At 35.6% G+C, this 144179-nt stretch overlaps 2 protein-coding genes, 1 long non-coding RNA gene and 3 other non-coding genes across 8 annotated transcripts; 3 read left to right on the forward strand and 3 right to left on the reverse strand.

Moving 5' to 3' along the window:
• Positions 1–2337: 2337 nt before the first annotated feature.
• Positions 2338–70035, reverse strand: LOC146537962 (uncharacterized). Its single transcript, XR_014878144.1, has 3 exons — positions 69791–70035; positions 58248–58281; positions 2338–2381 (listed from the first exon to the last, which is right to left on the reverse strand). It is a non-coding gene; the product is annotated as an uncharacterized LOC146537962 (long non-coding RNA).
• Positions 70036–87897: 17862 nt separating this feature from the next.
• Positions 87898–87969, reverse strand: TRNAG-UCC (transfer RNA glycine (anticodon UCC)). The gene has a single exon. It is a non-coding gene; the product is annotated as a tRNA-Gly (tRNA).
• A 5983-nt stretch (positions 87970–93952) lies between these two features.
• On the reverse strand, positions 93953–94026 carry TRNAN-GUU (transfer RNA asparagine (anticodon GUU)). Its single transcript has one exon. It is a non-coding gene; the product is annotated as a tRNA-Asn (tRNA).
• Positions 94027–94353: 327 nt separating this feature from the next.
• On the forward strand, positions 94354–124050 carry LOC146537965 (BTB/POZ domain-containing protein 19). 3 transcript variants are annotated; one of them, XM_085187969.1, is made up of 10 exons: positions 94355–94912; positions 115821–115974; positions 116938–117100; positions 118967–119100; positions 119922–120081; positions 120412–120556; positions 121539–121616; positions 122039–122156; positions 123090–123265; positions 123726–124050. In XM_085187969.1, the coding sequence occupies exons 1-10, from the start codon at positions 94737–94739 to the stop codon at positions 123901–123903; spliced, it is 1482 nt and encodes a 493-aa protein (XP_085044095.1). In that variant the 5' UTR covers positions 94355–94736; the 3' UTR covers positions 123904–124050. The 3 variants fall into 3 exon arrangements, with proteins under 3 accessions (XP_085044098.1, XP_085044095.1, XP_085044097.1); XM_085187971.1 differs by having other exon boundaries at positions 121539–121577; XM_085187972.1 differs by lacking the exon at positions 123090–123265 and having other exon boundaries at positions 94354–94912; positions 123726–123894.
• TRNAG-UCC (transfer RNA glycine (anticodon UCC)) lies at positions 117447–117518 on the forward strand. The gene has a single exon. It is a non-coding gene; the product is annotated as a tRNA-Gly (tRNA).
• Positions 117843–118347, forward strand: SmE (Small ribonucleoprotein particle protein SmE). Its single transcript, XM_085187973.1, has one exon. It carries the CDS (start codon positions 117949–117951, stop codon positions 118234–118236), a length of 288 nt encoding a protein of 95 aa, XP_085044099.1. The 5' UTR covers positions 117843–117948; the 3' UTR covers positions 118237–118347.
• Positions 124051–144179: the final 20129 nt, after the last annotated feature.

Raw genomic sequence — 144179 nt, forward strand, 5'->3', positions numbered from 1 at the left:
TGTGGTCGCTTCCTTCCTGCCTGCCTTGCTATGTGCGGAACAAAGATATAAAAAATCAACCTAAATAATTTAATACTAGACTATGAATATGGGCATCTTCCATCGTTCAAGTCAAGGTATGTATGAATGGGAGATGCATTTCGTTAAGCGCATTATTGACGAATGAAATAACTACGAGAGGATTATAGAGGTTTGATTGAGGATAAACAGAGGAAAGTACTTTATCTATAGATGGTGATAGTGTAGAGTTAGTTACAGTGTTATATGCCTCTCCTAACAGGTTTAGGCATGATTTCTCAGTAAATAAATTCAATTTGAAAGTAGACACATAGATTCATTGTATATTTATTTTGCTGTTTTAACACTTTCGTCTGCCTATCCTTTCTGCGGGATACTGCGTGAAGCTATTAATTTAATTTTCATGTAAGCATGAGGACATCTCGGAAGGCGCGTATGAAACGGTTGATGAAGCGTGGCTAGGAATCAGGTGAAGGTACAAAAAAATTACACACATACAGCATATTTTTTTTTCTAGTAATAAATAAAAAATATTTTTCGTTTATAAAATTCAGATAGCACAAATTCTATGGTATCGTGACTGAACACCATGAATCGGTGGTCGCACCTGGAGCTTGACAGTCTGACACCTGTCACCGTGACGACCTGTCATACTAGCCGCGTCTGCGAGTGAGTGCCGCGAACGAACTACTCTTTTTTACATTTGTTAAATGTAAACTATACTATTATATAGACAGTAGTCGTTACGCGCTACCTTAAATGGGTGGAATTTAAATGTAATAATTTTTACGGCTTCACGCTAAACCCACATCGCGGCGTAGACGGAAGAAACCTAGGCACCTAGTGTTATGACACTCCGTTTCTATTAAGATAATTCCGTTCCCCACTTTCTGGTAAATTCAAGACTTCACACACGGAATGTGTTCCGTATATTCTATGCCAGTAACGCCATCTATGTTCACAATTCTAATTCCAATTTGAGAAATATTAATATTGCATATATTTCCGTTGGCTCTGTCAATAGGTGCACTGTTAAAATAAAAGTAGAAGAAAACAGAATGACTGAGGGACTAAATATCTTAGCCTAGATCTTAGAAAGTCTTAGAAAGTGCAGTTTTCAATTCTGAACATTGTATTTTTTCGAAGCTTCACGCATTGTTCCAGGCGGAGTGGCCAGTCATAATAATGAACACCTAAGTAACTAGTGTATTATAGATCATTCAAAGAACATTAAGACCACACACGATGATCCACTTACTCACATACATAGAGGAGTGCTTGTGGAGTGCTAGCAAGTTGAGTAGCGACGCATCCGACCAATGCGAACATGTGTGGTGGCTATGTTTTACCGACTTATAAGACTAGCCAGCTATTGGAAACCGGCCGTGGCGCAGGGGCACCAGTGACAGGTTGCGGATTTGATTCCCACTCAACTAATACTTCATATTATACGTTGATGCATCATCTATTGAAGTACATTTATATGTTTTTGATTTACTTTCCATTAGAATTATAGAATTTTAAAAAATCTGATTGATTGGCACAGGGAATCTAGCGTCAGCATTGTGTGTTGAGTAGCGGAACTCTACGCCCCACTTTGCCTAGTTTGCGAGAGCGAGGAACTGAAAATATTAAATATTTTATTTGCTCGAGTGGGAATTGAATCTACAACCTGTGTGACACTGCGCCACCACTGGCCTCAAACATATGACTGGATTTACTAGTAACAATCAACATACAGAGCTAAGCTCCGTAATTCCTAGCCACCCTACTGCGGACGAGGCGTGCGCTTGCGATGATAGCGAAATGCACGCGTTGATCGATTTACGTTATGATACTTAATTTTGCTTAACTTAAAATCAACTTTATTATTTAAATAATAAAGACCATAATGAGTTACAATGCAACGTGTCTAAAACAGTCCAGTTAAATCTGGGCATTGTATGCGCATCCGCTACTGTTGTATAGGAATTTTAGCTTTTTTTACTTTTGTAGAGAGATTTTAGTGACATGTCACTTCTTATATTAATAATGTAGTAGAAGAACATTCACATTGTTTTAGCTTCACGCTGTATCCTGCATTTAGCAAGGTAAGCAGAGGGAACCTAGTAGTAGCGCTCCATTGCCAACTTTTCATCCAATGTTTGAGACTCCTCCGTGTCAGACTCGTCGCATTCACTGTGGGGTCAGTGCCGTAGTATATAGTGGATGAGGTTATTATAAAATAAATACAAATATGGATCATAACCTCATCTGTAAAATAAAGAAATGAAACGACAAAGAATTGTAAAAAAATATTTAAAAAATATTAAAAGGGAAACACACCAAATATCGGGAGCGGTTTTCTAGTTATACTTTAGAACCTGTAACGAAAGAAACTTAAATATTTAGCAACTTTTGTATGCATATCTTGCCTTATGCTATATCTCTCGTATAACAGGGAAGGCAGTAGGATTCTAGTTCTCTCCATTCTCAATTTTTTGGCATTTAGCGGGTAGACGGGAGAAACCTGAGAATCTAGTGTTAAGAGATTCTTAATCATTATGTGAGTTCCGTTCCACTTTCCGCCGAATTTCATGAAGCGTTTGGAATCGAGTGGCGAAACTCAATGCCGCGTTACCGGAGCGGAGAATTGAAAATATACCATATTTCATTTCGCCGAGTAGGACTCGTACCCATAACCGTCGCGTTTAATAAGAGAAATGCAAATATACGTAGAAATAAAATAACTTCAACAGTGAATTAAATAGCGGGACGCTCAGTAAGACATTTCTTAAAGGCAACCTGTTGCAATAGTTACACAGTAGTAGCACCATATATTGAGAAGTTAACAATATCTTCTATTGCGCAATATAAACATAGTGAATGTTCCCAACGCTGTAGCTAGATGTTCACAGAGACTTGTATCATTACATTTTATATCATTTATCATTTATTTTACAAAATAGTGTTTCTTCACCTGCAGCTTGGCCCGCGTGGTCCAATGGAAATAAGTAATTAAGGAGGTGGGTGGTGATATATCATGTGACATAGCGTATGCCTCGGACTATACAAAAAAACTTTTCCAATATGTTCCGGTAGTTCCTGGGATAAGCACGTTTGTTCAAATAAACTATATTAATTTTAAATTTTACACAAGTACACTCAAATCTACCAAAGAAATAAATGAACTAGCAACCACTTCGTAAAACCAATACCTATATATAAAAAGCACTGAGCAGCACCGACATTCAGTTCATTCGTTCATTCAAGTTCATTTCGTTTAAGTAAATACATTAATGATCAAATTGAAGTTCTAAGGTCTCAGGGGCGCGTCGCTAAGATGCGGTGTTAGAATAATTGTGGAACTCCCTCCGCCTCTCTCCTCCTCAGCTACATACCTATTGCGATGTAACTTGTAATTTACCAGAGTACTTACCGTATAGAACAGCAAGTGTCTCATGATTATCGTGATAGTAGAGTACGGATGGTTGATATTTCACATTTTCAAAGATATATTGATAAGATTTTGTAATTATAACCCACAAGTGTATAATTATATACTCTACTCTGGTCTCCGATGTTGTCTGCGATGAAATGGAAATAAGTAGTGGGTTTACTACTCGTACGACAAAGGAAAACAGTCCAACGTCCACTGTACCACGGTGGCCTCAATGGATGGATAACATGTAATTTGTAAAATCGATTATCCTTACATTATTCACGAGCCCAGAGCTTATTTAAGAATCGATGCTACTGACGAGTGCATGTCGTGACTGCGGACATTACTATTTAATGTATCTATCGGAATACACGTGTACAATGTATATTCCGATAAAGTTCAAACCCTCGGAGCTATTTTTCCATTTATTTTTAACAAATAGAGGCAGTCGTGCCGCAGGACAGGACAGGACATTTTGTTTGGAGCTGCGGAACTGAACGCCTTGTTTTGTCTACTAACCCAAATACGGTGTAAGCTCACAAGCACTGCCATCATATCACATTACAACTGCTTCATGCACAAATCATACCTACCATCATAAAATGCTAATTAAACATTAAAATACCTACTTAAAAACTCCACGTTACTCAAGAACAAACAATACTACCCTATAATAGAGACGTCGCTTACTAACAAAGGGTGACAAAAAACGTATAACAAAAAAGGCGCGCCAAGGCAACAATGCAGGCGTTGAACCGTCGGTCTGTCTCAATAGAATCAATATGACAATTAAAGTAACGAGCGTCGTCGGGAGCCACAACAAGTGCGATGCTAATGTCTAATACGATTGTAGCGCTGTTCATATACTAGAGAGGGTGTGAGGGATGGGAGGTGATATGTCGATGTTTAATAATGCTTGTAGATATCATTTTGTGAAAGGAGGTTTGAATTGTGCGTTAGATATATATATATTTCTTTTAAGGCTGTCGTAGCTGTGTCTGACTAAACGCGACGGTAATTTGTTCGATTCCTTAGTTTAAGATTCCAGAGTTAGAAGTATAACATAATTAATTTTATTTCCTCCCTCTAATAACAAGGCAAATCATGACGTAGAGTTTCGCCACTCGACTAACTACTCTGTTATATGTGGAATAAAGTGTGAAGTTAAAAAAAATATATAAAAGTTATTGATGACAAACTTTTACGTTGTGTAAAATACTAATTTATAGGGTAGCATCATATGAAAATCTATTATACATTAAAAAACACCAATAGCCACCGTTACTTCTCTTATCTCTACAATTTCCATTCATTCCATAGATTTTATCGATATAATTACCCCCATTCAATACTATCGAACATCGATATACGTACGTACATACCTATTCCTCCCCTTGCTTGTCATTAAGGGTGATCCATCAAAGTCCGCCTGGATTTAGGGTGAACAACGCTTGCGCGGTAGCCTCGGGCCATGGGGTACACACGGGGTAAGGGGTTAGGGGAAGGAAGGGGGGGGGGATGGTAACAAACAAAATTAGATATTCGTGCGGTGTCCCAAAGCGGAGCACCTCTGATTGATTGCTTTCCCAAAGATTCTCATTTTTACCCCTCCCCCCCTGTAGTAAATTGCATTGGAACAGGTCGTTGCTCTGTTTTTTTTTTTATTTCCTTTGCAAAGAGAAGTTAGTGTTAAAGCACTACAATTTAAAAATATTTTTTTTATATTAACGTTTCGCTGAATGATTATATTTGTTTCCCTGCTCTGATGAGCCACGGTGTTAAGCTCCATAACAGACAATATTTCGTAAAAATTAACATCCAGTGTTTTCGCTCTAGATTATCTCTGAATAATAAATACTCATCTAAAAGCTTTTCCTCACAAACTATTCGCTTTGCAGCTTCGAAATTTTCATTTTGAGGGCCACACTTTACTTTCAGTAATTAGGCGTACAAGCTTGAGATGTGCTGAGGGTGTAGAACGAGTAAAAATATGATAATTAACATAAACGATGCAGATAGAATGTGAAAAAGTTAAAAAAATGTGAAGTACCTACTAATTTATTCTTTGCGTGTCTGGTGGAAAACTTTTATCATATCGGTCTTTGTTTCAGTAAATAATTTCATTTTAATGATAAAATTTTTAGTCAATGCTCTACTTTTGTAAATATGGCGGAAACTCTTTTAGCTTTGTTTGCGTGGACTACAAAACGTAAAATCCTGTTTTTCCCCTTGATTGTATTTACTGTTTTTACCAAGGAACTTTACATATTTTGGCGTTCTACGCCGCGTAGTGTGCCCCCGCGTAGGCTGTGCGTTGTCTGTCAGTCACGCAGTAATGGACGAGGTGACAATCCTTGCTGTATGTTACTATTTATAATTACTGTTTTTCTGAAATATATTATAAAACCTCAGTATTTTCTTCTCTCACTTAAAAATGTTTGTATACGGAAGGAGAATAGAAAAGACGAATGGAACGGAATGGAAACTGGGGAACAAAATGGCATATCACTATTTCATTACACATATCTTCCTATCATTCCGAAACGTTAGATACATTGAAAATAGACATTGAAATATCTACAGACTCCATACAAAGTTAAACACATAATTATGAAACAACTGAAAAGAAAAACACTTTAAAGCAATGAGCGCCTCAACAACTTAAGGTACGTTTTAGTATCGGCTGTTTATTCAAATAACAATAGGTTATGTAGTAGGTCATGTAGAGCCAAATTTCTACAAATATTTTAAAAAATATGGAATTTATAAATTTGTCTATCTATTAAGTAATAAAGTTGAATGGTTTGTTTTGTTGAACTACTAGTTTGTGTTGAGTACTCCATGTATCGAGACAGATTGTAGTATCATTCCGACGTGACCTACCATACCCTCGGTCCGCGTCCGGTTACTTCAGGCACTGAAAATGATATACTACTCTTAATCATGTACATTTGGCCAGATTGTTCAAGCAAAAAACTTGCAATATGGTTTCACCAAAGGCAAGTCCACTACGGATGCGGGTGCTGCACTCCTAAAGCACATTTATGACGCATGGGAGAGGTCACAAAATGCAATTGGAGTGTTTTGTGACTTATCCAAAGCCTTTGATTGCGTAGACCATGTAACTCTGTTATTAAAATTAAAACATTATGGTATACAGGATACTGCCCTTGACCTTATTGCCTCATATTTAAACCAAAGAATCCAGAAGGTTAGTATAAATAATGTAAAATCATCTGGATCTCCTCTAAAGATGGGCGTTCCACAAGGATCCATTCTTGGTCCCCTTTTATTTCTTCTTTACATTAACGATCTACCTTTTTATGTAAAGAACCTATGTGATATTGTACTTTTCGCGGATGATATCTCTTTAATATTTAAGGTTGACAGAAATAAAATAAACTATGACGATGTGAATAGCGCATTATCGCATATTCTTCGTTGGTTTGATGTTAATAATCTAATGTTAAATGCTAAAAAAACTAAATGTATTGAGTTTGCTTTACAAAATGTTAAAAAAAATAATTTCAGTCTACTAATTAAAGGAGAAACTCTCAATTTGTCGGAATCAGCTATTTTCTTAGGTGTAACTATAGATTCCAAACTCCAGTGGAACGCTCATCTGGAAGCACTTGCGGGTAAACTCAGCTCTGCCGCGTTTGCAATTAAAAAAGTAAGACAAATGACGGACGTTGACACTGCCCGATTAGTCTACTATAGCTATTTCCATAGTATTTTATCTTATGGAATGCTGCTATGGGGCAGTGCTTCAGACATAAATTCAATATTTATCCTCCAAAAAAGAGCCGTGAGATATATTTATAATCTAAGAGCTCGAGATTCTCTGCGAGATGTTTTCAAAGATGCAGGTATTCTTACAGTTGCTTCCCAATTTATATACTATAATATTCTCTTTGTCCGACAAAATATACATTGTCATAGTAAACATAGTGACAATCATACATAGAAACGTACTCATACGATAGAAACGAGAAATAAAGATAAGATTGTTACTCCAAGTTTTCGCCTCCAAAAAGTTAATAAATCTTTTATGGGTCTGAGCATACGTGTATATAATAAAATTCCACAGTGTATTCTAGATTTGCCACTTCCAAAATTTAAAATATCAGTAAAAAAAATTCTAACAAGTAAAGCTTATTACACTGTTCAAGAATACTTAGAGGACAAACATGTATGGAATTAATGTCTATTGAATGTAATGCAGGATAGCTGCCAACTAATGTAATAGATTGTACCATTGATTTTGAAAAGAGCAACTGTTGAGTTTCTTGCCGGCTCTTCTCAGCAGAACTGCCTTCCGAACCGGTGGTAGCTTTTTGTTCATATGTTCATTCGACGATTCAAAAGTGCTTATTATAAGTTTATTTGAATAAAGAATATTTTGAATTTGAATTTGAATTTGAAAATATTTCTCTTTCACAAGGACCTAGAATAGACAATCTATCTAAATGACAGCTCCACGGCAGCACGGCTCCCATACATTGCGAGCAACATATTTGTCTTGCTTTACGGCTAACGGGGGGCTTCGTAACTACCTAGGTATCTGTGTAATAAATACTAAATCTATATGTTAGTTTGTAGCTACATCTGTATAAAATATATTCTAAAATAGAAAAAAACTTTTGTTACGTAGATATGTAACTCAAATTAGCTGCATATTAATAGATGAAGAACGGAATTTGATGGCAAACTGACAATACAGTGATATGGCATCATCGAGCTGGTCTGATAGGACCTGAATATAATTTATAACTCCAAGCACTTTGACATCCTTTGTTTACCAGCATTTTTGTGGCTTATAATAGAATCTAAGTATTGACACTAACAACGAGTGAAATGTTATAATTTAGTTTAATAAAAAATAGATTATCACTTCAAATATGAGGCCGTCGTCGCGTCAGAGCCTGACTGTAAAGAGGACACACGCAATGTCTGGAAATTCGGCGGAAAATGGGAGACGATATGTCTTAAGATACTCCTAAGATAAATTAATTAACAAATTAATTTATAGATTTTTTAAAAAAAATAACAAAAGATGCATTCTGTATCGCCAGTAATATTTAGTAGAGACGCATCACAAAAGGGTTGCGGCCACAATGGCCACGTTGGAGCGTCGCCAGTTCAATGCGGAATGGACGGCTTAGAAAACCTTAGGGCTTAGTGTTCTTCCCCCTCAATACATTTATTCTGTCAAATATATGTTTTAGATATTGCTTTCTTAGAAATTGTGAGATTTTGCGGTTTCTTTTAATATTAGTTTCTGTGAGTAGTACAGTACACAGTAGGATAGTGTCGGGGACTGATTTCTGTTCAACACGCAAATTTCTTCAACGTTTGGCGATGCGTGGGGAACACGTAAATCAAGATCTGTACTAAGGTATTAAAATATGAAATGCATGTTATTCTAATTAAATATTAATTAGTAATTAATTTGATATTTTATATTTAGGCCATTCGCAGCGTAGAACACAAATTTGCGACTTTAAACGCAACAAGTTGTACAAACAATTCACACTCGGAGAAATGAAATATGTAATATATTCATTTCCTCGATCTTGGCAACAAGGTAAATCGCGGAGTTGACTCAACACATAATGCCTCCAGAATTCGGTGGATGGTAGTAAATGGATGTGTCTTAATGGGAACCTCTTAACAAGAAGTTCCTAGGTTCCCTCTGTCTACCCTCCCATGTGCGGGATACAGTGTAAAGCTAAAAAAATATATAATTCATTGTACAGACACAGAATGAAATCATAAAAGTTTTACGCGCTACAAAGCTCGGGTCTGCGAGGTCTGAATAAATGACAAGCTCATCTTGACCGCGTCGATGTCGCGGCGGTGCGGACGTCCGAGGTGCCGCTCTTTTGTTTACAACTTTTATCTAAATAATATAAAAGAAGGAAGCATGTAGCTCCGTCTGTCCTCAGGCTTGTTTCTCACTTTTATTTTTTTAGCGAGACGCTGTATGTAGCCGTGTAGGCAGATAAAACCTGGGAACACTTCATTCCATCTCCACATCCACGCTTTGCCTCGTTGCCAGAGCGAGGAAATTAATATATTAGCTATTTCATTCCTCCAAATCCCTGGGGATGGAACCCACAACCGTCGCATTTACAGTGGGATGGCCTCTCGGCTTATTTGCTAAGACGCCTGTGTTAAGACACTCCTTTCTCATTAACACAGTAGATTGCAAAGCTCCCTCTGCCTACCCTGCTAGGTGAGAAGATAAAAAAAGAATATAAAATATCAGGATAGCGTCTGCTTGTAAGATCGATACGATTGCACTCTTTAAAACAAATTCTCAAGTAAGACAAACCGCATTGTTGATCTCCATCTCTCGGACCGCCACACAATATCTCGATTTTTAGCAGAAAGTTAAAAGTTTTGACTTTGAACCAGCGACCTATCGAAACGGCTTATGGAATCACTGAACAAGAAATCTATAAGTCAATATTACTCAAAAACTATTGAAGTAAAATAAACACTACAAATCCTTTTGGTGTTCACGAAACTGGAAAATATATTTTGTTGACTGACTCTGCCTGTGTGCTACATGTGCGAGTGCCACGCTAATTTGAATCTTGTACTATAAGAATAAGATATATTAAAACCTACCTTACGATGTTGTTTCAGAAATCAAAGATCAATAGAGCTTTCCATCCAGTTGAAACATATGTAAGAGTAGAATTTCTTCTTGAACTTCTCTACGACATCGACATGAAGAAACTCTACAGATATTATACTATGCAACAACAATTATGTATTCTATTTAGTTACTTTCTTCAAGGTATGTTGAGAAAATGGTTTCACGTTAATATTTTTGTTGAACAAAATTTGTTTTAAAAAATTGTATCACGCCGTATCCTCCATATATAGCAAGCATTATAGGAATACCGTCCCCTACTTTCTGGGCAATATTCGATGCATTCGTTGAGTTCCACCACTCAACACGCAATGCCTTCAGAATTTAGCGAAGAGAATTTAGCAGAGCGGAGTGTTTTAACACTACACCTACTCTGTTACAGGCGAAAGGCGAGCATGAAGATGAAAAAACATTCAATTATTTTTTAACAACAAAATGTAAAAATTCGACAATTGTACAATATTATTTCAGTATAAAACAGTCCAAGAGATTCAATGTCAATGCTTATTCGCGACATTGCCTTTACGACTTTATGGGATCAACGTGGATAAAGAGCGTATATTATTATTTTGTAAGGGATGCGGAAAAGCTTAAAGCTTTATTAAGTAGTAGCTTCTGTGACTGAGCTTCGTTCATTCGTTTATGTAATTGACAAATATAATTTTGCAAGATAGAAAATGTGAAGGAGGCGATAGGCGTGAAGGAACCTAACGGCGCGCTAAATGAAATATAAATTTTAAATTGAAACATACCCACTAATAGGATCGTCTTCAAAACTACCACTATTTTACTAAAGAGCCGAAAGTTCACTTTAAATTCAAGTCCTCCTGTAACATTGTTCAATATCGTAATTCAAAGGCACCGCGGCTATCACCGCTATTAAAACAAGTAGTGTACAATGCTCAGTCTCCGGGCATTACGGGTTTTGTTCGTACCGAGCCCGCCCGTCGTCTCTTCCTTTATTCTTTGGTAAATCATGAAAATGGCTCTCAGACTGATGCAGATGGGTATTCAAATTATAAAACGGTATCGTGGCTCTGTTGATAGGTATTTGGTTGTATATGCGGTGATCGTGGATTCTGTACTGATTGAGGGTTAAGTTTTTGTTTAGTTGTTTTGGTTTCGCCTGACTAATTAAATAAAGTGGTTTTGTTCCCAAAATGTCTACCAGAGTAGATATTCAATTTATGCATACTTCTTTACTTATATTATAAAACTTAATAAATTCGACTACTTTTTTGAATTGGAGAGTACTTTTATCGAAATATGCTATATTACCCAGTAATAGGGGTCCGACTTACATACATCGGGCACCTAGATCGTGTAATATGTTGTATGCACCTCTTATTTATTTCCATTGGACATACGAGAAATATTCAACAGAAAAGTTATATTTAATGCGCTAGCAAAACGTCAAACCCGTCGTGGCGCAGCGGCACAGCTCGTAGCTGATTGTGGGATGAATCTAAAGATAAAACGCGGCGTTCCACTTCGCCACTTAATGCGTAAGCTTTTAAATCAGGCGGAAAGTTTGTGACAGATTGTCTGAACATCAGGTTCCCTCGCCTATCCTGCTATGCGGGAAAAGCATGAAGCTGCTTCCTTTTACTAAACGTACGAAATGGCGCAAATAATGAAACGTATTAATAAAGAAAAATACAAGAAAGTTCCCCTTTCATACATTTGAAAGAAAATGTTTTCCATAGGTCCAGACGTGTTAAAATCTACAGACATGAATCGACGTTACGTATCTCGCGCTTGAGTTGTATAGTGCGCTATAAAGCTAAGCGATTTCCTATTCCTGGTCAGAAAAAATGCGGCGTTGAGATCCGCCATTACATACGCAATATCACGAATACGAGTGGAAAACGGAGGCTAACGGGAACGGAGTGTCTTTACACTTTGTACTCTCTGTTTACCCGGTTAAATAGAAAACCTGAAGCCTTTTTAGAATACTGATCCTCGCCTGTGACTTTGTTTGCGTTTTGAGACGTTAAATGGAAAACCCCGTTTTTTCCCGATTTAAAAAAGTTTTATACCTCAAAATTTTGTATCAGTTGCATGCAAGAAGTTCACCTGTCACATTATTTACACCTCTTAAAACGTATACGTCGTATAACACAACAGATTCCCATTCGGTAGGACGAAATATTTAATATTTTAAATTCTTCGCAGAGTATCCTAACAGTAGGTTCTCGGGTTTCCTCTACCTACCCTGCTATAAGCTAAAAGAAGAATAGATATTTCCATGTAACTACAGCTTATTTAGCTTGCACCTACTTGAATTTAATATTATTACGAAATTATTTTATTGTATTGTATTAATCACCAAGTCTCATAATGATACGATTTTACAAGTGGGTCAAATTCAGTTTCTTATATTTTATTACATAGTTAAAACTCCTAATCGAAACATATAAAATAGGCTTAAAATAACATTTAAGAACAGCTCTGTTATCAATTATCAAAAGCTAAATATTAGTAAGTCCAGTACGGATTCAGGTTTAGGCACCTCAATGTGTCGGGCGTCTTGAGAGATGAGCGAACATTCCCCGTGTAATATCTTAAGATGCGTGTACTTTATATCTCACACTCGTGTCACGTACACACACATCTATCCAAGAAGCTTTTAGTAAGTATATTAATGATTTAGACGTTTTTGTGGAAGTCCGGTATAGTGAGCGGAGTGTCTTTACACTGAGTTCCCTCTGCTTGGAAGCGTGGAGCTGCTGTTTTATTATCCAAAAAAATACATGTTGGTACAGTTATGTGAAAGCTTGCATGTAACTGTTACTATTTAGTACAAATTTAACGAATTCAAAACGAAAAAATCAAATCATTTGCTTTAAGCACGCAACAACCTTTCCAATTGAACTTTGAAACTTAAAACTAGCAGAGTAAGATCTAAAATAGCTCGTTTCATTTACGGAAAGGTGAAAAATGTATGTAGTAAATCAAATGAAGGGAAATGATTCAGAACGTCGTAAATCAGACCTGTATGCCTGTATCGTGTAGTAATCTACTACGAGCTGGTGTACGATACCAATACGACGTTACTTTACTACAGTTACTGTAGTATAATTGAAGTACTAAACACCTTTAATATTTTAAACAGTACATTTTTGTGGTTTATTTAGATTTAGATCTAGGTACATAATATATTTATTGTTAAATGTATGACAGGTCACATACAACTACCACATGGTATTCACACTAGAATTGAGTTACTTAAACCTTTAACTCTAACACTGTATTGATAAAATCAAATACCTAAATACATAATATGCTTAAGCTATGTTAACATAAGATCTATCTCACTATAACGTTAACATCAGCGACTGTCGAGTAAAGCCTACGGTAGAGTGACTGTAATTAAAGCGACTGAAATTAGAAAGTAAATTATCGTATTCACCAACAAAGGGTACGTACATACATACATACATACATACATACATATTATGCGTATATAGATGTCGATGACGTCTGACGCGTGAAAACGGGTGATTTGATGTTGTAATTAAAAACCTCGTTAAAGAATAATGAGGAGTAACCAGTAGGTGGTGTGCCTTAACAACACTTTAAATTATTAAAAAAAAATGGAAATTGAAATATTTGTTTTGATGTATTCTATTGTTTTTTTTTTCTTGTAAGTTATATATAAATGTATATCACTAAGCTCGTCATTTTCACTCAACGCGCAATGCCTCCAGAAACCAGCAGAAAGTGGGGAACGGAGTGTTATACTAAGTTCCCTCTGCCTACTCTGCTGTGTGCTCTGCTGTATTCTGATTAAAACTAACTGTGTGATTCTCTCACAAAGTTAGGTATTTTTGTCTCTCACAAAGTTAGGTATGTAGGTTCCGCACCAAAGTCTACGTTCAACCGTCAGCCTGTAAAAGCTACGGTTGTGGGTTCGATTCCCACGTGTGATAATAAATTCTATTCATTTTCTCACTCTGGTCAGGTAAAGTTGCGTTGAGATCCGCCAATCAAGAGTGTCTTAAAATTAGATTCTTTTTGCCTTCCTTGCTATATTCATTCAACGAAAAACTAAAATAAAAACAAAAAGTGCCAAAAACAATAATACGAGGCTGTTTTCCTCGATTTTGTGGGCTATATACTGTTAAATTAATAATATTGATATATAAAATTAACAAAGCTAACTTTATGTGTTAGCATGTTTGATACTATTCTTATATACTCGTATCTTAAATTCAAACATTAGTGGTAAAACCAATGCAAAATCCATCCATTTGTTCCGAGCGACGCTGTTTTTTCAGATCCCTGTAGCCCGCGTGAATAATTTAAACGTCTTTTTGCCGCCAATAAAAAACGAACTCGCCCCTCCCACGCAGATAAACCACCTAAGCTGTCCATCCGGAACTACAAATGTAAATACAATTCAAGTGTTTTAATAGTCTTATTATAAGAATAAAAAAAAGGTAAATATTATGAAAAAAAATTGTGTTTGAAATGAGGATTAAGCGACTGTGCGGGACTTGTGTATGAAGTGCGGTTTTTTTAATTAAAAAAAAATATTGTTAATAGTCTCCATTCTGCAATTTTCGAATATTGAAGTATGGTAGTGGAAGCCGTCCCTGGGCGCCGCGATGCCTTTATGTTCAATTAACAATTTTAAACGTTTTTATTTTTTCTATTTTTTATAATCCTTTTCTCTTTTTTATATCCTCTAATTTCCTTTTTAAGACTTAAGCTTTTCTGCAAAGTGTGTTACATAGAAGAAACGTAGGGCTACGACACTCCGTCCTTCAAATCGCCAAATTTTCAAAATGAAAGAGCGAGGAAATAGAAGTAAATTAAATAATAATTATTCCCTCGAGTGGAGATCGTGCCCACGACCGGTGCGGTTAGTGTCGAACACTGTCCCACTACACCACGAGGGCGTCGACATTATTAAGTTTAAATATAACATTGAAAAATAATTAACTAAAGTATAGAAACACTAATATTAACTTGGTGTTACAGTGTAAAGTACAGGGTGAGTCATATTGAACTTTCCGGTTTTGGAAGGACGTTGCACGAAGAAGGGAAGGAGTAGAAGGGTGGGGATGGTGTCATTAGACGCGCCATGACATGCAGTTTTAGTGTGAGCAATGGCTTGGTCGGGACAACATCGTGCGTTCGTAGTTGAAGAGTTTATTAAAAATGGCGGCTCCGTGATCACAACACAGCGTGCGTTCCGTTTACATTTTGCTATTGGTCGACGTGATCCCATTCCCACTGGACCAACAATCAGAAATTGGGTATCAAATTTTAGAGCAACATCATCAGCATTAAAAACAAGACCACAAGGCCGAATTAGGACGTCAACGTCAGCGGAAAACGTGGATAGAGTGCGGGCTTCAATTCAACAATCCCCTCGGCGTTCTGTTCGGAAACATGCCGCTTCACTAGGATTATCTTTCAGTAGTGTCCGCAGAATACTGCATAGAGACCTTAAATTTCACCCATACAAGATTCAGGTAGTGCAAGAATTAACAGTTAGAGACTTAGACACACGAACAAATTTATGCCGCGACATTCAGCAGATCCCCCGCACTGCTGTTTTGATCTTCAGTGATGAGGCACATTTTCACCTCGCCGGAACTGTCAACAAACAGAATTTTCGATACTGGGCTGAGAATAATCCACGAAACCTACACGAACGACCACTTCACAGCCCTCGAGTGACAGTGTGGTGCGCTATTGCAGAGTTTGGTGTGTGGGGTCCCTATTTTTTTGAAGAAGATGGTCAAGTCGTCACAGTTACCTCTGCTCGGTATTGCGACATGCTTGAAACTTTTCTGAAACCGAAATTGGAGGAATTAACGCAGAATCATGACAACGATAACATCTGGTTCCAACAAGATGGTGCTACAGCCCATACATCCAGGCGTTCAATGGAAATCCTGCGACAAATGTTTCCCGGTCATCTCATTTCTTTGCGAGGTGACGTTGGGTGGCCGCCGAGATCACCTGATTTAACCCCCTGCGATTTCTTTCTCTGGGGTTACCTGAAGGAAAAGGTGTACACGCATCGTCCCCGAACCATCGATGAACTGAAGGCTGCAATCACGGAAGAAATCAATGCTATTCCGCTGAATATGACTCGACGAGTAATGGACAACTTCCGGGAAAGGCTTCAGCAGTGTGTGGTCAATGGAGGTAGACATTTACAGGATATCATTTTTAAAACCAACTAAATTAAAACTGCATGTTATGTGCTTTCAAACAATAAAATAATTTTTACTGCATGTCGCTTTGTTTTTAATACACACCTTATTGAAATCGGAAAGTTCAATATGACTCACCCTGTAGCTTAAAAATGACTTAACAGTTCGCGCCAGGAGAAAATGATAATAAAAAGAATACCTAGAGAAGGGAGTAGGGACGACACTAAGCCGGATTGAATGAGCAGTGGGAATTAGTCCTTGAAATTTTAAGAAGGATTTAAGACAAGTTTTTGCGTAAAATAACATTTCTGGCCGTTTTGAAAACTGTTGAGTTAATAAAGCGTTTATTGTCAGGTTGATGTTTTAGTTGGAACTTTAATAACCTACCTACCGACTTAACATTTCTTTCTGAAGAGGATGATTTCAAATTTATATTGGTTTTACTTATTACAAAATATATTCCCCACGAGTAACATTTTAACATTATATTAGTCTTAATTTATCACCAACTAGCGGACGCGCGCAGCTTCGCTTGCGTATTAAGGGGTGAATTCTAATAACCCATGAAACATGTGTTCAATGAAATATTTTTAAGAGTCTAAATTTCAAATTTTATAAAAATCGGTGGCGATTTAAAGATTTTTCCATACAAACTTTCAACCCCTTATTTGCACCCTTAGGGGGTGAATTCTAGAAAACCATGAAACATGTGTTAATTTATATACGTTTAAGAGTCTGAATTTCAAATTTTATAAAAATCAGTGAAGATTGAATTTTTTTTCCATACAAACTTTCAACCCCTATTTCACCCCTTTAGGGTTAAAATTTTTCAAAATCCCTTCTTAGTGGATGTCCAGATTACGAAAGTAAATATCTGTCCAAATTTCACGTTTCTAAGCACAGTGGTTACGGCTGTGCGTGCGTCTTACCTCAGTCAGTGAGGACAAGTCCTTTTATATATATAGATATTGTAGGACTTTAAAAAATATTGTATAGTTACATGTGTTTCCCAAAAATATAATCATCAAATCCATCAATATAATCATCAATTGGCAAGCTGGAGCGACTCAGCGCACATAATACACAAATAGGCTTTCAGAAAGATCTCCCCTTAACAGCATATTTGTTTGCCACTTCAATTGTCAGTATCAGTCTTGTACCAGTTGTCAGCAAATACATTTTTTTGGAATTAAAAAATGTTAAAACTTATTTTAGAACACACGTTTGTAATAATAATCATGTTTGTAATAATAATCACATCTTATCGAATATAAAACTCAAACTCAAAACGAAAAAAGATGACAAATTATATTTAGAAATTTTCTATCCAGAAAGAAAACAATAAGGTAAAAAGCCTCAATAAAAATAGACAAGCATACGAACACATATTACTTTACCTATGTAGTAGACCGTCATCTCCTTACCAAGTATTATCGTGAAGGCTCGATGAAGCGTTCAGAGATGAAAACTGCTTCAGTGGAACCTTACGTCACCTGAACCTTATGCCGGCTTTACTTTGGATTTTTGTTTTTAACCTTTATGTTAAAGCTATTTTTAGATGTAGCGCCTGTCGCTACTGGAGTACATGAGTGATAGTTTCTAAAGCTTTGTAAACTAATGTAATATATAGGTATTATAAAACTGAAGATTTTTTTAATTCAGCTAATCAATATCAGGAACTAAAATTCGGACGAAAAGTGAAGAACAAAGTGACTTAACAGTTAGGATTTCTCTGTCTGGCCTGCTATGTATGGCGTATGGCACGCCATGATGGCCGAAGCCATATATATAATTAAAAACAAAGTGAAATAAAAAATAAGAAATTAAAATATTTTTTTACAGCTTTATTGTCTTTCTTAGATGTAGATGGTCTTTGAGAAGCAAAGTTTTACAAAAATAGACCTGCAGAGGACGTAAGGAGGAGGAGGAGGAGTAAAAAAACTTATAATAATGCTACTAAGACTTAACAAAAGTGGACTTATATTTATTTGTTTATACTTTAATTGGCTATCCCTATAGGATAGACTAAAATATACGGCTTCTGGAAGAATACGCGATAATCATGTGTTCAACTCCTCAAAAAAAAATTTGAATATTTATGGTAATGCAGTAGTATAGCAGAATTTTTTGTTTTACCATTACGCTTTTTTCTGCAATCAGCTGCCTTGTGTCAAGATACTTCGTGTTCCTATTCTTTGGTCTTACCACAGCGAGATAAAATAAAATATCTTTTTACTTACTTTATTTTAGGGTAAGCAGAGGAAACCTGTTTTCCATTTTTCCAATTCTGGAGGTATTGCGTGTTGAGTGGCGTAACTCAACGCCACGCTTTGCCTTGACACCAAAGAGAAGAAAAGAACCCGCAACGCTGGTGCTCCTGCGCCTCGCATAGAATATAATAACTTTCCTAACACAAGACACCTATCTACAACCTACAACCATCATGCTTATAGGCAGACGCTGCGCCACTGCACCGCGACGGTCTCTAACATAATATATAGGCAAGATATAAAAAGAAACTTAGAGACAGACAGAAACAAGCACTTGAGATACGTTCTAAGCGACATAATATATGCGCCATTTAAGTGAAAAATCTCAACGTTAAGGTAAATGAAGACAGATTCTCGTAACGCGTGCAAGTAATACTCACTCGCAAATATATCTGTGGATACATATGTGTGGATGTTCCCGAAAATGTTCTACTTTATTTACAAGGTTATAATTTTTCGCGGCAGAGAGAACTTAGTGTTAAGACTCACCACTCAATTTTCGAAACATTGCGTGTTGCGTGGTGGAACTCAACGTCGCGCTTTGTCAAAGTGAGAATTTAAATAGGATTATTCAAACCCTTACACTTACTTTCAGACGAGGCCCTACGCTACGACATCATCTTAAACATATAGATGTAGGTACCTATTTACATATAATACTTTGGAAGAACCTCCAAAAGATACCTCAACTTGTAATATACTCGCACATCTACAAGCAGACCGGCTACCACTGAGCCACGGGGACCGTCTGCTTAAATGCAATTCACAAAATCCACGTTAAATAGAGAAAGTTAATGTTTACGTTTAATGAACGATACTCCACCACCTTTTCATACAAGTCGCTTTGCTGAATAAAAGACGTTGTTAACGGGGATATTCCGCAATGGTTGGGAAAACTGTAGTAATTAAATGTCTGCCTGTCACGTCTAATGTTAATGTTGTTGTTGATGAAATGGAGTTTTTACCATTTTCATGACTTATCCCGCTTAAAGAAGTAATGGCAGAGAATACATAGTGATACTCTAGGCTAGTGACACCCTCCGTTCTCCGCTTTCCGCTATAACTCGAGACATTGTATTATAGGTAACGAAAAGTTTTGTTTATGTACAGACTGCCGGATGATTTTCAAACATATTATGTGTATACATTCATGTGCATGTAATTTTCATATATATTACTACAAAAACAAAGCGATTTCAATTCCTTAATAGTTTAAATGAAAATTTCAACTTTTGCCGGTATTTGTATAACAATGCTATTCAAAATGCAGTACAAAAAGCCGATTAAGTCGGTTATCGACAGCTAATAATACTGTCCCCGGCCCGACTCTGATGGATGACAGCCCCTGATGCCACCCCTTTTAATTGCAACGAATGCACGACGAATTTCGATTTATATTATAATAAGTTTAACAATACATGTCCACAGTAATATGAGCTATATCCTGGCTGACTAGGTCACAGTATTGACTGACATAACTGTCAAGACTTGGGGGAGTACGGTGATGGCTGACGTTTAATAAAGGACAGTTCTATTTGATTATACGGTGTTTGGTTGTTATTCATATAAAGTTTTGAAAATTGCAATCTAATATATTTGTTACCACCGTTTACATTATTGTTGCGCAGTATATTTTTGACTGTATATTTGATTATCATGAGCTCGATCCCCACTAAAGATTTTTTTATGTTTATAATATTTTTAATTATATTTCATTGTATATGAAAAACACAGTTTTTGGCTGTAACAAAACAAAACGCGAAGGTCGTGGGACAGGTATTGAAAATTTTATTTTAGCACTAGGCTCCTCTTCCCACTTCTTTGTAATTCTTAACAGTTAATGAACGCATCGAAATGTAAATCTCCCGAATGGAAATCGAACCCATAATCAGGCCACGTTTACAGTGGCACGCTTGCACCCCTGCGTACGACGGCCTCGACGGAATTATTCACATTATGTATTATTAAAAAAGGCTTTTGACATCTAAAACTATAATATTTTCACATATAATTTGGTAAGATTTCCAATAATTACCTACTATCACGTATTTAACATACATACGCCGAGCAACCGAAACGAAGTTACAAATGAATGAACTTGTCTAGAAACTAACATATTCAGCCCTCGTACGGACGTTCGGAACCCGAGTAACATAATTATAACCCACAATGCCGCGTGATTGGACCGCGGGCGGAATCCTAATTATCTAAGTTTTCTGAGACACTGAAGTACGAACATCGAACTTGATAAGATCTTATGTTTGATTATCTAGAAATAGTAATGATGTATGAAAATATTATTTTTATAGTTTTATATATCTTTCGTATTTTAGTAAAAGATGGTCATGGCCAGGCCGGGAAGAACTGCCAAGAACGGGAGTTGTGAGTTTGATTCCTATTTGGAGTAATGAATTATTTTCATTATATCTCTCTGGTAACAAGACAAAACGCAGCGTTGAGTTCCGTCATTCAACACGTGATGTCTTGATTATATGATGCGTGCGACGGACTGTCTTAGCCTAGGGTCTCTTTACCTATCAGGATACAATGTCAGCCTAAGAAAATAAACAAAATAGTATAGTGATACTCATATAGTAGTTAGTCAAGTTAGATAATCAAGAACAAGCAACAAAGAGGAAAATAAATATTAGATGATAATGTTTTCATAATTTATATTTTAATTTATGAAAATATAAAAATTAAGTGATTTTATAAATATAAAACTTGTGGCGCAGGGGCAAAAGCGTGCGAACGCTTGTAAACGCGACAGGTTGTGGATTCGATTCCCATTCGAGAATGTATAATATTTAGTATTTTGATGTTTTCGCTCTGGTGTCGAGGCAAGAGCACGGCGTTGAGTACAGCCACTCAGCACGCAATGCCTCCAGAATTCAGCGGAAAGTGGGAAACGAAAGACTTAGCTCACCACTTTCTGCCGAATTTTGGAGGGTGAGTGGTTGTTGAAGGCGGAATATTTCATTTTCTGAAGTGGGAATGGAACTCCTTGGACGCCTGCCCTTGGCCTATGTTACTACAAAGAAAAAAACATACAAATATTCTTTATTACAGATATGCATTTTTTTTTATTTCCTAACTCCCTCTCTTATACACATGTAAGTAGATGCTAATTAGTCAAACGAGGGAGGTCGTCAAACTGCCAAAAACCAGAACTCAGACCACTCTCGAGCACACAACAACTAAAAAAAGCTTTAGTTCGTGTTCGGGCATGTAATGAAACCATGGGAAAGTCAGAAGAGAGAACAATATGGTTAATTATTTTTATTGTTAATTTTTAATTTAATTAACTTGATTCTTTTTTTAGCATAGGAAGTACGGAAAACTTAGTGCTTTACACTAAGTTTCATCATTCACACTCCATCATTCGCTTTCCGCATAAATTCTGTCCTTACATGAGAGGGAGAAAAGTTTAAATACATTCCGGATTCTCCAGTATTCAAACTAATAGATATTCCGTCAGCGAGGTTAGATACAGTGTAATGTTAAATTCTACCATCCGAAATGCAAAGATTTGCCCTTATCACTGCAGAAAAGAAGAATAATTAACAGTGGTGTCTCTAGATATAGTGGTCACTTATATATACATACATACTAGTATTATATATGCATGTATATAGTTTAGGAGTGTACATAACAGCGTATACTGAACAGGTTTCGCTCCTACCCATATCGAGGCAATTTAAGGAAGAACTCACGACGACGCTAATACAAAGTATAAAAATGTAGACGTCGTCGTCGCTTCAACGCAATTGGAAAATGTCTGCGCACGGCGGTAGTGCAGTCAAATTACACGAGGGGGAGTACTTACATTTATAATACATGTATTTGCCCTTTCACATAGTCACTATAAGCCGGTTTCTATCATCCTGTAGAATGTTAACACTCTCTTCCTTACTTTCTGTTAGAGATATTGCGTCAGATTTACCGAAGCGAGTGAATGAAAATATGGTGCAGTGGTACAAATCTGCGATAATTGTCGATTCCATCTCCAGTCGGGGAATGAATGAGGAATGTATTTTAAATTCTGTCCTTAATAAAACAAAATGAAATGTGAGATAAAATCCCTCAACTAAAATTTTGTGTGTTAACACTAACTCTACAGACCCATATGCTTCAATCTGAAAATATTTAAATAGCAGCTTCTTGTCTTTCCCGCATAGCAGAGGAGAACTAATGTAGACTCTCCGTAACTCAATTTTACAGACATTGCGTGTTTGGCGGAACTCAAAACTTCGCTTTATCTGACAGAGCAAGGAAACAAATAAATTAAATATAAGCATTCCCACGAGAGGGTAGCGAACCGACAACCGTCAACCATCGCGTCAATCCTTGCGACACGAAGGCCTCAAATCTAATAGAATAGTGGAATAATTATACATTTGCTAAAGCTAAGCCAGTTATGAATATGCAAGGCAGACCTAGTTTGCCTCCGTGGAGCTCAAAAGAATTTCTTTGAACTTTTGAAGCTTTAATTTTATATGACATAGATATTTCAATATAATGCCTGAGCATAAAAAGATTTTTATGTAAACCAGCACAAGTCTCGAGCGTTGCGTACGCGACCACCACTTCAAACCACTTGTATTTTGTAAAGTGACATCATTTTAAAATTAATCAAATATTTTTCTTTATTTTCTGCAATTATTATGAAAATATAAAGCTGTATATTAAAGTCACTTATTTAAAATTAAAATAAACACTTACACAATATAACATCTTGAAATTTATATATTATTGATCACAATTATTTTGAGCGATTTTCGTCTCGGAAACTAAGTTGATATTTGTTATTGACCGTGGCAGTCTGTAACACTTGGGTCGGGTATATGACAGTATCTACAGTATATATAAAAGCTAGAGGCGACGTTCTATGAGTTCTGCCACTCAACATTCATTGCCTCCAGAATCCGGCGGAAGTGTTATAATAGGACTGAAGTATCTTAGTACTAGGTTCCCAGATTCATTTCTTAAAAAATATACATTAATGCATTTTGAAACTACTTTACGTAGAAAGTTAATATTTGGCAAAGTTGAAATTCCCCTCACCTACCTAAGACAGGTAGGTTAGGAGGTCCCCTACACTTCGAGATATTTCTTTTTACGTCTTGAAGATCACGCAAATGTGAACGCCGTTTCGCAACATCGTTACAATCATATTGAAATTAGTTATTTCTTAAATAACTAAGATCCATAGAATTACCATTTCCCGTGATGGGTCAGTACAAATTAATAAAAGTAAGTAGCAGTAAAACTAAAATATATTTTCATTTCCTTACCTCACGCCAGATGTCGACTTCATCAATTTCAGCACAGCAGTTCAGTCCCCTTTGTAAATATTTACGTCCGAAACACCTCTTACTACAGTGAAACAACACGAAATATACTCTATTATCTGCAAATAGAGTCGAAATTAAGCTATCATCAGATTTACCGCCGCGTTTGTTTTCGAACAACCGATTAACGATTGTTCAAATGGGTTTTTAGAGTTTGAGATTTATTTTTATATATAATGTTACGTTAGTAGTTAAGTTGCGTTATATTTAATGGTAGTTTAGTAATAACTATGGGATTATTTATAACATTAAAGACACTACTTTATCATATATTCTAGGGAAGATATTGAAAATTTAAAAAAGCACTACATCAAATGTACAATAATCTAAGTCATATTACACTGGTAAACTATCATCTTATAATGATAAAGCCAGGGCGGGCGGCGCCCTCGGTGTTCTACGATCGAGTGACGCGACGGCTACGGAGCTACGACGGCTCTACGCTGAGATATTGTATACTAGAGGTATACTAGACGTAGTCTTCTTGTGGTTCTAGAAGCCTCGCTTAGTGTGAAAATGAGAAATGATATACATATATCTACGTACGTATGTTACCTTAAGTTAGTATTTTTTGTATTAGTTATATATATACATTAATTTCTGTCAGTTGAACATACCAAGTTGAGTTCTTCAACAACGCACTGATTATCCATTCGAATCTTACTGAGAAGAATTTATATGTAATATTTGATGTGCCTGTTACATGATCAGTATTCCTGTTGTGTGCGTTTTAATAATTTTATCTTTCAAATTATTTAGTTTAATATGCAGCACATTTTCACCCTCCCCCAATAAAAAAAATCATTAACTTTCAGTCATTAACTTTACAACATCGATCATCAAGTGGGACAGAGTACATATCGTAACTAGATTGTAGTTCAGTTCGACCCCTTCAGGCAAATCTATTTGGTAAATAGGGATTAGGTTAATAGTGCACCCTTCTGTGTCTATATAAAAATATTAAGAATGTTCCTAAGGATAATATAAGATTCACTTTATTTTGTCTTTCTTCTTTCAGCTTCAAGCTATATGCCGTATATAGCAAAGGTAAGTAGTTAACTTAGTACAAAGACACTCCGTTTGTCGCTTACCGCCCGATTTTCGAAACATTGCGTATGAATGGTGGAACTTAACGCCGCATCTCATCTTGTTACAAGAATAGAAATCGAATCCACTACCGCTGCGTTTACAGCAAGACGCAATTCAGTTGCACCAGTACGGCTCCTCACTCAACTTTTAACCCGTTACTAAAATATATACAAAAAAAGAAAAAAAAATAATAATCATAAATATTTTCTTTATCTTTTCTATTGTATCGATTATAATATTCGACTCTATAATATAATAACGAATCGACTATTAACTTTTAATCATTAGACAGTAGAGTAAAGCTGAGTTAATATATTTATATTTTACATGAAAAGTTCAAATTGTTCGTGAAATATTCTGAAATGTTTTGTGTTGGTTGAAAATGAGTTTTGTATAGCAAAATAAAACGGATACCCCCAAATAGTTTGCAGAGTCGGTGACATGTTTCTAATTAAATGTTACACTCGCCGCTGTGGTTGGGCATTGCATGCTGACATACGACCTGGCTTACCCCGAGTTATATACATAAATATTAAGATAAATTGACAAATATATATGAGAATGAGTACATTTTTTTTGGGAACCTAGTATTAAAATACTCCGTTCTTATTAAGACAATTCCTTTCTCCATTTTCCACTGAATGGCAGCACCGCAACGTGTGTGTTGAGTAGCGGAACTCAACGCAACGAACGCCGCGCTTAGTCTCAAATATCCATTTTACATTTAAATACTGAAGCATGAAAAAATAAAGCAGCTTCACACTTTCACTCCGATAGAATGGTAGGCAAAGGGAACCAAGTTTTAAAACGCTCCGATCTCCTATGCACCTAATTTTCAATTTCCCAAAAATAAAACAAAATTATTTAGATAAAATCATTGACATTAATAGAAAATTTGCGAAATTTTAATTTTACGAAAAAGTGAAATTTAAATTTTTTCGAAATTTGCGCAGTAGCACAGCGTGTGACCGGAAAAGAGACGGGGGAGTCATTTAATATTTTTATGTCCCCTTTTGAATACCGCCACACAACACGGTATATGCTCGATGTAGTGAAAAGGTAAAAATAATATATTTTTACTAGTACTCATTATACTAATAATAAATATTCCGTTTCCAATTTCCGCCAAAGTTTAACTGCCTTTTCTGTTATATATAGTTCCGTAGACATGTTGTCTCGACAATCGAACTCACAACAATCGTTTCTTAACAAAGGTGAACGAATTCGATCCTACTTATACGAGTATATTACGGTTAACTCGGATATACCGCGGACCCGGACCCCTCACCAATGATCCCTGGCTGGCGTTTGACATATTTTTAATTAAGCCACTTAGACACGTGACTGTGATGGACTCTGGAATGAGGCTATTCCCCTTTACTTATAAAACAAAAAATAGATGTTAATATAAGAAATAGACAAATATCTCTCTGTCTGTCTTCAATAAATACAGTCTTCTTAAATGTCTTCAGTGAGGTGAAAAAACATATTTAGATACTATATTAAAATTTTTTGGCGTAACCCGAGCCCCAGAGAGAGAGAGTGTGTATTGAGTGACGGAACAGTCAGACGTCCCATTGCACTACGACAGCTTCTACACAGGATCAAAACAAGCATAGAACCGCTCTGCAATATGAAAATATAATTTATAAAGAAAGCTGTATAACGAAGCCGACACCTACATAAAGATATAGCCCTAGCCTCTTAGCAATCTAGCAATATCCCTCGCAAGCGTTTGACATGTTTTTAATTAAATGCCACTTACGTCGCAGCTGCGGCTTCACGATCTATCGCCTAGGACGCCGGTTCTATACATTTCATACATTTGGTATAGCGCAGCGCGTCAGTTTGACATTTTAACCCCTTAAATGTGCAAGGTTTATTATTTTTCATACTTCGTGGCCAACGGTATGCGCCTTTTGGTTACATTTACGCTTTACGTAACGAATATAATCTATGCAATATTCAGATTCTGAAATGCAAAATCTTATATGGCTTATTCAGTTATTTTACTGAGATCATTATGTTTTATGTTTATACTAGTCGTCGCTCGCAGCTTTGTTTGCGTGGACTTGAAGACGTGGGTGTAGAATGGAACGAATGTTTTTTTCCTGTTCTCGTACATTTTTGAAAAATTCTTTCCTATATAAATCCTAGCCTAACCTACCTAAATGGAAAATCTAAATGCTCTAAGTCCAGTAGTAACACCCAATCACGAATAAGTTTTATACAGATATATAGATTATTTTATTTACTGTTTAAGCCGTAACTGAATGTTTTATTTTTTTATTATTAGCAGTTATATTTTTTATTTATTTTTAATATTTTGTATTGTTATTATAATCTATATATATAAAAGGACTTGTCCTCACTGACTGAGGTAAGACGCACGCACAGCCGTAACCGCTGTGCGTAGAAACGGGAAATTTGGACAGATATTTACTTTCGTAATCTGGACATCCACTAAGAAGGGATTTTGGAAAATTTTAACCCTAAAGGGGCGAAATAGGGGTTGAAAGTTAGTATGGAAAAAAACTTAAATCGGCACCGATTCTTATAATATTTGAAATTCAGACTCTTAAAAGTATTTAATTGAACACGTATTTCATGGTTTTCTAGAATTCTTTCCATAAGGGTGCAAATAAGGGGTTGAAAGTTTGTATGGAAAAATTCTTAAATCGCCACCGATTTTTATAAAATTTGAAATTTAGACTATTAAAAGTATTTAATTGAACACATGTTTCATGGTTTATTAGAAGTCACCCCTAAATACGCAAGCGAAGCTGCGCGCGTCCGCTAGTAAAGTATATGCTTAAAGCAATGTTTTAATGGTTCATTAAAAATACTAATTATACCTACATTTTTTGATTTTCTTGTAAAAGCTATACATTTAAGGGTTAAGGCGTTGCATTCAGTTTATATCTATATATATGATTTCTTGAGATTTGTAAAAAAATACGAAATTATAAATATTAAATACGAGAATGTAAATATTAATTAATATTCTTTGAAATTATCAAATTGAATATTAATATTTAAATCATTTTCATCTTCTAGCTTTGGTAATTCTGTCTCAAAAATTAGGCAAAAAGTAGGAAATGGAGTGTCTTGGCAATAGGCTTGAAACAAAATGTGTTGAAACAAGTGTGACCCACCACTACAAAACAATATACTTACAGTGTTCATTGTAACATAATTGAAAGTAAAAAATAGTAAAAGTTGTCCTAGTGGAGCGGCAACCGCGTTATAAGCCCGACGGTTGTGAATATGATTCCCGTTCGGGGGAATTAATGATTTTTATTATTATGCGGAAAAGGCAACTACTCAATAAGAATTATGAAAAAAGTACCTAAAGTTGTTGTACTTTAGGTAGTTTTTTATGTTGTTTTATCACCAACGAAGAAGGCTATATAAAGTTATTCCGGAAAAATCTTCCGGAAACAACGATAAGCGAGCGGGAGCGGTGACTGTGCAGGAGATGTCATCTGATGTTTTAAATCGTTTATGTCTTAGCTCCGTCTGTCTGACGTGCTTGAGTATTTTAGAAAAGTCAGGATGACTTTCGAAACTTTACAGGATTAACATTTATGCACGTTTATCTATATACTTATACTTTATTAAAAAAATTTTCCTGGGTCTGGAAACTGGGTCCAACGCGTTTATCTCATACTAGCCTTATTCTCCAAGAATTACAAATTAATGCATCTTAATACACAATTCATAAACGCAATCACGAGCATTACAAGGACAAACACCGGCTGGCGTCGTTCCCAGCGCCCCATATGCAGTGTAAACAGTCGCGCGGGATCTCTCCGGGATTCAGAGTCCGGGATACAGCGTGGATGCATTCTCACACGGGATTAGCGGCGCTCGCGTCGTAATCCCGCTGGAGTTCGTGCAACGGGATTACCGGGATAAATAGTTTATAACTAGCGCTGCCAATTAGCGTTCGTGTTTAGCAAACACTTGCTGGGTTTAGTTTAGAATTGAGTATCGACATTTGAAGTTTTTTTTATTATATCCAATATGTAACGTCTCTAAAAAATGGTAAACGGAGTATATCTGTTATAAACAGAACATGTGCTAATATATTACGGATTTTAATCCGTCACACAGACATGGAATAAAAGTAATTATTATACCTTATTACTCCAGGTCCAAAGTGAAAATGTTGTACAATTTATTATTATATTTCATAGCTTCACGCCGTGTCCAACCAGGGTAGGGCCTCTGCCTACCTAAGATTCTAGTGTAAAGATATTCCCTTCTTCTCACTAAAACACTACTTTTCCCGCTTTCCGCCGAATCCCCGAATCATTGCGTGTTGAGTTGGAACGCTGCGCGCTACCTCGCTACCGAAAATATTAAATATTTGATTCTTCTAAATTTATACTTCATCAAAATATACACATGTATGTATACTTATTGATTTAAAAAAGAAGTGGCACGATAGTATCTTTATTATGTTCTGTTTATATCATTTTTTGTCCACTGCTGGAGATAGGCCCAGCAGGCTCTTTATATGCGGCATTTAACTATCTATTATTACTTAATTTTTATGATAGAAGCTACAATTAAGTGACAAAATTTATTTATAATTAAACATACGAGTGAAAAAAAATCTAATCATCCATAACCAGCCACAAAATGGCAACCCCACGCAATATTTGGAGTAGGTACATAAAAATAATCCCACTAGTTCCCGAGGTGTCGCGACCGAGGTGTTCAACTAAATAGCTATTTGCCTTCCCCGCGTCGGGGGGAGCGGCACTTTAACTTATTACATTAATTATAATATTAAAGTATTTGTCATTTAATTTGTACTGAGACCATATTCATTTCATTTACATTTATATATGTGTATAGGCGTTACTTGTGTTGGGGCCATCGTGGTGCAGTGGTACAGCATCTGACTGTAAACGTGATGGTTGCTGGTTAGTTTTCCGCTCAGGGTAATGAATTATTGTAATCGTTCCCAGAATAAGTCCCGCCAATCCACGCGCGATGTCTTGATTGCCGAAGATTAAAAATACAAAATGATTTAACACCATGTCGCCAAACAGGTCAACTATTTTATATCTCTACTAATATTTTAAAGCTGGAGAGTTTCTTAAGTCGCACGAGCATGCTAGTGCTAGTCTTGGAAACTACTGGCTTCAATTGAAAAAAATATGTTTTCATTCATGTCAATCGCTTCAATGTAACCTGTGCTTATTGTAACTGTAGGAGCCACAGTCATCAACTAATATTAATTTGACTACGGGGGCAATGTCATAGGTAAACGCTAGTATAGAATAATATAAAAATGTTATATAGAAATTTATTATTGACTTAAATTTATTCTTTACTGTAAAAATATGTATATCTTATTTCGCAGGAACTACAAGAACTAGATTTGTATACCAGTTATATAAAATATATTCTAATACGATAAACACGGTTGTGGTGCTGTCTCTCTGTCTGTCACGCTGAGAATGTGTATGATTTACATTTTGCTTCAACAAGATATTCCCGTGAGAAAATATATCCGATTTATATTTATAAAACGCTAACAAAAGTTTATGTTTCACAAAGTGGCAATATGAAGAGTGTGTGACTGAAAACGATAGCTGTGGGTTCTCGCCTCACTCGGGATTTTTTTTTCTTTTCCTTCACGCTGGAGAACCTGGTAGAAACCTATCTCTATTCTCCGCCAGTGTCAGAACTCAACGCCCTGATTCTTTAATATTATTGTATTTTCACTATAATATTTCGTTCTTACTATTTTGTTTGCTTCATGTGAGATTTCACACATGAGTACGTATTAATGACTAAAGGTTATTTAAGCAACAATATTGTTCGCAATCAATCAATTTCAATATTTCGCAATCTATTTCGCAAATAGCAGGGTACGCAGAGTGAACTCAGTGATAAGTCACTTCGTCTCCCATGTTACGCCAAGTTTTCAAGAAGCTTATCTTGCTACCAAAGCAAAGAAATGAAAATAATTTATTCCCCCCATCGGGAACAGAATTTATAACCGTTGTGGTTACAGTCGAACTCCAATGCGCCACAACGACCTGTATTAAGGAATTTATACAAAACTTGAAATCTAGAAAAAAATTCAAATCATTTAAATATTAAACAACTTCCATATTTTTCTTCAATTAAGAAAATTTCTTACAAAAGTGAAAACAGAATACTAAATACAGACGATTCATACAAAAAGTAACACATAAAAGATACTTTCACAACTAAAAGGAACGAGGGCTCCATCATGGGATCATACATAATAATCCATTCCGGCGTTTTCGCGTAACAAACACCAAACATAACGTAACGAATCATCACCATGTGCCTTTTCGCTTATAAAAAGTAAAAACATTACGGACCGAGTCTCTAGTATTGTACAGCGACTGCCTTTTTATGAAAAAACTCTTTAGAATTTGAACGTAGGTGTTTGAGCCCGAATGGGCTGTGACCCCGCATTATGCGGCGCGACTGCCGAAAACAAATCTTTTATAATTCCGTTTCAATGGACTTCAGTCCGACGTTCAGGCCGACAACGGCCGTCTCGTGAGATGCGAGTACTTGTGTTGTATTGGGTAGTGTTTTGGCTTTTTGTTACATTTTTTTCTATAAAAATTTCCTTTTTTCCATGACCTGGTTGGAATTTGAAATGATTCGATTTTTTGGTGGTTTATTTTTTTAGCTTTACGCTGTATCCCGTGCATAGTAAGGCCGGGCTTGCCTTAGTTTATAAAGTATAAATATATAACAACAACATAACCCTTTAATAGAAGTTAGCAAAAAAAACTCATGTCGGAAGAACGCACAAAAGATGTAAAAACAGATGTACGGTACCTACATCATTAAAAAAATTACGTTTAGAAAAAAATGAGAATAGAGACAGTCCTCTGTCGTTATTGTCGGGCGCAATCATCATCCTTTATTATGCTGGCTGAGAGTGGACTCGACGGCCGAGTGTAACCCCTGTAATAACGTTACAGAGTATTTAAATTATCTTTTTCATTATTTTGTTATATTGCCGTATTATAATATAAAAATGTATTTAAGAAAAACAACACATTATGCCCTTGGCTGAGCCTTGAGGGGATGAGATGATGAGCGCTAAGGTAGAGTCCCTAAATCATTTGATTTTCTGTAACCATAGTGCGGTCTGTGTCATTGAATTATTTTTGTGTGCTTTCGGAAATTTTAGGGATAGACAAGGAAAATCTAAGGATAAATATGTACTTTTGATTAGTAAAGACTCATTTGGCAAAGGTTAGGTAAGGTAGGAAGAGAAATGAACTTTCATTCCCTCGCTCGGATAAAAATCGCGACGTTTAGTTCTATCACTAAACTCGAAATTACTCAAAAATTGGGCGAAAAAAAGTAGATTTAAAATAAAATTCGGTAATGTAACGGTTATTATAAATTAGGTATAAAATTCTGAAAAATAGTATAAATACATTAGTTTCTTTGGGTACGATGTTTTTTGCTACCTCAGGTCGCACTATTACAATTATTGGAATTACCTTACTTATCTTAGTAAAATAATAATTATAAAGTTGAAGATTTTGTTTGTTAGAATAAATAAATATTGAAATCATCTGGAACGGATAATATTGGTAAAAATATTTAATATTGGTAATTTATCAATAACCAGAAGCTGCCTCTAGAACTATGGATTTCATTTGAGCACCGAGGCAAAGCCGCTTGTTAAAGCTAATTTGCATTAAAAAATTAACTCATAAATTTCAATATTTTTATTTTTTTATTTTTAATACCTATCTCGTAGTTTTAGGTATAAGCACATGAAATTTTCTTTTTTTATTCGTAATATTAATGCCATCATGGCACAGACTACTGCTATACTAATAGCGTATGAGTGTTAGCGTGATGGTTGTGGATCCAATTAATATTTTTTAGATTCATAGAACTATTAATGAAGATATTAAAAGCCGCGCCTAATTTTACGCTGGCTTGCTGTATCCCCCACACAACAGAATAGACACAGGGAACCTAGTGTTACGATACTCCGTTCCCCATTTTCCGCTGAATTTTAATGGCATTGCGTATTGAGTAGTGGAATTCAACGCCGCGCTTAGCCTCGATACCAGAGTGAAGGAGATGGAACTATGATGTATTTCCTCGAGGGAATTGAACCCACAACCTGTCGCATTTACAGTCAAGCGCCATTTAAAAAGAAACATATTTTCCGCTGCGCCACGACGGCCACTAAACTACATCTGTACCTAGATAATAACAAAAAAGTTTTGATTAGCGAAGACTCATCCTGGAAGGTAATTCTCACAAAGAAAGATCCCCGAATCCGGATTTTCCGAAACGACCTGATTGATTACAACCCGCGGGAAGACCTATATTTATTATCCTTTCGACAAAATCTTCTTCGACAATATCCTTCCATTCAATCTAATATATCCAAAAAGATTAAAAGATTTTCGTTTTAGCTTTGCGGTGCTATAAATAAAGCAGGATATGCGGAGAGAACCTAGTGTTAAGAGACTCCGTTCTCCATCCACTCTCTGTCTAATTTTCGAGACGCATTTAGTGCCAGTACTTAAAACCTTGCTTTGTCTTTAAAATAACTTTCTTAGCATTCTAATATTAATCTTGTAAATGAAATAAAATGTATATAAGAAATTCATTAAAAAACACTAAGTCTGTAAGCCGTAATATGAATGAATGAAAAAAAACAAACCATTTTACCCAAAAACCAAATCGCTCATCTCTAATTCTCAACCAACCAACAGAAGCGAAGTGCGACAAGTCAAATAAATCTAAAATGAAGCTACGAGTTGATTCCGATTTTAATCCAAAGCCATATTGGTTTGGGTATTTTTTGTTCGTGGCCCACCACTAGCTACAAACTCATACATTAAAAGGGACTTTCCAAATCCTTTTTGATAGTAAACCAGCTTACACCAGTTCCAATTCTATCTACCTCGGTAGTGTAAACAGTGAAGCAATCAATGGCCAGCGCTGGCTGCATCCCGCGGGATCGCCGCCGGCCGCGTCACTCCTAATTCCATTTGGGAGCCGTTCCGATTGAACGAGGGTGTCTACTGTCATGCACCTTGCTCGATACCTATTTTATTTGTATAGGATTTCGTGAAATAAGATTATTTGCTGTTGGGGCACGCATGGGTGCATTTTTATATATTATTTGGCTTTCACTTGCGGCTTAGCCTGCGGGGTTGAATTAAAATAACTTACGAGTCGTGTATACCACACGCCAGTCATAGTTAGTGCGAGAGATCACTATGCACACACTTGCGTGTTGAGTGTCGAAACTCTCTCTGTGCTTTAACAGTAGATTGCCTCTGCATACCCTGCTGTGTGCGGGATACAGCTTTAATGAGATTTTTATTTAAATACCTATAACAAAAAATTATATACTGGATTATGGATGGTATACTGGATTTCAGACTTAAATGTTAGTTTTATCATTTTGTCGCTGCACTGGTTAAACATTGAGTTAGAGGTGCGACGCATTCCTCCGAGGGCGGCTCTCATAATTGCGTTACCTTCGGAGGACGTCCCTGCACTCCGGTTAGCTCGCCGGCGCTTCCGGTGCTATTTGATCAAGAACATTGACAAACTAAATATCTGTTTTACGTTCAATTGTTTATTGAAAAGTTAAAGTGGATATTGCTAATTGATTTATGGGAATTTAGTGATGAGTCTATATAAATGACTAGTGGACCCGGACGCGGCTACGCCTGCTTGAACTATAAGAATATTTTCGCGTCGGTCATACTGTGCCGCCCGTAGGCTACGTCATTTCGAATCAGTGACATCGCCTTAATTATTTATTAGTATGTTATAAAGTAAACTATAATTTCAATCTAGATAAAATGCTAAAAGTGACTATAATATTTATTTTCATAAGGATGAATATCAAAATGTCGCGGTAACGAACGCGGTCGCGTAGCGACGCGACGGTTGTTATTACCATGGCAGAATAAATTGCATGTCAAATTAGAAAGTACTTTAAAATATATTAGTATATATGTGTAATATAATGTTAAATAGCCTATAGCACTTCTGAAGAACGCAGCTTTCATACAAAACAAAAACAAAGTAAATCGGACCAGTAGATCCAGAGATCTTAGCGTTCAAACAAACAAACAAACAAACAAACAAACAAACAAACAAACTCTTCCGCTTTATTATATTAGTATAGATTTTAAATAGTTGAGTTCCGTCACTCTCGAACATTTTGTGGAATACGGGGAACAAAACTTTTTTATATTTAGTTTTATGTAGTTCTATCTGCCTATCCCGCTATGTGCAAGAAACTTAAATTACAATGATAGAATGTAAAGTAAGTGACATGACTAATAATTTTAATATCCATTACATAGCAACACGTACCACATTAACTCTGAGTTACGCAACAAAACAGAAAAATCTATTGAAAAGCTCTCCTCATAACGAGTGGGCAGAAATTCTTCGTTTAAATAAATTTAACTTTAAAATTAAAGTTTGCTTCGAGCACTGCATCGAATCTTACTCAATGCTTCAAAACAAACACGGTATCGAAGTTTCTCGAAATTTTTCTTATTACTTAACAAGTTAATGAAACAAAATTCTCATTGGAACGTGAAAACGTTGTGGAGTGAACAAACTTATTTATATTATTAACGAGAAATGAAGCGAACGAATTCAGTTCTCGAATGGAAATAAACTACGAGTGGGAATATATTGATTATGATTTCCGATTCATTTTCCGTGTACGTACATTTTTGTAGGCCGAGGGCTGGTTGTTAAATTGTCAGTCGTTACTGTAAGTAATAAACTAATGGTTAGTTCGTTACCAAACTTTTATTTTGGCATGGTCGATAGCAAAAATATTGTGTATATTATGTGTAAATTTCGAATAAAACACATATATTTGAAGATAGAAATCGTCGTGATATTCTTTACGACCACTATGATATTTTTATTATATTGTTTTTGTTTGTAGATTTTTTCAAAAAGTGTGAATGAATTTACCATAACATTTATATTGTACCGCCCTTGATATATATACCAAAAATATATATACGAGTACTATTCGAATTTGATAACATTCTTTGGTTTATTCGTCGATAAAAAATTACACATTTTTGACATTTGAGGTTAGTGTTGACGTTTTTTCTAGCTCCACATAAGGCAAAAAAGCGTAAAACGGCACAATTAAACAGAAAAAAATGTAATAATATCATTCTAAATTTTAAAATAAAGTATAGTATTATAATAAATAAAAAAAGGAAATCGCCTCCCACACTACGAACGATTAATTCCGATATAAATTTCACGCTTTTCACTCGGAAACATTATCGACATTACATTTATGTATCGCGTCGAGCTCGCGGCTATCACTGAGTGACGCACGCGAGGGGATTATTCCAGTTTTAGTTTTAGCACTTCCATCATTTGTTATCGTTTAGCATTCCTTTAAATAAAAAAATACTTAAAAATGATAGATTAAGTTATGTTCAACTTCAAAAAATATTCTTATAAATGCAAAAAAATCCATTACTATGTAATATAAACTAGCCTTTCCACTTCGCTCCACTCTCGAAGTCAATTGAAAACGTTATAGTGCACTACAGCTTTCCTCGATAAATAGATTATAAAAATAAATTAAAGTAAGTAAAGTAAGTAAAAGTAAAAATGAACGATTTCAATGAATATTTCGCATTTCACGAAAATATCTTCCCTAATAATGTGAATAACAGGAAAAAGCTCATTAAGCATCGCTTATTTGGTCTTAATACTGGCAACAAGCTGAAGCTCTAATTAGTCTTAAACGATTGCCACTTTACCCCCTTCCCCCCGAGAGAAGAGGCCAAGATTTTGTAAAGATTCAATTCATACAAATAAAATACACTGATTTTAATAAATTTTCAGCTCGAAAATTCTATTTCGAAAGGTATTTCAGTTCGTGTAGTAAGTTGATGGAAGTTTGTCAGAGCCAACTTTGCCAAATTCTCAATTGAGCTCGAGAAGTTTTTGAATCTTCTTCTATTTATATTATAGTTTCAACTTCAGAAATATGTTTTTCATTTTTCTCCATATATATCAATGGGACAGCCGGTAATAATACAGGAATATCAAAAAGAAAACATTCTACCATACAAAACAAAATTTTTTTTAGATACACGCTTTATCTCGCATATAGCACAGAGAGCACCTCTTTACAATTTGAGACATTGCGTGTTAAGTAGTAGAAATTAACGTCGCACTTTGGCTTGCCAGAACCATCGTGTTTAGAATCAGACGCAACATGAGGTTAGGCTTAGGCTAGGCTAAAATACAAAAACACCATAAAAATTAAAACAACTGAAAACATATACATCTAAAGAATATTGTACGGAACTCTCATTGGCTGCAATAAGAAACGTTTTGCCCCAATTTTTTTAAAGATTTAAAATACCAATTATTATTTAAATTTCATCTACGTCTATCTAAAAGATTGAATAACAATTTCTTTTGACCATATATCGTTACTAAAATGTAATTCGCCTCACCCCTCGAACGGTGGCTAACTGTAGAGCTGTTGCATTTTATTAGACTTTTATAGAGCACTTAACTAATACTTTATTACTTTATTGTAGGAACAGCCTTGTTAGTCGTGTTATGTTAATAGACTTTATAAATATAATATACTTGTATAGTGAGGCCAGCCGTGGCGCAGAGGCGCGCGTGGTGTAAACAAATAAATTAACTATATAGATGATTTTAAAACATATTTAAAACAGGTCTAATAGACCTCTACAAACTCAACCAACTGCCGCATACTTACGGTAAAGGGTGATTTTGAAAAACTCTAAAACCCGTAATGACTTACTTTTGGCGGCGCTCCGTCTGTGCCTCGATAATGACGAGACTCTACAGAACTTTTAGTTGAGCAGTCCTAGGTTGATGTGCCTACTAAATAGAAGCTGCCTTTGACGGTTCACTAGAATATGTTTATTTGTACATACTAACATACGAGCATAACATGTGTTGCACGAGTGGCATTCATTGTAGAACAATTATTTTAATCATAAGTTATAATTAAATATTTTTTAATTAAATTCATTCTTTATTATTTTCAAAAAACTATTCTTTTTGAGCTATTATTGATATTCTTTGTCGAAAAGCAAATCCATTCAGCAAAAAAAAATCAGGTTCACTTTATTCCGCACTTTAGTTACAGTAAGTAAGTAAGTAAGTAAGAGGTAGCCGAGTGTCAAACTCTCCGTCCTCTCCTCTGCCCGATTTTCGAGATATTTCTTGTTGAGTGGTGGAACTCAACGCCGCTCTTAATTTATTTACTATCTCGTTTAAAGACAGACGCCCCAACTGCGCCTCGGCGGCCTCAACTTACAATTCTGATTGCACTAATAAATGTAAAAATCGAACATAATTAAACTAAGAATTATATAATAAGCTAGTAATAAAGTGCATCTCGATAGCACACCGCTAGACCACCAGACCGCGAGGCCCGCATCCGGTTAAGGCATCAAAATTAAGAATCTTAAATTACACAAAGAAACGTCGAATACCTTCCGCCTCATTTAAATTCACCCCTTCGTGATTAGGCAAAGACGCCTGAAACGATCTTGGCCAAATACTTTTTCACTTTTGTAAGCAAAATTATGCTTAAAACATAATTGTGATGCTACAGTTCCTTTATAACGAATTTAAAAACCTGAAAATGGTTATTTTTATTGTTCTTTTTTAAAAAAAAAGGTTTTTTTCCTAAACTTCTGATAATACTTCATTTTCTTTCATTTCGGACAGGGCAGACAAAAAAAACCTAGTGTCAAGACACTTCGTTTCCCATTTTCCATACAATGTTTTCAACAATTACGTGTGGAACTTGACGTCGCGCTTAGTCTTTTTCCCGGTGCAAGAAAATAAAAATAATTCCTCCTCCCGAGTTCGAATGGAGCTCACAACCGTCGCACTTACAGTTACAAGCCTATATTTAAGATGTAACAATCCCATAAAACGACTACGCACGGAACTTACTCCGAATCAAGTGAGACATCAAAAGGGCCGGCCCCCACTCTGCCCCCCTCGCCCCTCGCACGCGCGCTCATTATGTAATCGACTTCTGACATTTAGTTAGTACTTTTTAAAATAATTGTATAACATTTTTGTTTAAAAGCCTAGTGGTGCTTTAGTTTGATAATGGGGAAATGATCTGTTGGAAATATACGGTAAAAAATAAATAGTCGTCGCCCACAATATTTTTGTTTTTGGATTTTAAAACATAAAATGCAAAATTTCTGTTCTGTATCGTAAATCTGTAGTGAGTAATAAACCAGTCTGCGTTGAGCTGTCGTGTCTCATTGACGTGTCCCTAAACACAACAGTGGCGACGAGGATCATTTACTTACACGTGTTAGTTCGAAATTAATAACAATGCCTATTGGACGAGTTGAACCATATAATTTAGGAAATGGCAATTGGGGCGCTTATGTTCGACGAGTGAATCAGTTTATTATGTTGAATAACATAGATAAGTCATTGGAAGTTGCCACGTTGGTAACTGTAGTGGGTGCGGAATGCTACGATTTAATGTGCGACTTGTGTGCTCCCAGCATACCTGAAACAAAGTCTTACGGCGACCTTGTCAAGTTAGTGAAGGAACATTTAGAACCGGAACGGTCCGAGATCGCGGAGAGGCACATTTTTCGCCAACGTGTGCAAAGACAAGGTGAAAGTATTCGTGAATACCTACAAGCATTAAAACATCTTGCGAAAACGTGCAACTTTGGTTCTTGTTTAGAAGTATGTTTGAGGGATCAATTTGTTTCGGGACTGTTCGATGAAGATATGCGATCAAGAATCTTCGCAGAGAGTAAGTTAGACTACAAGCGAGCGGTGGAATTGGCATTGGCGCTCGAGGCGGCGGAGCGGCACGCGGTTACGGCGAGAGCTTCAGGCAACTCGGCTAGCGCGCAATCCAGCGCACCTCCGCTCGATGACGACGGCTTGCACCGGATCGGCGCGGGCGCAGCCGGTCCGCGGGCACGTGGTGGCACCGGCGGCGGCGGCGGTGGCGGCGGCGCGAGCGTCAGCCGCTCGGCACGTGCATGTTCGCGGTGCGGTAAATTCGGTCATGCTGAAGGCAAGTGTCGTTTTAAGCATTACAACTGTGATGCGTGTGGTGAAAAAGGCCACTTAAAAATAGTGTGTAAAAATACTTCCGTTAGGAAGGGTTATAAAAATCAGTTTTTTTTAAATGAGTCCGATGCTGAGGATGATAATTGTAACTTTTATAATTTAGTTATTAATAATGACGGCGACGGACCGTTCTATATTAATTTGATGGTGGAAAATATTAAATGTAAATTCGAAATTGACACGGGATGTAAAATATCTATAATTTCTAAACATTATTATGATGAGAACTTCTCAAATATTCCAATTGAAAGTAAAATTCTTAATTTAAAATCATATACGGGTGACGTTATCGAGACTCTCGGGTACATTGTTGTTAATGTTTGTTGCGGTAATCATTACGCGAAGCTTAATTTATATATTATTAAAAATGGCGGGCCCCCTCTGATGGGACGCGCCTGGATTAAAGATTTAAAGTTAGCTGTAGTAGAATGCCATAGTTTATCGTATGAGGACTCGATGGCGACATCGTTACGTAATGAATTTCCGAATGTTTTCGCTAAGGGGCTAGGGACATTCAAATCTAAGTTTAGATTGTATTTAAATGATATTACACCGGTATTTGTTAAAGCGCGGCCATTGCCTCTGGCTTTGCGGCAGCCTGTAGAAGAGGAGCTCAACCGGTTGCAAAGGGAAGGTGTGATTTTTAAAGTAGAACGGTCAGACTACGGTACCCCTATCGTACCGGTGGTTAAAAGTAATGGTAGTATTAGGTTGTGTGGTGATTATAAAATAACCATTAACCCATTATTGAAGGATTATCATTACCCTTTGCCACGGATTGAGGACCTATTTGCAGTTTTAGGGGGAGGTGAGCAGTATACTAAATTGGACCTGTCTAACGCCTTCCAACAATGTATTTTGCATGAGGACTCACAGCCGATGACGGCGATTACAACACATGTTGGCACTTTTGTTTATAAAAGGGTTCCATTTGGAATAAAATGTATTCCCGAAAATTTTCAAAAAATCATGGAGGAGACATTGAGTGGATTGCCGTCAACGGCAGTTTTTGCGGATGACATATGTATTACTGGTAAAAATAAGGAAGTGCATTTGTCCAATTTAAAAGCAGTACTACAAAGACTTAGTGAAAACGGCTTAAGAATTAACTTTTCTAAGTGTAAATTTTTCAGGGACAGTGTCACTTATTTAGGATATAAAATCGATAAGTTTGGTTTGCATACCGACAAAAAAAAAATTGAGGCAATTGTAGCTGCACCTCCTCCAATTAATATTACTCAACTTAAAAGTTTTATGGGACTTGTAAACTTTTATGCCAAATTTTGTATGAACATGAGCGATATTCTCAAACCACTCTATTGTCTTTTAAAAAAAAATATTAAATGGGAATGGTCAGATAAGTGTAAGGCAGCTTTTATAAAAATAAAAAATATTTTAAGTAGTGCTCCTGTCTTAGCTCATTATGATGCTAGCCTTCCACTTATATTATCGGTGGACAGCAGTTCTTATGGCGTGGGCTCTGTGCTTACACAGCGGTACGCAGATGGAACTGAAAGACCGGTGTGTTGCGCTTCGAGGACGCTCAATGTGGCTGAAGTGGGTTACTCTCAATTAGATAAAGAGGCTTTAGCAATAGTATTCGGGGTGAGTAAACACCACCAATATATTTATGGTAGACATTTTACTTTGCGCAGCGATCACCGTCCGTTAAGTTACATTTTCGGTAAAAAGAAGGGAATACCTGTGACCGCTGCCAGCCGTCTACAACGGTACGCAGTTAAGTTGGCTGCCTACGATTATGATATCGAGTTCGTAAATTCATCAAAAAACTGTTTCGCAGATGCTCTTTCCCGTCTTCCTCTCAGTTTGCCATGTAGGCAAACGAGTGGTAATGACCGAGAATGTAGTTATTTAAATTATGTACAAGGACACTTTCCGATTAGTTTTAAAGATATTAAAAGTGAAACGGTTAAAGATCCGGTATTAAGTAAAATTTATGGTTTTGTGATGTACGGATGGCCAGCTGAGAGGCTAACTGATAAAATTTTAAATATTTATTATAATCGAAAGGATAATTTACATGTAGATCAGGGTTGTTTAGTGTGGGGGTTTAGAATAGTGGTGCCTAAGTCCTTGAGGGAATTAGTTTTGAATGAAATACACGACGGTCACATGGGGATTGTGAAAATGAAACAAATCGCGCGTAATTACGTGTGGTGGGAAAATATAGACGCGGACATTGAGCGCGTGGCGCGGGAGTGTGCGTCGTGCCGCGCGGTGTCGGCCGCCCCGCCCGCTGCCCCGCTGCATTCGTGGCCCTGGCCTCCCGAGCCCTGGTCGCGACTGCACATTGATTTCCTAGGTCCGTTCAGTAATATGTATTTTCTCGTAGTTATTGACGCACATTCGAAATGGATAGAGGTGGAGAAAGTAACAACGACATCAGCTACAATTGTTATAGATAGTTTAAGACGGTTATTTGCACGTTTCGGTTTACCAAAACGTCTAGTGAGCGACAACGGTCCACCATTTTCATCGTCAGAGTTCGCGCAGTATTTGAAACGGAACGGTATAAAGCATACATTAATAGCCCCGTATAATCCGTCAAGCAACGGCGCCGCCGAGAATGCAGTTCGTTCGATTAAGCGTGTTTTAAGAAAGGCACAACTAGACAGAGAGGATTATAGTACGGCTTTAAACAGATTTCTATTTACATATAGAAATACCGAACAAAGTGCTACGGGCAGGGAACCAGCGGTAGCTCTTTTAGGTAGACGACTACGCGGACGTCTTGATCTGCTACGGCCCGACGTATCTGAACGCATTCGCAGCGATCAGTTACGCCGTGAGCAGAGCACGGGCCGTCCGCTACGATTGTTGGCGCGCGACGAGCCGGTCATGTTACGTAATTATGGTAAGTCGGGTCGTAAATGGACTGAGGGGGTTGTCGCAAACCGAACAGGGCCAGTTTCTTATACTATTGAAACAAATAGTGGGCAAATCCATAAACGGCATATTAATCAATTACACAGTAATAAATCGCGCCATTCATTGAGTAGGACTATAGACGTATCCGATTCAGAAAACCAGGAAGATTTAATGGTTGAAGATGAGTCCTTCGCCAGTGAGGAGGTAAGAACTAGTGAGCCACAATCGCCCTTGCTAAACACGCCGCCCACGCCACCCGCCGATAATAACCGACGGGAACGAAAAGCTGCTTTACGGTGTAAAGAATTGTTAAGAGCATTAAAGAAATAAGTTTTTTATATTATTAGATATTTATTTTTAAGATATAAGATATAAGATTTTATTAGATAAAATATTAGTATAATATAGATAAAAATATTAATATAAAATAATTAGTTTAAATATATAATTAGTTTAAATATATAATTAGTTTAAATGTATAATTAGTTTAAATATATAATTAGTTTAAATGTATAATTAGTTTAAATATATAATTAGTTTAATTTTTTTTTTTAATTAAAGGAGGAAAAGTGTGAAAAGGAGAAAAATTAAGATAATTTTTTATGTTACTAAATTAAAGGAGGAAAAGTGTTCTGTATCGTAAATCTGTAGTGAGTAATAAACCAGTCTGCGTTGAGCTGTCGTGTCTCATTGACGTGTCCCTAAACACAACAATTTCGTTCCCTTCAGGAATTTTGAGAAATGTCAGTTCTTTCTAAGTCCGGTAGTTTTGTCTCTGCGTGGTCTGTCGGTCAATTAGTAAGGTATGTTTACGCAATTACTCTATTAATTGTTAAATTAGGTGCTCCATAGCCACTTTACAGAAACATTCTAATTATTATTATTTATTACTTGGCGTAACTCTACGCTACGCTATACTTTCCGAGCCAAGAAAAAAATACATATGTACAGTATTTGTAATATAAAATATATCCACTATATAATGTATGTCTATTGCGTAAAATAAAATCAAAAAGTTGAATAATACTATAATAAAAAATAATTTAACATTCGCTTTTTTAATAACTTTTACATGTCATCTGTCATTGAAGGGGTGAACCCCAATCTCACCCCATTGCTTACTATTCTAACATCCAACCCATACGTTAAGACATAAACTTATTAATACTGATTTAGTTTCTTTTCTATTACGAGTGTTTGAAAAAATGTTACACTCGAGTCCACTTTCTTTATAATGTTCATATGTGCAACACAATTTTTCATAATTTGTGAAAGAAAATGTTATTACTTTTTTTTAGTCATTGAATACATATACTTTGGCATTATTTAAAAGTTCACGCTGTTCCACCAGAGAGTAGGCAAAAATAAGCTAATCGTTAGCAATGGTGGTGTGACACTCCCTTTTATACTTAACCAAAACCTAAGTTTTACATATTTATATTATTTTTAGAATTCCATTCCTCAAAAGGAAAAAACACCATCCACCATCCTTTGTAGGATCACTTTGTTGTCAGTCTGTCCATCTGTCAAGATCATTTATCTCATCACGTGATTATCACTATCACGGAGGGGTATCACGCTGAAATTGATATCAAATATTAGAATCTACAGTTCCTTGGAATACACAAAAAATGAGGCTTCTAAATCAACGTAATCAAAAGATATGAGCGTTTGTGAATCGTTATTAGTGCACTTTATATGCAATTCGCCGCTCGCTCTCGGTACGCGCGAGTCCGACTCGCATTTCATCGGTTTTTTAAGCTTAAGTCATACCACTTTACGTAATTTCTTTGTTTAATTAATTGGACGTTTTAAGTTTTATCAAATTGTATGCGATAACAAATTAGTTTGTCCCTCATATAAAGACTACAATATAATTTATAAGCTTATTGTCCCCTTACTTTCGTTACAGCACCGTCATCCGCGTCAGCCGACTAAATAAGCTCCATCTGAGTAACGACACGTAGCCTTCTTTTCTATTATTATCAACCACACTGTAGCTAATGCGTAAATATGTATATATATATATATATTTTACCAATTTTTAACATATTTCGTGTATTAACTATGTGATATAATAACTATGTTATATGAAAAGGCCCGTCGTTACGCAGGGGAACAAAGCGACAGGTTGTGGGTTCGATCCCCACTCCAGAAAATGAAATATTTATTTAAATGTATATTTTCATTTCTTCGGTCTGGTGTCAGGCAAAGTACGGCGTTGACACTAGGTTCCCGCTGCCAGTCTGCCTGCTCATGTGTGGGATACAGCGTGAAGCTGATTTCATTTTATAAAGTTTCTATCATCGGTTTTTAGCAAGAGTAGCAACATGGACCATAATACTGCAACGTTTTCTCTTTAGATCAACTTTAGATAATAAATAAAATATAAACCAAAAATAAATTTATTTAAAATCAAAGCAAGTAAGGTAATTTGCGTGCCTTAACAGAATTTACTGTAGGTGCCTGTAGGTGCCGGCAGGCGACCGTGCCTGTAGCAATTTACACTCAATAAAACGGTACAAATTGAATCAGAGCCACCGTTCTATGCATAAGTGAGTTAGCCGCCCCCCTTCCCCCTTCCCCCCTTCTCTTCCACCAGAGTGGACCTAATGCATCCAACCTGTCTTTAATTGCGATCGGTGAAAGAGTTCTTTGTACAGAAGAGAATATGTACATATATGTTGATGCAATGTGAAGCGTGCAGTCTGTAGGTACGTCTCTACAGACGTGTTTTTCTTCGTTGTGAAACCGATTATTAGCCAATATGATGCATGCGCTGACATAGGGAGTAGAGGGGAGTGATCGATGGAGCACTTCAATTCTGGTATAACACACGAGTTGTGTTTTAGAGTTGTGACGATAACAGATATATTATTTGGTACCTAATGGTTTTCAGTACAAATACTATATCAACATTCGTATTTCTTCGACTAGACTAGGACAGTGGCCACCTCTAGCAAGGTCTAAGAGGTGGTATACAAATATTGTATGCGCGTAACACATTCTTAAGTCGTAACAAATACTGATCATAATATATCTTAATTAATTTTATAAAATTATCTTCCAAACGCGGCCGGGACATAATATAATGAGCTCAACATCGTGTAAAACAATCGCTACTCGAACAGTCCAGCGGCAACTAAACGTACGCAAGTGTATGCATATATGCATGTAAGTGCATAAGTATACCCATTTATTTAAGTATACCCATGATTTACGGGAATTTACCCATTAATGGGGCTGGTTGTGATGTATGAGCCCTCGATAGAGAGTCCTCCACTATTATGCACGGACTAATTACTATGCATTTTATAGTCTGGTCACCGGAGCGAGCGGCTGCCTTTGAATTTTCATGTGTTATTTTTTACGATACGATGGACAGATCGCTTCAAACTATAATGAATTGGTTATAGAGCATATTATGTATAATATCTATACATATGCACGGACGTGTACTTGTTACTATAAAATATTATGTCATTATATTTATGACATACTTATATATATGTTTAAAGTGTTATTCCACACTTAGGATAGGATAAATAAATCATCTTCACGCTGTATCCCGCACACAGCAAGCGAGGCAGCACTCAACACGCAATGCCTCCAGATTTTTGGCGGAAAATGGGGAACGGAGTGTTTTAACATTAGGTTCCCTCTGCCTGCCCTGCTGTGTGCGGTGTGCGGGTGAGCGTGAAGCTGATTTAATAAGTAGTATTTTAACTTATTAAAACTCGAAATGTGTGAAAAGCTGCCGTGTGAAAATAAACTGAGTGAATTAGTGATAAAATTTTTAATAAGATTATTTGACTTTGACTTCGTTCTCAGCAATCAATGTTAAAACAATTAGGGAACCAGATTCGTATTTGTTTCCAATGTAAGCACAATAAAGGCACATATCTAAACTAAATGTAAATTCAACGAAATTTACAACAATAATTTGCATATATAAAACAATTAGCGAACAATTTGTAGAGCTAATAGGGTGTAATGTCGTTATATATTTCTCGCTAGAGTCGTTTGTTACGTTTAATTTGTCATTTAAATTACCCATGCTTTATTTAATAGCATTAATTCATTATTTTTTGATATTGTACGATTTATTGCAATGAAACAGTACAAGGTGAACGACGAGTATAGTTGTACCAAGAAATTTTTCATGAGTTAAGATATTCTTATTTCAGTTCCTAACGCTACATGAATGGCTGGTTTTGTGTTTTCATATTCAAGTCAATTTCTCGAGTGGGAATCGAAGCCACAAGCACCGCGTTTTACGTTGCGCCACAGCCGCCTAAAATTCTAACAACTTTAAAAAAAAAAAAATCTTTAAATATTGGAAACATTTTAATAATAAACAATTTAAAGTTCCTACATCGCAGCACCCTGTACCCTCGTATACGTATTTTATTTTCGTAGGATTTATTCCAAACAAGTTCCGAGTGCGAGAGTGTCAATATTTGCGTTTTGCCTGGCCCCCGACGTCGGCCGCGTAGAGCTCCAACCAGCTACGTGGAGCACATATGTAAAGGTACCTCTACTTCAGCCTGGCTTGAAGTATATAATTTATTTATATGTAATGCTTTTATTGCCTTATTTTTACAAAAAATAATTATTATTTTGTTTTTATACTAATATGCTTATTGACTGTTATTCACAATGATCTTAAATTTGAATGTCTTTTGTCATAGCGTTACACGGTAAGCGCGATGGCTGCGGGTCTAACTCCCACTCGGAGATATGAGTTATTTTTTTCTTTCCTCCCTTTTACAAGACAAAGCACAGCACGCAATGTGTGAAAAATGGTACGTAAACTAAGAAACGGTGTTTTTCAACACTAGATTCCCACTGCCTATATGCGGGTTACAGCGTGAAGCCATAAAGAAAAAAAAACTTTCAATACCATTGCTGGTAACCACCACCCATCGACGCCACCATATATTAATAACCGTAAGTACCAAGATCTTAAATTCAATTGCACATTATAATTTACCAATAATCATTTACAGAGATACAAGGCTTTAGTACTTTAGTCAATTTGCAACAAATGGGAGGTCCCAGTGTTCGCGCAGACAGCTGCAAATCCAATTGCGGCGTTGAAAGGACTCCAAGACCTTTGTCTTTCTTGGTACGATTAATATTGCCTGTCTATAAAAGTGTCGACTAAATGAAAAAGAATTACACTTTTGAGAAATATATGTATATGAAATATAGAAAAGATCACCAGTGGTGGGTGCAGGGGCAGCGTGTTACCGACGAGGAACGAAGTGCAGCGCGGAGTAACGTTCCTCCACTTGACACGCAATGCCTCAAAAATTCGACGGAAAGTATCTCTGCCTACCCTGCTATGTGTGTCAAGCAAAAAAAAAGAAATAATTAAAATTAGATCGTTTAATTTATTATATGAGGTCTTAATCATCCATTTGAAACATTGAATTCCTTACATGATTAGAATAAAGTAGCCTCACTGCACATTCACAAATACACAATATTGCAGTAAATAAACAAATAACTGGGAATGTGCCAAATTACAGTTGAGTTATGTTATTCTTTAACACAGAGCAGAGAGACTAAAATGAATAGCAGTCCAGTTTACTGAAGTTGTGAGCAAACAAAATAATAATTTTAATAAAAGTTCTATAATCAGGTATTTCATTAAAAAAGTAGGTTACATAAAATATAGTGAGACGTAACGAAGTAGACGACTCTACTACTTGTATAGTTGGCAGCTACCGACCGCTCGTCGTATTTGCTTGGATTACTTCAAAACTTTTATTACTACACTATTCAAGTTTCTGCGTTAAAGAAACAATATACCTACTTAATAAAATGTATTTATATTGTCTTTAGTAAATTAAAACAGTCCCTGACTGTTGGATGTGCGTTCGCTCTCCTCTGTGTTTTTTATTATTATTAGTTCAATTATTATTTTTAGCTTTTTCCTAGAGTGTGAATCGAACCCACCCACCATCACAATTACATACAGACGCTATAATGACGTTAAATACATTTTCTCTGGCATTAGCGTCACACTGTATCCCAGGCATAGCAGAGTACGCAGAGGGAACTTAGTGTTAAGACCGAGTTCCCCTTTCTGCCGAATTCTTGAGGCATTGCGGGTTGAGTGGCGGGACTCAAAGCCGCACTTTGCCTCATTATCAGAGCGAAGAAATCGAAATATTAGAAATTTAATTCCCCAGAGTGAGAAACGAACAAACAAACATCGCGCTTACTGCCCACTTGAGTCCCTGCGACACGATGGACTCATATATTTACTTGCTTCTACATTATTAAAATAAGTCTCTATTTGTCGACAGAAGTAATAATTAGTTCTCGTATAGAAGGACTCTGTGTGTGCTGTGTGACCGCTACACCTTTTATTACTTCAATGTAAATAGCTCCTTCGAGCACACTCGTATGAATGCCCATTGCCCGTAGCCCATTGCTCGTGCTATATTGTTACTTGTTCAACTTCCTTTTTCTTTGTTTAGATATAGTAATATGTAGGATGAATCTTAAATTGAGATTTGACTGGAAATCCTATGATTATGGTTTTGACTCTCACTCAGGAATTTTTATTTCCCCGCTCTGGTAAACAAAGCGCGAAGTTAATTTCCGCCACTCACCACACAATGTCGTGACAATCGAGCGGTGCTTCGAGGACGGAGTGTCTTAACACTCTCCTCAACCATCTATGTTCTGCTGGTTTTATACAAGTACACTTTATTTTTATTAATAGTATTCGAAATAGTAAGTGGTTTACACTAACGCGCTAAATTCAGGAATTAATTACTACATCGAATTCAAATAATATTTTTTCGTTAGACAACATATTTATTTGTCAAAGAAGGCTCAAAGGCTATATTACAACAGTCACAAGTGTCAACTTTTTGGAAATAAAAAACATTGCGTTGGATACTAAAGTGACTTATCACTCCACCTATCACACAACATGTCACCCACCACCTATGTACTATAAAATACAAGATTTTTTCCGAGTAAAACGTAAAATATAAAAAACAAAAAAATAAGTTTAAAATCTGTAAAAAGTGGAGACAATTATCTGTTCAGATCGCAAGCACTCTCGTTACTCGATTACCACTCGACAGTATGCGCGCTCCTTTGATCATCTACTTGGCCATTTGTGATGCAACTTTCTTACAAATAAGGTACAATTTCGAGTGAAACCGGTACCTGTTAGTTAACTTAATCGCATTACAGTTTCACAGGTCCGCAGTTGAACATTTAAAATATATTATTTTCTTCGAACGAATCGTGACTAGACGAAATGAGTACCTACAGTTAGATTTCATTTTCAATTAGTTTTGTAAAAAAGTGTTGGCTCATTGCTTTGGTTCTGCCGATTCTTGTTTTATATTTATATATGCTTTTATCAAATGGATGTTGCTAGGAATTGTGTATGATATATAAAACATTTTAAACTGAGGCAGCCCTGGCTGTATGTATAATGCAGGTATAATGGGTTACATCAATACGATTAAAGAAGCCTACAGCTTTCATCGATAATTGAACTATTCGTAATAAAAATAACGTATCAAATTGAGCCAGTAATTCCTGAGATACCAAACACACTCTTTACTTAAGATAATTGTGTTTAGTTGACACTCGCTTCGCCAGTTTAAATTTAAATTATTTAATTTCTTGCGTTACCTAACGTAGCTTACAATTTTGTTTGCTACACTTGAAAATATAAAATGGAAAATCCCATTTTTATATGGTCGCTTCTAAGTCCAAAAAAAACATCAAAAATTATATAAGAATTAGTGAATTTCACAATGTGTAAAAAATGAACAATACAGCTAATGTACTCTCCTTATTACAAGGACAAAACGTAATGTGATGATAGGCCTCCTGCACGCCGCCTCGGACAGATGTTTAAAATGTCTGCCCAAAGTCACTGTGCAGATGGCGCGTCTTCTCTTATTGCTGACCACAAAGCCTGCCGCTTTATACCCTAAACCAACATAAATTACCCTAAAATTAGACGAAAAGAGACTTTATTACATACAGATAGTGATATAACGAGTGTAAAAGTAAATTAGTGTTGTTATAAAATGAACGCAACTAGTTTACAATGCAAATGTATCGTTATGCGGACGCTGAATTGCTTTTTAATAAAACCTGGTAAAATATATTGTGTAAAATGTTGCTGGTCGCTTAAAAACATTTTATTATATAATGGGTGTAGTAAATGCCTGAGAGTTAAGTAACTAGAACCAAAATTTATGATTATAAGTAATAATTACCACCAACTATAATTTCCACACGTCCCTAAGTTTAAATGAATAATCCCAAGTTAAGCGTTTAAATGAAATGTTTTCAGCGAAACGATTTAATACACTTTGCAACTCCCACACGCGTATGTCGAGTATGTATGTAGCTGACAAATTTTACACTGTGTTCTATAGGTTCCCTCGGGTCGTAGGCTTTTACGTAGACCCGCTACGGTACGTGCAGCTACGAAACATTTGTTATTTTTACTTTCGTATTTATTGTTTCATATTTTGGGATAAATTAGGGACAGATCACTCAACCCTAGTGAGTTGGAAGAATACATATATATATATAACACTTTTCCCTTACTGAGTGATCGACCGACAACACGCAGTCGAAACTACGGGAGTACTTCTAGGGGAGTGTGGGGAGTACCTAGAAAAAGGATTTTAATATATATTTTTAATTCAACTAAACTAGTCATAAAACTAGTAATGACAATATACTGATGACATTCAGTTTTCTTTATTTGATTGTGGCATATATATTAAAAAAGATATATGCCACATCCATTTATTTACTTTGACACAATCACGTTATACCTTCAATATCAGTTATGGAGTGCTTGTAACGCATGTGAGAACACGCACGACTACCTCCGGCAGATAGGCTGTAATACCCTCGCGTAAGGCAAATACGAGTATGACATCGTTCAATTAAGGTCGTTCGAGAATTTGGAACAAAATATAAAAATTTAATAAGATTTTTTTACGTTAAGACATAAGAAACAGAAATATTCATACATAACGTTTCGTTATTTTGCCCAAAAGATCTACGAGTATATAATATAAAAAACTCTTCTCTTCTCTTCTGTTACTGAGTGACTGACGTTCAACGTAAAAACGAAACTGCTTAATTTACAAAATTGAAATTGACATGTGCAGGGTAGGTTATGCATTATAGGGAAACTAATGTTTCACTCGAATTAACGATCAGCATTTGGGTCCTGGAGGATATGCTTAGGACATTTTTTAGGTTTTTGTTAGTAGGAAAACGCGCTAAGGACGTAACAATTTTTTTTTTAATCTTTATTTAAAGGACTTGTCACATAAAAGTAACATGTCGTCCTGTAATAACTATTATACATGCACCTTATCTATATTAAAACTTAAACTCTGACATTAAACATAAAAAAAAACAAAAACTAAACTAACTAAACAAAAGACAACAACTAAACATAAAAAAAAACTATTACAATTCAACAATTCTCTTATCTAAACCTAAATTTACTAATTTATACAAGCTAATAGCAGCATTAGAACTAGAGTAAACTAGCATACTATTACAAATACCAACATTAAGTATCCTCAAAGATTCGTTCCGAGTACATTCCATCACCATATGATATACATCTTCTTTTTTCCCACATACTGTACACATTGGCGATGCAACTTTATTAATTGTAAAAGCAAAAAGATTGAGTGGAATGTGACCGGACCGAATTCTAAAAGCTAGCACAAGAGTCTAGAGAATACTAGACTTACATTTCAAACGGTAAAATTTCTTTCATATTCATTTTCATCTAGATTAAGAGAAGATTTGTTCTAATAACGATTTCAAATGCTTTGTACTTTTTTTCAAGCTTATATAGTATAATATAGTGGGTAATAATAGTTTCAATTCCTCGAGAGGGGATCGAAACCACAAACAGGAGGTTTACTTTGGGCCCCTGCGCCACGACTGGCCTTATTGTACTTAAATTACACGCCAAAACGCTCTACGCTCTCTCTATATGTAATTCCTTTCAAGATGGCATCCATTGCCAGATCAGAAATGAGATGCTGAATAAAAAACTCCCGAAGCAAGCCAAGATCGGTTCACATACTCGTATAGCATGATATATATTTATTAAATGGAACGTGAATCGCAGTAATTAAACACTGAACTCTCTCTGGGTACACCACTAAATAAACATGTTTTAAACAATAAAATACGTAAGAATTATTGTGAAAGTTTATTTAATTATTAACTTGCATGTAAGAATCAAGTTTTAAATCAAAATTTTCAACGTAAACCCGAAACTCTCAAACTCATTCTCTGAAATGGTGAAATTTTCTAAAGCAAATTATCTCCGTTTACTTTTACAACCAACTACCCCAATATAACAATTATATGAGGGAATGACGAACCAAAACCAAATGCTTATATCGAAACGCAGCATCTGTACCAAAATGAATATCCGAAATTAAAATAACGGTGACGTGCGCGATCCCCCCTCCAGCGCCGCGTGCGAGGTGTCGGCCTGTCGGGGTAATGTAAGGGCACTTATACAGGGTGTTCCTTACGCTCTGATGAATGAACGCGCTTCAATTACGTAGGATTACGAATTATCCTTTATTTTATGTCATTTATATATTGTAACTTATATTAATTGGTTGTTTGTTTTGTGGTCATTTTTGTGTAGTACCTTATATATATATCCTGTATATAATATATAATATATAATATATAATATATAATATATAATAAATATAATGTCCCAGGAGTCAACGGTAAAACGAAAACAGGTGATAGACCAAGTCGTGACAGTTATGAGAAAAATATAAAAAAAAATCTGTGTCATGTATTTTTCATATTATATTGATTTAAAAAAATATCGGAAAAACCGACATCCTGTGATGATTTTTCAAGTCCTAAGACTACAAATATTACTCTTTTTTCATTTTTTTTTCTGTAATGTAATCATGAGTAACCCTTTTGTGAATTACAGTTTAAGATTGAAACATACCTCCATCGGTTTTGAATAAATTGCCGTGTTTTTGCCAAACATTAAATTCAAAATATTTAGTACACCCAACTTTAACCGACTGTACTATAAAAAAATGTACTACACTGTTTTTGCAAGTAACCTTAAAAGTTGGCGCATTTAATCTGGATTCCGAAATGGTACAATACTTGCAGGATTACTTCTTTGTTGAAGAGAGAAAAATCGAAATACACGATAATCGGGATGACGTTCAACGTTTTGGTATCTTTTCCGATACATTCTAGCTGCAGCATTAACATTACATAACCATTCTCCATGAATGAAATGCATATTGTCAATGTGTCAAAGACCGAGTATATGGCCTGCGAGAGCCCGGACTCGGATATATATAAGGTAGTATAGTTGATTCGAATCCTGTATTAGCTTAGCCAAGCACTACCCAGCTTATACACAGAGTTCAAAGTCATGCACGTCTTTTACTATATCTTTTACCTCGAAGCCTAGTACAAATGTTATATGTAGACCTAGATGACCTAGACCTTATTGCAATTTCGTATTTATATATATTTTTATATAGTGGCTATATTTTTAGCATCGCCAGAATGGTGGTCAAAGTAATTGTTTATTTTGTACGAAAAAACCCATGACAAACCGCATAAGAGCATAACAGTTTGAAACAATATTAAATTTTCACAAAGCTGCTGTGTGTTGCAATAAAATTCTAATATCCGTTTAAAAAAAACAAAAAATCACAAAATAACTCGATGTCGGGGCTACTTTTTAAATCCACACAATCGTAAAAAGTCCACTTATAAAGGATCCACAGTGAGAAAAACAATGCAAATATTATGTAAATTGAGGAAGTTTTTTCGAGCGAGCGCCGCCGCCCGCCCGCGGACACGGATTGCTAACTTCGCGTTAATTTCTACTGCAACTCGGTACTGTGTACGTAATTTTATATTACGACTATATTTACATTAGAAGTTATATTTAAGCTGCTGTGAAATTGAGATTTAAGATTAATTAATTGTATAAAGCTGTGTTAAGTGTAACGGCAACTTCCGAGATTCTTCCTTTATTGATGTCTAAAGTCCACCCAAATAAACTTGTTGGTATTTAATTAATTAAAAATACAAGGAATCGTATGTCTTGACACTAGATTCCCTCTATCTACCCCATTAAAAGAGATAAAGCGTAAAACTAAAAAAAAAATAAAACATTTTCCAAGTCCACTCTGGATATAAAAATCCACAATGTCCAACAAAAAGAAGAAAGAATAGGCAAAAAAATGAATATCTCACAAGTGTCATTATTTAGCAACCCCACTTCACTCGCGCTCGTCGATGATGAGAACCCACCTGCTCGTACCTGTCTACTGAGGAAGTTCTCGATTTTTCCAAACTGCACAATACTGAGTCCTTAGATTATGTCTTAATTAGATAACTTGAGGCCGGACTTAATTATAACTTCAAAGGTGTAAATCCTAAACAAGAACCACTAATTACTCGGGGCATCTCTTTCAGCCGCGGGTTAAAAGCGCTCATTCTTTTTATTTAATTTTATTCGTCCATTATTTAGTTTGAAGGAAAAATGAGGGTTGCTATCGAGGTTCTTGCAAAATGGGCTCCTTAGAAGCAAAATGTGCCAAGTTAAGTTTTTAGTACAGAATATATGGTATAAAAAGGAGCTGACTGTATGTCACCAAAACCACAGAGTAGGTACAAGGAACCTAATGTTAAGACACTCTGTTCCCCACCTTCCCTTCAAATTTTAAGATATTGCGTGTTGAACGCAATGCTATGCTTTGTTAAGACAAAGCATAGCATTGCGTTCATTGGCGTTCAATTACCAGAGCAACAAATTGAAACTAATTCACTCCCCGAATCGAGATCGAACCCACACCCGTTGCGTCGACCATCAGATGCTCCCACTATACTACGACGTCTATAATGATTTTAGCTTTATAACGCCGCCCAATCCTATAAAATAAGATTAATTAAATAGGCTGTTTCCTAAGTAGGTACATAAATATAATATATTTCCTGAAACTTAAAGAAATTTTGTTTTTTTTTTACGTTCTTTCCTTTTTATTATTGTACTTTAATGATTTGGAATGCAATATTACATAAAATTATTATTTTTTATACTGTGTAAAGCAAAGTTACTTCTAACCGATGCATTAATCTTTCAAAATACGCGACCAATTATAATCCGTTTTTCAAAACATGCACATATTATATTAGAGAAAAGCTGAGAATATAAAAAAATGTAATTTGGAGTCCTATTTCCTCGTGTGTCCACTAACATAAGAAATAACAATATAGCTACGAGCATAACCGCGGGCGGATCGCTAGTATTTTATGATATTCTATATTATTTGTACAATTTTTTATGCCCAATTTGATACAAATAGAACAAAAACGTTGTGATAGTTTCCAATAACATAACTTTAAAATCGATAATACATGAGTTGGTCCACTTTGCCTTAATTGATCTAAATTAAATCTCCTTATAAGACGCAAAAAACATGCTTAAATATCTCCACGTTTTATGTTCTTGTTTCTTAAACTTCTTTTGAACTTCATTTTAAAACGCCTTTGCTTAAAAATAATACTTGGTCTTTTCAAAGATTAACGTAAATAAACATTTTAAATGTTTTTTAATCTATATGTATAAAATAAGTTATGTTAAATACAATTATTACTTAAATAAGTTGTACAAATGGTGGCGTTAAATTCCGCCATCGAATAGGCAATAACTGTAGATAAAAAACTATATATATCACCGATCCTAACTACATAATTTACAAGATGCGTCTACTAAAATTAAAGATACAGAAAGTCAGCTATGCAGTAATTTTGGCAATTATTGTCATGCACCAGACTCCCTGTTCCTTAAAATCGCCCATTATTAGAAGATCTTCTAACGCCTATTAGAAGTTCTTATATTTTGAAACCATATAATCCTGAGACTATGTACATATATTTATTTAGTATGTATTACTTAACTTTGTACCTAGATATATAAACGGAAGCTATTGATGCTGCGTGTAGACCTGGATGTTAGAACTGGTACTACTGGCACTTATAGAGGAAAATAAACAGAATTTCGACAATAACAAAAATTTACATCATTTCTTATTGTTTGAAAGTTGTACCGGCGGAGACTGATAGTAGATTCCTACAGGACCAACAATACTAACATTTTTTTTGTTCATTCATTCATCATAAAAACTGTACCTATCTACCTACTTTCATTTAATTTCGATTTGGATTGCTAAAGTATTGTTATATTTGCACATCCACCTTACTGAGGCAGATGTAGCGATTCTTTCTTATATAAAAATCAAATAAACCTGTCAAACTATATATCCTCAAAAGTATCGAAATGTATCCTTCCTACATTCCAATGAGACAAAAAGGGAGGCCAGCCTACAGTGGGTTACGAAGGGCGACCAGCACACGTGCTGGGGACGCCTAATGAGGAGGGTTGCACGCCCCTGGGTGACTCTGCTGTAACGGACGCGTACTATTGTCTTTTAATATATTAGACAAATTGTACAACGATTGTGTGCTCTATAAAACGTATAATTTCGTTTTCCCGTTCTCGTACGAAATTCTTGAAATCTGTTCTCAGTGTTCCTGCACCAAGGAAACCACATGCCCATCTTTTTCCGTTTCGCAGTTTTAACTGTGCAATATCTGTCTCACAAGAGCCCACCAAAGACATGAGACATGCAAGAAGTCGCCGTCGCCGAAATCGGTGTGGATATATATATATATATCTGTCTCAGTAAAATACGATTTTTATATATTACTTTTTTAGAGAACGTACAAAATTGAAGTGTGAGTTCAAATCCCGCTGCATTAAAAAAATCATAGGTTTTCAAAAAAGTGTTTTTCTTTCATAAGTGTGGAATAACACTTTAATATGTTAAGAATAGTCATATATGCAGTAGTCTAAATTAAGCCCCGATTATATTTATTTTTATTTCTGTTCAACATGTTGTGAAGAGGCACAAATTTCCTTATTTTCTGTTAGTAATTTCCTTTCTTAATACTACTCTACCCAAAGTAAATACAGGCCAATTTTTTATTAATTTTCTTTGCGTTGTCAGTAACTCCGTAGTGAAACAGTTTTATAACATTAGATTTACGATTTTATAAAATAAGCTGATAAATCAATAAAAATCTTACCTCTAATAGCGTCAAGGATAGCGCCAGCCTTAACCTGGAACAAAAAACTAAATCGTTATTGAACCATATAGTTTTAAATACGATTTAGGATTTCTTGGTTTTAAAATTCATTCTTTGGTTTTTTTTTGCCAAAACTAAGAAAAAGTGAAAAATCATATCCTAAACATATTTTTGACATTATGTTTTAAACCAAAAGAAAATAAAAATGCAGCTTCGTCTTTTTATTTTTTTATGCAAAGGAAAACTTATTTTTAAGATAGTTGGTCTCCAAGCACCGCGCAATCGTCGGTATGTCGATATGGTATCTTAAGTCGCGGAACTCAACTCCTCGTTTTGTCTTGTTACCAAAGCGAAGGTAAGAAAATAATTCATTTCCCGAGATATCACAACAAAGATAATAAAACTTAATTCGGAATACAGCGTGAAGATAAAATAACAAAACTTAAAAGTACCTTAGGTTTCCTAGCAACATCAAATACAATTTACTCTTTTAGATCGATACAGTGAACGACAGCTGACTTATAGAGGTTACTGATGACCTTGCGGGACAAATGAAAGAATCTCACTGTATCGCCACTTGCCTCAATCACAGTGGAATAAGAAGTTGCACTTAAGGTTTCATACTTATATCGTAACTAGATTCACTTGAGTTACCTTTGATTTTTCCTTCATTTATGAAAAAAAAAATTTAAAGGAAAAAAGAAGCCACTTAGGTAAGCGGCTTCTTTTTTTAGGGTTCCTTATCTGCAAAGGTAAAAACGGAACCTTTACAGGATCACCTTACACACACACACACACAAATAAAGGAAAACATCTGAAAAGTCAAAATTTATCACCTATGCTTAAGTTTGTCAATTTAATTACGAAAAAGTTGTACCTCCTTCTCCGTCCTTTAAAATTGGCACGGAAACTTCGGTGGGCGAGTCCGACTCGCACTTAACAGAATTTTTTCATACATGGCGATAGTTAAGCTTTGTAAGAAGAGATACAATAAAAAAGTGTGAATATTTATTTTTATATCGTAGAAGTCGTATAGACCTGGACATCACGAATGTGATATATTGATAGGTTTTCTTTATCTATCCCACACGATGCGGTATGGGATGAGATTTTCTAGTTTTGTTATTAAGCTACTCATTTTTGTTAATAATTAGTGTACCCTCAACATAATAAATAACTAATTCGAGTCATTACGTATTCAGTGGCGGAACTAAACACCGAAATGTGCCTTGCCAGAGCGAGAGTTATTCAACGTTATACAACAAAGTTTAGATTTAAAAATGTCTCTTTACTCTTCTATTATATGTATAATTTATTTTAATAATGCTATTTATGATATTTACTAGCTTGACGCTTTTGAAAAATTTAAAAGCCCAAGTGCGAGTTGAAGAGTTCCGTATACATTACCTATAAAAACGGTTGTAACACAAATACATAATTAAAAAAAATCAAATATGGCCAAATAAAAATCAAAGAGGCCGTCGTGGCGCAGCGGCACAAGGGTGTGTCTGTAATGCGATGGTTGTGGGTTCGATTCCCACTCGAGGAAGGGAAATATTTATTTACGTTTATATTTCCATTTCTTCGCTCTGGTGTCGAGGTAAAGCGCGGTGTTGAGTTCTGCCACTCAATACACAATGTCTCCAGAATGTGGCAGAAAGTGGGGAACACTAGGTTCCCTCTGGCTATCCTGATGTGTGCGGGATACAGTGAGAAGCTGAAAAAAAATCCACATGAAGTAACGTTATATAAAAGTTCATTTCAAAATAACATTTTAATCATAGCAGCACACATTAAAGGAACACATAACTGGCAAAATGATTTTAATTTCTTGTGAGCCTAATTACTCGAGATCGTTCGCGCCTATTCACTTCCGGTGCCTTGCCGCCTGCGGAGTGTGGAGACACTAGCGCCTGCCTGCAGCCTCATTCTTTAATTACTAATGCCTTTAATGAAATACACGTTTCAAATTATATTTTTAGCTCACATTTTAGTGTTGAAGCTTTGCCTCGTTTGCCCTTTGAGTGACGTCTCAAAGTTTATTTGCGTTAATTTAAGCTCCCTCGAACAGAGCTTTTACGTCTGTCTGAAAATTAAAAATTATTTTAAGAATAGAAAATATTTCTTTTCAATGTTTTTTTTATTAAGTAAGGTTACTTACGTTTGCATTAATTTACGTGGTTTTAAGGAAGATTGTGGGTTGAATAAAATAAAAAAATAATTTATTGAACGATTGAGATCTGCGTACCGAAGCACGTGTAAGCGTAAAATTATACTGATATTTTGGTCCATTTCCTTTAGCTTATCCCGCGTATAGCAAGGTGAGCCTAGGGACCCTAGAGTTATAACCCTCCGACGACGTTGCGCCAATTTTCGAAATCAACGCCGCACTTTGGCTTGCCACGAAAATAATTAATTTAATCATACTCCCAAAGAGTAAAATAACAAGTTACATAGTTTTTCCTACCTTTTAACGTAAATGAACCGAAATATGTACGCTGGATGGAGAGGATAGGCAGGGAAACCCTGGTGTCAAGACACTTGCCTCCTAAAATACGAGATACGATACGTTTTTTGTAGTGGCGGAACTGAACGGCGAGCTATAAGTGCGCCAGTAAGACAAACTTACCAGGGCATAAAAATCTAAATAAATCATCCCCCCCGAACACTGTGAGAACTAAATACCAGCGCGCGTACAGTCAGGTGGTGTTCCACTGCGCTCTATTGGCATTATTTTGGGTTTTAGTGTAATCTAAAAACGCCGGAGAATAACACAATAGACGAAATATAAAATATAATTCTATTTTCATTATAATTTAAAGCCATAATATCTGTTAAAATGCATAAAAAATTTCATGAACAACGTAATAGAAAAAAAATAAAATGTGAACATAAAACTAGCTTATGAAAAGACGGGTAAAGTAAAAAAGCGCACGAGATGTATTTATTCGCAATTAAATATAACTGGTGTACGTGTGTGTGTGTACACGTGTGCGTGCTTGTCGTTTATAAGTGAATGTGTGTTTAATTCGCCGGTCCTAGTCGCGGATCTCAAGACGATGCCGAGGCGTGATTCCAAAGCGAGCTGCAATTACCGCACAACGACGTTAATTAAAAGCTTCCCCCCTACATCCCCCCCCCCCATCCACCCCCCGCCCGCTCTAAACTAGCCCTTACAAAAATTTGTTTTAATTAAAAACACTTCTATTTTTTGTTGTGGATTTCGAATTTTTAACGACTGTCCCTCAGACTGTAAACCTTTTGTATAGGAACTTTAATGAATCCGCAAATCTACTTGCAATAGTTTTCTTATGATTTTTTACCTTTTTAAACGAATTTAAGTAAAGTTTTTGTGTGAGTGTCTGTTGCGAACGTTCATTAAAATAGGAACGAAAAAGACAAGTAACGAAACGCAGAGGTGAGCCTTTTACACTTTTTCTTTTGTAGACCTACATATTTAGCGGACAATGGAGGGATTAAACAATTAATTTATTATTTGCAGCAGCTTCACTGTTGCACACCCCCGTAGCAGCGTCTACACGTGGACACTGCCCATGCCTGCCTCATATTACCTAATATATATATTGTTAGAAATAATCAAATAATGACCATAGAGGTTATATAAGAACGACTCTAATTACTGGCTGGCACTTATGGGCTGTCAACGACGACCGAAAAAAAAGGATCGCTAACGTCACTCTGCCCGATAGTTTCTTGAGAACCAGATATTGTTATTAGACTGCTAGATAATTCCCTTTGGTTGTTTAATAATTATTTGAAGCCTTGTTTTAATTCATTACCTTTCCCACTTTATTTAATATTTCCAATAGTTTCTAACATCAGAAGTGGGATAGAAGCCTTAGTTACTAAGCCATCCCATTCCTGATCTTCCTAATATTTTTGTGTAATCGGGTAGAGTTACATGGCAATGTATTCTGATAGTTGACGTTCAAAACTAGAGGGAGACGCCGTACGCGAACTCTCTCCCCTATTAATCACTTCGCGAGACAAAGCCGCGGAGTCTGAGTTCGTGTTGGTGCTGGGTGCGGCACAATGTGCTCCTGCACCATTGACATCAACCTAAACAACGCCAACGCAGTTACCAGAGTTGCCGATATCTGTGGGACGACAAGCACCAGTAGAGCAATACAGCTGAGCGGTTACTTGAAGTGTGAATGAACTCTTTCACGGTGAGATCAAACCAATATTATGTTTCTGATTTTGCCCCAATATTCATGACGTCGACACGTCGTATGACGAAATCGATAAAACTTGCATACTTTACCAAATAACTGTAAAGATTAGACATCCTCTTCCTCGTGGTCAGGTTAGGCCGAGCCAAAATAAAATAATAGCCGCCAGGTACATGATATGACATGCATAGCTGGTATTATGGCGAGGAGAATGGACACCAGATATATGTGCTGTTCTATTTGATTGATAGTTTCCCATTTAGTACCTTTTTGTTTTTGACTATGTATCAAACTTTTTGTGTACTCACCATGTTTTTGTTGTACATGGTGCTTATGTAAAGTTTACAGCTTATATTTGTTTTGTATTTTTTAGTTACTGTATACCTCTGTAGGTGTCAGATTGACTCACAAGAGATTGGTGTAAATCCTAATGCATTTAGTATTTGGTTGCGCGGGAACAGGATCCGACCCTAAATCCTACTATGTCCATTTTATGTCTGAGTTAATGGTTACTTTGTAGGTGTCGGATTGACTCGCAAGAGACTGATGTAATTCTAATGCATCTAGTATCCGATTGCGTGAGAAGAGATCTGAAGTAAAATCCTACCACGCGTATTTGATTTTCATTCTTGTGTCATTGTTTAATACGAAAGTTCAAAGATACATGTTCAAGGACAGATTTCAGATACAAACTGACAATTATATTTGAAACTAATTATTACTAACGCTACTTTTTACAATAACTAATTCCATTTCATATGACAGATCATAACGAAACTGGTAATGTGAGCTCTACTAATACTGATGAAGCTGGTCCTTCTTATGAAACGAAGGAAGGCATCGGGACGCTGCCATGTCAGGAGAGGCCGTGTTAGAAATAATCAAATAATGACCATAGAGGTTATATAAGAACGACTCTAATTACTGGCTGGCACTTATGGGCTGTCAACGACGACCGAAAAAAAAGGATCGCTAACGTCACTCTGCCCGATAGATTCTTGAGAACCAGATATTGTTATTAGACTGCTAGATAATTCCCTTTGGTTGTTTAATTATTATTTGAAGCCTTGTTTTAATTCATTACCTTTCCCACTTTATTTAATATTTCCAATAGTTTCTAACAATATATATTACATACTATATATAAATACTTTCAACAAAAAAGAAGAAATTATAAGTCTGCAATACAATCACTACGATTCAGTTGCGTCAGTCGCGAAAAAAGACAGAGGTATAAAATAAGCTGGGAGCAATAAAAGGGTGAAGTTATCAATGGAAGCCGCCTGGCGGGCCGCCAGCGTCGCCATTGATTTACTATTATACCTACAAATAAAGTCACTATGAAATACTTTTGCCGAAGTAAATACATAAATTCATTTTAATAGATACCACCGTAGCTCAGAAAACAGTAACTGTAGCGGCGATGGTTGTAGGTTCAACTTCCACTGGAAGAAATAAAGTATCATTGAAATATAATAATATTTCATCTATAAAGTCCGCCACTTAAATTGCAATATCTTGAGTTCGGACGTAAAGTTAGAACGGAGAAGAACAGAGTGTCTTAACACCATGTACTCTGCCTAACCTGCTATGCGAGATTATTAAAAAAATATAGTATTTTTTATTCTTTAAAAAATTATTATCTCTACCTATTGTTACGCGCGATATTTAAATCACCCGTCCCAGTAACGAGACAATGGAATTAAACATGCAATTTATTAAATTCGTATATTTATTTATGCCTGCAATTATAGCGGGTAGGAATCCACTACTCATCATTTATAGGTGACGTTAAAGATATATGATTAAACTATAAACCTTTATGATTCATTTACGTATGCATTTTATTAAAGACGTATATTATATTGAAATGAGAGGAGAATGAGAAAGTAGGTTAGGTCATATGCAAATCACTGTTTTCGAGCAGCGTCAGGCGGACTTCGACCTCAAGCATGACGAACTGAAGATCCACCAGTAGTGCGTTCACAGGAATTAAATGAAGTAGAAGTGGTCGCCTTAAAGGAAATCGGCATGAAGCACCACCATTATCATTTGACTTAATTTAGAAACACTTTGAATTAATATTTGTTCAAGTTATTTCTATTTTAGCTTCGCGCTATGTCCAGCACATAGCAGGTTAGGTGGGGGACCTGGGAACCTAGTTTTAAGACACTCCGTTCCCATTAAGACACTCGTTCTCTGTTTACCGCCGAATTCTGGAGGCATTGCGTGTTGAATGGCGAAACTCAACCCCGTGTTTTGCCTCGTCACTAGAACGAGAAAATGTAAATAATAAATTTTCTCTATTAACAAAAACTGTCGCGCTTACAGCCACACGCCGGTCTTTAATTATATTTAAAGTGCTTAAATTTTAATTGTCAATAAAATCGAACTTATAACCCACGTCGTTAAACACAGATATATGACAAAGTGCAATTATTGTCATATTCGTAGCAAAAATATAAAGAGACTATTTTTTACGATATTCAATAACTCTTGACATATTTATGAAGACTGCAAACATATGAACTTCAATGATGAAGACAGAATGAGCTTAATTAAGCACCTGCTCTGTCAAGTTTGTTAGAGCTTTGTGCTTGCATGCATACTTCATGTTGAGTTGAATAATATTAACATAACTACATACTGGCTCGAATTAAAAATATTTTATTTTGTCTCTCTACCTGTGGCAGAGCTAAATCTTAAATCAAGTTGTCATGTCCACAGCATCCTTATACCTATCTCATTTTCATCTCATCTAAGCTAAACCAGGACTAGAGATTTAGTTAAATATTAAAAATCCTTGGACAAATTATAAGATCGTTGTATTTTCGCGAAGGAAAGTTACCGGGAGATTGTGAAAGAACGGCAAATGAAGAGCCAACTAAATATTTCTTTAGCCATTCCTGTTTCCTGAGCTGTTTCACTTGGAACCCACTGTAAATACATGATGAGTTATTTGTAAGACTGCCTCGTGGTGTAGTGGTGTAGTGGTGCTACGTACTATCGATGATTTAGAGTTTGATTCCATGTTGGCAAATTAATTTGTTTTTTTACAACTCTCATGGAAAACTTCTACTGTCACTAATATTTTAAATTAAAATTTAATAGAATATTATATTATTTATTAGCAATTATGAATACTTCTTATATGTAAATCAGTACTTTAATTTTTCGCCAACTTAGGGATATAAATGTATGATATAAATGTATATTGCATTTAATGGAATTCTTAACTGCGCTTTGTTTTAGACCAGACCAAAATACATTCGTTGTGACGCAGCGGCTCGACATCGGACCTTCTCGCTCGACTATGGCAGGTTCGACGTTTATAAGAAATGTCTTAACACAAGGTTTCCCTTGTCTGCACTGCTATATTCGGGATACAGATAACTAAAAACGAAAAACCACCTAGTTAATATACATGAATGCTAATAAGCAATACAATATTCTATTAAATATGAATTTTAATCAAAATCATCGCGAATTGTCTAGACAAATGGTTTCTACTTGGAATTTACTTAGCATCACAAACAAGATCCCGGGCTAATATAATGTAAATGAAAATTTTCTTTTGTTCGCTCAAGATATAAGAGAGCTACTAGAGACACAGATATTATGAATCTTTTATATTCTGTATTTGTGCGGAGGTATTTACGTTTTTCATTAAACTTCATCGTAATAAAACAATAATATCTTTAGTATGGTCTTTTGTTTTCGCGTTTCGAAGGGAATAGTAGAATAAGAAAATGTAGTAATATATCATTTTCTTATCAATTTTCCGTTTATTGTAAAGGGAAGAATATACTTTTAAGACACTCCATTCTCCGCTTTTCGACAAATTTTCTAGACAGTGCGTATCAGGCGGTGGAAACGGAGTTTTTTAATATTATATTCCCCTTCTGCCGTCTGCTAGTTAGTTTTTTTTAGATCATCCACTTAAAAGGGCCTCCGGTAACTGCGACTGCAGGCAGGGTGGGCAGGTACAGTGGGTTACATTGAAACGTTTAACGTGATTTATTTAATAGCCCACCTTGGTCAATGAATTAACGAAAAAAAGATTCAAGATTTATCAATTCATTCATCTCATGTGTCTTGTCACAATCCAACTAATTTTGCCAAAGCTGGGCCTTTATTTAAAATAATTACAGGATTAGAACGTACTTTCTCTACAAATTCTCCATTCTTTTGCGAACATTAAAAAAACAATGTAAAATTAAATGAGACAGTACAAAAATTTGCACAAAAGAAGCGATAAGCTCTATAAGCATTTACAAAAAGCTTCATTTACAGCTAGTAAAAGCTCACGAGGTAAGCTTCACTGGGGGTGAAAGGAAACCCAACGCGGCCGTCCCAAGGTGTGAAGTAATACACACATTACGCCCCCGGCGTCGGCTCCAGTTACCGATCAATTGCGAACGTTATTCACTCTACATTTTGTATGGGGATGGCACTATTATGGGAGTCGAGTGTTTTGTAATGTTTAGTGTTTTAATAAGACGATTATTTATTACTTATTAGTTATATACTTCTCATTACATCACAAAAGTGTCAAAAGAATAATTAGTTTGTGAGTGAGAAAATTGAAAAAAAAATACTACCCCCGAGTAGGAATTCTAATTCACAACCGTCGCGTTTACAGTCAGACGCTCTACCACTGCACCACGACGGCCTCATGTATAAATGATGGAGTAAAGACATAAAACATATCAAAAAATAAAAAAAATAAAATTATGAAACCACCAAACCAACCTACCTACATATAAAAGGCATCATCACAGGTCTATGATAAAAATATATATATATACAAAAAAACATTTACAACAGTTAAAAAACATCAAAACCAGTTCTCAAAAGATTTTCCAAGGAGCCCTCACAATGTGCACCAGGGAAATGTGAATTATAATAAGTAAGGGTGCGAGTCCTGCGGGGCAAGTGTGTGATGTGAGTGACACTGACAACTAACTATATAACCGTCTTTGCGTAGAATTATGCAACACATTTTAGTGGATTTTCCGCTAAAAGAAAGAGTCAAGAATCCATGTATAATGATAATAATAGAAAAAAATTCAAAAATATCACAGATTTGTAGACATGGTATGGAAAAAATAAAATAACGAACGCTTCTGCCACGACCCCGTCATTCTATAGCATGACAAACAAAGAATAATACTATCAAAGAATAATATAAAAATAACATCTAGGTGTAATACACCTAGTTTTAATATAAGCTTACGAAATATCAACTAATAGTTAACGGTGTTAGTTACAACCCCTTTATATCAGGGGCTGGTTAAGTTTTGATTGTCGCTATAAAGTGTCGCCGAGGAGTCTTTACGGGTACAACAGTTACAGTTGAACTTACCTCCTATTAAACAGTTAACATGTAATAAAAATATCGGTTGAACTTTTATCATAGTTAATATTATTATTGTTTAGATGTTTTTCTAATCTATTGTGTTTTCCTTTCTCTATTCTTGCATAGAGGAAGGAAGGTCAAAAATATTAATTGATAAATGGCCGGTCGGGAAGAGAATGTTTAACACTAGGCTTCCTGTGCATCTCTTTCTACAATCTGCATTGTAGAAAAGCTAAAGCTAAAAATAAAATAAAAAGAACAAATAACAATAATAAACTTTTTCCATAAAACGTAACTCGACTTTGTAAATTAGTAGTAAAAGTCATACTACACCGGTGTTATTCGTGATGTATGACACCCTTACCGCGCAGTTGAACAGTCTCACATAGCACGGTGTTCGTAACTTCGATTTTCAGTTTAATATTTGTATCCATATCCAATGTTTTTTCTATATTTCATAGTCTGGTTAGAACTTGTCTTGAGCTTCAGTTTTTTACCGCGATCCGAAAGTAATAAATATACAAGAAAACACACATGCGTGTACTTTATACCAGACTAATATAATTATAAACAATTGTTTACAACAATTGTTGTAAACAATTACACCATAGCGTATGTCGAAGAATACACGCATCTCGGCCTAATTATTTCACCAATAGCAATGATCGACAAGGAAATTACAAAGCGAATACACTCTTCATGGAAAAGGTACTGGTCCTTAAAAATTCATATATACCAATAGAAGGTAAAAGACAAGCATACAATTCTTGCATATCATGACGTATGGGTGCCAAACATGGGTCCATACTAATAAAAATATTCAAAAATTACAAAATATGTCAACATAACATTAAAATACATAAGGAATAAAACTAATATAATAGACGTAACATACACAGTAAAAAAATTAAAATGGAAGCGAGCAGGGCATATTATTCGGAGTGGGTTCGAGAAATTCGAAATTCGGTTCGAGAAAAAGATGTCACAGAGTGGTATCCAAGGGAAGGAAAACGGAAAAGAGGACGACCACTACGGAGATGGAAAGACGACATAAAAGCATCAGTGGGAGCAACATGGACGAGGAAAGCACACGATCCTCAAGTGTGGAAGGATCTGGGGCAGGCCTATGCTGAAAAGTAAAACAAACAAGTTACCGATGTCTAGATATAAGTACCTTATTATATATTGTAAAATATTAAGTTTGTTAATAAAGGCTATTTCTATTCTATTCTATTCTAATATAGTTAATTTATCTCAGTGACTGCTTCAGCAGCTAAAGTAGAGATCGCGGGTTCGATAATACACCTATAACGTTTACTAGCTTTTATCTGCGGCTCCAATCGCGTGGTCGAACAGAAATAAACAAGATTTTGTATATCATATAACAAGTGCCCGAGGTAACTTTGACCGCAGGTAAGTTCTCAGGCCTTAGTTAATAAATAGAACTATTAGTTCCTAAGACTATTTCAAATAAACAATATCTTTAGTTTTATAACATTAGTATAGAATCATAAATAATATTAATAATATACCACACACATCTTTTTCTAGTCAAAAGCAAATATCGCGATAGTATCGGTAATCTAAAGTTTTGTACTATAATTAGATACAAATGACAATTTCACAAGTGTATATACATATGTACAATTGTTATACACCCTAAAGTAATTGCAATAAGCCCCCATTTCAGGACCGATGCTTCCGTTGGCCGCCGTCTCCATGGCGACGGGGTGAACGACACCTGAACCTAATGCAACCCATCATTGCTGTAATAAAGTTGATATCTTTGTAAGAAGCTAACTGTGAACAGACTGGACTCGACATTTTACTGCCTACCTTATGCATTTTGCTTTTTTTTATGAAGTATATAAATAGTGAAAAACTGTACTGATAAAAGTCTAGTCACCTAAAGAAAATATTATAAAAATATATATATTTATACAAGTTAACTATCTTTTGTAACAAAAATTAATAATTGATTCAATTCTTACCTTATATTGACGTTGAACAGCTTAAATCCTCAATTGTTCCGTATATTATTATAACAAATGTACTATTGTTTACTAAATCTATGTAATCTAAGCTTAACTTTAATAGTATACAATCAACAGGCCACAGAAGTTACACAACAACGCACAATCCTCACAACAACATAGCGCTAACTCTACGCAAAGTAAAAAATACACAAAAAACAGATATTTTATAAAAGAATGAAAGAAAATGATTCGCGTGCCGGTACATGTCAACGAATGCGACCGGCGCCTTATGTTCCGAGCGTGGAAAACAACACTTGCTAATTACTTGTGGTTACTCAACTTTACGCAATTTTATACCTTAAGTCGAAGTATTAAGAAATGTGTAAAATAAACAAACAGCAAAACTAACTTAGCGATGGTATTCAGTTGAATTCATTTTAAAATTTTGCCGCGGAAAACTAGCTTTTCTCCTACCGATGTAAATGCCAATTTCCTTTCTACAAATCAACGTCAATCCAAAATAAACTCTAATTCTATGTATTAAGATGTAATTTCCGTTTGTACACAATTCAGACAATGCGCCACGCAATGACGTTTCTATAAAGAGAGAGGGTGTTATTCTGTTAGGGGTGCGAAAAGGATAGAAGGTCTCTAGGGAAGGTAACGCCAGGGGTGCATTCGCGCGTCTGAAACGCCAGGAAAGCTATAAAGAATCGATCTTCAAGACGCTCCGCTAAATTTTCTAGTGTTTATTACAGTTATTGGTTTGTTTAACCCTAATTTTGTAATGGAGGTACAATTTGATATTTTTTTATTTTTTTACTATTATGTGTATAGGAATGCTTATCAAATTTATTTTAATTTTATTATTGCTATTGTTAATTTAATTATATTATTGTTTTAGTTTAATGCTAGAGGCCAGTCGTGGCGCAGGGGCACAAAGTGTGACTGTAAACGTGACTGGTTGTGGGGTCGATCCCAACTCGAGGAATTGAAATATTTACTTAAAATGGATATTTCTGTTCCTTCGCTCTGGTGTCGAGGCAAACGGCGTCGTTGAGTTCTGCCACTCTACACGCAATGCCTCCAGAATTCTGCAGAATAATTTTAAAGACAATAAAGTTTAGTTAATTTAATGAAACAGTTATTTTGCAAATCCAAATATTTTAATATTTTTTTATTTATGAAACTAATCAAATGCCGGCCAATCGTGGGAAACTCTCTGTAACATTTAATCTTTGTTTTATTAAAATCGATTCATAAATAAAAAAATACGTCAATATAGAGTATTTTGTTCTACAAAATTGATACAAAATAATTGTTCTATTAAAATGGCAGAAACTTTAGCTCCCAATGTATGGATATTGTCTAAACGATAAAGTGGAATACGAAAATAATTAGAATTAGTAAGCGATTAATAGTATAGTACAAGCGGGCGAAGTCGCGAGTGGCTCGCTATTATGAAATAAAAGTGAGAAATATCGAGAACCTACGACACCCTCATACATTCATATATTTCGACGCTGGTGCAAAGGCAATACGAAAGAAGGCAATCTTACACGATGCCGCGCTTTCAAATTAATTCAGTTGATTTTAACGGCTGATTTTAAAGGCTTATAAAAACTGATAACATTATAGATATTCGGTCTCTTATGTCGGATACTCTTTTTTTAGGCAGTGGAAGCCTAGTTTAATTACACACTCCATTCCCTCACTCACCCACTTCCCACTGATAGGCATTGCGTGTTGAGTGGTGGAACTCAACGCTGGTTTTTTGCTTTGATACCAGAGCAAATATATGGAACATTTTAATAAATCATTATAATAATAAAAGTACACACGTACACAATTAATAAGCACTCGATTAGAGATCGCTCTATGAATTAAAGTGGTAGTATGGGAGACAGAGACAAGGGCGTCAAACATTGATGTTGAATGGCGGAAGTCTCCTCCGCGCTTTGTCTCATTACAAGAGTGATATAATGAAAATAATTAATTCCCTTGTGTTAAACTCGAACTCACGTCTGTGCCTTTTACAGTCAGTTAAGAAGTAGCATCGCGGCAGAATCGATGCAGACATGCAAAGGGAATGCGAGATGAGGCTGGCACGCGGGCGCATACTGCCAGTATGGAGATACAGCTTCCTTCTCCGCTAGATAGTTAACTTTTGAACTTTTAGTTGAAAGTTGCCTATCCTTTAGTTTAGCTGCTGTATCACTCGGTTCCCCAGGCACTGTGTGTTAAGGGAGGTAATCCAACGCTACGGTATGTGTGCATGCTACCAGAGCGAGAAAATGAAAATAATTCATATCTCTGAATGGTAATCGAACTCATAATCAACTCATTGTAAAAGAACAACTATATAACATTTTAAGCATGCACTATAAGTCCAATTCCACCAATCAAATACACAGAAGTTGAAATCGAAACAAGCTCGCTGGGTATATAGAGTGCACCAAACCCCATACAGATATCAAAGAGTGCTTTCTCAAAGGTACAGCTAATTACCACATGGTTGCTACGAGCACTTCGTTACCGTGAAGGAATACAATGCTTTTTGCCTTTTCAATACGATCTTCAATGGTTTTAATGACAAATGAAAATGTCATGTTAGAATTGCATACCTATATGTAGTATGTGGCTCGTCTGCTTAGTTTTGTCTGTTTACATAACGTTAAGGCCGTAATATACATGGTAATTATACACTAATAGTGTCACGCACTTTCATTGCAATGTCTAAACTAAGACTACCTATACTTGTAATCTAACTAAAACTTAAAAAACGCACAAAGCCTAGCTAGTAGCAGCAATAGTTTAAGTGGCCAGTCGAAACGCGGCACATCAAAGGCCCCGTAATGGGTTTTAAGCGGTCCGCGGGTGGGGGTGGGGGTCGGGGGTCGGGGGTTGGGGACTGTACTTGAAGTAGTTAGGGCGAATTGTTGCGTACACTCGTTTTTGTTTGGGGGCTCGTTGTCTAATGAAAGTCACTTGTGTGTAGAGCCGCCGATGGCTCGGAAATGAATCTCAGACTGTTTGATATGCGACTGTCGCGAATGCGTGGGACTTGTATGTAGTATGTACGAGTACTTCAATATCATTTTCTCTTAAGCCATGTTTTCTGTGCGATTGGATTTTTTGCTTGGTTTCGTTGCTGTGAGGTAACGTTTTAGTGTGTTTGTGCCATTACTCGTATTGCTAAATATTAAGATGACACAAGCGTGAGACTGTAGACGCACTGGTTGTGGGTTCTTTTCCCAATAGAGAAAATGAAATATATAATGATTCCATTTCCTCGCTCTCGTACCGAGGCGAGCACGGCGTCGAGTAGGTACTACTACTGGCTCCAGAATTTGACAGAAAGTGGGAAACGGAAGTGTTTTAATACAAGGTTGTCAGGTTCCTTCTCATATATATTTGTATATAAATATTATATCTATTATGGTTATTACATATATCATAGATCATCCAATACAAAATATTCTTCAATAAAGAGACTTTTGCAAGTGATTTTAGGTCTTTGAATAAATAAACTTAAAGCTATCTCCAACACCGGGGCCAGTTTTGCTGAGAAAGGATTATAAATTTATTATTACATTACCGATATTTAGTTATCTTGCCTGAGATTTAATTAATATTAATTCCATGCATTTTTATCCTTTAAATATTTCTGAACTTGTTAACATTGTTTTTAGAGTAGAAATGGAACCCACAATCTGACCCCTTTTCCAGTCACCCGCCTGTGCCACTGCGCCACGACCTCTCCATGGCCGCACACATATTATTTGTTATTTATAATTATTTTGTATAATTTAAGTAAATATTTAACTTTTCATTTCCTCGATTTGGGAAAGAAGTAAATCGCGGCAATGAGTACCGCCTCGTACTCGTCACGCAATACTTTCAGAGTTCGTTGGAAAGTAGGAAACGTAGGTGTCTTAATGGAAATAACACTAGGTTCCCAGGTTGGTTTCTTCTGCCTAACCTGGTGTGTGCGGGATACAGCTTGAAAATAAATAAAGAAATCAAAAATATTTTTCAATTAACTCCTTCTTTATACTCATACTATACAAAATAATGATAATTGAGTAACTGGAATTATTCCATTTAATTCATAAAAGTATGCAATAGTCATGGATGTTGTTTTATGACGTTATCGCGTAAAATTATTTTACAATATTCTAGAGCATTTTCCACTTATTTAGAACGAAAAGTGTATAAGTTAACTTTAAAGTGTATAAGTTTGAGTAGACTTTAAAACGGAAAATAGAAAATCTCGTCTTTCCTTTTTCCTTAGGAATTTCGCGACATCCTCTCCTAGTGAGACTACCCCCCTTCACTTCCTAACCTATCTTTATTTTTCATTCTAAATCCGTAGTTTCTGTGTTGTGTTTCAGTCATCATTTATATATAGATTGTACACACTAGTGCTAATGTTAGCTCACAATACAAAATATATATGAAAGTTAATTTGGATCGTTTACGCGAAGTCAGACATTTAGAATATCAAAGTCTCAGCCGGCGCTCGGTGGAGTGGTGGAGAGCTGCCGGTTGTTTGCACGAACAAATTATACTCTCAAAGGGCGAACTTCTGCTCCTATTCTGGTGCCCTAAGACGATCGCAATTTTTTTTCAACCCCCAAGTTTTTTAAAAAGGGTAACATAATTTTAGTAATTCACAACTGTTTTATTTTTTCTGTTTTTTCGTTCTTCAAGGACCTGTTTAGGTGTTTTTCGTCGAAACACTCTGTTTTACTTTTTTTAACACCTTTCTGTTGTTGACGTTGAGGTGTGAGATATTGTCTTAACAGAACGATGAAGTATCTTAAATGAAAACATTTAATATAGCATCCAACCTGCTATCGCGTTTACAATTAGACCCTTTCTGCAATATGATAATCAAATCTTTTACAGTATTTTGAAATATTATTAAAATATCAATTTATTGAAATATTAAATTGTTTTAGTTTACGTACAGCTTAATTAGATGGAAAATTGAGATAGGTTATATAGTCCTTTTTTCTACACAATCCCAATATTTAAGTTAGGTACTATAGCCTGAGATTTAAGCTTTATTAAAAAGTTATCAAAACATTACAAGCAACCATTGAACAAATAAAAAAACCTTTTGCTCATATATGTAACCAAATTTTAGACACAGAACAAATACCCTCTCAATGGACATCTTCAACAATCATACTTTTGCATAAAAAGGGAGACAAGAGTAATATAAACAATTATAGACCTATCAGCTTAATCCCAAATTTGTATAAAATATTCATAAAAATTATACTAGAACGCCTGACCAAACAGTTAGACAGTAATCAGCCTATAGAGCAAGCTGGATTCCGATCCGATTTCTCAACAATTGATCATATACACACTGTCAAGCAAGTAATAGAGAAATGCAACGAATACAACCGCCCGTATTACTTTTCCTTCGTCGACTATAATAAAGCATTTGACTCCCTGAAGCATAGCTACATATGGGACTCATTGAGAAACCAAGGGGTTGAGCAAAAATATATAAGAATAATAAAGCAAATATATGAGAAAAGCACAGCAAAAATACAACTAGAAAAAACAGGAAATCTATTCCATATTCAGAGAGGAGTTAGACAAGGAGACCCGCTGTCACCCAAGATATTCAACGCAGTCTTAGAGAACATCTTCAGGCAACTCAACTGGGACAACTTCGGCATCAATATCAATGGAGAAAAGCTACACCACCTGAGATTCGCAGACGACATAGTCTTGTTTGCAGAAGATCCAGACACCCTACAACTAATGCTGCAACAACTAGCATCAGAAAGCAAAAAAGCAGGACTATCAATGAATACCAGCAAAACCAAATTAATGACTAACATGACCAAAGTCAAAATAGAAGTGGAGGAAGAGATTGAATATGTCAACGAATATATATACCTGGGTCAAGTAATATCAGTAAAGGATCTGCCAAATAAGGAAGTAGACAGACGAATAAATAACACCTGGCAAAGATACTGGTCTCTCCGTGAAATAATGAAGAATAAATCAGTGCCCATTTCAGAAAAATCAAAAATATTTAACACATGTATCCTCCCATGCCTCACCTACGGCTGTCAAACTTGGCCATTATCACAGAAAATTGAACACAAACTGGGAGTATGCCAAAGAGGAATGGAAAGGAGCATGATGGGCCTGAGATTGAAAGACAAATGCAAAGCAACAAAAATCAGGAGCATTACCAAAGTATCGGATGTCAAAGTAAAAACAAGAACTCTTAAGTGGAAGTGGACTGGTCACATGATGAGATCACATGCAGGAAAGTGGACCAAAAAAGTCTCAGAATGGTACCCAAGAAATGGAAAAAGACGGAGAGGGAGACAGATTAAAAGATGGGAAGACGACCTGCCAAAGGGGTGGAGACGGACAGCACTAGACCGGCACAAGTGGAGGGAACTTGAGGAGGCCTATGTCGTAGGACAGCCTGACCTGGTAGCTGACACTAGCAGAAATAATAATAATGAATAATAAAAAACAAAAAAAAAAAAAACAAAAAAAAAATTTGGAAAAAAAAAGCTACATTTGAAAAAAATTAGCATTTCAATAAATTAACATTTGAAAAAATCAAAAAAAAAAAAAAAGAAGGACAATTTCAGTTAATATTCAATTCTATGTTAGTAAATATTTTTTATATATTGTGTAAAATGTTAGTTATAAGCAAAACAAATTATGTAAACAGGTCAGAGAAAATAAAGGCTCTTTTTATTTTTATTTTTTTTTTTTTTATCAAAACATTTACAATTTAGATTCGTTCCACCAATTAGACACTTCCACTTGAATACGTCATGAATAATATTAATAATAATAATAATAATATTCTTTATTGTACACCCAAAAATATAACACAAGAAAAGGAAACAAGATCAGAAAGAAATGTACAAGAGGCGGCCTTATCGCTAAAACAGCGATCTCTTCCAGGCAACCTTAAGGCATAGGACGTTAAGCGTAGGAAAGGGTTGGGGGTGTGAATAATAAATTTAATAAAATACATAAAAATAATAAAATATATATATATATATATTCATATATAAACATATCCATACATATATACATAGATACATACATATACATACATACAAACATACATACATACATACATTCATAGTACACATATATAGCTTACAGTATAAACAAAATGTAAATAAATAAAAGATAAGAAGCTCAGAAAGTAAGAAAATATTGTTTTAATAAACGTTTAAAAATAGGTAATGATTTTGCCCGTCTAATATTCAAAGGTAAATCATTCCAGAGTCGGGAAGATGTAATTGTAAAAGAATTGCTAAGGAAGGAAGAAGAATGTGAAGGAATTTTCAGTGTTAAGTTATGATTTGAGCGCAAGTGTCGTGAGTGGGATCGCCCCAAAAATTCAAAACGCTCTTTTAGATAAGGTGGGGTCAATGGATCAAACAGTACACAGTAAAGAAGATGTAGAATACGAGTATTCCTGCGAAGTCGGATTGGGAGCCACTTGAGCTTAGTTCGAAACTCTGAGACGTGGTCATACTTTTTTAATCCAAAGATGAACCGAATTGCAAGATTTTGTAGCCACTCAAGCTTATTAAGTTGCTCTTCTTTTAAGTCAAGGTAACATGAGTCAGCGTAATCAAGAATTGGTATAAGGAGAGACTGTGCTAACGCAATTTTTGTTGGTATAGGCAGAAAATTACGCAATCTTAAAAGATAACCAGTCGAAGCAAACATCTTCCTGCTCACCTCACTAATCTGTGGATCCCAAGACATATTTTGGTCAATAATAATGCCAAGATTTTTAACAGTCTTACTGTACGGTATTGTTTGTCCGTTCAATAGTATAGGAGGTAAAGAGGACGTATTAAATCTAGACATAAGCTTTGGACTACCGATGATTGTTACTTGAGTCTTAATTGGATTTAACTGCAGTCCAAAAGTCTTACTCCAGTTAGATATAGTCAATAAATTGTTATTTAAGAAATTTATCGCCGCAGGTAGTTCAGACACTTTGGAATGGCAATAAATTTGTAGATCATCTGCATATAGGTGGTAGAGAGAAGAGATATGTTGGGAAATATTATTAATAAAAAGTGAAAATAAAAGAGGAGACAACACGCCACCCTGCGGAACGCCAGCATTGACTGAAGACCAGTCCGAGTACGAATCATTCATTCGAATACGTTGACGGCGTCCATGCAGGTAATTGTGAAACCAGTCAATTACGTTAGGAGATATGTTAAAAGAAGCTAAGGTGGCAAGCATAAAGTCAAAATCTACAGTGCCAAAAGCATTGCTAAAATCTAGCAACACTAACACCGTGACCTGTTGTGTATCCATAGCAGTACGGATGTCGTCAGTTATTTTTATGAGTGCTGTAGTCGTACTATGACCAGGACGAAAACCGGATTGCAAAGAATTGAGAAGGTTATGCTTTGAAAGGAAGTATGTGAGTTGACTTTGCACCAGGCATTCGAGGACTTTGGATAAGAAAGGAAGAATTGAAATTGGACGGTAATCGCTATCGCAAGTGGGATTATTCTTTTTAGGTAAAGGAAGAATTTGAGCTTCTTTCCATGCTGAAGGAAATTCACAGGACTCAAGGGAGAAATTAAGCATGGAAGTCAGGATAGGACAAATGATATCAAGAATAGGGATGATCATATTACGACTCACAGCGTCTGCTCCAACGGCGTCAGAGCTGATAGCCACAATATTCTTCTTAACATCACTTTCCGTAAGTTGACTAAAGAAGAAGTTAGGAGCGTTAGAAGAGGTAAAAGCAGTGATATGTTTGAGTGTTTTTTGCTTGTCAGTATCATTAATGTTACTTGAAGAAGAGAAATGTTTATTGAGCTTATTTAAGTCTATATTCTGAGGATTAACGCTTCTGCGTGCTTTACCTACTCTTATAGATTCAAGAAATTTCCATACTCTAGAAGAATCATCTTCTTCGACTATAGATTTATGAATATGGCGTCTTTGGTAGTCTCGACACACCCTATTGCAGTGATTTCTGGCTTTGTTATATTTACGTTGATTTTGGTCAGAGGGATTTGATCTGTAGCGTAATTTTGCCATATTTTTCTTTTTTTGCAGGTCTTTTATATCCTCAGTAAGCCAGGGAGCAGGAAGATGTCTCATCCGAACAGGACGTAGAGGAGCATGACAATCGTAAAGATGCAACAGTAAGGAGTTAAAAGTACTAACTTGTTCGTCAATTGTTTTAAAATTTGAAATATCGCTCCAGTTGATTGCAGCTGCGTCCCCCCGCAGTAGGTTCCAGTCTATACCACGAAAATTGCGTCGCAGAAGAATTCTTGATTTGGCCTTAGGAGGTCTAATCTTGTACGATATGTAAATAAGATCATGGTAAGAGAAAGCCAGAGCAGGATATTGACCGTGTTTTTCAACATGATTAATAGAAGATACGAAAGCTAAATCGAGAAGTGAGGGTAAGCTATTTGGAAAATTGTGCGTAGCAGCGAGAGGAAGTATATGCAAATTGGCACCAGTAACCACTGACTTTAGACGGGAGGCACGATAATCATCTTTTAATAGGCAGGTGTTAAAATCGCCCATTAAAATTGTGTGGTTGTACAATGGCTTCAGACGCTCCAACAGGGTTTCAAGAGATGGAAAGTAATCGATCGTAAGGTTTGGACTATAGTAAACTCCGAGCAAGACCCTTGTGTGTGAAAAAATTACCTCTATGAAAAGATGTTCTGGGCCACCAACTGTTTGGTGCTGCGACTGGTCAACTATATTAAAGGCAATGTGGGAGCGTAAGTATATAGCAACTCCGCCTCCGGAGCGGCCAATACGATCGTTACGAATCAAATGAAACCCTGGGAGCGAGTAACAAACCGATTGCAGACATGGCTTTAACCATGACTCTGATACCAATATTGCATGAATATTTTTATTGTTAAAGGAAGTAAGGAGATCTGGATAGTGTGCAGGAATACTTTGTGCATTAATATGAATGACATTAAAGTTTTCCAGAACGTCTGAGAAATTGCTATCAATAGTGTCACTTAATGTGGGAATACTGAGAAAGCTGTCTGTACTACTCGATCCACTAGGAGAGGAAGAAAGGGACAAAAAAGAATCGTCAGGTTCATCATTACTATTAGCCATAACTTATTAGTATATACCATATATGTTTTTATAAAAAAATATATATATATATAAAATATATAAGACAAATATAAATATTAAAATAAATAAGAATTATAAATATAAAATAAGATATATGAATAAAATAAAAATAAATCAATAATAAATAACGAAAGTAGAAATAAATAAATATTTGTATAATAGATTTACTGATTGACTAGTTAAGTACCCGCCAGTTGCAAGGAGAGATTAATAATAACTTAAACAAGTACACAAAACAAAAAATTATAACTACTTAAAATTTCCCTACCACAAAAGAAATAGCAGAATTACATAAGAAAAATATTGTAATTATAAAAATTGTAACAATAAAAAGAGATAAAAAAAGAAACACAAGTATTAGAAAAAAGAGAAAAAAAAAAATAGAAGATTAATGACAACAGTACATATGCATAGGTTGTTTATATAAATAACCTAAAAAAATAATAAAAAATATAACACAATATAAGCAAAATCTACTATAAAAAAAATAAAAAAAATTGGGAAGAAAAATAAGTAATCAATTAGTTAATAATATTGTTAAAGTGTACATAAGTTGTAAAAAAAAAAAAAATCTGAAGTAAAGGCAAAACAAATAATTTGAGTGGTATAGTCACTATACAAGTTATTTCTTGGTCACTCGTTTACACCTTTGAACAACCACTTTATTGTCTTTGTCGGTGCTTTTAGCAACCACAGTCCCTTGCTTTGTTGGTGGTGACTTAGTTGAAGCGACAGGCACTTCCTGGAGATCTGCATTACACTCCACTCGGTAACGCAAACCATTTGGAGCAATTATGTGAATGAGGCCATCCCGTGTCCAACATTTCCCCACACCAAATCGTTGCCTAGCCAGCATAAATACACCATGACGATTTTTCGTTAGAAATTCAGATATTGTGATACCTGAACCCTTAAGTTTAGATTTAGCGGTCCAAACATTGTGACGCATCTGCGGAGTTGCAAATTTAACCAGTACTGGCCGAGGTTTCTCTCTGTTTAAGCGACCAAGACGATACGCTGACCTGATGCATGTTGTAGAAAAATTAGGAAGGTCAAGGTCATCCGCCACAATATTTGTAACCAGTGCCTCAACATCTTCTGTTTTACTCTCACCTACACCATGGAAAAGTAGTGTTTTACGTCTCCTCGACATCTCCATACGGTCAACCTCCAGATTCAGTAGTTCAACTTGTTTTTGTAACGTACTAAGCGCAGTGTGGATGAACTTTTTAAAAGAAGTAAAATCTGCAGCAATTGTTGTCACGGTCACTGGTGATGAAGTTTTGTTCAGATCTTGTTGAAATTCGTTCATCCTGGCGTTAAACATGTCAGCCATAGCAGTGATGGACTCCTTAATAGCATCCATGGTTGAATATGAAGTTATTTTATTATTAATTGTAAAAACTCAATATAGGACAACACTAGCTTTAGGTACTTAGTTTCACTAGCACATATAGAAGTTTAAAATACTTGTAAATAAAATAAAATATAAAAAAATAAATACAGAGCTTTTCTAACAGCTGTTCACTTTTTTCACGCCTACCCGCGAATCACTATATTACTATACTAGTGGACCCGGACGCGGCTACGCCTGCTTCAACTATAAGAATATTTATTAAATATATTCATGAAATTATTTTCAATTTTCAATAGAATTAGTAAGAAAATATAAGCTTAAATAATCAAAAAGAATATTAAGTAGAGACATATTAATAGAAAAAAATATCTGAGTTATTGAAATGAACCAACAAAAGGATTAAAAGTAACTAAAGGATAGGTATTCTTAATATTAGAAAAAGTACCTAAAGTTTTCCGTGCGTGCGTACATAGATATCGACTCTACGAAATAACTAAACATTTCTCTCTATTAAGTAGGACAATTTTAACGGGCAATATCAAATAAAATAAGAAGAGAACAAAGTGTAGCTTAAATTAATTATAAACAGCAATTAATTACATAAACATTTACAATAGTTCGAAAATGTATGAAAATTTATAAAACCGTCAACGTCATCTGCCCGTTCGCGACGGTCATACTATGCCGCCCGTAGGCTAGGTCATTTGGAATCAGTGACATCTCCTTAATTATTTATTAGAATGTTATACAGTAAACTATAATTTCAATCTAGATGAAATGTTAAGAGTGACTATTCATAAGGAAGAATATCAAAATGTCGCGGTAACGGTTGCGTAGCGACGCGACGGTTGTTATTAAGATGGCAGAATAAATTACATGTCAAATTAGAATGTACTTTAAAATATATTAGTTGTGTGTGTGTTATGTGTAATGTAATTTTATATAGCCTATAGCACTTCTGAAGAATGCAGCTTTCATATAAAACAAAAACAATGAAAATCGGACCAGTAGATCCAGAGATCTTAGCGTTCAAACAAACAAACAAACAAACAAACAAACAAACTCTTCCGCTTTATTATATTACTAGTGGACCCGGACGCGGCTACGCCTGCTTCAACTATAAGAATATTTATTAAATATATTCATGAAATTATTTTCAATTTTCAATAGAATTAGTAAGAAAATATAAGCTTTAATAATCAAAAAGAATAATAAGTAGAGACATATTCTTAGAAAAAATTATCTGAGTTATTGAAATGAACCAACAAAAGGATTAAAAGTGACTAAAGGATAGGTATTCTTAATATTAGAAAAAGTACCTAAAGCTTTCCGTGCGTGCGTACATAGATATCGACTCTACGAAATAACTAAACATTTCTCTCTATTAAGTAGGATAATTTTAGCGGGCAATATCAAATAATATAAGAAGAGAACCAAAGTGTAGCTTAAATTAATTATAAACAGCAAATAATTACATAAACATTTACAATAGTTCGAAAATGTATGAAAATTTTAAAACCGTCAATGTCATCTGCCTGTTCGCGTCGGTCATACTATGGCGCCCGTAAGCTAGGTCATTTGGAATCAGTGACATCTCCTTAATTATTTATTAGAATGTTATACAGTAAACTATAATTTCAATCTAGATAAAATGTTAAAAGTTACTCTTATATTTATTTTCATAAGGATGAATATCAAAATGTCGCGGTAACGGTTGCGTAGCGACGCGACGGTTGTTATTAACATGGCAGAATAAATTGCATGTCAAATTAGAATGTACTTTAAAATATATTAGTTTATATGTGTAATGTAATGTTATATAGCCTATAGCACTTCTGAAGAATGCAGCTTTCATACAAAACAAAAACAATGTAAATCGGGCCAGTAGATCCAGAGATCTTAGCGTTCAAACAAACAAACAAACAAACAAACAAACAAACAAACAAACAAACAAACTCTTCCGCTTTATTATATTAGTGTAGAAGTATAGATTGTGAATTTGTAAGAAGTGTTTATTTTAAGATATCAAGAAAAAAATCTTTTTTTTTGTAAATATTTCGCTATATTTTTAGCGAGTTTTTAGGAGAAATAAAAATATTAATTACTTACATTTAACCTTAACTTTCCTTATTCAGTGTGACGCCATGTTATCTAAATCAGAATCACTCGGATTCCTCTTTAGTAACTTCACTAATAACACTGGTTTTGAGTAAGATCGCACTAAATTTGCGTTGAATATCATTTAAAGAATATTGAATAATTTATAACTGTCATATATTATGATAAAACGAACAGATTAATAATTTGAAACGTTCCACATTATTAGAGCTCCCCGTCTCAACGGAAGCCCATGAAGGATTTCATCGACGACCAATTAAAACTATTTTAATTTCGACAGCCGATGCCGATGGTCTGGCCGGAGTCATTAATTGGATGAGTTCTCGTATTTATTATTATGCCGAAAAATCGCGAACCACCTGCCGCGTATTTTTTATTTTGCATACCGTTTATCCCATTGAGACAATTTAAATTGTAAAAATTAATATATATTTATTTTTTACTAATTGAAACAATCGTTATTTAACGACTTCTCATAAAATATTTATATAGATTTGTTAATGTGAATAATTCTAAAGAATCCTTCAACTCTTTCAACAAATAATTTCTGTACTATTATATATAATAAGACTAGCCACGATCGGCAATCGTGAAAAACCTCTCTCCTCACCTAGCAATGCGACGGGCACCATCCATCCATGGAATGCTAAGTAGTTTCTTCTCATTCTTCATTGATTATAAATAATCAAAAAATTAAAAAAAATAGTGACTCATAATACTTAAACGAGCTACTAGACACATTCGGGTATTTATTCGGCATGTCCTGTTCTGTTCTGTTCTTTCTAATATGGCGTTCCGAGCGTGCCAGTTGAGCACAAAATCACTTCGCCAGTGTCACGTTGAATGGGGGCATGTCCATGTATAAATAAATGGTTTTTGACATTCAACCATTAAAAAACTTGATTTGAATGTTATTTTCTAGCGAAATAACATTTATCAAATACGAACATTTTCCTTCGTTACATCAAACCAAGTAGTGTCAAAAATGTTTTTATTAAACCCCAAATCAAAAAGCTTTTCAACTTTACGATGTTTTATAGCATATCCAGTGAGAAAGAAGCACCATGCTTGTTGTGTGACCTTCCACCAGGAAGTAAAAAAGTTGTCACTCTTGTTTTATTAATCTAACGAAACATGTATTTTTTTAATCTCATTATCCAACTAGCACAAAAACAAAATACAAAACAAATGTTAGCACCCTAGCACCCGCCCTACATACTCAACACACAAAGCTAGTGTTAGCTTACGCTACGCAATATGGGTCGAGCACGCACTGTCGATAATAATAAGTAATATCTTGGCATCAGAATACACCAGCGACCTACATACCAGCCCCACCAGTGCTATCTCTGTTTGTAGTCGCAATATGCCAAGAAAAGCCTTTTAGAGCAAATCCCCGCACTTCTCGTGTAAGAGAATTTTTAATTCTAAAAGAATGTGAGAGACGGGAGCAGTTTTTGTTTTAAATGATCCTAGATAAATATAAATCGTTTGGTGTGTTTGTGTATGGGTGGGCTTAAGAGGGCAGATATGAAACCTAGTTAAAGAAATAATAATGGCCGAAATAATAACGTCCGACTGTAAATATAACGGTTGTGGTTTTGGTTCCCACTCGGAAAAAATTATTATGATCATTTCATCGCTCTTTTGACAAGTTAAAGGAGCAGCGTTGAGTTTCGCCACACAACACGCAATGTCTCAAAAATTGGGCGGAAAGTAGGAGACGAAGTTTTTTAACACGAGGTTCCCTCTGCTTACCCTGCTTATATGCGTGAAGGTAAACAAATGTTTCCATAGGCTCCTAAGTAATGTATCTTAGCACTAGGTATAGACAAGTTGTTTACGTTTATAACATTTACTTTAATAATGTACTGATTAAAGTGAAGAAAAGTGTTCTTCAAACAAATATCAGTAATAATTAAAGAGTGTAACACACTTAAATAAATAAAGGGATTATACTAATAAATCTTTTTTAATAAATATAATAAAAAAATATCCAAATCTTCAATTTTTCCTCAAAGAGGCATATCGTGGAGCATCGAGCGGCCGCCCTTCTGTCGTGCGTGATGTATTGACTCGCGCCCTTTCATACTGCCTTCATCAATATTGGGATCGGGCAAAGCTCTCATCGGAAACGATATTTCCAATAAGCAGAAGTATGTATTTAAATATGAGTATATATTATCAATCGTGGCGCAGTTGGAGTTTAACGCCGGTGCGCGGTAAGGTAAAACCGTGAATTTTAAGTTTTTGGGCGCTATTCTTTTAATATACTCGTACATCATTTATTTCGTGGCACTCGCAAGGTCTATCTCTCTCTCTCTCTCTCTCTCTCTCTCTCTAATCGATTACTGAAATAATCATCAGAATTGGCGAAGGCAACAACGCCATATATAAACATACATACATACAAAGACTGATAAACACATAACCCTCATTTGCGTCGAGCAGTCGGGTAAAAATAAACTAAATATGCCATCCAACCATTTTCTTCTGTATTGTACTGTATTTTATATTTGCAGAAGCATAAAATTTTTACTATGAAATAATTTTATAGAAGCATAGGAAAAGCATTTTTAACGCAGCATAAAAAAATATTTTTTTAATGTCAAAGTATTCTTCAGAGTTACGAATCCTCTGCGTGAGTGACGACTCGACCTATAAACTATAAGAGAAAACATTTTCTATCTATACTATTTGTATAATAATTTCAAGTTCTCGTCGCATCTCTTTCCTATTATGATGTAAATAAAGAGTTCGTGATATCTCACTCGGTTTCAATTTTTCGTCTAATTAGACAGTAGACACCAATATTGTTAATTTAAAGTAATAATGTGTAGTTTTTTTTTGTCAGTCTGTCGTATCGTTGATATTTCTTATAGTTTTTGGTACAATCTCATACAAATTTCTTTAAAAAGTAGCTTATATATAAATTATGTGTACATCTCGTCCCTCTGCTGCACAGAGTAAAAAAAATTTGAGGGAATTAATTACTGACCAACAGTGGGCGTCGAAAGGCTGATATAATGATGAAGTACTTTCACTCTCCAACCTCAGTAAGATAAAGTGAGTCACTGCATTCCGCCGCTCAACATCCAATACCATGTGTTTTGACTCTACTAGGTAGGTTCTCTCTGCCTACCCACCTACAAATGGGATGCAGCGTGAAGCTGAAAAAAATACTCCAAGATTTAATTAAAGGTTTTATACACTTTCTCTAAATGTATGAACAAACGTGTTAGCAAACGTTCTTTATCCACTTGAGTATCCACCGATATATTGATTCCTTATACAAATATTGACTCCATCATAGTGTTATAATAATGTTTGGTTATCTCGTGGGGTGTGTGCTGTTGAGAGAAAACACAATATCCTGTGCAGCTTCCGCACGATTTACTTCTAATTGCTATCGTTAAGCTCCCCCATCTTAAGGTGAAGGAAGGGGACAACCGAGTAGTTTGATCTAAATTAAAAATTATTCTCTAGGAATTCATTTATGGTAGTGACTTGTGGCGCAGTTGCCTGTGTGATTGTTGTAGGTTCTCTTCATAACCGAGGTGTTTGTATTTTTTGGTTTCTAATTTCTTAAGTGTTGGACAATTTCAGTTGACGTTAGGGATTGTTCTGATACTTATTGTACTATTATTTATGTTGTAGATTGTCAATATACAGGGTGGAAGAGGCAGCGCTTCTTTTATTGAAACTGCGTATAGGGTAATATATTTCAAACCCACACCTAAGAAATTAATCAAGGTACCTCAACAGTTTGGACGTAGGAATTTTTTTTCATTTCACGATTTTTATCCATACCTGTATTTCGTGTGACGCACACATACGTGTGCGACGTTTCCGATTTGACAGGTAAGTGTGTGCGTGCCTATGTTATACTTTACAAATGACGTTTTATTTTAAAACGATAATTTTATTATTTATTTTGTTTGAAAAAATAACTTTTTCTTTTTTGGGAATTTTTGTTTTTCAGAATTATATGAGGCTTTTATAGGGTAGTTAAAACTGTGGTTTCATTTAAAGTGGTGCTGACAATTCCACCCTGTATAATTAGTACCTCCAAGTTTTGGCTTTTACTATAAAAAGGTCGACGTCATTCATAATGTATCTCGAGTGAATAGCTACAACAGCAATATATCACTAAAACACTTAGGCTAAAATTGCGATTAAGCGGTCAAAGCCGCTAAAGGGACTATTAACGCCATCTATTGGCGAGTTTTTGAAGTAAAAATAAGCCTCATCGGTAGTTCATGCTGTAATAAGAAGATAAAGTAATCTATAATAATACACATAAAATACAAGACTAAGATAAAAATTGAAAAAATAATATTTTAATTTTACGCGATTGATGATACATAAAAATACTGAACTGTGCTTAGAAAAAAAACTAAATAAATATGAGAATAAATAAACTTCTACACTCTTATTTTTATTTATAAAAAATATAAATAAAAAAAAGCAAAACGTGTGCGTTGGCCGGGAATCGAACCCGGATCAACTGCTTGGAAGGCAACTATGCTGACCATTACACCACCAACGCCACTTTTGCCTGATATGAAATTTCTCGTGATTGTCATAACAATTGGTACTTTTTATTGATTTGATAATATTAATATATTTAAAATTTTATTTATAAAGAAAGAAAATAAAAATATATATTTCATTACATTTAAACATTTATTTTCATTTCTCAGATCTCATTAAAATAGTGTTAAAACGCTCCGTTCCTTGCTTGTTAAGTACGTAGTGGAATTAAATGCCGGGTTTGTCTTGTTACCAGTATAGCAAAAGAGCAACTAAATCTAAAAGTGAAACTAAATAAGTCCCCTTTTTGATAATCGTACCCAAAAACCATCGCGATCGCAGTTAGCGCACGGCTGTCGCCCTGTGCCATGAGGACCTCACCACTCATAATAAACATTTATTTCAAATATATATATTTTAGATACATTTGACTAGTTCAAATAAGGCATGTCTATACAACTATCACCTGTCTGCTGTCGTGTACGGTGTACCTCAAGTACTAGCTCAAGTCGCTATCGTAGAATAGATACACTCCGCTAAGCCTAGTGTTAGGACACTCCGTTCTCAACTCGAGGCTCAACGCGTATTGTTTTGCTATCAGAGCGAGTAGCTTTTGTACTTTAAAAATAATCTCAACCAACAACAGTCGCACTTTGTAACAGGTAGTTATTACATTTAATTTGGCGCGTGTTATATTTATTTATAAAAAATGTTCAATCACACCTTTGTAAGTATACCTATATAAAAAAATATATTATATTTGGTTAGTTGTTAGCTTGTATGTTATTACAGACATTTTATTTCCTTACCTATTACAGAAAATAATTTCAATATAATGATTCTCCTAAGTTTGGATCGAGTCCACCAACGTTGCGTTTACATTAAGACACTATTCCACTTCACTACGAGCGGTCTTAGCTACTAAATATAGCTCCAGGCCATTCTGCTAATATCAACAAATAATCATTTAAGAATCCAATCCCAGTAAACAAGTACTTATATCTGAAGTGATACAAACAGACACTCGAGACTAACGGTCCTCGTTTCAAAGCCACCCACCTGCACCTGCACCTGCACCTGCACCTGTAATCTCGCTAAAAAACTCTAAAATGTGACAGAGCTAATTAAACTTGCAATGGCTCTAGAGCGCATCTTAACCCGGAGGTTGCGACTGAGACAATGCAGCGCTTTCGGGGCGCGAGGGGCCCTCGACGCAGTAATCAGGGCTAATAGAAGCTCGCGTGCTTTGATCTCGCGTCAAAGGACGCCGCCTCGGATAGACGCTCACCAACGGATAGAATTGGAAGAGGTTAGGCTCGTGGCTAGTGCTCTTGCGCTCGTGCGAGACAGATGGTGGTCGTTTCTACATTCTATATATTGTTTATAGATTTCTTTGATGGAGTATTTTTTCTAATCTGTAGGTTTATTTTAATATACTTATTATTGATATATTCATTCGGAATATATATAACTTAACTATAATAATTAAGTTGTATATATTCTGAATTATATGTGCTTGTAAATAATAAGCTGTGCTTATTACATACAATAATGTACCAAATCATATTTGATTTAAGAGTAATAGCAGTACCCAAACATACAATATATCTAAATGTTTTATTTTTACTTTTATTTAGAAAAAAACAGTAATGTCTAATCTTACATAATTCTTCACAGGAGCGCGCACACAGAGCCCGTGAAGAGTCTGCGCGAAGAGTTGAAGCGATATTGTTTCTTTCTACTTTACACGGGCGGGGGGGGGGGGCGGCGGCAGGCGCGACGCGTAATTGATTCCTTTGTGGGGTAACCGCGGGCGGATCGCATCGGTCCTGAAGGTCCACATCTCGCATTCAAGGGTTAAGCTGTGTATTATTGCTTTGAAGGAAAATAGGAATGTGATAATAATGTGAATGATAGAGCTGCTTTGTTGTTTTCTTTGTTTCAAGTATGCAAAGGCTATTGTGCTAAGCGTGTGCTATAATTGTATGTTTTCTGAAGCAACTTATTACGTATTGTACTACTAAAGGTACTAAACACTGAAAAATGCAATGTACATATTAATATTAGTTGATACAAAACTTAAATTAAGCAACATTCCTTCAAAAAGCTTTAATATTTGTATACACAAGTTCTAGCAAATAAATATATATCAAATGAGTGGATTTGAGAGAATGTATATGTAGGTACTTACCTAAGCTAGGAAAAAGTCCTAATTAATTTGTATCAGATCATCTAAAATGTTGGGCCTGGGTCATTAACTTTAGTGAATTGATAGACAATTTGGCGATCAAAAGTCATTCATTGACTCCTTTGTTCTTTACATATTTTGAAAGAGGACGAGGAGGGAGTACCTGGCGGAAATGATAAGTCCCAACGACACATCCTTCTGAAAAAACATATCTAACTACATGTTATTAACATAAGAAAATATTTTTAGAAATCGGTTTACAAATAACGGAAAAAAATAAATAAAATGTTCAAAATCCAACTTCCTTCTTTGAATTCGGATAAAAATAAACAAATACTAATTTATTGCCTTAAACTTTTCACCTTTCATCCACAATCTTCTCACCGACGCGCGTCCACGTGCTTAGTTCGTTGGAATCTATAATATCGATATCGTATAATATGCTTATTATGCAGATAATTATACTAGTTTTAATGGTTATTATCATAAAACATATGCGAATTCATTTAGTAACTCTCCTGGCAATTAACCATGTATGAAAGTAAATAAAAGTTAGAATGACTTAGGACACATATTTCTGACCGTCTCCTTATCAACAGGAACAGATAGCCGGCTATCACGCATACACGTGTTAGCAAACACGCCAGAAAGGAAATAATCCCTCTATTAAACGTCCGGATTATCAAATGTAAATAGTAGGTTTATCACTGCGCCGACAGTGATTGATCACGGTCATGTTTGAGTTTACTTGGAGACGAATTACGAATGTTATACGAGACCTTGAGCTCCGCCACTTAACACGCAGGAGGACACGGAGTCAGAGTGTGTGACTGTCTTAAGTGTCCTAGGTTTTCTCTGTTTACATTGCTGCATGAAGCTAAAAAAATATTTCCTAAAGAAGAATTTTATGTCAGAATGACTCTTCACATCTTTTTATCTATTAATGTAATCAAAATTGTATTAATGTAATACAAAAAATGTAATAAACTGACATAACTGCCGTAGGTATTACAACGTTACATTTTTACCAACTTTTCTCACGACTTCCTGTAACAAGCACCATCTAAATTGCAAACATCCTCGTACAAGCTTAAATTAGCAGAGGTTTTAAGTTACAAACCATAATAGTTCTATATGAATATACTAGCTTTATTATATTAGTATAGATTTAAAAAAGATTTCTTTTTTATTACCTACATGCACATTGATGCTTTTACTCTAATTAATTATCTGTACCTACAAATTATTTTTATCTTTTTTAGTTTTAATCATTTCATGTGTTGTGTTTGTGTTCATGTGTTTTCTAAAAAATATTTTTTTGCTTAAGCCTGGAGTAACTCTAATATACTGAGATACAGTCCAAAATCACCAAGAAAGCGACAGTTTAATACAAGTGACAACCATTATAACACAAATGTACTATAAGTAACACGCAGCGACTCTATCCAAGCCACACAATCCACCTCATCAACGATAGACATTAACCTTGGACGATTAAATCGTAAACGAAACAAACACAAAGCCGCCATTAGAGCGTCAGCGGGCCAGTAGTCAGTACAAAATAAACTTAGGTATTATTCTCCAAACTCCACTTCAGTGAAAGCCAATAACGTATGGTGACGTTCACGAGAACCAGGCGACCGTTTATCTGTCAGTACTTCCCGATAGCATCTGTATAAACATACAATAAAATATGATTACCGCGTACGAACTGAAATAGTTTGAAATCTTAATAGTTTCACTTTAAGGTAGAATTTGGGAAGGTTTTCCTCACACATAATGCTCCCGATTCGTTTATATATTTATGATAAACATAAATACGCAATAACTTACGTTTCTTTAGCTATTTACTTGATTAATCGGTTTGGAAGTAACAACAGAAGGTTCCCGAGGCTGGTAGTTTATATTGCTTATGAAATTAAATTAAATTGTTTATTTATTTGCCTCAGATAATTTATTTCTATTTTAACCAATTTCAGTATACTTAACATTACAATAGAGTTAGCAAAAATAACAACGAAAACACACGGGGGAAAACTCTTATGTTCGAAATTTGAACGAAACATACGTTTTAAGGTTAAATAGGCAATTGATATTAAATTGCCGCATTTGAAATTGTCGTTTTCTTACATAGCATATAGCAACGCCCCGTTCTCCGCTGAAGACCTCGAAAGTGACCTCCCTCGTGGGAGTCGGTCAAAAGCGATTCCTGTATAAACGATAGTCGCTATCACGTATCTACTATCATATCATCATACACAGATCATATCATCATCGATTTAGATGTTCAAGACAGCGCAAGTGTAAGTGGGACCAGCCGCCCCAGCGAAGAGTACTTACATGCGCCTTTAACATTATAGTTGTGAATCCAAATTAAACTTCAAAATATACTACAAGTTATATATATGTTTATTGCTCTCCTATCATTAAAAAGCGGCATGAAGAATAAAAATCTCTTTGCGGAGAAGGGTCAAAACAATCTTAGATAATGTTGTTTCTGTTAACTTTTAGCAAAATCAAAATGTATAGTCCGAAAATATTATGTAAATTACTTTTATACTAAGAAGATTTTATACTTATATACTTCATATTATAGGTGATAATAAAAATACACATATATACATCTGCAATCATTCTTCATACATATAATAGGAAAAAGCACCCTTTCTGTAATTTCCGAACTGTCTGTCATTCGAGCCATTCTTATCAAATAGCTAAGTTTATTACCAGAATCCTTTATTTATAAAAGATAAAAAGTTCCGTTTGTTTAAAAGAGATTTAATATTAATAGAGTACCTATAGACTGTGATGTAGTGATGCGTCACTACACCCCACAGTCACATAAAATAATATATATCCAGATACTTTTACGCTGTAATATATGCAAAGAACCTAATCTTAAAGCAGTCCGTTTTCCAGGTGTTGAGAAGCAGAATCCAACGTCGCACTTTGTCTTGCTACCAGAGTGAAAAAAATCTCACCTTCGAGAGGGAATCGAACCCACCGCCATCACGTTTACACTTAGACGCCTCAAAAAAGATAACAAAAATGTTAAACATTAATTAGAAACGCTAACTAATATGAAGTCACAAGTCGGGCACATGTTCCAAGTTGGCGGAACTGGCGCAATTTCCCAAACGTCAACTGAACTGAAGCTATCAGGAGCTATCAGGGCCTTTGTGAAACGTTATTTGTGAATGACGTTAAATAATATAGTATTATCGTTACTAATATTGATATTGATTTCTTTTTGAAACGTGTGTTTGTGTAATTTGAATTTGATGATTCTTTATACATTACAATTATACTTAATGGAAGCCCTGTACCTACTATACCGGTGGTCGCGACAGGGCCTCTTTGACGGGTGCCATAAAATCGATGAAGGTTCGTCAGTTGTGGGATTAATATTTACATTTAAGGATTTTTATTCTTACTGTGATACTCGTGAGGCCGTAATATTCTTCAAATAAGCCAAACAACGTTCAATGAAATTAGTATGCTAATAACTAATATTTTATTAGCTTCACGCTGTATCCCGCACATAGCGGGGCAGGCAGAGGAAACCTAGGAATCTAGTGCTTTCTACAAATGAAATATTCAGTTTACATTTATATTTTTTCCATGTAAGACATTAACAAATAAATAAAATCAAACTAAATCGACATTATTTGTCCATTTTGCACAACAATTATTATTAACTTATCAGCTTAACATTAGCTATTTACATAAAAACACATACATATATACACGTAAGGAAAAAAATATTCACAAAAAAAAAATAAAGATAATTTATAAGGAAACAAAAAGAGCACGCCCCCGGGTGGGCTCGAACCACCAACCTTTCGGTTAACAGCCGAACGCGCTAGCCGATTGCGCCACGGAGGCACTTGAACTGTTGGCCTAAATACATATCTAGTATCTAACTGTAGAAAATATAAAATATTTATTTGTATAGAAAATGTTTTAGTTCTAATGCAAAGCTGATATATTCAAAATTTAAATCAATCATTGTTCCAAACAATTTTTATGAAATAATTTAACAGTTAAGTCTTTTAAATAAAATAGTTAGTCCAAATATCAACTTAGTACTTACTTAACTTAGTAAATATTTTTAATATTCTTGAAAACAAATAAATACCTTTGTTTTCCTCTTAAGATGGCGTAATGCATAAGTTTTTCAAGCGGCAACCCTATTGAACTTATAAAACCTGTTTCGTACCTGCTCAATCTCAACAATAGTGAACTAAGCACGTGTTATTTAGTTACACTGAGATTCGACCTGAACTTATCAATTTACAATGTTTCTTTAATTAAGTGACCAAATATAAGCAATTAAAGCTTAGTTTCATTCATTAAAATACCATTGTATATTAGTTCGTGTGTGTCTTTGTGAAATTCTTAAATTAAATAAAATTATTTTGTTGACAAACAAACACAAAGCTTATGTTTCATTGTGACGTTTAAGTTTCATATTAGTTTTTTGTCTTTAATTATACAATGTTTAAGTGTCTATAAGTGAAAGTGACTGAAATATATTAAATTAGGTCTACACAATAAAAGTTCAAAGCTCAATTCAGTTTAATAAAATTATAAATATGGCTGGAAGAGTCGCCGGTACTTGTTGTACCGCTTCTGTGGAACGAGCTGGACTACCTGGACTTCTTCGAGATCTGCAAAGGCTGGCTGAAGATCAGGATTCAGCTGATATAGTGTTTATACTTGGCAATGCTGAGGAGAAAGTCTATGCTCACAAGATTATATTAATAGCCAGGTAAGACAATTAGCTTAAATTGAAAGTTAAACATATATTTTAATTGGTTTTATAAATATTTCAAATAATGCTACAGACTACAGAGGCAAAAGATTTATTACCATAGACTATTTTTTTATATCTATGTAATGTTTTTGTTATATTTTTTTATTGCAATGCTTTCTAATGGAAATTAGAAATTAAAATTTCATTTATTATTTCTATGAGTACTAAAAAAGTGTTTTCTTATTTATAGTTATTTCATTAAGTAAGTACTCCTATTACATTTTTGTTAACATTATTTATAAAAAAAGTAGCCAAGATAGTCAGAAATATTTTGTTATCATTTTATGATATGAAATGCAATAAATGTAACTTAATTTCCATTATAAATTTCAATATGATAAAGATTATATATTTATGATTAAAAGGACCTGAGCATATTCTGCTTAGTTCTTTTTATTAAAATGTTATATGAATATCTAATAACATTACTCTTGACTTGTGTTCTTTGAATTTACTTTTACAGATAAGACTAGGCCACAATATTTAATATTTATTTTTATGAATATATAAGAATAATTTAGAATAGTTTGTATAGTGTAGTTATAAGCTACAGAGTAGTTTGCTCAAAATGTGAATATTATTTCAAATTATTTCATACAATAAGAAATAAATTGTTATAAATGGTTTACCAAAAAAATTATAACAAATTTTGCAAATTTGAATTAAGAAGCAGAGCTTAAGATCCAAATATAACAAACACTCTATGTTCAGTATATAAATTATTAAAATCCTTAACTATAAATATTAATAACACTTAGCTGAGGCCATAATAAAGAACTTAATTTGTTTTATTTTTAGTATTTCAATAATTCTAGTGACATTTAAATATTGATACATCAATAAATTTAAATGAAAGCTTACTGAAATTGGTAGAATAGGGATATATTTGAAAAATCTTTATTTAAGCACTTACTAGCGACATCTATTGGTGAATTCTGCAAATATTTTCGGGAATATAGATGACGCTGTACAATATTAATTTAATGATGTATTATTTCTTATAAAAAAAATTATACACAACAAAAAAATACGTAGATTATTATTATGCTTGCATTCAGGGAGAGACTCTCTGCGACCCAAATAGGGCTAATAGAATTAACCTCATGTTCGAAAAAAAAAGTATTCTTCATTCACATTTTCATTATTGACGATTTTATAGTCTGCTAAATGAAAAAATAAACGCGCTCAAGTTAAATATCTTAACGAAAATTCACCAATTTTGTCTGATTATTTTGTTGCTATAACTTTAATAGATACATTTACTTAATTAATTTATACCTGATAAAAGTATTTATTACAATTTTATCAGGTATAAAATTAATTAAAAATACAAACATACGTAACCAAACAAAAGCGACTATATAATAAGAATACAATTCTTTATTATTTCCATAAAAAAGGTACACCAGTATCACTTTACAGAACTCTATGCTAATAGAGCCGCCCGTGGCAAAATTATTCCGGCCGCAAGGACAATATGACTGTCCAAGATGGTCGCACAAAAATGGAGGCAAATTTGCATCTGAATAAAGATACTGCTGGGTAACGTGTGGTCTGCTTAGAGTGCCCAGTTATATACAAGTATCTTATTGCTGGGTTTTATTTGCTTTTCTATACCAATAGTTTATTTAGTCGAACGCGCTATTTTCAGGGACTATTGGTTGGAGTTGCTAAATTCTTTTCCTATTTATTAGTCCAATTGCTATAGAGAGATTGTGTGTTAAGTGGCGAAACTCACCGCCGCGCTTTGTGTAACTAGAGCAAACAAATGAAAAAAAAATCCCTGAGTAGGAATAAAATCCACAGCCGTCGTTGGTTGACGCCAAATTAAATAAACAGTTTATTACATTCTGAGCAAACAGAATGACGTATCAAACGTTTTTTTACGTAAATATTGGTCACCCTGAGTCCAGCGAGGGGTGGGCTGGGCCAAGCGGCGCGCTATAGACCGACAACTGTACACTCCTAAAGTTATTCGCCAACTTCGTCAACTCTACATAATACTTATTTCTAAAGAGATATTGGAAAAATAACATTCGCACTAAAACTTTCCTTTGCGTGATATACGAGTGCTCATATGCGGATAGTTCCGAGTGTGTTATTTACTTGGCAATTCTTAATAATTTATGAGTCATGTAAAAGTTTGTAAAACGTAATAAATATTATATTAATAGTACCTAATGCGGTCGTATTAAACACAATATACTCGTATATGGTATGTCGTGAGTGTACCTCTGCTCCGCTAACCTATACGAAATGTCTAGAAATGGGGTGTAAAGTGGGGAACGGAGTGGCAGTGTCTTTATACCAGGTTTCTTCTTTGGCCCGCTCGAGTCCCCATTCGGGCGACGTACCGACGAAACCCAGTATCGTGTTGGCATGCGGAACTTAACGCCGCGGTTACTCTTCTTGCCATAGTGACAAATGAAAATACTTCGAGCTCGGCCAGTTAACAATATGCTCCAGTGATTGTGAATGGTTTATACCAAACTCTGAAACTAACTTTACCAAACAATTAGGTTTGCTGTCTAATATAAAATATGTATACGCCTAGAGGTAGGTAGACAGCAATACTGAAGTACCTAGTTAGTATTTCGACCAGAATGGAACAATTTAGAGGAAGTACTCTGATGGCAAAGAATAGTCTCTTGAAGATCGCTACCAATTTATGCACAAAAAATAAGTAGTTTGCAGTGGCGAAGAGTGGAATTTTTATGACGTAAGCCTGCGTCGAAAAAAAATAGAAATTAGAAAGTCAGTTATCCCGATGAAAATCGTATTATGGACACTTAGGCGCTGATACTCAGTATAAGAAAAAATATCTTTTAAAAAACTGTTCCTATACCTAATTTTTTTCGCTTCCAAAAATGGGTGGAAGGCGGAGTGACGTAACAAACTTGTAATTGTTTTCACTTACACAAGAGAAATTGCACGGAGTTTAGTAGAAAAACATTCAAACAAGCTAAGCTGTTTACTTAAAAGCAAATAGCATTTTACATAATAGTACACGCCCCGCGTGCGGCGTGCGGTGCGGGAAGGCGAGGGAAGTGGCAGCTGCGCGAGATGATTAATTTAAAAAGTTCGCGCTCATGCCTATCAATCTTCGTGATAAGCGTTTTTTATTAATAACCGCCGCGCCGGCGTTTAGCGAAAACACCTCCATTGATTACTCGCTTTTGTGTAAACTGTGTTTTACAAGTACGTACTTAAATATAATCATTTTTTTTTTGTTAATTGATTTAAATAAAATCAAACAAAAATAAATATACATATATTTGTCATTTTGTGTAATGACACCTACTTTCTGTTCGGCTGAATGCGCTAATCTCGAAAACTACTGGCTTGAAACTTGCGTGCTGCGGTCAGAGTTACCTCCATACGTCTAGAATGTATCATTTGTATTGTGCCCAATTAGATAGGGTTTCTCTTTAGTATCTAATAACGACATTAGTCAGATTACCAAGACAAGCACAATAGAAATTTTCAATTACGTTACCTATTAAATTACTATTTAAATTATTAATAATTAAATATGGCGAAAGCAAAAGAAAAGAGCAGTATTAAATTCCGCCACTCAAGGAGCGTGAAGTTGTATAATTAAATATATAATATAGAATAAATACAGTGTCCATTGTTCTAAGTGCGCCCACGACATCAAAGTTTGTCAAAGTAGGCACGCCTAGGCGGGCGGGCTCCGAGTGTACGAGTGTGCACAAAGTGCGTCGATCGTGCCATCAATCAGTCTACCCTGTAATTAAGTGTCGTAATATAGGACCCAGCGCCGCGTACTGTCAACCTGCTAATTAGTTCATAATCAGGAGTCATCAGATCTCTTTGAATCCGCTGCAAATTGCAAACTGAAACCATTGAGCCCTAGCCTAAGGAATTATGGTGTATTCAGACGCTGCAGACGATGAAGTGCCTAATAATTGTTGGTTGTTGCTTAAATAAAACATGTTATATTTAAAATATCGTTGTCGATTCATTTTGATTTTGGTACATACGAGTATATGTTTAAATATGTTAATTGTTGTTGTCATAGTGGCATTGCACCTTCCCTTCCCTTCCCTTCCCTTCCTTTGTTCTCTCTGCCCGCGTTGTTTGCATGTTTGTATTATAGATGCCGGTCGAATGCGAGTCGAACTCGCCCATCAAGAGTTTCATAATAGGTTCAGGATTGGTTCTTTCAAGAACGGCGAGTTTCATACAAAATTCAGCAAAAATTCGTATCTTTCGATTGTATAGATGTTTTCTCTGCTGAAATATTCAAATCTACGAAGATTTGATAATATTTAATACTAATTAATTTCGGTTAATACTTGCACAAGGTCTAGTGAAAAATGGTCTTGACAGACGGACAAACGATAGACAAAGAAGTGATCCCATAAAGGTTTCGTTTTTTTTTCTTTTCAGTTACGGAAGCCTGAAAACTAGTGAGAAGTTAGACTAGGTAGAGAAAAATTAGATACGGCTATGTTCACTTATCATAAATGAAAAGCTAACTATAATGTAAATATCTAAATTTTCCCAATTAATGGTTGACCGAAGGCCAACTTTTCTCTAAACTAACATTGTATTGGAGCCCCCTGCGCCGCGCCTGCACGACGCGGAATGCGACCGCACTTATAACTTCATGTAAATAGACAATTGCGCAGAAACCGTAGTATTTTTTCAGTATTTTTAACGCCAGCAGCCGCTCTCCTACAATTACAATACAAATAACACGAACACGTCGCATTACGGGCCACAATGGGTGTAAATGAGAAAAGTTGAGGTGCAAACACAATGGACGAGCGCGGGCGGGCTGCGGGCGGGCTGCGGGCGGCTGACAAACAAATATGTTCTGTAATTATAAGTTTACATTCATACTCACACCTATTATAGGGTGGCCATGGTTTTTTTATTATGACAAAAAAGTACGGACGGAGAGTGGAGAACAGAGTAATATAACAAGATGCTCTTTGCAGGTTCCACTAAAGATTTAAAGTAAATAATCATAACATTATTCGATAAAGATGGCCATTATTTTAAAGGATACAGCAGTTAATGGAAGGCGTCGTGGTGCAGCAGCAATGTCTGACGGTGAATGTGACGGTTATGGTACGATTACCACTAGTAGGAATTATTTTTGTAATTTCCTCGCTCTGGTAACACGGTAAAGTGCAGAGTTGAGTTCCGTCAATCAACACGCTATGTCCCGAAAGTTATGCGGAAAATGAGGACAGGAGCAGAGTTAATTTATCCTGCTATACGGGAAAAAGCGTGAAGCTGCTTGTAATAAATCAGTTCAGTTCTTTCTGACTATTTATATATTCTATATTTATATATTCTATGAAAACATGACGTGAACGCGAACGGGAACTAACTTAGCATATAAGAAATATCCCCGAAATATAAGTTGAAGTAAATTTCAAATCATAGTGAGAAGTAGACAAAACAGTTTCATAGCAAAAATGACGTTGACAAAAAAGCCAAATTGGTAAACAATTACAAAAGTTTTTCGAGAACTTGTCTCACATTTACGAAATGGAACAATTTAAGGCGCATTTGAGGGTATTTATTTACATAAATATTCCATGATAACTGTAGCCGTGCGCCGTGCAGGCACGACCACGAGGGCGAGGAGCGACAGCTGCACGCCGAAAATGGATTATTTCAGAGTTTCGGCTGAATTCTGTTACAGGACTTCGTGTTTACTTCTGACAAAGCAAAGTGCTTTGAAAGCTGCAGTTATTGAATAATAATTGAAACAAAACAAAAAGATATGCTCGTAAGAGTAGGTACGACTATTTTCTGTTTTACTTTTATTAGGCATCGTCGAGTTTTAAACTTTATCTAAATCTAAATTAACTAAATTTAACTAAATCAAAGTAAAACTATTAGGTAATCCGAATACTCCAAAAGAGAACTGCAATAAAACGTCGTAAACCCGGTTTCATATTCCGACAAATAGAGCGGTCCCGATATTGGCACTTCCCCGTTATCTCTGTCACTGTGACACCGCGCTCAAGTACTCTCCACTTATATTTTGGAGGTTGATTTTTTGACTCTTACAAAATTTTTGTAGCTCTATGAATTTTAGAACATATTATTGCTATCGTTGCCACAGTGCCCACGATGCCACGATGATGATGCCTTGCCAATAGTTATTTTGTTTTTTTATTTATCTTTTTTTAAATTCGATAAATATCCCGCACACGGCAGGATGGATAGACAAAAGGTGTTATAGTGCTTTCAATTTCCCGTCCAATTTTCGAGACATTGTTATGTCTTGCCATCAGAGCGAGGAAATAAAAATAATTCATTTTCCCTCCAGAGGAAATCCAACCCACAACTGTCGCGTTATATTCGGACACTGTGCCGCTGCGTCACAACATCTTCAATTAACAAATTATATTACCTATTCTAATAATAAAACCTTACAATATCAGGAATTTTTTCAGTATTTCGATTCAAAAATGAGCTATAAAGTATCTTCAGTCGTACTTACGAAGCTGACGCGTGTGACGCGTGTGAGCCGTGTGTCTAATAAGCCGTCGCGCGTCGCCAGCAGTAGTGCACAATGCACATCCAATTTGCGGCCTCGACAATGGCGACCCAACGCTGGAGGTTTTCTTTCTTGCGCCTGAATGACATGACTTAAACTGTCCTTACTCATAGATATAGATTAACTTTAGTTATTTGTTATTTTTTTACTTTAACAGCTTCACGGTAACTAGACAGAGACTAGTGCCAAGACACCCTGTTCCCCATTTTGTACAATTTCCTCCTTTCTAAAGGCATTGCGGTTTGCGATACATTCCCCCAAACAAAGTTCGGAACTACGCGTATAGCTGCACGTATGCCGTCGACATATGGAACTAAACGAGCAATGACTTTAAAATGGACACAAGTTATAGAAAGGAATTAGACATCATTAAATTTTCCTGTCTTGCAAGAGATATAGGAAAACAACTTAAATAAATACCTATTATTCTTTTTATTTTTCATTTCATCAGCGCCATTGGAAAATCATAGTCAGATACCGCAAATTGTGTCCCGCTTGCTCTAGACTTGTTGTTAGCTAAGTACGCGTCAAAATTATAATGTATACAGAGTGGAAGAGGTAGCGCTACTTTTACTGAAACTGCATACTTATAGGGTAAAATATTTCATACCCGGAGCTAAAGAAATTAATCAAGATGCCTCAACAGTTTGGACGCAGGATTTTTTTTTCATTTCACGATTTTTCTCCATACCTATGTTTCGTGTGACGCACACATACACATACTACTAAGCGTTGCCAAGTTTCTACTTTCCAATCACCAAAACATAACCGAACGAAAAAGAACGATATTTCGCGTTCTTTTTCACGCAATTACCTATTTATTATAATTAATATAAACAACGTTCAAAGCTCTTATTAAAATTGTTTAATAAAATCATACTTTAAGGAATTTATTATATCTCCTTTATTATGAAACTAGCGACCCTCTTGCGGCTTCGCCCGCTTTAACTACTGGATTATTCATATAATGTATTTTTGCAAAGCACTTAAGATAATGTGAAAATTAATTAAACCCTAATGCGACCCGCATTTTTGTAGTTTCAATAAGGATTTTCCAATTGTTTTACACAGCAAGGATTTTTAGTAGGTACCGTAATTTTAAATCTGTGCTACTAATCTTTTCAAGTACTTATTAAAATATATTTAAATGACTATTTTTAGATAGTTAAATGACTATTTTTAAACGGAAGAAATTATAAACAAAAACCTACCTACTACTAACTACTACAAAAAATGTGAAACCAAATATATCGCGCTTAAATAATACATTCAACTCCAATTATCCAATACGTGCAAACGCATCTAACTAAATCTTCGTTGCTATAGAGGCAGCCGGGGTTTTTTTTTCGAGCTTGTGGTTAATGCTGAAGGGGGTATTCTGTCCCTGTTGAAAAGCAAGCACGACGTGGCTGCCTGTGAGGAAAATTAAATAGAATGCATGGGCCGGGAATCGAACCCGGGCCGCCCGCGTGGCAGGCGAGCATTCTACCACTGAACCACCGATGCGTGTAAGGCAAGCGGGCACGGCGGACGCATGGCGAGTGGCGAGCCGTTTCGCAGCAAGGATTTTTTTGATATTGTAACAACTTCTAAAGTACTTATTAAAATGAAAAACAGTAAAAGACAGTTTTGGTCTACATTAAATGGCCAACGTAACTAATGTACTTATTTATATGCTGAGAGTAAGGGATAAGTGAAACTTGAGTAACATACAGCTCATGTGTCAACGGCGGGATGTGTCAACAATTAAATGCGTTTTACTGTAAAACTATTCGCAATTTCGAAATATTATCTTCTTTTAACGTAGATAATTAATAAAGTATTTTAAAGGATAAGGATTAATACCATTATGGAAAAATATCCCTCACAATAAAAAATATATTGAAATTATTATTTTTAGACAGAAAAATGATCACTACACGTTATTCTTAAAAGATACGAATATGCTCTCGCGGACTTTTTTGTAGATCTTATTAAGAGGAACAATACTCCAGTACATTTTTTTCATGTAGTACTTACCATTAGAGGAGCGCATGTGCGAAAGTGTCTCAACGGGTAGGACTTTGTACACATTTATCGTATTTATGTTAATTTACATAAAAATGTACAAATAATAAACTATATATAAACCTTCTACGAAAAGCACTCGACTTAATGGTGAAGACCGTATCAAAATCCGTTGGGTGGTTTAGAAGAAGAAGAGTTAGAAACAACAGACAGACACGAAAAGCGACTTTGTTTTATAAGATATAGGATTATTTAGAAATAATGCATGGTTATTGAACCACCCACAAAATTATATCCAACATTTTTAACACACAAAATGATATTGAACTACTATACATAGGTACTTATATTTAACATTAGTGTTACATCGCCGTTGGCGCATTCTCCTTTTACTAGCATTAATATTTACATCATAAGTAATATTAAAAACTCAACATTTGTTTGTAATGTCTTAAAAGAATGTATGTTTTGATAGTACACTCAAATACTAATACACAATAGTTTCACATGTGAGAAAAATACTCAGTAATCACATCATCACGATCACGAAACATTCATCACGATTTTAGAAATCCAATTAATGATAAAATTAATATTAAACAACATCCAAATAATTTAAAACACTTAATAATTATTCAACGTCTAAAGTCGAACAAAATAATGTAAATACAACAGAACTTAGCCGTTCCGCGGCTAAGTTCTGTTCTTACACAGATAATTAAAAGCATTGTAATAGTTGCCATTAATTAAAATACTTATCGAACATACTATTAAATTTTCATTATTATTTATATTTGTATAATTATTTTGATAGAAAATCGTATAAAAATTAAATAGTAAACGAGTTTTATAATATTATACGAGAACCTACGAAAACTCAATACGAAATAAATTAATATTTAGTAATTACCTATTTGTAAATAGTATTGATAATTTTATTAATTATTTTAATATCAAATCATGCGTAAAAAGTTTAATCTACATTTATTATGAACTATAGTGTTATATTAAACAATCAATCAATATTAAAAATGAATTTTGATATCTGCACAAAGGCCCGCTCACGCCGCACCGATTCCCATGGCTTTGACAGGTAAGTGTTTATGTTCTACTTTACAAATGACGTTTTATTTTAAAACGATAACTTTATTATTTATTATATTGAATAACTTGTACGTAACAATTTCAAGTGAGGATATTTTCTTGTTTTATACTTTTTAGAGATGATATATACTTTTATTATATAAGAGGATAAAGCACGGCATGTTAGAGCACGATTATTATCAGTGGTCGGGTTTTACTTGTCAATTTAATTTCGATAAAAGGTACTATTTCTTATTGCGACTGTGTGAATATACCTACTAGGATGTTTTATTTACATAAATATCGCAACCTACTTTACCCTGCCATTGCAATCAAAATATATAAAAAATGTCATACCATAATTTACAAATACAAATAGTTGCAATCTCTTTAATAACTTAAATATAGTACTGAAGACTAAGACGTTGAAAATAAGCTATTCATAGCACTCTAACGTCGGTCTGTAATTTACAACTGGCGCCAATATAGGTACAGCTTTCTTGCGGGGGAAGCCAGCGTAGTCTTCTTGACAAAGTGAGAAAATAAAAATAGTTCAGTCCTCCGAACGGGAATCGAACCCACAGCCTGAATGAAACTGTATAGGGGAACTGTACTGCCTATCGTAGCGCAGCGGCACAAGCATGCGATTGCTGACGCGACATGTTGTGGATTCGCTTCCCACTCGAGGAAATGAAGTATGTAACATTTTCATTTCCTCGCTCTGGTAACCAGCACTGGGAACGGGAACGGAACCTGCTATATGCAGGATACAAGCTAAAAGAAACAAACTGTATGGTTGGTTGATTAGTTTATTAAGTTATATACGAGTACCTATAAACGTTCAAAGTGATTTCTGTAACTAAAAAAATGTTCTGATTTAACTTATGGAGATGGCATATCATATGCATGCATGCAGTCTCAGCTGCTAGCTAGCTGGTTTGTGTACTTATTCTTGTAATATAATGTAGATGTCTAACATATACATATATAGGTAATGACTGCTTGCTGTAGGCGATCTCATTAAAATGATAGTATTAGAACTGGCTTGAGTTGCACTCGAAAAATTGAGATTATTATTCAACTCCACTATGTTTCCCACGATTTACTTATTTTTAATTGAAACTATATAATTAGTGCCACTGCGCATCTGCTATAATCTCCTACATAACTCACTTCGTACCGTTACCCGACCGAAAACCTAACCAAAGCTAATTTCCCCGATATCGATCTGGAACATCGCTAATAAAATATGCGGGAGATTAATCGTTGTCACGTTCATCGCGGTAATGCAGATTGCGTATCGAGACGCTGCCGTGACAGGTGACAGGGAGGCGGACGTGACGTCATCAATCATTGCCGGGGCTGGACACTTGTGTCTAACGCCCAACCCCGGGCCTACAGCTACAGCCTCAGTATAGTGCCTGTATTACATACATTTTGTTTATGTTTTAAATTTTAATTACTATTTTATGAGCATTTTCTATGCAACCGGGACTACAATATAATTTACATAATTATATACTGGTAACTACTGCTTTATATTTTAAAATAACAGTCACTGAAAATATTCTTCATTGTAAGCCACTTACTCAGTATTGACAATAGACAACTTAAAAATATTATATTTTATGTATTTTTGACAAAATATCAAAACTAAAGTCCTGATTACCAAATATAGATAACAAATGTCTGACGTACCGCGTGTCAGTTGCAATGGCGGGAAGCGGGGGCCGCATCATTATAACTCCGTGTTAACTTTTAACTATTTGAAGTTTGCGACAAAACTTACGTGATTAGTTCTTGACGTTGTTATTAATTGTCGCGGTGAGGCCGTGACGCAAGCGGGACATGGCGGAAATTATATAGGTACATGTAATTAAAGTTTCAATATGTAAAGCTTAATGACAGTGGCAGTATCCATAACATTCATTTTAATTGGTAGGTATTTTTTTAATTTTACGATTATTGTGAATTTTAATATAGAAGCTACAATATTTGTAATTATTCTAATGTAACTAACTAGTAACGGACCTACATAGAGTAAGTAGGTGTATATTGAATTTATGATAAATAACGGTTCCGCACGAGGATATTTATTAATAAAATTTTCCTCCACAAATGAAATAGCTGACATTATTTTAATATGATACTATAGTAGTGAAAATTAAGTTTCTAACTGTATTCATTATGAAAGTGGGGTCGACTTTCTACTAGTGGGAGTAGAAATAATAGATAGTATAACAAAGTAGGCAGAGGGAACCTAACGTTAAGACACTACGTTCCTCACGTAGCGCTGGCGGCAGTCAATGTCGCGCTTGAGTTAGTTATCAGAGCGACCAAATTAACATAATTCGTACCCCCGAATGGAAATCGAATCCGCAACCGTCGTTTTTGGCACAGTCTAACGCTGTAACGCTATGTTATGACGGCCAATTTGTGTTATCTTGGACATTATTAAGACCAAAACTTATGGAAATATGTTTCATTAGCAACGTAATGAAAGCAATCTACAAGAGATTGACAAAACGAATGACGAACGCGAGATACAACCTAAGTGATTAATGTATTGTCAAACATCGACCGCAGCGATTACACTGGCCGGTGGCCGCCGTCCTCCATTAATGGTCTGAGGTCTAAGCCTACGCCTCGCTCCATCAGTGTGTAATGTCCAGCACACGAGGTTTTCTTTCCGGAACAACAACACAGTAGGCCAAGTGGCCAGCACAGTCGCATTTGTCTTGTTTAAAGGTTATCTAAATCATTGAGTGCATTGCAGTTCGTTGATCAATGCTGTCGGCCCCTTACTTGGTAGCAAGGACGGATCCGCGCGGTGTCTACTAGGTGCAATAAATGATACTGAATTCGTTCGGTGTAGGACATTTATTATTTTGTTATCGTTAACTAGGTTACATTAGATGTAGTGATTGTACGAGCTAGTTGAAATTTTTTAATCCAGCTTGGTCCTTCTAGTTCCTGTTTCTCCTTGGGGAGAACGAGACGGGAACTACCCTATAGGTCTCGATTACTCGGCGATTTGTTTGTTTTCTTAAAGGGTTCAAATCTAAAGTAGATTTGAATATTTGATATTAATTTTAGCTTGATAAACACAACCTCGAGATAAATGGTCTTGACAGACGGACAACAAAGTGATCCTATAAGGGTTCCGTTTCTACCGTTTGAGGCAGGGAACCGTAAAAACAAATTATCTCCCTAAATTGACAACTACATACGTCTATTCTTAACAATTTCTTTTCTATCATCATCTTAACATACAAAGTCTCATACAAAAATTAAATAACAATCCAAGTGTAACAGACTTGGCAAACTTTCCAGGGTGCTCATTCGAGGAGCACTTTCCAAAGTCCATCGTAGACCCGCGCCGTCTATCGCCTGATTATCGGTTTTTAATAACGACGAAATGTGACGCTTAAAACTTTCGAGACTGAATCTATAGAAGTTATTAACTCACTCTGGCTTTGAATACAATAAATATCTTGAGAGCTCGCACTCGCGGCGCAGGAGCACTTTAAACGGGTCAGCTAGTGGGTTCGATTCCCACTCCAGTAAAACGTCAATGATAGTAAACTGATTGCAATCGATGTTAGAATTTAAAAATATATATTGTAAAAATGTCAGGTGGTAAGTATAAGAAAATACTTAAATAACCATAATTTACTGTTCCTCTTTTACATATACACACTTCTAACACTGTTTCTATATAACACTTTACACTTATACACGTTTTAAAACGCATAGTTCCAACAATGACACTGATTTTAAATACTTGAACACTGTCACAATTTTACACCTTACGACAGGCAGAATAACGACGTACTGACTCAATCCTTCAAAAACGTCACTTTTTATAGCCGTTCCCTTCCTCTTTTATAAATAATTATGTGGGTATTATTATTTTATTTTCTGTAAAATACCCTCACACTGACAATTGTCTTACAGTTCGGCCGTCCTGCACCGAAACACGACCTCGTGTTTCCAAAAAAACAAAACAAAAAGAGAATAACTATGGTTCATAACTCTTACATAATTGACTGTAACAATGTCTCTTACAAAAATAATTTACAGCTTTCACAAACAATATTTAAAGGCAATCTGCCATGTTAAACTAGGGCCAATTTTTACCTACGTAACCTGGGTCAATCTGCCCACCTGAACCTAGAGTAATCTGCTAACCTTAACCTGCGGCAATATGCCCATATTAAACTGCGACAATCTGCCCGTTTTAAGCTGTGACAATCTGCCCATTTTAAGCTGCGGCAATCTGCCCATTTTAAGCTGTAGCAATCTGCCCATTTTAAGCTGCGGCAATCTGCCCATTTTAAACTGCGGCAATCTGACCATTTTAAGTTGCGGCAATCTGCCATTTTAAGTTGCGGCAATCTGCCATTTTAAGCGGCGGCAATCTGCCCATTTTAATCAGTGGCAATCTGCCCAACTAAACCTGCAAAATCTACTCACCTTAACCTGCGGAAAACTGTCCACCTTTACTTGCGGCCATCAGCCCATTTTAAACTGCGGCAATCAGCCCATTTTAAGCTGCAGCAATCTGCCCATTTTAATCTGTGGCAATCTGCTCACCTAAACCTGCAAAAATCTACTAACCTTAACCTGCGGAAATCTGTTCACCTTCACCTGCGGCAATTTGCCAACCTGAACCTGCGGCAATATGTCCCTCCTCACAGTGCTCCTCCTCGACTCCCACTGGCTGCGAGCCAGCGAAGATTAGAATCCTCCGTGAAACGTGGCGGCAGAAGCCTGCTAGGCACCTTACGGATCCAAAGATGATGTTGTCACCGTTGATGGTCTGCTCGAGGTAGCTCGCAGCAGCTACCTGCGCGTCTACTTGGCCCAAGTTGGTAGGTGATCAGCTTTGCGGCAATCTGTCCCTCGTCACAGTGCTGCTCCTCGACTCCCACTGGCTGCGAGCCAGCGAAGATTAGAATCCTCCGTGAAACGTGGCGGCAGAAGTCTGCTAGGCACCTCACGGGGTCAAAAGTGATGCTGTCATCATTGATGGTCTGCTTAAGGTAGCACGCGGCAGCTACCTGCGCGTCTACTTGGCCCAAGTTGGTAGATGATCAGCTTTGCGGCAATTTGTTAACCTGGAACTGAGGCAATCTGCCCACATGAACTGAGGCAATCTGCCCACATGAACTGGGGCAATCTGCCCACATGAAGCTGGGGCAATCTGCCCACATGAAACTGGTATAATCTACCTAACCGAAACTGGAGACAACCTGTCCACATGAAACTGGGACAATCTGTCTACATGAAACTGGTACAATTTACCTAACCGAAACTAGGCACAATCTACCCAACCGAATCTGGCAGCATCCTGCCCAACTGAAACTAGGGCAATCTACCCAACTGAAACTGGAGGCAATCCGCCCAACTGAAACTGAAGGCAATCTGCCCAACTGAAACTGAAGGCAATCCGCCCAACTGAAACTGTAGGCAATCCGCCCAACTGAAACTAAAGGCAATCCGCCCAACTGATACTGAAGGCATTCCGCCCAACTGAAACTGAAGGCAATCCGCCCAACTGAAACTGAAGGCATTCCGCACAACTGAAACTGAAGGCAATCCGCCCAACTGAATCTGAAGTCAATCCGCCCAACTGAAACTGAAGGCAATCCGCCCAACTGAAACTGAAGGCAATCTGCCCAACTTAAATGTAGGGCAATCAGCCCAACTTAAATCTAGGGCAATCAGCCCAACTTAAACTAGGGCAATCAGCCCAACTTAAACTAGGGCAATCAGCCCAACTTAAATCTAGGGCAATCAGCCCAACTTAAACTAGGGCAATCTGCCCAACTGAAACTGGGGCAAACTGCCCAACTAAAACTGGGGCAATCTGCCCAACTGAAACTGGAACAATCTGCCCAACTAAAACTAGGGCAATCAGACCAACTGAAACTAGGGCAATCAGCCCAACTAAAACTGGTGCAATCTACCCATCTCCTACTGGGGCAATCTGCCCATCTTCTACTGGGGCAATCTGCCTATCGTCTACTGGGGCAATCTGCCCATCATTTACTGGGGCAATCTGCCCATCTTTTACTAGGGCAATCTGCCCATCTTTTACTGGGGCAATCTGCCACTCTTGAGCTGGGGCAATTGCTCTAAAGCTAAATCTAAAACTATACATTAAACATAACAATTCACTTAGAAGTAAATAAATCCATATACATGTATACTTTATCTACGTGACATAAGTATACACTGTATACTATACTTTTAACTTCACTTAACGCCACGCTTTATTCCTAGCGGGGCAGTCAAGAGAGAAAGGAGCGCCAAACGCCACGGGCCCCTACATACCTCCCTAGCATATATCTATCTATCTATCTATCCATAATAGTACTAAAATATTATCTAGACTATTTATCAACTTATACAAGACTTCATTAAATTAAATAATTCGAGACTGACATTCGTTATCATCATGACTACCCGATTTGGCTTGAGAATCACTATCGTCTGAAAGATGGTCAACACTACCCACGCTCTAACTTTATCTATGGTCATTATTGCTTTATAAACACCAGTACACTTTTTGTAATTGGAAGAAGATCTTAAATGTCATTTGTTTTTTTGTTACAAACTTGTAACCTTTTTATTACGAAAAACTCTAACGACAAATTCATTTTGGTACTTACACGGCGGTTCTTTTATGCTATTATATATTTGACCCCTTTTTTTAAATACTTCATTTATAATTTTATTACGAATTGATTCTCTATTTTATTCTTTACATCTACGCTTAATGACTTTAATATAAGACTCTCACAGTTGCTACTCATTTTTTAAGCCTCAGTCGGCGTTCAACCGATTCCTTTATTATGAATATTATTTAACAACACAATTATTGTCTGCAATTGCTAACGATTGAATTAAAGTACGTATTAAACAGCACTAGCAATACTAAATAGAATATTCCTATTTATTATCTTTTTTATACATCAAAAGGGTTTGTTATTATAATAGTAATGACACTTTAAATTAAGTAGATTCATTTACTATATAAAAAGCACTTGTAACTAGCACCAGCAACACTGTATTCTATTTCCTATTGTATAACTTTTATTCTAAAACCTCTAACCAGTCTGTTATACTCAATTCAATTATAACTAATAATTAATGACATTCTGACATAATACTCAGTAAATAATACTGTGACAAATATATTATATATATACTTTCTATATTGTACAAATTTAAAATATAAAAGTAGCTCATTTGACAATAAGCTCGAAAATATACAAATAAACAATTTGTTTAGCCATGAGAGTACAGAACATGACGCTGCTCGCCTTACTATTCCTATATTCAAACCACTACTGGAACATACGATTATCCTCTCCACCTGCTCATTAGATCGTGGAGTAGAGATAACGGTAACAATAGACTTAACACGTAATTCGTGTTTTTAAATGTCTGTCTTATAAGTCAACTATCTGGTCAGTCTAACTGAAGTAGTGAATATAAAATATAACATTTTATATTGTATTTACATAATTAGCATCTGTTCCTCTTAACTGGTTGTATTATTTCATAGTTTAGGAAAATATATCAATGATTCACAACAATTAACTATTTTTATTACTAATCTTTTAGGTTTTGCATCAGTTTTGTGATAAACACAATATAAACATAACTGTACGTATTTTTTGCACTTTGTTGAATTTACTTGAAACATAAATGACTACATCAGTGTTCTGTTCATCATTTAAAACTGGATTAAGACTTAAAACATCCGCGTGGCTCATTTTACTAGCCATACTATTCAATGTGCCAATTACATTATGGAATCTGGCGCTACCAGCGAGTAACTCCCTCGAGTTTTTTAATTAACATCACGTTTTTCAAAAGTTGCCCGCAATGAATACAATATGTCACCATTTTAACCTTTAGACGAGTGAATAAAATCTAAAGCACTGTAACGCAGAAACTACTGCACTAATATCAATTAATTTAATTTGCTAGATCACCGCCTAATTCTCTTGAATTACAAGCAAAACAATTTCAATATGTATTCCTTTAATGAAACATCTATATTAACGCTTATCATTTTTTTTCCTTTTCTATTTCTTAGTTACTTTAAGTTTTGGTCTGCTTATTTAAATTACTATTATTACTTTTATAATTTTTGAAACACATTATAACTATCTTTAAACTATATTTTGAAAGCTTATTTCTTTTTGTCTTCAACAAATTATTTTAGAATAAGTTTGCCATTTTTATCGTTAAATTCATTTAATTCTTATAAAACAAAATATTCTTTACACGTCTATAAGTTTATTACATCTACCATTGCTATACACTAACCATTGATAAACCGTTGTTTGATGCTTTGACTTAATAAGACTTTTTTTGTTCAATTCTACTAAATGATAATACTGCGGGTATTATAATTTTATTTAGCTATTATTTTAAAAGTATCGTAAGTCATAAACATTATAAATGTTTGTTCTGTAACAGCATAACCTAAGTAAATATTCATTAGACACTAAGCACTTCCGTTATTGCAAAAATGCTATTAATAATAATTTAAATATCATAACTATCTACGGGTGTAACTGTCGAGTTATCAAAACCTATCGAAGGCTCCGTTTTATCCTTATTTTACTTAATATACTACTGACCTTTTATTTCACTTAAAGTTCTTCCTAGTTTAATGAAAGAATTTAAAACAATGCCGTTTACTGAGACCACGTCACTGTTAATTGTATTACTTTTTTTTTTATTACATTTTCACTTCATTTACGCGATTCACTTTTCTACAGACTTTAACCAAGTAAACTAAAAGATGACATTTAGCACACTGTTAGATTTGTTATAAAGGAGACTTTAATTATAGCGACTACTTTGACTTTGAATCTTAATATCTTATTAGAATTTTGTTACCATATTGTGCGGCTTCTGCACTTCTACTTGATTAATATTACTGTTACTATTAATAAAATGCTCGTACCTTCATAACGATGCTTACTTCAAGGAAGACGATTTTCATTGTCTTCTTTAGAAGAGTCATCTGCACGGCTGTCACGCTAGCGGCAAACATACTGTTCACGCTTCGGTTTATAAACATGGTCGCTGTTGCTTTGTTGAACACTACTACGGCCACGCCTGCTACCACGCACCTACGCCTGCTGAGACGTCCCTGTTCCTCACGTTCACGTCTGCTGCGATTTCGACTGTACCTTCTCCTACTTGGATGGCGACTATAACAATGATTTTGACTACAACTTTGGTTATTCCGGTTGCTGTGATCGCTTCCGCTTATTATCTCCGCGTCTATTCTGTCTACGATCACCGTCGCAGACGTACCGTGTTGGTCGTCGTGCGCCGGTTGGTCTGCTTTGGGCGTAGTAACAACACCAGTTATCTTTAGGTGTTGGATCCCACTTCTGACATTTGTAAAAATGTCAGGTGGTAAGTATAAGAAAATACTTAAATAACCATAATTTACTGTTCCTCTTTTACATATACACACTTCTAACACTGTTTCTATATAACACTTTACACTTATACACGTTTTAAAACGCATAGTTCCAACAATGACACTGATTTTAAATACTTGAACACTGTCACAATTTTACACCTTACGACAGGCAGAATAACGACGTACTGACTCAATCCTTCAAAAACGTCACTTTTTATAGCCGTTCCCTTCCTCTTTTATAAATAATTATGTGGGTATTATTATTTTATTTTCTGTAAAATACCCTCACACTGACAATTGTCTTACAATATATTGGTAAAATAGTGATGTAATCACTATTCTCTTTGCCTGTGTCACAAAGTATAGGCGCTGCTAATTGTTAGAATGAAAACAATATAGAGTTTAATTTAAGACCAGACTCAAAGTTAATGCATTGTTGCTGCTTGCTCTCCGAGCGCAAGTTAGTAGACTTTTATTAGCTTCCAACAAGAAACTTAATCAATTATACCTAATTAATAGAGATGCGCCGAATAGTGGTTTGACCGAATAACCGAATACCGAATATTATTCGGTTTAAACTTTACCGAACCGGATATTCGGCCGAATGATTCGGTTTACGATTTCTTTGTTATTTTGTCGTGTAAACACGTTTTAACATGTATGCCACCTGTCATCGTTGTGTGTTTCGAATCGAAATTTCAAAAATTGTCCAAATGTACTAGAAATTACCTATGAACATTGTTAGACCCTCTATTTCGAATGAGATTTTCTGATCCTGAAAATTGTGAACTGGAACTATAACAAACAGGGAAGGACCTCTACAAAATATTACATTTTATTAGAGGAATCTCATGTGCCTCGACCAATCTTGTCATTGCAGAAGATCCTAAAAGCCCAATCGCTGTGGAATTAGATAGTTATGCATGTGAAGGTCTTCTACCGAGAGTCCTTTTGATTAGTGGGCAAAGTATAAATCATCATCGAATCGTTGGGGGACTCAATAATCTGTGAAGAATTTGACACTTTGGCTTTGCGTAGAGACTCGCTGTGCGTTCAATATATTATTGGTATCGACACTGGAGAAATACAAATTTTACTCATTTGACTTATAATAATTACTTAAATCTTACAGAAGACGTTTTATCTTTCATTTGTATTGTGTCGTGCAGCCAAGTAAATAGAAATACTCGAACCGAATATATTCGGCGCCATAACCGAATAATTCGGCCGAATACGAATATTGAAAAAGATGCCGAATACACCGAATACTGAATACAAAACGAATATTCGGCGCATCTCTACTAATTAATAATGCAAGAATATCCAGACAAGTTGTACTTGTGCGTATTTGTTATACCACTTGGTGTAACACCGCGTCACCAGATAGCCTAATATGAAAATCATTATTTATTTTTATTAGGCTTAAACCTACATAATATGTTAACGACATTTGACACACTAGCAGCTCCCCATTAATGCACTTCAGTTCCGCACTTTTCGCTGAATTCTAGATTACATTACGTGTTGAGTGGGGACTTCGACGCTGCGCCTGTGAACCCGCGCTTCTTGAAAGTCGTCCAAAACCGTCCGCTTATGCGTTTTCCATAAAAATAAATATTTCCTTTTCCAAGATTTGAAAATTCATATGAAAGAACAGCGAAGTTAATGTTGAAACATTCCATATTTTACTTTTAGATGAATTTAATACACTTTTTATAATAATATATACTATTAATATTGTATAATATTTATAATTTCTACAGATGTAAAAGTTTTCAAAACACAAAACGTGGTGAGATCTGTCGTATGCCCGGCTGCATAGTGACGCCATCTGCCGGCGGGACGACGCCGATACGCTTGCCGCACGTGCAGCCAGAGACGTTTAGACTGTTCATACAGTATGTATATACCGGGAAAGTACGTATATACAATGTAAATATATGCTAAATGTAGTTAGTACTTAACTAGTTACACTTATATGATAAAGCTGATTTGTATTGTTTTGGTGGCTTATTCTTTTGAAAGTAAGATTTTGTTTGTTAACGCCATCTGTTATCGAATAGTAGTAACTTCACAACTTTGATTATTAAAGATTAAAATGATATAATAGGTGAAGCCGAACGAAAACCGAATAATATTTTATAATACACCTATCCCCCAGTTTACACGGTAGATAGGTTCCTGACAAAAACGTGTAAATCGAAAATTTAAAATTTTCAAGTCAAAACCGTGTAAATCAGAAAATGGCTTGCAGAAAATGCATAATTTTGCTATTAACAGTTGTAATTTTTTTCAATATTTTTAGGTGTACACCACCAACCAGTTGTTTTAATTCACCATAACTAGACTGTTTAACAAAAGTTTAATAATATTTTTTTTATTCAAATTAAAATGTTTTATTTTTTTTATTTTAATTAAACCTATTCGGTAAACTGCCATTTCTCTCCTAAATCTCCCGCATTTTCCTCTCTAAATTTTACTTTAATCAAAGCCGTTAATTTATAATAATCTTAATTATGCACTCACTTGTAATTTACGAATATGGAAAATTATTTTTTTCTGAAACTTTCACTCAAATATAATTTTATGCAAAGAAATACAGACACAGTGTGCGTGTGCAGCAAGTCTGCATATAAGCTCGCAGCATAAAAACAAAAAAAAAACTTATTTGGAAAACCGTGTAAAAGCAAAAACGTGTAAAAAAAGTACCGTGTAAACCGGGGGATAGGTGTACTATAAAGTAAACAATGAAATTACTTAGAAATATTTCACAATAAATTAGCTGTTCCGCCGTGGCGCAGTGTGACAGCGTCAGACTATTAACTCAGTGGTTATAGATTCGATTGCTGCTTTTTTATATCTAAATATTTGTTTTGACAGTTATTACTACAAGATTCAGGTGTATTTGAAATGATGACTTTAGCTGCGGACTTAGGAGTCGAGGATCTAAGATCTGCCTGTGAAGACCATGTCACTTCCACTTTGAATGTGGAGAATGCTTGCACCTTGCTTGCTGCTGCTATGGATATACAAGATAGACCAGGTAATCTATATAAGTAAAATATCATTATTAATTATCATAATACATTTACAAGCTGAAATAATTTTCATTGTTCTTACGATACTAATTTATAGACCACGCGCAGACGCTACAGCGTCTTATAATCCAAAATTTGGATAAATTAAAATATACAAATATAATCATATAAAAATAATATGTTCACTATAAATATAAAGAATTACATTATAAGCTTTTATATATTTATGTGTATATTTTTCAATTAAACGCATTCATTGTTATTTAAAATATAAAGTTAATTTTTAATAGGAGAATTATAAATTAATTATTGCAAAGAATAAATAGTATGTTTTTGAACAGGTTGTCAGTTGCGATGGTGGTGTAATGGTCAGCATAGTTGCCTTCCAAGCAGTTGATCCGGGTTCGATTCCCGGCCATCGCACACTTTTTGTCTTTTTAATTCTCATTTTATATTACATTTTTTATTAAAAAAAATATATATATTTTGATTCTTAAAATATAATAAAATCATTTTTTTTAACATACTTTCAAAGAAGTTTCAATTGTATATTTTTAAAAAATATTTTATGCAAAAATAATATAAGGTAAATGTATATATTTTTTAATAATTACATTTAACCATAATAAACTAAAATTGAAATAAAACTTGAATTAAATAATTAAATTCCAAATAACCCACGTATAGACAATGATGCGTTTTTATTTTATCTGTAGTCTGTAGCGTCGGCCATGTTGTTGTCTTTTGGCTATGACAATCGCTTTTCCTTTCTTGACGGGTGAAAACGACGCCGGCTTGGCGCTATTTTGTTTTTAGCAAATTACTATATTGTGTTCAAGAATAAAACACAAAAATGGCATACAAGGGACCACCGAAAGTACAAAAGGTGATGGTACAGCCCATCAACCTTATTTTCAGATATTTACAAAACAGAAGTCGTGTTCAGATTTGGCTTTATGAGAACGTGAATTTAAGAATTGAGGGACACATCGTGGGATTCGACGAATACATGAATATTGTGTTAGATGAAGCTGAAGAAGTCCATATGAAGACAAAAAACCGAAAGCAAATCGGTCGTATTATGATGAAAGGCGATAATATAACGCTAATACAAAATGTCAACCCCAACGCTACTGTATAATAGGTTATAAAACTCGGATGAACATTCCTACCCGTTAAGTGTGATCACTATTTGTGAATTGTGAAAGTTTCTTACCAGTGCACTCAATTAATTAAATTTAAGATCTACAAATTGGTTTTTATTTTATAACCTCTCAACCATTTAAATATTTAGTGTACAGTTAGGTACTTCAAAATCTTAAATGTCCTTCGCTTATAATTTATATTGTTGAAGTACTTATAATGTTAATTTAGAAGTTATATTTTGTGTTTTCTAAGTATTAACATTATCCTCTATATATAATTTTTTTAAATAGCTATGATTGTTATTTTCATGTGTTGAAATACAGTTTTACAAGTTTCAATAATTTCTATTTACATAAGTAATGAAACCAAGGTGTGTATTTACATTAATTTTTGTTAACAATTATAGTATATTTATTATTTTTATGTTTAAACTATATTCTTTATAGCAGGGTAGGTAGAGGAAACCTAATGTTAAGACACTCCATTCTCCATACAATGCACAATTTCCTAAACATCGGATGTTGAGTGGTGGAACTCAAAGCCATACTTTGTCTTATTACGAGTGTGAGTAAATGAAAATGACTCATCCCCAGAATGGGAATTAAACCCATAAACATCATGTTCACAGTTAGACTTCTTACCACTCTGCAACAAAAGTGTCATAGTTACATAATATGAGACCTATTGGTGTATCTTTGTTGTCATTATTTATCTTAACATTACAGGTGGGAAGAGTGCATCTTCATTTATGGAACGCTGCATATCATTCATAGAAGAAAATGCTCCTGAGTGTGTTAAAAGTAATGCCTTCTTAAACTTGCCCAAAGAAGCTCTCATCAAGCTTATTTCATCTGATAATGTTAGTATTGCAACATAGCCTTCTGAACCCAAAAGAAGTTTTATAAATATAAGGAACTCTGTCAGGATAAAAAATATAAGTAGCCAATTACTGAATAATTGTGTATAGATTAAAAGAATTCTTGAAGCATTGCATATTGAGAGGCAGAATCCAACGTCCCTCTGCCTCAACACCAGAGCAAAGAAATGAAAATATAAATGTAAATAAATATTTCACTTCCTCGAGTGGGGATCGAATCCACAACCGTCATGTTACAGTCACTCCCTTGTGCTGCTCATAAAAGTCACATAATCATACGAAACTAAACTTTGTCTGCTGCTACACCTGTGTGGTTGTCAAATGTGTGTTTCCAGATAAATAACGGTACAACACATTGTTTTAGGTAGCAACCTAAAACAATATAAGTTGTTGGTTTTTTATTAAGATTGTTGTTGACCAAATATTCTAAATATATATTATTATTTATTGATCTCTATTGAAGAAATATTGTAATAAAATAATTTCATTTCCCCGATTTGATGAGATAAATGCGACATTTGGTTCTTTCGGTCAACACACAATATATCTCAATAAGCAAAACATGAAGTCTAGTAGTCGAGTATAGTCTTTATCTTAACTCTCTCTACTCAACTAAATATACATTATATGAGTATATCTAATTTAAAAAATAATTTACTTTATATAGTTACGTCTAGAAGAAAACAAGGCGACAATGACTCCGTCTACAATAATTAAACTAACTAAATAAATAAAAGCCTTTGTGTTTACACAAAATTTTTTTTTTCTTTAGGCTACTATAAAAATAAAATAATTTTATACAGTTACGATTAGAAGAGAAGGATGTATGGCGATGTTCGCTGGCGTGGGCCAAGCAGAGGGCGGGAGTAACTCAGCCCACCGCTCACTGGGCAGAGGAAGAACGGGCCAGAGTAGTCCATCACTTAACGCCTCTTATGCAGCATGTGCGGCTGTTGCATATTGGTAGGAAATTTGTTCTAAAAATGTATATCAGTAGTTTCTAAGATATGTATGCTTACCCAAACATATTCTGCTATTTGAAAAAAATATATTGAATGAGGCCGTAGTTGTGCAGGGGCCAAAAGCGTGCGATTTTAAACGCGAAGGTTATGTGTAGTTAAATTCCCACACGGGGAATTGAAATATTTTCATATGTTCGCTCTGGTAACGAGGCAAAAGGCGGCGTTGAGTTCTGCTAGTCAACACGCAATGCTTCACGAATTTGGCAGACAGTCTGGAGCGGAAGTGTCTTAATAAAAATTATATTTAAACAATACCCTCTACACCTTCTAGATAGTGTAGTGTTTGCTGAAGAAGTGGAACCAACAGGTGCAGTGCCCATGGAACTGTCTCTCAAGCGGTATAAAAGTGCAGCTTTGCATGCAACGCCTCATGCTGCGCCGCCTGCACATGATGCTAGAAGGCGGACTCAACCCAGGTATACTATCAATGGAAACACAGCTTAAACTTTTTGTTATTTTTTATATTATAGCTAAATTATACTAAATGCTTATATAAATTATAGTCTATGTACTATTATTTTTTTTTACTACAAAGTTCATCTAAATCCATTTAGTAGTTTTTGCGTGAAAGTGGAACAAATATCCATCTTCAAAAACTTTCACATTTATAATGCTTTATTTGTAAACGCGGCGGTTGCGGGCTTGAGGCCCGCTCGGGGGAATGAATTATTTTCATATCCTAGCTCTGGTGACAATAACCAGGTAAACCTCTAAGTTTAAGAGGTGGTTTATTGAAAAAAATATTGTTTACGCTTTTAACATTTTTTAAATTTTATTACAAATATTTTTATCTTTTTGTACTTCATTTTTATTTTTTTTTCATTTGGACTGCTTTGTCATGCGCGCTGTTCAGTGGGAGAGATCTTTTGTAGTCCACTGTTATGAACAACATATTGTTTTATTTGTATGTTTACCCGTGTAAATACACAAATAAAAGAAAAAAATAAAACCCTGGCGCGCTACGCGCTTTTGGAAGTCGTCTAAACGATCTGTTATTTAGTCAAAATCAAATCAGCTTCACGCTGTATCCCGCACACATCAGGGTAGGCAGAGGGAACCTAGTGTTAAGACACTCCATTCTTCACTTTCCACTGAATTCTTGAGGCATTGCGTGTTGAGTGGCAGATATCAACGCCACTCTTTGCCTCGACACCAGACCGAAATACAGACATAAAAATATAAATGTAAATAAATATTTCATCTCCTCGAGTGGGGATCCAACCCACAACCGTCGCGTTACAGTCACACCCTTGTGCCGCTGCGCCACGACAGCCTTCGAGTGATCTTTAGTGGTTTAAATTTTATAGAAATTATATGATACCTTTATAAAATATAGTCTTTACAAAAAAAAGAATGTAATATGTATTTAGAGATTAATAGTAAAAATTTATTTTTCAGATGTGCAATCAATTTCTTCGTGGACTCTGTGATACTGAGGCAAGATAAGATTGCTTTCCAATCTCTCCTTAACACATGGTAATGTTTTTAGTTTTGGTGTGTTGTAATATCCAGTATTAACACTGTCCATTCCCCAGGCGCGGTCAATTCGAGAAACATGATGGTGAAGATGGTGGAACTTAGGTTCTACTACTTTAGGTTAGGATGAGGAAATGAAAATAACTCATTCCCCCGAATGAGAATTGAACCATCAACTGTCGCGTTTACAGTCAGAGCCTATCCCGATGTCATCTACTTAACATTTGTGTTTTTCTTTATATTTGTGTTATTCCAATTTTCGTATTGCAATTACTATAATAATATTTAGTGTGTATGAGAAATAATGGCTATTAAAAATTGCTAACATTCTTTTGAGACAGATTTGTTAATATTACTATTTTATAATTTTGGTAAGAAATGTCTGTCCTTATATTTTATCATTTTGTTTTCAACATACATAGGTGTGGCACCCCGTCCCAGTCGTGGCGTTTGGTGTTCCGAGCATCGACACATGGTTTTTCTGCGCACGCTTTCCATTCAAGATGTGATGCTATTGCACCTGTTTTGCTGTTAGTACAGGTAGGTATTTGAATTTGTAGTTTCATAATATAAATCCATACCTATATTATAAATTCGAAAGTAACTCTGTCTGTCTGTCTGTCTTTTACGCAATCAGGGCCAAACCGCTTATTTAATTGTGATAAAATACTCATATAGAGATACTTGAGGGTCTCGGGATGAACATAGGATACTTATTTTTCTCATATTTGTAATATTTTCGATATATACCCATATATTAAAAAACTTATTAATTTGACATGCAATTTAATCCGCCATGTTAATAACAACCGTCGCGTTGCTAAGCAACGATTTGCAAAGTTTGTTGTTAGAAAATGTCACCCAAAATGAGCTTGCTTAACGCGTCTCTCTATTAAAAACTGAAAATAATTTCATAAATATATTTAATAAATATTCGTATTTATAGTTCAAGCGGGCGTAGCCGCGTTCGGGTCCACTAGTACATATATAAATGATAAAGCAAGTATGAATGTTGCTCATAATAATGGACTAGAAAAATGTTATGTGAAAAAATGAAATGTGTAAAAAAATAATTAAAATTAAGTTCAATAAGAAAAAATATATCTATAAAATATGCACTAAAAAATTATGCATAAATGTGTAGTATAGATACATATCTTATATAGAATTTATGTTTATTTCATTTCCCAATTTTGTCGTTACTATAGAATAAACTGACACATACAAGAAATGTTGCCATCACTTCGTACAAAAATATAACATATTGTTAAACATGGTAGTGTGTTTCTTATTTTTGTTTCATTAATTATAAATATATCTAAAACATTATTTAAAATAATGTATCCTCTGTAATCACTATATAACTTTAAGTATGTTGAGTTTGATACTTCTCCGTCTGCACAATTATTCTAAAAAGAGAGACTAAAGTTATATAAATCTATAAATTTATTAATATATAGATTTCCTTCCCAGCTACCCCGAGGTGAGATAATCGGTGGTTTCTCCACATCAGGCTGGTGTGCACCTGCTGGTGGAGAAACCACAGCAGGTGGTTATATAGCAGCAGAACGAGCACTGCTCTTCACCCAGGACCCGCCCGCTTTGTATCCATTGATGAAGAACTCGTTTGCACTGTGCTATCATTCTGAGTCAGTAATTTTATTACCTGTATATACTTACCTACACTAATGTGTCAATCCATCAATTTCCGTATTCATTTCATTCTATGTTTGTTTCAATGAAACTATGCCTGTATTTACTGACGAATACCTTGTTTACAGTAATATAATTCTGGCTGATTTTGGGTGTATTATTGGTATCTATCAATGCCATCATATCTGCATTTAATATTTTTTGTTCAATTGCAACTTTTATTATTTAATTTCTTATTTTGCATGTTATTAGAATTTTGATCTGTCTAGTCCTAGTATACTCCGTTCCTATTAAAACACTTTCTTCCGCACTTTCTTTATAATATTAAGTATTTCATTTCCTCGAGTGGCAATCAAACCTGCCGCGTTTACAATCGCACGCCTGTGTCCCTGCGCCACTGGACTGGCCTCGCAGGACTAGTAACAACAGTTATAGTAAGAGCTAACACCTGCGCAGGTGCGGCCCCATCTTCGGCGCGGGCGCTGACCTGCTGGTGTCGCACAACGCGCACTGCAACAGCGACAGCTACAGCAACCTGCACTCGTACGGTGACGTCACCACCACCTCCCCGCACGCCTCGCTCGTGCCCGACTACAACTTCACCGTGCGCGACTACGAGATATTTACTTACTGATTGATGGTTATTCAACAGTTACCGTTGGGATATCGAGAGGGGGTCAGCAGATTGCTTTACTGTGTGTGACTATGAGATATTTACTTATTGGCTCACTGACTGGTGTTGGCTGGTTGATTACAATAAATTCTATTATTACATAATTAATATTAAACGCTTATTGTACAAGAAATGTATAATTTCTTGATCCCTCCTTCCTTTCATCGGAGACAAAATTTCTGTGGGAATATGTGAGGAAATGTCAAAAATGCTAAAATTGCTTTTCGTTTGCTACTGAATAAAAATGACAAAAGAACTTATACAACGAATTGCAACCTGCCAGAAAATACTGTATTAAATCAGCTTCACGCTGTATCCCGCACATACCAGGATAGGCAGAGGGAACCTACTGGTAAGACTATGTTTCCCACTCCGCCAAGTTCTGGAAGCATTGCATGTCTAGTGGCGGCACACCAGACTGAAAATATAAATTTAAATAAATATTGCATTTGCTCGAGTAATTTTTTAAAGATGTAGTTTAAGAATACATTCATTCATCTTTAAAGCTGCAACTCTCAATCACATTTGATAGAAACATTATATGTTGTTATACAGACCTGGTCTTGGTTATATAAGATTGTCATACATATATGATGTGGACAACTTGCAGCTTGCAGCGCCATCTCTCATTACCCGCGGTGCTTGTACTACAGATATATAATACTGGTAAGGTATATAACTTAATATTCGAGATCATTAGTTCACACTAGATGTCACTGTAATACGGTGAATGAAAACTTTATTTAGAGAAACTTTTCTTCCAAATTAATTTACAAAATTATTAGGCACTACTTATTTATTTATTTTAATACTTTATTACACCATATTTGATATTAATTAACTAAAACACAAAATGAAGAAATAAACATAAATTAACTTAAACAGAAACAATAAAAAAATGGTGTAAAGGCGGCCTGATCATCCACAGGTGATCTCTACCAGGCAACCTTTAACTTAAAAAAGAACTACTACTATTGGTGTAAAAAAAATATGTTAAAATAATAAACTTACATATATACATAATTTATAGCGATAAGAAATAACTCGACGCATGAAAATGTGAACAGACTTAGACTGGCGTAGTTCGCGCAGGAGTGTACTTCTAATGCTCCCCTATGCACTATGGCCCATAATATAAATCTGAGATCGATAGTTGTCATTCATCTATGAATGAATCTCAAGATCTATCTCAGACTTGAGAGCGATTCTTAAATACAATGCAATCCATATGAGATATGGAAATGTCGCCTGAACAAAAATTGAGATATTAAAAGAAAAAATTGAGATATTAAATTGAGATAAAGTGATTAGCTAGCTAGTCTAACAGAATATAAAATGAGCCTGAATAGGCAATGCGGGAACCTGTAGCTCCTGTACAAACTTTAGGTAGCCAAGCCAAGTCTAAGGTCCTTACCGTATTGTGTAGAATACCGAATTGTACAGATTGTCGGTAACGTCTTCTCTGGTACCAAGTGTTGCTGACAGTATCAGTTACAATAAACAGTACAAATGAAACAGCAGTTTATCACTATTCACTTATTCTTGGTGAATCGCTGCTGAATTTAATATATTATAAATTTACATAAATAACATAAGAATATGTGTGCCAAAGGCTTTTCCACGGGAAAGCGAAGTGGAATCCCCTGGAGCCCCGCGGCTCTTATCTACTGAGTATTGAGGGCACGCGCCCGCATCTGGGGGGCACTGGCGTTTGATAATTTATTTTGGTTATCCCCGTTTTAGATTATTTTATAAGTAGTCTAGACGATAGAAGTCATTTCGTTTTCATAACAGATTATTAATGTCATTTTTTAGAACCTGAGTGAATGCATATATTCAGATTAGTTTCAACAAATTAATCCATGACGTTCTTAATAATTTAATATTTATTATTTAGACGTTTCTTATAAGAACGATCCTATAAATTAATTTGTAGACATATAATATTTTAATATTATGTATTTTTTTTAACTCTACGCACATAGCAGTAGGCAAAGGGAACCTGGAAACCACTTCGAATCACCACTTCAACCGAAATCTGGAGGCATTGCGTTTTGAGTGGCGGTATTCAACGCCGCGTTTTGCCTAATTATAAGAGCGAGGAAAAGGAAATATGAAATATTTAATTTCGTCGAATGGGTATCAAACATGTCGCGTGTACACTCGCATACATGTGCCCCCGCGCCACAACGGCCTTCACCGGATCCCATAATCAGAACATAATCAAATTCTTATCAAACTTCCCTTCAAATGTATCCTTTTCAATAAAAAAAGAATATTCGAAATCGGTTGGCGTGATACTGAGTTATTCATCCATTTTTCAATACAGTTCAATGTACATAATTAAATTTAACAATCCATAAACTTTGAATGCATGTTGCAACTTGCAGCAAATGACCTCTATACATAAGTTATAAAATGCTGAAACTTCAATGTTAGCCGAAGGTGAGCGCGCAGAACCTGTTCCCCCTTCTCTGTGGTCCCCTCGCATTGCGAAGGCGTGGTTTCCGGTCGACCTGAATACAGGTCACATTAGCTCCGGCTGAAGCAGACACTAGTTACTAAGCCTACGTCATTTGTCGCCGCCATTTGGGTTTATGCCTAATAAGAGTAACTTTGTCTGTCTGTCTGTGGCGCTTTTACGCCAAAACCACTAAATCAATTTTAATTAAACATTTTTTTTATAGAATAGTGATTACATTGGGAATGAAAATGGTTTGGATGGACTGTTTATATGACAGTGTACCCTGTTCCTGACACTAATTATTAGTTAGAGTCATCTCGAATCACAAAGTACAATGGAAGGGCAATTTAACTAAAGACTACGAAATAATACCATTTTTAATATTTTTGTTTAAGTTTATTCCATATTACCCTTATAATGGCACCCACCGTAATAAAAAATCACATTAAATGCTTTAAATACGCTGCAAGTAAATATTTTTAACATGTTTTAGATCGAGCTGTATATACCTAACTATGTGATATATGTATAAGAATCTGAATTAAATGCGCTTCTACTTCTTATACAATACTAGCGGACGCGCGCAGCTTCGCTTGCGTATTTAAGGGTGAATTCTAAAAACCATGAAATATATGTTCAATCAAATATTTTTAAGAGTCTAAATATCAAATTTTATAAAAATCGGTGGCGATTTAAGAATTTTCCTATACAAACTTTCAACCCCTTATTTGCACCCTTAGGGGGTGAATTCTAGAAAACAATGAAACATGTGTTTAATTATATACGTTTGAGAGTCTGAATTTTAAATTTTATAAAAATTGGTGACGATTTAAAAAAAACCTATACCAACTTACAACCCCTTATTTGCACCCTTAGGGGGAGAATTCTAGAAAACGATGAAACACGTGTTCAATTAAATACTTTTAAAAATCTAAATTTCAAATTTTATAAAAATCGGTGCCGATTTAAAATTTTTTCCATACAAACTTTCAACCCCTATTTCACCCTTTTAGGGTTAAAATTTTTCTAAATCCCTTCTTAGTGGATTCCAGATTACGAAAGTAAACATCTGACCAAATTTAACGTTTCTACCACCAGCGGTTACGGCTGTGCGTGCGTCTTACCTCAGTCAGTGAGGACAAGTCCTTTTATATACAGGGTGGAAGAGGCAGCGCTTCTTTTATTGAAACTGCATATAGGGTAATATATTTCAAACCCACACCTAAGAAATTAATCAAAGTACCTCAACAGTTTGGACGTAGGAATTTTTTTTCATTTGACGATTTTAATCCATACCTGTATTTCGTGTGACGCACACATACGTGTGCGACGTTTCCGATTTGACAAGTAAGTGTGTGCGTGCCTTTGTTATACTTTACAAATGGCGTTTTATTTTAAAACGATAATTTTATTATTTATTTTGTTTGAAAAAATAACTTTTTTATTTTTGGGAATTATTTTTTTTCCGAATTATATTAGGCTTTTATAGAGTAGTTAAAACTGTGGTTTCATTTAAAGTGGTGCTGACAATTCCACCCTGTATATAGTTTATGGTATCATCGAGCTGGTCTAATGATGGAAAATAGCTGCTTACTTACTACTATCTAAACATTTCGAGTGTGGACTCATTACATTCATCTTACTAGACTTGGCTACCTAGCGAAGAACCAAGCGCAAGAAATTCCAATCCCATTAGGACACTCCAAACAATTGATTGAACAGAATTTGGCAGAAAAAACTTTCTGCTAAATTCTGGCGGCATTCTGATTGCTGGAGGCATTCGAACTCAACGCAGCGCTGCGTTGTCTCGCTTATTAACTTATAATTATAATAATACTAGTGGGCCCGGACGCGGCTACGCCCGCGGAAATATAAGCCTAAATCATTAAAATAAGTTAAAAAATAATAATAAGTGGAGATTTATTATTAGAAAAAATATCTGAGTAACCGAAATGAACAAACCAAAGAAGTAAAAGTAACTAAAGGAAATTCTTAATATTAGAAAAAAAAACCTAAAGTTTGCTGTGCGCGCGTACTAAACATTTTTCTATATTAAATAATTATTAATTTTTGCGAAAAATATTAAATAAAATCTCAAATGATTAAAATTACGATATTTTAAGTGTATAACATCGGTATAGATAACCGAACTGAGATAAATTAATTATAAGCAGCAAATAATTACATAAAAAATAATAGTAATTCGAAAATCTATAAAAATTTACAAAATCATCAAAGTCATCCGCCCGTTCGCGTCGGTCATACTCATACTATGCCGCCCGAAGGCTAGGTCATTTGGAATCAGTCACATCTTAATTATTTATTAGAATGTTATACAGTAAATTATAATTTCCATCTAGATGAAATGCTAAAAGTGACTATTATATTTATTTTCATAAGGATGAATATCAAATTATAGAAATCATCTAATTTTTGTTAATGATTTGTATAAAGAGATTTGTATAAATCTATATCGGCGCGCACCATGTATGCATTAAGCAAACTCACTGTGGGTGACGTTTTCTTAAAACAGCAAACTTTGCAAGCCGTTGCTTAGCAACGCGTAGCGACGATTGTTATTAACATGGCGGAATAAATTCCTTGTCAAATTAATTATTTTAATATATTGGTATATAACGAAAATATTACAAATATGAGAAAAAAAAAGTATCCTATGTTCATCCCGGGACCCTCAAGTATCTCTATATGAGTATTTTATCACAATTAAATTAGCGGTTTGGCCCTGATTGCGGAAAAGACAGACAGACAGACAGACAGACAGACAGACAGAGTTACTTTCGAATTTATAATACAGGGTGAGTCATATTGAACTTTCCGGTTTTGGAAGGACGTTGCACGAAGAAGGGAAGGAGTAGAAGGGTGGGGATGGTGTCATTAGACGCGCCATGACATGTAGTTTTAGTGTGAGCAATGGCTTGGTCGGGACAACATCGTGCGTTCGTAGTTGAAGAGTTTATTAAAAATGGCGGCTCCGTGATCACAACACAGCGTGCGTTCCGTTTACATTTTGCTATTGGTCGACGTGATCCCATTCCCACTGGACCAACAATCAGAAATTGGGTATCAAATTTTAGAGCAACATCATCAGCATTAAAAATAAGACCACAAGGCCGAATTAGGACATCAACGTCAGCGGAAAACGTGGATAGAGTGCGGGCTTCAATTCAACAATCCCCTCGGCGTTCTGTTCGGAAACATGCCGCTTCACTAGGATTATCTTTCAGTAGTGTCCGCAGAATACTGCATAGAGACCTTAAATTTCACCCATACAAGATTCAGGTAGTGCAAGAATTAACAGTTAGAGACTTAGACACACGAACAAATTTATGCCGCGACATTCAGCAGATCCCCCGCACTGCTGTTTTGATCTTCAGTGATGAGGCACATTTTCACCTCGCCGGAACTGTCAACAAACAGAATTTTCGATACTGGGCTGAGAATAACCCACGAAACCTACACGAACGACCACTTCACAGCCCTCGAGTGACAGTGTGGTGCGCTATTGCAGAGTTTGGTGTGTGGGGTCCCTATTTTTTTGAAGAAGATGGTCAAGTCGTCACAGTTACCTCTGCTCGGTATTGCGACATGCTTGAAACTTTTCTGAAACCGAAATTGGAGGAATTAACGCAGAATCATGACAACGATAACATCTGGTTCCAACAAGATGGTGCTACAGCCCATACATCCAGGCGTTCAATGGAAATCCTGCGACAAATGTTTCCCGGTCATCTCATTTCTTTGCGAGGTGACGTTGGGTGGCCGCCGAGATCACCTGATTTAACCCCCTGCGATTTCTTTCTCTGGGGTTACCTGAAGGAAAAGGTGTACACGCATCGTCCCCGAACCATCGATGAACTGAAGGCTGCAATCACGGAAGAAATCAATGCTATTCCGCTGAATATGACTCGACGAGTAATGGACAACTTCCGGGAAAGGCTTCAGCAGTGTGTGGTCAATGGAGGTAGACATTTACAGGATATCATTTTTAAAACCAACTAAATTAAAACTGCATGTTATGTGCTTTCAAACAATAAAATATTTTTTACTGCATGTCGCTTTGTTTTTAATACACACCTTATTGAAATCGGAAAGTTCAATATGACTCACCCTGTATAGGTATGGATATAAGCTATATACCTACCTGTGGTTTAATTTTTCAATTCGCTGTGATGTACTTCTTAGCGGTATCAGTCACTATTACACTTGATAGTTTACAATACGGGTGTATTGTTAAAGTAATTATTTTTGAACGATAGCTTTGTTAGACGTCTTAAGAATATATCGAGGTGGTTTCAGGATTTCCTGCACGCCTCACGCCCTGCAGCGCGGGTCAGTGCCTCCGCCCCGGCACGCGCCGGAAACGTGTCGCCACAGGAAATCAAGTTAATTACTAAATTTGTAAAAAACTTTTCAGTATTTTAGCGCGAAATAAGTGTCACATGACTCATTAAAAATGTACACCTACCGAGAGGTTTTAGTCTTTGTTTTTTTTAATTACATTGAAAACTTAAGTATGGTAATAGGTACTTTTATTCTTCACAAATTAAAGCATTAGACAAGGACTTGTCGTTTTTTAACAAAAAATATAATTAAACATTTTTAATCTTCACTAATGTCATAAACGTTTGATTGGTCGAACGCACTGATATCAGCAACTCGTGGTTCAATGGAAAAAGATATTTATTTATCGTGTATTTCGTCTAAATTTAAATTATGGCTTATTTTGATTGTTTAATTATTATGAAAACTTCCATTCCCTATTCTTAGTTGTGTTTACGCCAACGTTATTTCAACTTATATCGACGGCCTTCACTTTATCTTTCAATTTTATACCGAGGCAACTTCTTTCCATTCTCCTCTGGATAACCTGAATATTATTCCTGTTTTTGAGATCATGGATCCAAGTGTGACACCCGCAGATCAGGCATGGTCTGCAGAGGAAGTTGAGATTTGAATTATGGTTAGAGAACTTGTTCCACGTAATTACTACTCGTTTGTTTATGTCCTCATTGCTTCTTTATTATTTACTAGACAGGCGTTTCACGTCGGCTGGTTGACCGCAGTGAAACGCCCATCTCCACTTTTGTTTATTGTTGGGTCATTTCTAATACAACTCCACCATTTGATGCTGGCCTGGTTTAAGTCGTTAACCATTTAGTTTAACTGGTAAGTGATAACTCCCACTTAATATTTTTCATTCAACACGCAATATCTCGAGAATTTGGTAGAAAGTGGGGAACGGAAATGCATAAACAGTCGATTTAGCAGCCTCACCACGACTGGCCTCAAAAAAAAAACTTACAGAAACATAATTCATATAATTCAAGTATAAACTAAAATATAAATATATTATTCAAATATCACACACATCGCACAAGTGCAGTTGCAGTGAGCCTCGTGACGGATGAAGGTCAGTGCCCTCACTGTACTCGTGCTGCTACGAGTATACTACTGCTGTACCTGTCTAAGGAAACTGAACACTTGCTTTATAATGGTTTTATCGAATAAACTATATTTTGTGCGTTTTTTAAATTATTTTTTCATTACTTGGTAATTGGTATGTTGGTGTTCCTTATTAGACATATCTATTTGTACTATAACGGCGGTCGAAGTCGATAAAACGTTTAATGTGCGAAATAAAAATGTTCACAACTTTGAGGTTGTGTCAAATGTCACTAGTTTTAGAGCATTTTTTTTTATCTCGAAACGCCATATATCAAGAATTCAATTCAATTCATTTTTTTTATTTTAAATAAAAAAATGCAATTTAATATAATTATTCATGCATCAAACCAAAGTCGAGAAAGACTAGCGATGTCTGCGGTGTTTTTTATAAAAGATTTTAATAATTTTTGCCAATTTTTTTGTTTTTCTAAGACTAAGGTGACCAGACCAGACTATTCTGGGGTGAGCATCCAGCTGGCAATTCAGGAGCGTAGGAAGGTAAGGAAGGTGCCCCACCTTATAAAATAACATCATGGCAGCTTCGAATAAAAGACTTCAACGACTATATACATTATATTACAAGAAATTATTATAGAATCTATACTATAAATTGAATTAATGTACTAATATTAGCTTTCTAAATAAAATATAATTACTTATATGAACTTTATATTTATTGTTAATCTATACTACAGGAACTTAAAAAACGATTTAGGAGTATCTTCGAAATAATGTTTCGAAAAAATATATATGTAAATGTTGATTTTGTCATCCAATGTTTGTAATAACAGCGTTATACTTGTATAGCTTCCCGCTGTATCTCGCACATAGCTGGATAGGCAGAGGGAACCTTGTGTCAAGACACTCCGTTCTCTATTTTCCGCCAAATTCTGATGTCATTACTTGACACCACAGTGAATATTTAATTTCCTCGAGTGGGGATCGACACACGCCTGGCCTGCACCACGCCTGCCCTCCATTGATGTTCATTTGATAGTCCCTCTATCAAGAAACTCGTATTCTATATTACACGTCATACTGACCTCGCGGGTGTGCAGGGCGAGCAAGAGGGCGCCGGCGCCGCACTCTTGCCTCCGGAAATACCATGCATGATGCAACGCTGGCGCTGATCTTATTTATTTTGCCTATATTTTCAACAGACACTATACAGACTTTGTCCCTGTCTTTCTTTGTTTTTCCAAAAGTATTAGCTATAATTATAATTTTGTTTTTCTCTGTTAGTTACACCAGGCTTGGAGCTGGACATAATTATCTCTAGGTGTTAAGTTCCTAAGAGAGGCCAGGTTCGATCTCTATTTCGTTCTTTACAAAGTGATGTTATAAGAGTTCTTTTTTCCTTAATATGTACGGAACCCTAATAAATGTAATGCATTTTTTTTTAGGAACCTTACATTAGTGCAGGAGATGACGCACCGGAAGTAGTCGCATACTCGCCAAGTCCAAGAGTCCAGGCTGGTGGCAAAGTGCTCTCGCGTTTGTTGACCCAGTCACGTAATAAGAACGTATCGTTTAGTTAAATAATCATTGCTATGTATTCGAGACAGGAAAAGATAAAGTTGTCAATTAATTAATTCGTGTAATAAGCTTTACTGGTTAGTATTGTTTTTACAGATACTTTACATTTTGGCAGTGGCTTAAATCCTTATCATTTGACTGCCTACTTTCCTGCTAGGCATAATACAGCGAGAAGCTACAAAGATAGCTTTACTATCAGCCAGGCTTTACATCGTCTAACATACATTAATATCCACACAACACAGCGTGACATTGCCGTGACGGCATACGTCGTGACGTGTCCAATCGATCGGTCACGGGGCGGGACAGCAGAGCTACGTGCTGGCCGTCTCGTAGCCCCTACGTGACGACGCGCACGCGACCTCGTCTAAGCTCTCTAAAGCTTCAAAGCTCGAAATAAGCTCTGATAAGTTGACTTAGCTTCTATAGAAGGAAGTGTGCCAATAAAAACAATAGTTGTAGAATGTGGCGTCGCGAGCGTGTTGAATGACAACATGTCTCTGAGTTCGTAGTGATTATTTATAGGTTTATTATATACATTTTATATAGTATATGACATAAGTAGGAAACTATTGTTTACGCTGATTTAAATTTAATAAAATGTATAACATCTTATTACGATTGACATTATTTAAAAAATCTTATAAACCTCAAAGACACCACAATTTTAAAATTACTTTTACTATATGATGTCGCGAAGTGAAGCCTACTTCCATATATAACTCCTTAACTCCGCGCCGCGGTGTCCATGTCCTTGTTTAGCGGCAGCGGCGTGTGATGCGTGACATGGTGCTAGTGACATCTGTACTAAACAGTAGTTCTCTCTGTCGCGGCCACCGACGTTACTTGGTTAGGCAGAAGGTCTACGATATACCACGTAATTATTCTTTATAATTAATTTAAAATTTGACTTTTTAGACATTTTTATAATAACTCGTTTTTGGACAAAATTGCACTCATACGTTTTTTATATGATTTGCACATCATTTACAAATACAATTTGAAACAAAAACAAAAGAAAATTTGAAAGAAAGAAAAAGAAGTCACTAAATGTTAATAATTTGCACTCATGTGTTTTATTAATGAATTATATATCAAATTAAAGCTTATTTTTTTCTGAACACTATAAAACAGGGTTGCCTGGAAAATTCCTGCCGCAAACAGGGTTGGCAGCGTTTGAAATATTTTATTCCGGTTCCGTTTGACTATGAGAATAGACGATGAAAAGCGCGGTCTGCCTTATGTTTTAAAGTAAAATATTATATAATAGAAGGTCAATCTTAAAATCATTGTTTATTCTAATTGTTCACCGTTTGTTGTTTGTTGTTGTTTGTTGTTGTTGTTAAATTATGATTTTAATCACATTTTAAGTACACACAGAAAACTATTTAAAGATGAAATCATCCTTATTTTACACGTAAAATAATGAATCCATAATATTGAGTCTTTGCAAAATGTATTTTATAAATACTAATATTTATTTAAATAACCCTTTTAAATCAACTAAATTATCTATTAAGTAAATGTTTCCAAATATCGATCTACTATAAGGTATTAATTACATCATGTTTCCTTAATATAATGAAGGGTGACATTTATTGCGGATATTTTTTTTATAATTAAGAAAATATGGAAATTACATTTCAATAAACTCTCACTCTCTTTGTCCTCTGCTTGTTTGATTTGACAACGCCGTCCGTATCCGTAGAAAGAACTATGGCGCCGTTCTTTTTGGTACGCGTATCTACGTTTTTTGCAAAGAAAATGAAAACTATTCAACTAATAAAAACTATTAAAAAATATAAATATGAAAATAAATACTTCCAGTGATAAATAAGAGAGCACGCCAGCACCGTGACGTTGTCGACCTCACGGGAGTCGGGACTCTGGCGTCACTCCTGCCTCACACGTTTCTGGGATTTCGAGTGAGTCACGGGAGAGGGTTTTTATTGAGTACCGTTAGTCGGTAAGTCGGTACTACTCGATAGTGAATCATGAGATTGTGGAACGAGACGAGGATGCGGTCAGTTCAGCTTCTATGAAACCACTGTGAATTGATGTATTGTTTGTTTTTCTATAATTAATCTGTAAGATGTTTCTTGTTTAATATGTGTGCTAAATATTCAGTATCTACCTACCAACTACTAACGGCCGATAATCATCTCATGTGTATCTTTTCCAAATCAGCTTCACCTGCACATAGCAGGGTAGGCAGAGGGAACCCAGTGTTAAGACACTCTCAATCCCCACTTTATAATTTTTCGAGGAACTCCGTGTTGAGTGGTGGAACTCAACGCCGAGCTTTTGCCTTAGTGCCGGAACGAACAAATGAGAATATTAATAAATAATAATTTACCTATTCCTGCGAGTGCATTCTCCGTCGCGTTACAGTCACACCTTTTACAGTGAACCTGCGACACGACTGCCGCAAATAAATATTGAAATTAAATATTAGAAAAGAATATGTTTAAAATAAAAACAATAAGGTACATTACATACTTATGTATGTGTATCAGTTGACATCTCTCACACGGCGCCCTCGCGCGTGTTACAGTGACAGATTACAGAATATTTAACATTATGTTAGTAACGCTATCAGTTTAGGTTTTAAAATAAACTCACAGCCTTACTTTTAGTTTCATAGATCTTCCATATAGTTTTGCAAGTTGTAAGTACTCAAAGAGCCACGAATATGGAGCTTATGTATTTTAATTATAGGCTTTACATAAAAAGTGACTCATATATTATTTTTCAAAAAAATAAATTGTTGAACAAAAAGGTCTTACCGATTAACGGATCACTGTCATCTTACAAATTGATCTTTCTTGTGTTAGTTCTAATAACATTTACAATATTATCTAAAGTAAATATTTAATTAATTAATCGTATTCACCCCTTAAAACGAAGAAGCGACAGAAAAATAATAACTACTCATACTCTACGAAACGTGACAGTATTGCACGTGAACGCAAAAAATAAAATGTAATAAAGTAACCTAAGAATGTCTCTAATATTTAAGATCCTTTAAATACTAGAGACATTGTTAGGTTTATTAGGATCAATTGAATTTCATGCATACAACCAGAGACGGTGTATGGTATTAATAGAGACTCTTTTGAATTGTGCTTTAACATTTTATTACCTTATATAGTTGCATCTAAGGAAGAATGAAACATTATACAATACAATGTTTATAAATGATTATCATTGGCAACGAGTACCTGAGGGGCCTCCCCTACAAGTTACAACAATGGTGAAATATTATTGAAAAATAAATGGAGATTATGAAAATTATTGGTGATGAAAATTATTAGCAAAAACAATAACCTAAGCTAATAATTATTATGTATAGTTTTTTTAGGTTCAACATGTATCTCATATGGGATGGGTAAAGGGAACCGTGTTAAGATAACCTGCCCCCCCACGCACCGCCTAATTTTCGAGATATTGTGCGTTGAGTAGCGGAACATAACGCCGCGCTTGTCTTGTTACCAAAGCGACAATATAAAAATAATCAACTACTATAAGTGAGAATCAAACTTACAATCGTCGCTTTTATTTATTCGCGCGTCAGAATCAGTACACACTTATTCGAAAAGCTAAAATGAAATAAGGTTATGCCTTCCATTCCCACCCAGGTGAAGTTTTTATTACATTGCTTTGGTAACAAATTGGCGAAAGGATGGGTACGGAGTATTTCGACACTGTTTGCTTTCTGCCTACTCTGCTATATTCGGGAACCTGTATTTAGCAGCCTGTATTCGACAGCCTAACGTTAAATAAAACTAATGCACAAATATCACTTCTCTGAATCCTTTAACAATTTTGTTTTTATAATTAATAGTTTAGACAGCGGAGGCCAGTGTTGCAACACTCCGTTCCCCACATTCCGCCTCATTTTCGAGACTTTGCGTGTTGAGTAGGGGAACTCAACGTAGCGCTTTGCCTTGTCATCGAAATAGATGAAAGTCCTCACGAGCGTTGCTTTCACGCCAGTGACGGTGCCGCTGTGTCGTGTAGACCTCTGACTAATCCAAAAACACAAATTTACTAAAATTCAATCAATCATGAAATTCATTCAGTCAATTTCAAGCATATCCAGATCAAATACTAGGGTTTTCCAGCCCTACATTGTTTTTATTTGTCTATCAATTAGGGGAATAACCCGTGAAAAAATTAAATATACTCACTAAGTAGCGATCTGGTCGTAGCTCGTAAGACAATGCGCCGGGACCTCGACCGTGAAATAGGAGGGAAACACGTCACACTACTGGTGGGTGCTCGTTTGCTTCGGACAGACTTGATAATTGCTTTTTTAGATTTACTTTTAATTAACTGCGAAATTGATCGTTCTTAAGTTACACGAAAATAGCTTATGCGTGGGTTTCGCAAAACCTATTTATAAATAACTTGTTACTAAGGTCTATAAATAGCTAATTGAATAACTGAATAAATAATTACTATAATAAACAATGTAAATATCATAAAAACGTCTGTCTCATTGAACACTATGTCGATTTTTTTTTCACTTCACGCTGTATGCCGAACATAGCAGAGTACGCAGAGAGACCCTGAGAATATTTTACAATATTTATGTGCTCGGAGAGAGAAGTCATATCCACTCGGTACTATTCAGGGTTCGGATTTATAAAAGTAATTGTTTATCATTAAAATGGGCGGATATAATAAATAGAGTAAGTGCTTTTTCTATTATAAAGAATATGGCCATAACCGTGCTAAGACCCCACTCAATAGTTCAGTACCCCTAGGGAGTGGTGACGCACGGCTGCGAGAATGCAGAGCGCGGTGTGCCTGGGTCCTGGTCACGCGCCCTAGGGCTTACGCGGTTGACTTTTTATTTAAAGCAGCGCATAATAAGCAACCAAGTGCCGTTGGTGACTTTTTCAATATATAATATTACAAGTTTGCACCTGCGGCTTCGCCCGCGTGCTCTACTGAAAACGTAGAACGTTAGAAGAGAGAATAGCGCTCTCAACCACACAAACTCTTCGTCTTTATAATGTTAGTAAAGTTTTTTTATCAATATATCTTTCTCTTCTTCCTCTAAGTGACTATAAGCGCAACAGGTTGTGGGAGTGAAATGAAATATGTTTATTACCTCGCTCTGGTAATATGGCAAAGCGCGGCGTTGACTTCCGCTACTCAACACGCTATGACTCCAGAATTCAGTGGAAAATGGGTATCGCAAGTGTCTTAAGAGACTAGTGTAAGACACTAGGTCCCTATGACCATGTACACCACGACTGCCTGGCCAGCGACTTGCAATTTAAGCGAATCCTTTGATAGCAAATCTAATATACACACGTACTTATCTAAGCTAATAATATAGCGCGAGTATGATGCAGATGAACCACGTAAGCGATTGCACCTATATATATATACTACACTATATATATAAACTATATTCTTTCAAATGAAATGCCTACGAAGTCCATTATCCGACTAGCGGGCCGGCTATACGGTACAGGTAGACTACCTACTCGTATATCGATAAGCAATAAATCCTCAATTCCCGCAAAGTTTATGAATCAGGGGCTTGCTTCGCCGCCGCCCGCGACTTCACACGCTCCACGCATCGTCAATGGGATCCGCTTTGAGTCATCACTCAAGACGCGGGTGAGACTGCTGGTGGTCCTCACCTGTAGAAACAGAGAAAACCTAGCAAGTTCATTTATATGCATAGCAGATATTTAAATAAAATATATAATGTTCTCTGTCTCTGTCTCTACAATGAAATGCATCTTCTTTCACATGTTAAACATTTATTCATTTTCGTTACAATCTACATATAGCAACGTAATTCACATGTCGTCGCCCGCGCAGAGTGCAGCGTGTGCCACACTGATACTGATTACACACTACTACAGTTTGTAACGGACAAGTTGTCTATTTTATATTTTAATGATAAAATTACTCTCATACTTTAACTTTTCAGATATTACTCAAAGCCAAAGTAATATTTTTATTGGCGTCTTATTTTACAACGATGATTTTATTCATTATTTTACAGAGTAGTTAAAACTGTGGTTTCATTTAAAGCGGTGCTGACAACAACTCTGTGTAGTAGCAGGGTAGGGTGGTCAGAAAGAACCTAGTGTTAAGACACTACGCCCCCCACTTTCCGACGAAGTTTGAAGACATTGCGTGTTGAGTGGCGGAACTCAACGCCGCGCTTTGCCTCGACACCAAAGCAAAGAAACACATAGATTTATTAAATATTCAATTTCCTCGAGTGGGAGTCGAACTCCCAACCTGCCGCGTTTATTTGTATTTCGAGTAACTCAACATAGGTTCAATTTGTCTGGTTGTTACTCTCTTATTATGGCTACAGTTGCACTCTGCTGCCCACCACGCTGTATTCCAAAGGGTGTGTATAATATATTTCTATTGTACAAAAAACACTTTCCACAGACAGATAGACAACATTAAAGTCAATAAAATATTAGTATGACCCTAGCGAGCAAGCCGTGCACTATAAGTGGACTACCAGTCTCGTACAAAATTAGTTTTAAAGAAAAATAAACAAAAAAGATGGTAACATATATTTATTTATTTAATTTTCTAATTCGTTATCTATTAGCATGGTTACACTAACACTACAACGGTTCCCTCTCCTCCTCGAGACAGTTCAAATCGAACAATTTGGATGTTTTTCACAACTCCTGGTTATTCCGTTTGCACTTTACTTAATAATATTGACTCACGAAGGTTCCGAGACCGGTCGAGACTCTGTCTGCGGAGAACTCTATGCGGAGACAATAGAGTCCATTATCGTGATGTACTGATAGTGAATCAACGGGCTTTCCCGCTGAATGTGCTGTTAAAGTTTTATATGGTATGAAACTTGAAAGTAATGTTCAACATGTGTTTGGTTGTAGATGACGTGCGTGAGTGCCGAGTGCCGGGTGCCGGCGCCCCTCCGCACTGACGGACGTCTTCGTTAATTGATATATATTGTTAATATTGTGTAAAACGTAGTTGATAACATCATATTGTAATTTAGGTTACATTTGTGTTGGCTTACATGTGTGTACATAGTTTTTTTTGATTCATACTACACATTAGATATTGATATTAGTTATATATTATTGAGATTATAAAAATGCTTTATTTTTTCGATTATGGCTTATTAACAATAATATAGGGCTATAGCTTTTATTATTTTTCGATTGTGGGTTCGATAAAACACGTTCCACTCAGAGGACTGAATTGTTTCTAGCTCTCCCTCTCTCAAAGCGTAACGGTGAGTTCCACCACTCACCATGCAATGTCTTAAATTTAGACGGAGAGTGGAGAACGGAGTGTCTTGACATGGGGTTCTCTACTTACTGTACTGTACTGAAAGTTATGTGAAGCCGAAAAAAAGGCATATCAGAATTATTTTTGACTCAACCAGGAAATTTCGTATTTCATTACAATTTAACACAGTTCAATGTGACGTCAAGAGTCCAGTAGAAAGTAACTAGCATCCTGTTCCGCACAGAGGTGCCCCGTGCCCGGCGTCCGCTGGGAAACACAGTGCGGATACTTTCTATATGAGGTATTAAAATATCATAAATATGAAGCCGTAGAGTCGCGGCGGTACCACGGATGTTAACGGTTGCGGGTTCGATTGTCATTCAAGGGAAATAATTATTTCATTTCTTCGCCCTGATGACAAGATAATGCACGACATTGAGTTTTGCCCCTTCACACGTAAGTCTCGGAATGTCTTAACACTAGATTCCCTTTGCCTACCCTGATATGGACGACAAGTCGTAAAACTGCGTTTTTATCTACACGTGTAAACACCTACACTCAAAAAGTCAAAACATACTCGTAAGCTTGATCTGTGACACACCGCACCGACCGCACCGACCGCACCGACCGCACCGACCGCACCGACCGCACCGACCGTACCGACCGCACCGACCGCACCGACTTGTGCGGCTGAATTTCGTAGAACAATGTTCGGGAATTTCATTTTTGCTGATCTTTTGGTAGTTTACGGCAGGTAATGCACTTTTGAGTATTTTTCCTGCAGACCTACATTTTAAGAGTTACGATGCAAGTGTTAATCTGGTCATCGTTTTTGTCTTTATATTTTTGACTGTAGTTTCAATTAAAATATACAAAGTAACAAAAATATACAAATTAAAATATATAAAAGTAATTATTAAGAAGTGTGTGAATGAAAACTCGTATGTTTTTCTTACCAATAGAGTAATGGTATGGTCTGTAGTCTGTAGTGTTTAAAATTATTATTAACTAACTTTCAAATAGTCGGATGAATAGTAGAAAACAGTGTGTTTTGGTGCTGGATCCTCTCTGATGACCCTGATTTGAAAAAGCCTGCATCTTTTTTTGGTATAAAACGTTATTCTTAAATTTATTACTTCTACAAATAGGAAGAGATAGATCATAGAAATTATATAAAACACTACAGCTTCTTCATAAGAAAGCGACGCACGGGCGCTCGTAGTTAACGTGCGTTAACTCCAAGCGGCTGATGCAATGTTGCATCACATATACCTACAGTTATTAAGCTAAATAAATTTTGTATTAAAACCGTAATTCAGTAATTTCAAATTAGAACAACATTAATTTTTATAGTAAGCTTTAGTTCAAAAATGATACACGATAGCATCCTAACCTAGGGAAACTAATGTGAATACACGTATTACACTTCGCTCCCCACTTTCAAGACATTGCCGGGCCTTTGTCTTGGTACCAGAACGAAGAAATTAAAATACATATTAAGAAATAAACACACTATAGCGGAACACTTCGTTCCCTCTGCCTACCGTGCTGTGTGCGGGATACAGCATAAAGCTGATTTAATTTTTAATTAAATTGTTTTCCTCGAGTCGGGATCGAACACACGTGTGCCATGTGACACTAATATGTTTTCCACTCGTCTCCATAACGGGAGTCACGGACGGTGACTGTAACGGGAACAGGATGGCTCTGCGAAGGACCTGTGACGTTTCTTACGCGTCTACGGTCTAGACTCTACACTCTAGATACGCGATATGACTAATTGTTCTAATTAAAATGTTTTGCGCAGTGTCTTCAATGTTCTACTAACTATATGTATATCTATAGGTATAGGTACATATAATAACATTGGCACTGATCGTTGTCTGTACATCAAACATACACGAGAGAAACTATAACTATAACTATTTTCTATGTAATAGAACCCTCAACAATATTTTTTTATGTTTTTTTCTGGTAGTCTAAACTAATATTTACAAATTTCAGAAACGGGATCAACCAAGGAAAGGAAGATAAATTAAATTTAATTATATTATTTCTTCGAGTAGGAATCGAACCCACATTCTTTGTTTTGACAGTCAGGTATGCTTCAGTACTTCTGTAATAGTACATAATGAATAATTTTATGAATTTATTAACATAATCCTATTTTTTTGAAAATTGTAACTTTTTAAAACTATTTTAAAGCGTTATTAAATTATGAATGAATTTAAAGAGACTTGAGCCCGTGTCGTGATGGTTTCTATAAGAAGCGGGTTCGAGTCCCGCTACGATAAAAAATAATTACATGTTTTCTAAAATAAAATCTATTTGAAATCCCTAAATATAACCTTAAAATAATCGATTTACATACATTATAAGAAAGAATATTACATACATTATTTGAAACCTAGTCGTTTTTCCTGTTGAGGACAGTACCACAAGTCGCTTAGTAAATGTAGTACAGGTGATCACGCCACGCGGAGTGCGGACACACCCCCGCTAACACGCAAACTATTTCATCACTTACCGGTTCTACGGGCTTTGATTGAACGCTAGGAATGTACATTTCTATTTACATAGGCTTACGCTGTATCCCGCAAACAACAGATCGGCAGAGGGATTCTGAGAAACTAGTGCTAAGACACTCCGAATTCCGGAGGCATTGCGTGTTGAGTGGCGAAACTCAACGCCGTATTTTAAAGGCACATGAAACATATACGAGTATGTATATAAATGATCTTTACTCTCGTCGTTCATCATAATATGATATATCTCAAGGGCACACTGAGGACTGTACCGTGCAGCATCATGACTTCCGGAACAGCTTGCAATGTCGTCATTGCATATGATAAAAAAAAATACTTGTACTTTCAAGAAAACCATATTTTATACTAAAAAAATATTTAAGGTACTATCGTATGAAAAAAAAGTGTTTAATCCTATATCTTATAAAACAAAGTCGCTTTTCGTGTCTGTCTGAACTTTCTAACTCTTCTTCTAAACCACCCAACGGATTTGGATGCGGTTTTCATCATTAGGTCGAGTATTTCTCAGGGAAGGTTTATATATAGTTTATTATTTGTACATTTTTATGTAACTAACATAAATACGATAAATGTGTATAAAGTCCTACCCGTTGAGACACTTACGCGCATGCGCTGCTTTAATGGTAAGTACTACATGAAAAAAATATACTGGAGTATTGTTTCTCTTAATAAGATTTACAAAAAAGTCCGCGACAGCATATTGGTATCTTTTAAGAATAACGTGTAGTGATCATATTTCTGTCTAAAAATAGTAATTTCAGTATATTTTTTATTGTGGGGGATATTTTTCCATAATGGTATTAATCCTTATCCTTTAAAATACTTTATTAAATTTCTACGTTAAACGAAGATAAAATTTGCTCTTTACACTATTTCTAAATTGCGAATAGTTTTAGAGAAAAACGCATTTAATTGTTGACACATCATTCCGTTAACACATCAGCTGTATCGACTCAATTTTCCTT

This window comes from Heliconius melpomene, chromosome 7 (genome assembly GCF_056956725.1).
Source record: "Heliconius melpomene rosina isolate 202511_hmr_F chromosome 7, ASM5695672v1, whole genome shotgun sequence".
Lineage (NCBI taxonomy): Eukaryota > Metazoa > Arthropoda > Insecta > Lepidoptera > Nymphalidae > Heliconius > Heliconius melpomene.

Bases quoted from the DNA above. Each gene is read 5' to 3' on its own strand.
- LOC146537965 (XM_085187969.1), top strand. From the start codon at position 94,737: ATGGCTGGAAGAGTCGCCGGTACTTGTTGTACCGCTTCTGTGGAACGA. The intron at 117,101-118,966 runs GTAATCTATATA...TTAACATTACAG, and splicing joins GGATATACAAGATAGACCAG to GTGGGAAGAGTGCATCTTCA. The intron at 119,101-119,921 runs GTTAGTATTGCA...AATTTTATACAG, and splicing joins AGCTTATTTCATCTGATAAT to TTACGATTAGAAGAGAAGGA.
- SmE (XM_085187973.1), top strand. From the start codon at position 117,949: ATGGCATACAAGGGACCACCGAAAGTACAAAAGGTGATGGTACAGCCC.